Source organism: Gobio gobio (genome assembly GCF_949357685.1).
Source record: "Gobio gobio genome assembly, chromosome: 4".
Lineage (NCBI taxonomy): Eukaryota > Metazoa > Chordata > Actinopteri > Cypriniformes > Gobionidae > Gobio > Gobio gobio.
Window position 1 is genome coordinate 56,595,588 of NC_137100.1, and position 126,314 is coordinate 56,721,901.

The 126,314-nt window shown below is 38.4% G+C and overlaps 1 protein-coding gene across 1 annotated transcript; it reads right to left on the reverse strand.

Moving 5' to 3' along the window:
- Positions 1-47,885: 47,885 nt before the first annotated feature.
- On the reverse strand, positions 47,886-120,988 carry hk2 (hexokinase 2). The gene is made up of 18 exons (XM_079815597.1): positions 120,740-120,988; positions 108,832-108,994; positions 95,683-95,831; positions 93,825-93,944; positions 93,640-93,735; positions 90,121-90,220; positions 85,326-85,509; positions 82,391-82,552; positions 77,774-78,007; positions 72,224-72,528; positions 65,477-65,625; positions 64,801-64,920; positions 62,741-62,836; positions 62,417-62,516; positions 61,764-61,947; positions 57,189-57,344; positions 54,364-54,600; positions 47,886-50,486 (listed from the first exon to the last, which is right to left on the reverse strand). The coding sequence occupies exons 1-18, from the start codon at positions 120,800-120,802 to the stop codon at positions 50,345-50,347; spliced, it is 2,760 nt and encodes a 919-aa protein (XP_079671723.1). The 5' UTR covers positions 120,803-120,988; the 3' UTR covers positions 47,886-50,344.
- Positions 120,989-126,314: the final 5,326 nt, after the last annotated feature.

Here is a 126,314-nt window from a genome sequence, read left to right on the forward strand (position 1 = left end):
TGGGCTGGTTGCCGACCTCAGACTCGAGCAGTGAGGAGTTTTACAAATGCTTGGACGGCTCAGTGCAGGAGAGTTTTGACGTGTTGAAGGGTAAACTTACTAAAGCCCCTGTTTTGGCATACGCAGACTTTTCCTTGCCTTTTATTCTAGAGGTGGATGCGAGTCACAAGGATTTGGGAGCCGTCCTTTCTCAGGAGCAGGAAGGAAGGGTAAGACCCATCGCTTATGCGAGCCGTAGTCTTAGACCCACTGAGCGCAATACTTCCACCTATAGCTCAATGAGGTTAGAGTTATTGGCGCTCAAGTGGGCTATAACAGAGACATTTCGGGAGTACTTGTTAGGGCATAAGTGCATGGTGTTTACAGATAACAACCCTCTCAGTCACCTGGCTTCAGCGAAGCTTGGGGCGATGGAACAGCGTTGGGCAGCCCAGCTTTCAGCTTTTGAATTTGAGGTGCGTTATCGTTCTGGGAAGAGCAATCGTAATGCAGATGCCCTTTCCAGACAGCCTCCACTAAATAGTGGGGAGATGCTTGAGGTGCTCCCCTTTTCTTCAGTTCCTGGCTCTATAAGACAGGCAGGAGGGGCAGAGTTGTCTTCATCGACTACCCAAACATTGGCAATTCAATCTGTTGTGACTGCCCTTCCTAGTTGTCCATTGGCAGATTTTAAAGCTTTGCAGGTGGCTGACCCGATAATTGGGAAAATACTTCCATTTTGGAGGCGTGGAGTATTTCCTAGTACTCAGGAGCGGCAAGTACTATCTAAAGATACTGTGACTCTTCTTCGCCAATGGGACTGTCTGGTCGAACAGGAGGGTGTTTGGTACCGTCGTGTTTTTCGACAAGATGGGAGGGAAGAGATCCTCCAGTTGATTTTGCCCTCTGTTTTAAAAAGTGAGGTTTTGACAGGGCTGCATCAGGAACACGGACACCAGGGGGTCGAAATATACCAAATATACCTTGGCGGTTCCCACACGAGATCAACGTGCAGAAACAGTAGCACGAGTGCTGGTAGCAGAATGGTTCTATAAATTGGGGGTTCCCGATCGTATACACTCTGACCAGGGCCGCAATTTTGAGCCCATATTGATTCAACAGCTTTGTGACCTGTATAAAGTCCAGAAGTCCCGTACCACGCCCTACCATCCAGCGGGTAACGGCCAGTGTGAGAGATTTAACAGGACTCTGCATAACCTATTGCGCACATTGCCTCCATCCCGAAAGAGGGACTGGGTGTCTTGTTTCCCTCAAGTCTTGTTTAGTTATAACACGACTGTCCATCACCGGATACAGGTGAATCGCCCTACTTTTTGATGTTTGGCCAGGAGCCACGTTTACCGGTGGACTTTCTACTGGGTGGAATTCGAGAGCCAATTGCTGGCAGCGTGCATGAGTGGGTTTTGGAACATTAGACCAGATTGCATGTTGCCTTTGAGGGAGCCCAAGAGCGTTTACAGGTAGCAGCGAATCGCCGAAAGGCACACTATGATCGGAGCGTTCGTGAGGCACCATTGGGAGAGGGCCAGTTGGTCTATCTGTGGGACTTTGGGGTCAGGGGTCGTGCTAAGATCCAAGATTTGTGGAGCTCAGTGGTATACCAAGTGGTACGGGCACCTAGGGAGGGGGATCCATGTATACTATTGCACCTGTTGGGGATTTGGATAGGGGGCAACGTGTCCACCGGTCGCTGCTAAAGCTTAGAATCCAGAGGGACCCTGATCCTGTTGGTCCTGCAGAGTATTTGCCAGTCGAACAGACCCCCTCCCCAGAGGTTGAAGAACAGGAGGATGATTTGTTTCTTTTGGTACCTGAAACTTTGCTAGATATGTCAGAGCAGGGGAGTAGTGGCTCTCAGAGTTGGCTGGTGCCATCAGCGGGTGTAACCAGGCAGTCATGAATTCCTGACCAGCCCTGTGCGGTTGAGGTGGCTAGTCAATCGCAACTTGAGTTGGTTTCTTGATTATTATCATTTAAAATGTTCTAAATAGTTTTTTTTTTTTCAAATGTTTGAATTTTGTATGTGTTTATCTGTTCCAAAGTTTAATAAATCAGACACTAATGGCACAGTGCTCTGTATTAAGTCTTTTTTTTCCAACCAAAAATGATTTGCGCTGGTTAGGAGGTACTTGGCTGAAAAAAATATCACTGAAATTACATCACTGAAAAAGGTTGAGAACCACTGATCTAGAGGATCCTTCAAATATGTGTCTTTTCAATCAGGCTTTTTGTTATCAGAAATAGTAGGCTACTGTAATGCCTTAATCTTTTCAATCACAGTCTGATCAATCATAATCTTTGTTTTGATTATGAAATTTAAGTTTCATTTAGAAAAGGTAATTATGGGATACAATGACTGAGGTACTATCAATGTTCTGAATGGTCTGACAGTGGCAAAGATAGTATGACAAATAGCAAATCATCAGCAAATGAGGCTATTTTTAGACCTAACTTCTGAGCTTTTTTGCAATTACTTTTACCCAACTGTTCTCAATGTGATTGTCCAAAATAATTTTATTTTTGTAAATAAAAATAAAAAGTTTGATAAAAAATAACACTATTTTACTTTGTTACAAAAACATATTTCAAATATATGCGGTTCTTTTGAACTTTCTATCAAAAAATGTTAAGCATCACAAATGTTTTCATCACTGATAATCCTAATAAAAGTTTCTTGAGCAGCAAATCAGTTTTGCATCACAGGAATAAATTATGTTTTAAAATATATATTCAATTGAAATCAGTTACTTTAAATTGTAATCATATTTTACAATATTCGTGTTTTTACTGTATTTTGTTTTATTAATGCAGCCTTGGTGAGCATTAAAGAGACAAAAACATCTGTCTAAAAATCTTACAGACTCCAAACTTTTGAACTAAATCACAGTTGAGTTCAGATTACTACATATATTTATAAAATATTAGTGGAACTGCTTCTAATTAAACACTGTCAGTGTTTTTGCTAATTTAATGCAATTCACTCTTAAAACTAGACATTGTCATGTAAGATATTAAGGCACCTGCACTATGTATATTGGAAAAATATTGGCCAAATCGGTGAATTCAGGTGTTCCAATCACTTCCATGGCCACAGGTGTATAAAATCAAGTACCTATGCATGCAGACGCTTCTACAAACATTTGTGAAAGAATGGGTCGCTCTCAGGAGCTCAGTGAATTCAAGCTTGGTACTACGATAGGTTGCCACCTGTGCAGTAAGTCCATTCGTGACATTTCCTCATTACTAAATATTCCACGGTCAACTGTTAGTGGTATTATAACAACGTGGAAGCAATTGGGAACAACAGCAACTCAGCCACGAAGTGATAGGCCACGTAAAATCACAGAGCAGGGTCAGCACATGCTGAGGAGCAGAGTGCGCAGACGTCACCAACTTTCTGCAGAGTCCATAGCTACGGACCTCCAAACTTTGTGGGGACTTCAGATTAGCTCAAGAACAGTGCGTAGAGAGCTTCATGGAATGGATTTTTCATGGCCGAGCAGCTGCATCCAAGCCTTACATCACCAAGTGCAATGCAAAGTGTCAGATGCAGTGGTGGATAGCACACCGCCACTGGACGTGAAGAGGAGACGTGTTCTCTGGAGTGACCAATCACGCTTCTCTATCTGGCAATCCGATGGACGAGTCTGGGTTTGGCGGTTGCCAGGAGAACTGTACTTGCCTGACTGCATTGTGCAAAGTGTAAAGTTTGAGGGAGGATTATGGTGTGGGGTTGTTTTTCAGGGGTTGGGCAGTGAAAAGAACTCTTTATGCTTCAGCATACCAAGACATTTTGGACAATTTCATGTTCCCAACATTGTGGGAACAGTTTGGGGATGGCCCCTTCCGGTTCCAACATGACTGCGCACCAGTGCACAAAGCAAGGTCCATAAAGACACGGATGAGCGAGTTTGGTGTAGAGGAACTTGACTGGCCTGCAGAGAGTCCTGACCTCAACCTGATCGAACACCTTTGGGATGAATTAGAGTGGAGATTGCGAGCCAGGCCTTCTCGTCCAACATCAGTGCCTGACCTCACAAATGCGCTTCTTGAAGAATGGTCAAAAATTTCGATAAACGCACTCCTAAACCTTGTGGAAAGCCTTCCCAGAAGAGTTGAAGCTGTTATAGCTGCAAAGGGTATAGGCAAACTCCATGAAACCCTACGGATTAAGAATTTGATGTCATTAAAGTAAATGTGCCTGTAAAGGCAGGCATCCCAAAACGTTTGCCAATATAGTGTATGTAATATAAAGAATGTCTTGTCTCTCACTAAAACTGTTACAAAGTTTTACCAATACACGTTCCTGTGAGCTCAATCCCAGGTGGCCTCCGTTAACTGTTTTGGAGATTCACAGTAGGCAGTGTGCTGCAAAACCTCCAGTTAATTTAATGAAATATTTTCTCACTGACACCACCTGGAATTGCAGAGATGATGAAAGCTGTGTGCCCAGTATTTACATTTCTAAGAATTTCCTGTGCTGACCGTTAGGAGATGGAAGCATTTGGTTTGGCTGAAGCCAGGGCCGGCGTTTGCTATAGGCGAGCTAGGCGGTTGCCTAGGGCGACAAATGTGTTGGGGGCGCAGCCAGGCGCCCTCTTGTGGCGCCCTTAAACTTACTTCCCAATAAGCATAGAATTAAAACAAGCGAAATAAAACATACTGTTTATTAAACATGATCATCCTTGGGCGCCCCCTCAGCCGCACGTTTAATTACTTAACCTGATTATTAGATTGAATTGAATTGAGTCATAATTTGTTACTGGACTATGTTAAATTCTGTATCGGAAATGTGACTGTGGACAAAAACATTCGTGTTTTCCCAAACCAGAAACCCTGGATGACCAACCAGGTCCGCAAACTCCTCAGAGCCCGCGATGCTGCCTTCAGGTCTGGTGACAGAGCTCTGTACAGAGCCGCTCGTGCCAACCTGAAAAGGGGTATTAAGGAAGCCAAGGTGGACCATAAGAGGAGCATAGAGTCCCACCTGTCTAGCAACGATACACGGGAGGTGTGGCAGGGTATACAAGACATCACAAACTATAGAGGCCGTGATGCGACAACAGGAGACCTGAGTGCGCCGCTGGCAGAGGAGCTAAATTGCTTCTTTGCTCGCTTTGAAACATCAAAACAGCAGCACTCATCTGCTCCAGCCCTGCCCCCATCCCTTCCTGGTCCCTGCACCACTCCACTCTCTGTGAGGGAGCACGATGTCCGACGGATGCTCCTGGCAGTGAACCCCAAGAAGGCTTTTGGCCCAGATGGAGTACCTGGTAAGGTGCTCAGAGCATGTGCTCACCAGCTCGCCCACATCTTTACCAGAATCTTCAACCTCTCCCTGGCCCAAGCAGTCATCCCGTCCTGCCTAAAATCAGCCACAATCATCCCAGTGCTGAAGAAGTCTCCCATCACCAGCCTAAATGATTATCGTCCTGTGGCCCTCACTCCGGTTATCATGAAGTGCTTTGAGAGACTGGTCCTTCGGCACATCAAGGATTATCTCCCCTCAGACTTCGACCCTTATCAGTTTGCATATCGCGCAAATAGATCAACAGAGGATGCCATCGCCGTAGCTCTCCACTCTGCGCTGAGCCACCTAGAGCAGAAACAGAGCTACGTCCGAATGCTCTTTGTGGATTACAGTTCGGCCTTTAACACAATCATTCCGGATATTCTTATCACCAAATTGGTCACTCTTGGCCTCCCCCCCCTCACATGTGCCTGGATAAAGGACTTTCTCACTAACCGGCCCCAGACGGTGAGACTTGGACCCTACCTCTCCTCCACTTGCACGCTGAGCACCGGCTCCCCACAGGGCTGTGTGCTGAGCCCCCTACTGTACTGTCTCTACACCCACGACTGTAGTCCGGCCCACAATAACAACCTCATTGTCAAGTTTGCTGATGACACCACAGTGGTCGGACTCATCTCAAAGGGAGATGAAGCAGCCTATAGAGAGGAGGTCCTGAAGCTGGTAGCCTGGTGTTCAGAGAACAACTTGGCTCTAAACACTAAGAAAACCAAGGAGATCATTGTAGACTTCAGGAAGCATAACATTGATCTGGCTCCCCTTTTCATCAATGGTGAGTGTGTGGAGAGGGTCCACACCTTTCGGTTTCTTGGCGTCCTTATCTCCGCTGACATCTCCTGGACAGATAACATCACAGCGATCATTAAGAAAGCTCAACATCGGCTACACTTCCTGAGGGTTCTTAGGAAGTATAACCTGGATTCCAATCTGTTGCTGACCTTCTATCGCTCGTCCGTTGAGAGCCTGTTGACATATTGTATCACAGTATGGTACGGCAGTTGCACCGTGGCAGACAGGGAGAGGCTTCAGAGAGTAATAAGAGCAGCACAGAAGATCATTGGCTGCCCTCTCCCCTCCCTGATGGATATTTACACGTCACGCTGCATCAGCAGAGGAAAATCCATCATTAAGGACAGCTCCCACCCTGGTTCTGATCTGTTTAACCTGTTGCCCTCAGGGAGACGTTACAGGTGCATCAGAACAAGGACAAATAGATTCAAGAACAGTTTTTTCCCAAAAGTCATAACCATTCTAAATTTACATATGCACTGACTTCATAGTATAGGTATATAGTGTCTCAGAACTGTGCACTTTATAGCCCTCCCCCCTCCCTCCCCCTCCTGGGCACTACTTATCTTATCTTATTCTTTACGTACAAGTTGACACTGGAAAAAGGAGTGGCTTTTAATCTCATTGTATATGTGTATAGTGACAATAAAAGGCATTCATTCATTCATCATCATTCATTCATTCATTCATTCATTCATTCATTCATTAAATATCCTCCAACGTTCTTTGTAACATTTTTGTATGTGCAATTTATTAGAGTGTATCATTTAAGTCATAATTAGCTTTTTAAGTCTTGGAGTAACTATAGGAGCATTTTTGTTTGTATAGTTTTTATAAATACTTAACCCATTTGTGCCCAATTTTTTTCTGAATGGCATGTCCTGCATTTATTTTCCCCAGGTTTTTGTATTTTTTCTTGAAAATCGTATTTGAATCTGTGGCAACTATAGTTGCCGGTGGGCAAATATGTTGTAGCCTATGCACCCCTTCAATGTCAAATATGTATAAGAGGAGAACATTTAGCATCTAAATCAAAATAACTGCTTTCAACAGATCAATCTGTATTCATAATCAAATTTATTATGTTTGACTAAGTATACTAAAAAACTATAGATCTGTTGTAAGATTTGTTATGTTTGGATGATTCTAGAGACCTTCATGATTATGTTGATATATGTCAATAAAAAATACTTATTAGTAACATGAAAATATCCTTTCTCTGGGAGGGTTTGCCTTCGTTGTGCTCCCTGGAAGTAGGGGTAGGAAGTTGGCAGTCTCATGTGACAGGAAGGAAATTAATACTTTTTTTTTCTTCTTGAAATCCTTTATTTGGTTGTCTGCTTGTGTGTCATTTAAGATATAAAACATGGATAATATCTAGAAAAATACAATTAAGGAGGGGGGGGGGGGGGCAAAACTCAATCTCGCCTAGGGCAACCAAAGAGCTAGAGCCGGCCCTGGCTGAAGCCCTTTGTCTTGTTCTCCGGACATCTAAAATAAAAGCATCACACCGAACAGAAAACATTGTCAGTCTCACAAGGTCATGAATCCTCTGGCATATGCACTCACAGTTCTTATACATAAAAGGTGAAACACTAAAAAGGTGTTTGAATCTCAGTTGTGAAGGTGCAGACGCAATTTGGGGCTATGAAAGTGTGCTTTCACAGTCACAGTATTGCTGGAAAAATATTTAAGTAAACACATTTAATCACTGACATAGTGGCTGGTTAGCATATTTTCTGAGGTAAAAAGGTGTGGTCTCACATTCATTTTGTGATGAAATAAGCTCATGATTCCAATACATTTCACAGAGCATAAACTGATTTCTTATCAGCCCTTGAAGTGGTACACAATCTCTCATATGGCAATTTATTTCAGCAAATAAGATTTAATGATGCATTTGTCAAACAGAACTATATAGATATTGTAAACCTTCATTAAAACAAAAAGAGCATCCGTTTTCTCTGCTCTGACTGCTTGATATACCTTACAGAACAAATTATGATTACATTTTTAAAACTACGAAAAGTAATTTTTATCAGGACAGTATTTTTAGTATTGGCTTTGCAATACCTTGCCTGAAAGTTTTAAAGAGCTTTGACATTTGAACGTTATATATGTCAGCTAATATTCTGAATACTGAAAGAGCTATAAAGTGGTTGCTAGGGTGTTCTGGCTGGTTGCTATGGCTTTCAAGTAATTGCTGGGGTGTTTTGAATGGTTGCTAGGGTTGATAGACCTTATATGGCAGAGAAACAAGCACACAACTCTGAACTTAAATTTTTGCGGTAGCTCTGTATATTTCTATGGCATCGCTGTCGAAGAGTAATTAGCTGGTTAAGTGGATTTACTTACTGTAGAGTTAACTAAAGGGATCGTGCATTGTAATGTTTAAAGCAGGCATTATAACAAATGTCAGAAGACTGGGAAGATTTTAAATTGGCGGTTCATTCATAAATCCTTAAGATCTTACATGTGGAAATACAAACCGTTAACTAACAGTTAACACACAAGACATTCTCAACAGAGCAACGAATCGATGAGTAACCATAAAAATGGAAACTAAGAAAAAGCACGCCATTCTACTTATTTGTTCTTCTTTTGGTTAATGGTCATTTACTTACTTGCATATTGCCTCCTATTTAGTGGTTGTGCAATTATTTTTCAATTTTTTCGTTTAATAAATGAGCTTGCATATACATAATATACATATGCATATACATACATATAAAAACATATACATACACACACACACACACACACACACACACACACACACACACACACATATATATATATATATATATATATATATATATATATATATATATATATATATATATATATATATATATTGCCAAAAGACACCCCTCCAAATCATAGAATTCAGGTGTTCCAATCACTTCCATGGCCACATGTGTATAAAATCAAGCACCTAGGCATGCAGACCATAGACTGTAAAAAAATATGGACGTAGTGTCCGTGACGTCACCCATAGGATTCTGATGAGCCGTTCTGAAGCGCAAAGTATGGACGAGATGGCCGTTGCCATCTTGGCAGCGCGTCATCGCGCGTCAGTCCCGGATAACAGAAAATGGGCAAAAAGGCGGGACGTGGGCGGAGCTTAAGTGACGCGATGACTAACAGACAGCAGATAAATGGATATCCACCTGTCACTCTAAGTGGCCACGCCCTTAATTATGCAGAATTTTAAGGCTTCACATAATGTAAACGAATGAGTTATAAAAAAATTCACCCCCCTCACAGTTGTCATGAAGGGCAAAATGAGCCGTATAGACCAAAAGCACAATTTGTACCAGGCTGTAAACATGTTTTATTCTGCTCTAAAGTTGGCCATTTTAACATGGGGCTCAATGAGATTCTGCTCCCTTCTGGAGCCAGTCGATGAATTGCAGTTTGAGTCACTTCAGTATTGGCTTCAAGAGAAACTGCGGGAGGTTGCCGCTTGATGCAGACGCTTCTACAAACATTTGTGAAAGAATGGGTCGCTCTCAGGTACTGTGATTGATTGCCTAGTCCATTCGTAAAATATTATCACTACTAAATATTCCACGGTCAACTGTTAGTGGTATTATAACAAAGTGGAAGCAATTGGTGACAACAGCAACTCAGAAACTTTTTTGCAGAGTCCATAGCTACTGACCTCCAAACTTTGTGTGGCCTTTAGATTAGCCTTCAGATTAGCTTCATGGAATGGGTTTCCATTGCCGAGCAGCTGCATCCAAGCCTTACATCAACAAGTTCAATGCAAAGCGTCAGATGCAGTGGTGTAAAGCACGCCGCCACTGGACTCTAGAGCAGTGGAGACGTGTTCTCTGGAGTGACTGGCAATCCGATGGATGAGTCTGGGTTTGGTTGTTGTCAGGAGAACGGTACTTGCCTGACTGCATTGTACCAAGTGTAAAGTTTGGTGGAGGGGGGATATGGTGTGGGGTATTTTTCAGGGGTTCGGCTTGGCCCCTTAGTTCCAGTGAAAGGAACTCTAAATGCTTAATGAGGCAGTGTGATGCTTTGGGCAATGTTCTGCTGGGAAACCTTGGGTTCTGCCCTGGTGGCTCTGGCTTCTTTCAGCAGGATAATGCGTCCTGCCACAAAGCAAAAATGGTTCAGGAATGGTTTGAGGAGTACAACAACGAATTTGAATTTGAGGTGTTGACTTGGGCTCCAAATTCCCCAGTTCTCAATCCAATCGAGCATCTGTGGGATGTGCTAAACAAACAAGTCTGATCCATAGAGGCCCCACCGGAAAGTATTCACAGCACTTTACTTTTTCCACATTTGGTTATGTTACAGCCTTATTCCAAAATGGATGAAATTAATCATTATTTTCCTCAATTCTAAAAACAATACCCCATAATGACAACATGAAATAAGTTTGTTTGAAATCTTTGCAAATTTATTAAAAATAAAAAACAGGGGGAAAAAATCCCATGTACATAAGTATTCACAGCCTTTGCCATGACATTCAAAATTGAGCCCAGGTGCATCAGGTGCACTGTACATATAATGCTGTGTGCAAATTGTCACACCCACTGGAGACTCATCAATATGTCTCACATGCACTGAACACCTCTGGAGCAAACTAACCATGGAACAGAACCTGCTACTTAGCATGTTACTATACTTACATACTCTGGAAGTTACCTCTATTTTTGGAACTGAAAGTTGAGGTTTTCCGCTTACTTATCCTTAAACATACCTTGGTATGTCACATTACCTGCTTTATGGAATACCCCCCAGATGGTTCAGAGAACATTCAAACATAACGTTTGATAAAAATGATAAAAGGCACATAACCAACCCTTTTTTTTAACTAGACTTTTTGAACACTCTAAGAACATCCAGTTCTTGTTTTCGTAACTTAATGGGAATGTTAGCAAAACCTTCTAAGAACATATTTTGTTAGCTGGGTACTTACACAGCTGTAGAGGGGTTGCTAGGGATGTTGCGAAGATGATCTAAATGGTTGCAAGGTTACTTATGATGTTCCTGGTTGTTGCTATGGTATGTTGTTCTGAATGGAAGACAGATCACATTAAAGAATTAGTTCACCCCAAAATGAAAATGTCCTGATAATTTACTCATCCTAATGCCATCCAAGATGTTCATGTCTTTCTTTCTTCAGCTCGAAAAGAAATTAAGTATTTTGAAGAAAACGTTCCAGGATTGCGTGATCCCAGATGAGGAATAGGGTCTTATCTAGCGAAACGATCGGTCATTTAAAAAAAAAGAAGATTAAAATGAATATACTTTTTAACCTAAATTGTTCATCTTGTGCAGCTCTGCGAGGCGCTAAGATGACGTAATCACGTCGGAACAGTCACGCTGGACGTAGGCAGATGTCCCGCCCTCGTGTTTACAAAGCGCTCGTGTGAAGAGCAAAAAAAAAGATTAAACAACGAAATATCCCTAATTTTGAAGTTGAAAATTTAGTGTTTTTGCTAAAGGGCATTTGTATTAGTCTTCACACGAGCGCTTTGTAAACTGGAGTGCGGAACTTCTGCCTACGTCTAGCGTGACCGTTCCGACATGATTACGTCATCTTAGGGCCTCGCATAGCTGCACAAGGTGAACAATTTAGGTTAAAAAGTATATATTTTTTTAAATGACCGATCGTTTCGCTAGATAAGACCCTATTCATCATCTGGGATCACGCAATCCTGGAACGTTTTCTTCAAAATACTTAATTTCTTTTCGACTGAAGAAAGAAAGACATGAACATCTTGGATGGCATTGGGATGAGAAAATGATCAGGAAATTTTCATTTTGGGGTGAACTAATCCTTTAAATCACAGTAATGGCAATATTCTACTGGGAAGCCAAAGCATCTACAAAGATGTATCATCAAATCAAAACTAAATGTTTAACAGCGAAAAGAGAGCACAAGGCATCTTTTGTTTTCAGACAAGATTTTCATGATATTAATGTGATTATTGCCCGCTGGGATGAGGACAAACATGCCGCTTAAGGCTTGTATACCCAGTGCCTTCAGCAACGTGATTCATTAGTTAGATGACACAAGAGCTGTCGGCGTGCAGTACATTGGATAATTAGTAGATTGTAGCGATGATGGCACCGGCCAGATATCTGATTGTGAAAAAAGGCCTGTTGACCATTCATCACTGTGATTAAATATTATATTCATGCTTGAATAAAGTATGCTTGATTATCGCTTGCATTTTTCCTTTGTATAATGCAAACATGCAATGTGCAAATTGATGCCAGAAATCAGGATGTGCTGCCATCCAGCTGACAAAATATGTTCTAAGAATTTTTTTAAAAATTCATTTAAAAAAAAAAAACTCAATTCGGTACTCGCACTGTTTTCTGTGCACACATATCTGAAGCACATGCATAGAAAACCGCCATATAGTGTGTGAATACTAAATTCAGTTATTGCGCTTGAACTGACAAATACACACAAACCTATGTCAAAATATCCACCTAAACAGGTGAGAAATAAAAATATGTATCAATATATTGTACGGAGTGTCTATTCAAGTGCAAATAGTGTGTCTTGTCAGCGGCGCAATCAGTGAAGTGTATGACTTAAGGATCTTGGTTTTGACGCGATCGACCCGGGTTTGATTCCGTCTTTTGCAGAGCTCGCTCTTATCTCTTTTCTCATCACAAATCACATCGGAAAGGCATTTACTTTCAATAAAAATTAAGAAAATGTTCTAAATGTGGAAATGAAGTGCCTAACGAAATGTTTAATAATAATAAAAGTATTTATTGGGTAGGGTTAGGGTAAGGGGTAGGTGTAGGGAAGGCTTTTATTGTCCCATTAAGGCGGCATCCATTTAATAAATATAATAATTTACACTCTGTTATTATTGCATCCTGTTAATGTACAACAATACTGAGGTGCAAATAGTATGTATCTGTCAAAATAAAGTATAATACTATGTGAATACTATGCAGTGTTATTTTACGTTAGATTACATTGATTTCAATTTCTGTACCTGAATAATAGACCTACCTGAAAAACACTCTTTATTTCATTTGTAGGCAAAAGTTCCTTTTGTAAGTGTTCCGCTGATTTTTGTTCCTGGTATTCAGCCAGCAAGAAATGTTTTGAAAAAAAAAAAGAAAGAAAGAAAGAAAGAAACAGAATAAATATGAGAATAGAAAGAAGAGTTGGAGCCCACCGCACAGACGGAAGTCCGAGGTGGTGATGGTGCGTCGATGACCTGGGAGGCAGAAAGGAGCCGTCGAGGAAGGAAGGAGCATAGGTGCAGGTGCCAGGTCGACGGGTCGAGGCGGGACAGAGCGCGACAAGGCTGGAGGCTTCTATCCCTTGAACTCCACGAGGATTCCCACTGCGATGGACGGTGACATCGGCTTACACCCCTGCTTCGGCTCCAGGGCGATGGTGGGCGCTGTTTTTCCTTCCTTGGGCATGGGCTCAATCATCGCAGAAGGCAGAAGCTTCCAGTCTGCAGGGAGCTCAGGCGTCGTCATCGCGGTGGTATATGGCTGGACTCTGGGTCTATCGGGGTTCTGGATCGGGACTGCATGCTACCCAAACACTTCAAGACAGCTTCCCTCCAAGTCAGTCCGGTGGTGTCTGGGAGGTGGATGGTGTTGTGAAAGTTTGTCCCGATCCAGAACAGGGTGTTAAGAGATTAGTCCTCCAGAATGCTATCATCCATTTGGGCTGGTCTGGTCATCTGTCACAGTGGTTGCAGGAAGGCAGACATAGAGATAGATGGCTGACGCGAAACTGACATTTCGGCGCTTTGCCGAGATCCCGAAGCGCAGATGTTTCGAAACACTGCTCTGAACTGTGATTCGAAACACCCATGTCACGTGACTATGACTAAATGAAGCTTCGAAGTGTTTCATCAGGTGGCGCCTGCCGAAACTGCGTTGATTAAAGGGGGCGGGAACAAACCACATAGTCACACATCTGTAAACCTAATTCCCCACAAAGTTTAAAATTGAAGTAAAGCCATCTTCACCTCATGGGTTTTTGTGAGAGGAGATTTATAGTGCGCTTTGGTTAATTAGGCTATATTTAGGCTAGATTTAAATGAGAGATACTGACTGATAGGTATAGACAGTGACAGATAGATGTAGTGACACAATCATAAAGGCTAAGTTAGATAGTGACAGATAGCACAGCATAAGTTAGAGATATAGAATTATATAGATTCATAGGTGATATATAGATAGATATATTAATAGAATAGATAAAAATGGAGGCTCCACATAAGAGATGGCGTACATTTTTTTTTTGCTGAACAAATAATCATATACAAACAGCATGGCAATAACAGAAAAAAATTTTTATTACAAAATACAGATCAGGTGCTTGAAAGTACAGTAGAAAAATGTATCAGGCAAATCATAATAAAAGACACAAAAAACATTAAAGGGTTTTGTTTGAATATCATATTCTTCTATAATGGAAAAAAATTATTGCATTTTCATAACTTTGAGGGCTTTTGTATAAAAGTTAAACTAATTATGAAATTAATAAAATCGTGGTTTCACCTTTAAGAACTTGCATTTGTGTATATAAAATTTTCCCAGCATAAGGATGTTGTTAATCAGGAAGTTATCTTTGTTATTGTCCATTACAAGAGATGCCGTACATCTGTGGTGTGGGAGCATTTCCATTTGGAAACACCAAATAAAGTGAGATGTGTGTATTTTGATAGGCACCTAGCCTTGATGCACCATTTGAGGAGCACTCATCCTGGCATTTTGGAGGGTGCAGAGGACAACAAGTGTCCCATGTGAGAGGGTTTTTTCAAAGGCTGGAGAAATGATATGTAAAAAAAGAAGTCAGCTAACTCCTTCAACAGCAGAGCAAATAATATTTTTGAATAAAAATGTTATGTAACAAATGTGACACATTGTGGCTTTATTTATTTTATTAATGTTCATTTTTCATGACCACAAAAAAAAAAAAAACTATAGTTATTCACAATGAGGAGGCTACAGGTTACAAAACCAAGATCATGTAGGTGTCAGACAGATGTTAAAATATATATATATATATATTTTTTTTTTACATGGATCATTGTCAAGGTATTTCAGATTAACACATGCAAGTGACCACTAGATGTCGCCGTAGAGACGGGTTTCGGATTGATTCGAAGCTTCGAAACAATACGGCACATTTGCTTCAACTGTTTCAGTGCTTCACGAAGCCTCTGTCTGCCCATCACTAGGCAGACACAGACAACGATAATAAATCCAAACTGACACTTCACTTAAATGGTACTTCTAGCAAACAGCCAACCAGGCAGCAACACACTAACTAAGACGGTGAATAGACAAGGAGTGGCGGAAAAGGAAGAACTTATAGGAACACAAACAAGGTAACGAGCAAACACAGCTGAACAGAATGAACTAATAATGAAGGTAACCATGGTAACAAAGAAGTGGCGGGAAACTGGGGCAGTTTCAATAAGGTGGACTTGAACTCTGAGTTTAGACTTGAACTCTGAGTTTTGGGTTTCAGAACAGCTGAATTGAGGTTCAATCAACTCAGAGCAGACTGATTCTGAGTTAAGCGCGTGCACCACGACTATGAAAAAGCCATGATCAATGGAGCACCAGACAAAAGACGTCCACATACTTCCAGGTCAATATGTAAGTTTAATTCTTAATTAGTTTAGTTAAGTTTAATTTTCATGGTATCCCACAGGCAAAAAAATAATGTGGCAGCAGCTAAAAAGGAAGTATAAAAACTTATTTAAAGCAGGTAAATCTTTAAGCATAAAAGGTTCATGCGTGTAGGTTTCTTGACTTTACAAACATTTGACATATTAAATAAATATCATCCTGTGTCTATTTCATTGTGCAACAGCTTGTCCCACATTGTCTAATGCTCTTTTCACACAATTAAAAGTTATCTGGTCCCACCTGTTACATTTATTAATTGGGGTAATACATTTACATTTGACTTCTACTCAGGCCAGTCAACAGCAAGAAGAGAGAGACTTGCAAAACACCAGCACTGACAGATGAAGAGGAAGTTATATTAATAAATATTAATAGATATATTAATATTAAAGTTTTTGTATATAAAGATGACCATAAAATTGTGAATCATTTGTTTTAATTTAACAGCTATATCTCTGACTACCCATCCATCTGACATCCATTGCATACAGTAGGCTAATCCATTTTCAGAAAGTGTGATGATGGGAATATGAGTGTCATCAATGCATCCAACCACTGGAAATCCTTAAGGAAATTCTAATTATTAGGTGACTTCGAGAGGTTTATCAAGTGAACGTCACTATCCTGTATAAAAGGACATGCCATTTTTGTCACTTTGACGGTGTCCTCATGATGAAAATATGCGCAATGAATGAATGTTCCTGCACTGCTAAGAATGCGCTTCTTACTTTGTATTTTTGTCTGGTTGTTTCCAGTCAAAATATCTAAAGATTCTTAAATCAAGATGCATTTTCTACATAAGAAAAATGACATAATGACATAAATGTATTATTTTGCTAATTATCTGCCAGTGAGGTAAGAAAAATTATCTGGTTTTCGTTTGCATTAGGATTATTTTTCTAACCACACTGGCAGATAATTTTACATGTTTTAAATCGAATGTGCTTACTTTAGATTTTAGATTTAATTTATATATTTTTTTTAGATATTTGTAATAATATAATAATTGTACAAAATACTTTTTCTAGCATTTGTGCAGCGTGAATGAACGAATTATGTATTTAAACACCACTGATGCTTTAAAAATGGGGAGGAGACCGAAAGAAACTATGGGTTTACCAAAGAAAACCTGCTCCAGACCATGGTAACTGACTCTGAGTATAAGTTACCTTTCTTTCAGAAACGGGCTTGACTTACCCTGCTTTCTCGGGTTTGACATACCTCCCATTCTGAAAAAGAAAACCCAGAGTTTTCCGTTTCAGAATGGGAGGTATGTTAAACCAGATAAAGCAGGGTAAGTCGAGCCCGTTTCTGAAAGAGAGGTAACTTATACTCAGAGCCAGTCTACTCAGAGTTGATTGAACTAACTCAATTCAGCTGTTCAGAAAACCAAAACTCAGAGTTTCCAATCTCAGGGTAAGTCAACTCAGAGTTCAAGTCTAAACTCAGAGTTGGTTGAACCTCCTTATTGAAACGGGCCCCAGCATTTCACAGCTCTGAGTGAGCTCTAAGCAAACTAGGTGACAGCAAGTTATGTTTTTGTTCTTGGTGACAAGACTGCAATGAACTTTAAAATACTCTGAGGCATTTCTGCTCCTGCAAACTATGCAAAGTACGCAGGCCCTATTTTCAAAAGCTGTCATCTGCCATCCTATTGTGTGACAACTAAAACAAGAAAAGCATGATGACGGCTGTCCCTCCATTTAAGAGATCTTCAACAGATGCAAATTATGCCGCATTCTGGAAATTGAAACTCGAAAATAAACATTGGGCCAATTAGTCATACTGTCCTCATTCTCAAGGCCTGTTTGTATGGTTTGTTTTCAGCAAGCACAGCTTTGTTTTCATCACTAGCCGTGCCTTGTATGTGCATGCAACGGTTTTGCCTCTCTCAAACCACCTAGAATTATATGGTCAATTAAATGCAGTCATTCTATGCCAGGGGGTATTCATTGCATTGGGATGAAACCCTACTTCTTCCTAATCCTGTGCTCTGGGTCCCAGCCTCTGCTCAGTATTTAGTGAAATAATCAGAACATGTCAGACTTCCACTGGATCCTGCCCCCGGATTGAAAAGGATGGAAACTTGCCCATTTTCCCCAGTGTCCCCTCATTATGCCTCAGCTCTAGATGTCATTATCTACCTTACCTCCTGTAGTCTCTGTTCTTAATCTCCCAGCGGATAGCAGCCCTGGCCAGGTTTGTGCAGGTGTCCTTCCTCCTGTGTGCGTGTGTGTGTGTGACAGAGAGAAACTTTCGGGGAAAAAAAGCATTCAACTCTGCACACCTGGCATCAAAAAGAAAGCTCATATTGCCAGCACCGGGCACTGAATTTCATTGACTTCATTAAATAACATTTTATAAACTGAAGTTATCTAAAAACAGGGTTGTGCAACTTTATTCTCGAGAGGGAGAATCAGCATGATGAGTGCACGACAAACACACCTCTGGTGTGGGAGGATTCTGGGACTGTCATTCTCAGAGACACACACATGATGATGAAATAATTGGGGAAAATTTGTAACGAATATCTCAGCATGGACATGTAAGGCCCGCCCAATCGTCCCAACGATGGCTTCCGATAAGCGGGTGAAGGTTTCTGTGCGTTCGGTCTTTTCAGCAGGGCAAAGTAATTTAATTCCAATTTACTTTTATCTGAATCCATTTTATCATGACCTTGAATTTAGGTTAGAATGCCGATTTTTTTTTATTTGGTCATTTGTATATGCAGCTCTACAAATTCACGCATGCCGCCACCGCTGGCATCATCAAGTGATCGCGCTTAGGGCCTCAAAACAGACTGCTCGCACGAGTCGGGTTACGATCTCTTTATCACAAACTCGTCAGTCATGGTCATTAGACAGAAGCGATTGACTCATATTCTAGACAGCTGAACCCACTTTGCTCATTCTAGAATATATTTTTTAGTCCCCATCTGAACTATCTAACCAGAGGCCATGACCATTACCATAGAACCAAGCGACCAACTTAACTTCCTCTAATGGTAATTTCCTAATGGTAACTCATGCCGTGGTTTCCCACGTATATACGTAGTTAGAATAATATTACAATAATTCGATATTGTGGCTACCCTATTTAGATTGGTCAAGCAACATTGTTCTAAACGGAAAACCTATTAGGCCTCTACAGTATACGTAACTAATGCCAATGTGTTAGTCGGAGCTCTTGAACATCAGTCTGGTGTCCCCATCTGCTTCACCTAAACTGTGCTCTAATTCGTTACTAACCATCGATTTGCGGTGTTATTGACTTAAAGGGGTGGTAAAACACGATTTCACTTATCTAACTTCAGCTAGTGTGTAATGTTGCTGTTTGAACATAAACAACATCTGCAAAGTTACAACATTCAAAGTTAAAAAGCAAAGGGAGATATTTGCTTTTAAAGAAATCAATTTCTAAGGACTATAGCAAACGGCCGGTAGGGACTACAGACATTCCTCCAGGGTTGTTGACATCCCCAGCCCCAATATTTACATAAACCCCTCCTCCGAGAATAAGGGGGGCGAGGCCATTTTTTATTGCTGTGGAGAAGAGTTGTTTTGGTATTCTAGATTTCATGTGACGTCCCACTGTGCGCCATTTGTAGGACTGAATTGCAACATGCCGTCTATCTGCTGTGCTGTGGGCTGTGAACAGCAAATCTGGTTAGTAAGCTGGAGTGTTGTTGCCGCAATTCCGAGGAAATTTTCATCTGGATTGCACGTCCACTTTGTTCAGCCTTCCTAGGGACGGAGGAGTTAGGGATCAATGGTTATCTCGCTCTCTGTGCTGCACATTTTACGGAGGAAAGCTTCCACAATCTTTGTGAGTTCAATGCAGGATTCGCACAATGGCTTGTCCTGAAAGATGGATTTAAAAACAGAAGCTGTTTACGGGCCACAACCTGTATGATTTATTTTTCGATGTGTTTTCCTGTAATAGTTCGTATTGTTAATTGTACGTTGTAGCAAGGAAGTAAACAAATGACAACGCTGTTTGGCTCGGCAAACCAGTTTGTTAAATGCTCATTCATACTTAACATTGTCTGACAAACATCTAATGTTACAAACTTTTTTAAATCTCAACAGCGAACTTGGAATTAGTGTAAATTATTCTTTGCTTAGAGCTTTTATGTATTGTTTATCTACATGCTTGTTTATCTACAGGCATGCTAAACATGGTTCTGTGTTTGATTTGGCTACTATAGTAAAGCCAATGTTTGGTGTTCGTTTTGGGTTAATAGTTCTTGCGACTGATATTTGGCTATAATCGTTCTAAAAATACAAAAGTAACAGTGCCATTCAGTCTTTACTCAAAAAATCCCTTTGAGGACTGTAGTAGGCTATACAACAACAACAAAAAACGAACCATTCTGAAACGTCGTTTAACAGCCGTTCTTGAACAGGTTTTGCTCGATCATCTTCGCTAAAATGTTCTGGGTCCGATTCGGGCTCAAATTTTGTAATGGTTTTATTGATGCCATTGTTTCTAATACTACCAAAGCACACACTACCGGTAAAGGTAAGGGGCGTGACGTTTCCGAAAAACCTGCACTAGGCGGTTAGCGAATCACAACACACTGGGCCAGCTAACGAATCTGAGCCCATTGCGTATTTTTGAGGGACCGGCTTCATAGAACCATCTGACTGTTTTTACAAGGAGGGACAAAGCAGTGTAGAATAAAGGTAAAATATATGAAAAATAATGCAATTTTTTAAAACGAAGCATGAACACAAGTGCAGCAGTGCACTCCACAAACACAATCAAGCCTTCGAAAGAATGTGTTTTACCACCCCTTTAACGTAATCTTAATTCTACTAGAGTTAAAAAATTCCATAGTAAGTCAGAATAAATCAATGTAACAATTTATTATTAGTCAGGTAAATCATGCCAATTACATAATAAATTCAAAGATAAACAATACATAACATTGAATGCTTTGAAGTAAAGAGTAAAAGAGTAGACTCAGCATTACGTGCTGACCTGAGTAAAGGATCGCCACCTGACCTTCCTGCAAACATCCCTTAAATACCAAGACAGAAACTTCTTTCAAATGTAAACATGAGTTTCACAATGGGAATTTGCATTAATCAAGTCTCCAGACCCTGAGGGCAGGAGGTAATATGCATGAAAGACCAATTGGTAGATTACACACCCACCACAGTAAGCAAAATATCTCTAAACTCTTAAAACCTTTATTACCTTAAAACCTAACACCATACTAATACTGTGTTTGACCCCCTTTCGCATTCAGAACTGCCTTAATTCTACGTGGCATTGATTCAACAAGGTGCTGAAAGCATTCTTTAGAAATGTTGTCCCATATTGATAGGATAGCATCTTGCAGTTGATGGAGATTTGTGGGATGCACATCCAGGGCACGAAGCTCCCGTTCCATCACATCCCAAAGATGCTCTATTGGGTTGAGATCTGGTGACTGTGGGGGCCATTTTAGTACAGTGAACTTATTGTCATGTTCAAGAAACCAATTTGAAATTATTTGAGCTTTGTGACATGGTGCATTATCCTGCTGAAAGTAGCCATCAGAGGATTGGTACATGGTGGTCATAAAGGGATGGTCATGGTCAGAAACAATGCTCAGGTAGGCCGTGGCATTTAAACGATGCCCAATTGGCACTAAGGGGCCTAAGGTGTGCCAAGAAAACATCCCCCACACCATTATACCACCACCACCAGCCTGTACAGTGGTAACAAGGCATGATGGATCCATGTTCTCATTCTGTTTACGCCAAATTCTGACTCTACCATCTGAATGTCTCAACAGAAATCGAGACTCATCAGACCAGGCAACATTTTTACAGTCATCAACTGTCCAATTTTGGTGAGCTCGTGCAAATTGTAGCCTCTTTTTCCTATTTGTAGTGGAGATGAGTGGTACCCGGTGGGGTCTTCTGCTGTTGTAGCCCATCGGCTTCAAGGTTGTGCATGTTGTGGCTTCACAAATGCTTTGCTGCATACCTCGGTTGTAACGAGTGGTTATTTCAGTCAAAGTTGCTTTTCTATCAGCTTGAATCAGTCGGCCCATTCTCCTCTGACCTCCAGCAACAACAAGGCATTTTCGCCCACAGGACTGCCGCATACTGGATGTTTTTCCCTTTTCACACCATTCTTTGTAAACCCTAGAAATGGTTGTGCGTGAAAATCCCAGTAACTGAGCAGATTGTGAAATACTCAGACCGGCCTGTCTGGCACCAATAACCATGCCAGGCTCAAAATTGATTAAATCACCTTTCTTTCCCATTCTGACATTCAGTTTGGAGTTCAGGAGATTGTCTTGACCAGGACCACACCCCTAAATGCATTGAAGCAACTGCCAGGTGATTGGTTGATTAGACAGTTGCATTAATGAGAAATTGAACAGGTGTTCCTAATAATCCTTTAAGGGTAAGTGTATAATACTGTATAGTACTTGTTCACATTAACCCATGTTGATTTTGGGTGAATTATAGAGGTGAGATAGGGGAAGAGGCAGCGAAGGTAAAGAAATGTAAATTAATACTACTCTTCCGGTCTCAGCGACGCTTGCATTTGGTGCAAGAAGAAACTTAAATATGAAACTTGCCTAAATGTAATAATTGTTTTTTAAAATTAAAGATTAGATGATGGTCAATCAGAAACAAATGAAAACATCCTTCTTACATTATTGTGTACCTCTGTGTGGTAATTCAAAGAGATACGCGGACATTATCTTTCAATCTTTCTCCTGTTTATTCTGCGGTTAAGGCTCAGCGATGATCTGGGACCAAAATGGGTCTTGTGCATGTTGCCCAGTTGGGGTCCACCTGTTGACTAGTGCCATCCTATATGAAATCCATCTGGGCAATTAACATGGGGCCATTATGGAACCCGTGGACAATCCCATATTGAGCAAATTTTTCAGTTCATTTCATACCCACATGGACCCCACATTTGTTGTCTGGGTTAAAGCTGGGATTGAGGTGGGTCTTGCGCATGTTGCCCACTTGGGTCCCATCTAGTGGTAAGTGCCATTCATATGAAATCCATATGGGCAATTAACATGGGGCCATTACGGAACCCGCGGACAATCCCATATTGAGCCCATTTCATACCCACATGGGCCCCACATACAAATGTTGGCTATGACATTTACATTTAGTCATTTAGCAGACGCTTTTATCCAAAGCGACTTACAAATGAGGGCAATAGAAGCAGCTAGAGCAGTCAAGGGCAACAATATCAACAATATGCAAGTGCTGTAACAAGTCTCAGTTATCTAGCACAGAACAGAATTTTTATTTTTTATTTATTTTTTTATTTTTTTAAATTAGACAGACAGACAATGAATAGAATGATAAGTGCTATTCTTGATTGATCAGGTGTTGCTGGAAAATATGTGTCTTTAGACGTTTTTTGAAAATGGCTACAGACTCGGCCGCACGAATTGAGATCCGTGACAGCGATTTCATGCCTCTCTGGTATGGCACCACAAGGCGTCGTTCACTGGCAGAACGCAAGTTCCTGGAGGGTGTGTAAGTCTGAACAAGCGAGTTTAGGTATATTGGTGCAGAGCCAGTGGTTGTTTTGAAGGCGAGCACCAGTGCCTTGAATTTAATGTGAGCGGCTATTGGTAGCCAGTGTAGACTGATGAAGAGAGGCGTGACGTGTGCTCTCTTCGGCTCATTAAAGACCAACCTCGCCGCTGCATTCTGAATCAGTTGCAAGGGTTTGATAGTGCATGCCGGAAGGCCCGCTAGAAGAGCATTAGAGTAGTCTAGTCTGGAGAGAACAAGAGCTTGTACCAGTAGTTGTGTGGCATGATCTGATAGGAAGGGTCTAATCTTCCTATGTTGAATAGTGCAAATCTGCAGGACCGGGTTGTTGCAGTGATGTGGTCAGTGAATTTTAGCTGATCGTCAATCACAACCCCAAGGTTCCTGGCTGTCCTGGACGGAGTTATGGTTGATGATCCTAGCTGAATGGAGAGATTGTGATGCAGTGCTGGTTTGGCTGAGACCACAAGCAGTTCTGTCTTTGCAAGGTTGAGTTGCAGGTGATGTTCCTTAAAATGGCTAAAATGTCTGTTAGGCAGGCAGCGATACGAACACTAACCGATGGATCATCAGGTTGAAATGAGAAGTAGAGTTGAGTGTCGTCGGCATAGCAGTGATAGGAAAAGCCATGTTTCTGAATGACCGATCCCAATGATGACATGTAGAGGGAGAAGAGAAGTGGTCCAAGCACTGAGCCCTGGGGAACGCCAGTGGCTAGATGATGTGACTTAGACACTTCACCACTCCATGACACCCTGAAGGACCTACCTGAGAGGTAAAACTTGAACCACTGGAGAGCGGTTCCTGAGATGCCCATCTTCATGAGAGTTGACAGGAGGATCTGGTGATTAACTGGGTCAAAAGCAGCAGACAAATCCAGTAAGATAAGTACTGGATTGGTTGATGTCCAGGAGGTTGTTCTGTTCAAGAAACGTAGAGAACTGATTAAACACAACCCGCTCAAGTGTCTTAGCAATGAAAGGCAGAAGGGATACCGGTCTGTAGTTTTCTAAAAGTGCTGGGTTTAGAGAGGGTTTCTTAAGCAGTGGGGTTACCCGAGCCAGCTTAAATGCTGTGGGGAAAGTCCCGGTGTGAAGAGAGGTGTTGACAATGTGAGTGAGTGCAGGAGTAAAAGAAGAAGAAATGGCCTGAAGGAGGTGAGTGGGGATAGGATCAAGCGGACATGTAGTGGGATGATTGGAAAGGATGAGTTTGGAGACATCTGCTTCGGAGAGCAGAGAGAAGGAGGGGAGCGTGTGTGTGATGGTTGTTGAGATGTGTGTGTCGGTTTGTGGTGTGGAGAATTGGCTGCTGATGGAAGAGGTTTTGTTTGTGAAAAATGATGCAAAGTCATCAGCTGTAAGAGTTGACGAAGGAGGGGGGGGGGACAAAGGGGCGAAGAGAATGTTTTGAAAAGTGCACGAGAGTTGGAGCAGTTGTTGATTTTGTTGTGGTAGTATGTAGTTTTAGCAGTGGAGATATTAGTAGAGAAAGAAGCGAGAAGAGACTGATACAGGGTTAGGTCAGTAGCGTTTTTAGTTTTGCGCCACTTCCTCTCTGCTGCCCGGAGTCCAGAGCGATGTTCACGGAGAACATCAGACAGCCAGGGGGCAGAGGGGGTGGTGCGGGCTGGCCTGGATGAAAGGGGTTGTCTAAGCAAGATGTTAGAGTGGAGCAAAAAGTGTCAGTAGCACTGTTAGTGTCTAGTGCTGAGAACTGAGCAGGTGGAGGGAGTGAGGATGAAACCATAGTGGATAGACGAGAGGGAGAGAGCGAGCGTAGATTACGCCGAAAGGTGATCTGCGGAGGAGTGCGTGTTGTGTCCGGAGTCAGTCTGAGATAAGAGTGATGAGAAAGTGATCTGAGGTGTGCAGTGGAGTAGGGATGGGCGATATCTTATCGTTTGCGATATACCGGTAAAAATTCTCCCCACGATAAGAATTTGACTTCCCGCGATAATAACGATAAAGCCTAGTTGATAGCGCGACCCATCCGCACCGTGCCAACGCTGGCCGTCTCTTGATGCTTAAAGCGGTTACTTTATGGTGGCTGCGTTCGTCAATTTGTATAGCTGAACGGGGGTTGGAGAGAGAATTTTCTTGTGGTGCCCCCGCACCACTCGGTGCCCTAAGCGCCGCGCAATGGGAGCGGCGGCACTGAATCCGCATCTCACGTGCAGAGCGAAAACAACTATGGCGGAAGAGTTCATAACTAAACGAGGGGCTACCTGAGGGCAATCTGAACCTGTACATACAGATGTATTTTCACTCGCTGAGCACTTGGACTGAGCGCTTAAGAGATTCGCGCTGTCTCAATCGATCGGTAAAGCATACTATTTCAGTTCATCTCAATGAATGCGCAGTGCATTTGACGCACATTAAACACTAGTGTGAGGCGCGCGACTGAGAGCGCTCAGTGTTTCACACACACTCAAAGAGAGAGCGAGAGAGTCTTATACCACACAGAATTGACGTGCTACATGTAAACAATATCCTTTGTTGTATTTTCCTGTAAAATAATAGCGTTTATTTGGAATTATTCAGCCTTTCGTGAACAGGAAGAAACGAATGCACAAACGGGAATCTCATTGGCTGGCGTGTGCACCTATTACGGTGCCTGTTTTGATTTCAGCAAATCGGTTAGAATGAGAGCTGACAACGTGATTAATATTCATGAACTCAGAAGCTCAATATTCCTTAGTGCAGTTTATTTTTATTAGTAGAAGAATTCGTGGTATTATTATCTTATCAACTCAAATTACTGAAGTTCTATCATTAAATCATTATTTTCAACTTTTTTGTAATCTGAAGACATTTTTGGGATAATTACTTTTGCGGTTTCTGCTATTTTTACCACTTTTTGCACCATGTATGAATAAATACAGAATCGGTTTACATGTAAAACTTGTCATTGATTTTAATTATTATTGTTTGTATGGTCTGATGTTTTTCAGCACAGTTGCACTATTTAAACATTACCTGCACCTTTACAGAAGACAATTATATCTGCAACTTTTCCATTTCTGAAAAGGCTGGTGTGAAATTTGACATAAAAAAAAATTAATGAATTATTTATTTATATATATATATATATTTTTGTTTTTTTTTTAATTTTTTTTGTAAAATTTTTTTTTTATTTATTTATTTTTTTTTTTTATGTATTATAGGAGCCTATTTGATGACATGTACGTTTTACTTTAGATCATTGTTTGTTTTTCTGAAACTCGCAAGAATGCATGCAGCTTTCACTTGTATCCAAAAACATGGGGAATGATACTACATTTATCGTCATTGATATCGTTATCGCAATAAATACTAGAAAATATCGGGATAAATTTTTAAGTCCATATCGCCCATCCCTACAGTGGAGTAACTAAAGTGTTGTCTGTGGAGCAGTAGCGTGTGTAGATCAGGTCCAGATGGTTACCTGATTTGTGAGTAGCTGTAGTAGATACTCGCTTAAGGTCAAATGAGGTCAGAAGAGTGGTGAAGTCAGCAGCCTGGGGTTTATCAAGGTGGATGTTGAAGTCACCAAGCAGTACCAGAGGAGTGCCATCCTCAGGGAAGTGAGAGAGTAAAATATCCAAATCATCCAAGAAGTTACCCAGTTGACCAGGAGGGCGATAAATAACTACAACATGGATTTTAGCCGGGTGAGTGATAGTGATTGAGTGTGATTCAAATGAGCAGTTGCCAGATAGAGAAGGAATGGGCTCAAATTTCCAATCATTTGAGATGAGCAAACCAGTACCTCCACCCCTCCCAATCGGGCGTGGGGTGTGTGAAAAAGTTAAATTATTTGAGAGAGCAGCAGGAGTGGCAGTGTCTTCTGGTTTGATCCAGGTTTCAGTTAGAGCCATGCGACTGAGATGTGAATGAGTGGAAATAGATGGAATAAAGTCTGCTTTGTTTACAGCAGACTGGCAATTCCACAGACCAATTGGAATGGACATTAATGTAGCAGAGGAAATAGGTACACTTCGCAGATTATTAGGATTACTGCGCCTAGAATGTACTGAGCGTGATTTACGGGTGTATGTGGTAATAGTAGCAATTTGGAAGCACATGGTGAATACGGGTTAGAGAAATAAACAGATGTAAACACAAAGTGGACAAAGTAGAAGGAAAGCTATTAAGTGCCTTGTCGGTGTTCTTGCTCGAGTGGAGTAACGCAGAGTAAAGTCGAATGGTCTTTACACTCTTCGGTCTTCACACGAGGAGGCTGAACGCTCCCGCTATCGCTTCCGCACCAGCGTTAACGAGCGTATTAAATAGATGCTAATCACTACATTAAGAACAGGTGAGGACGCTTTTGTAATTCGCCCAAACAATCAAGGCAACAGCCTGTCAATGGCTCAGCTCAAAAGCGAAACTATCACTCACTAGTGCGAATATCCCGCAATAATAATTGAGTGCGGCCGGCAAAAACAGCACTGGTTATAATTCAAATACAATTATCTTAACCAGTAAAATTATAAATCGAAAAATAACTACAGAATCGAAATGTATCCACTTGACGCTGAGCAAATCCAGCAAACTGAGTAATTAGAAAAAGCACTTACACACGGCTTCAATGCGCTCCTTCACTCTCTGCGCGCTTCTCCTGGCAACTAACTGACCGACCTGAGCTTATATATGTTCTATAAGTTCTATAAGTTATATACGTTCTATGAGGGAACTCTTTATCCATACAAAACACTTCGGTGTGTAATATAAAATTCCCGGTTTTGTTTTGACTGCTGGGGGAATACATTACTTAAAAACTGCCTTCTCTTTCTGTATAGAACAACACTCGACCCTCTTGAAGATCTTATGTTTGCTATTGTCAACCAAAGTAAAGTATCAATCTCATCTGCGATATAAATAAGCATGGAAACATGATATAGTCACTGTATGCATATATCATTTAAATGCATATCATTTCCAGTGTTTGTATTTCCCCTGTGCGTTTATTTTAATTACTGTATTTATTTTGTTCAAATGAGATGAGTAAAGAGCATCTGTTGTATAAATCATTATCTGTTTGGTGAATTGAGAAAATAGTATTCAATTGTAAAATAAATGTAAAAATTGTAGCCTATCACAGGGCAAACGTGTGAATGTTCATGGGGCATTTTATGCAAACAACTCTCTAATCGTAGATGTAATTAAAGTTATATTTACACTAGACATTATTGCACATGGACGCCACCACAAAGTCGTAAATACCAGTGGGTAGTTCGGGATTTTCTTTAAGCCCTGGGGCCTCATTTATAAAACTTTGCGTAGGATTTGCGTCAGAAGTGGCGTACGGATGAAACATAGGACGTGCGTACGCACAGAAATATTCGGATTTATAAAACCGTGCGCACGCACATCCTACGCAGTTTTCCCTTAAAGGGTAAGTTCACCCAAAAATGAAAATTCTGTCATTAATTACTCACCCTCATGTCGTTCGACACCCGTAAGACCTCCGTTCATATTCGGAACACAAATGAAGATATTTTTGTTGAAAGCTGATGGCTGAGAAAGGCTTCAGATAGGCCTCCATTGGCATTCAGTACATTTACACTCCCAAGACGCATAAAAGGCACTTAAAACGTCGTTACAAAGTCCATCTCACCACAGTGACTCTACAATAATTTTACGATGCGACGACAATAGTTTTTGTGCGCAAAAAAAAATCAAAATAACACCTTTATCCAACTTGTTATTGTCTTCCGTGTGTGCCTCCACGACACATGCGCGAGAATATTACGCAGAGCCGGCGTTCGGACACATGACCCAGAAGCGATTTGTTTACAATCAGAGGAAGACGCGCGTGTCTAAGCTGTTGGATTCTACATTGATCGTGCTTTAGGGGTCGGCGTAGTTCTCAAAATGGGGCTTAAGTGTGCATTTCATGGATTCCCGAACGCTGGCGCTACGTCATATTTTCGCGCATGCGTCGTGGAGTCATACACGGAAGACAATAACAAGTTGGATAAAGGTGTTATTTAGATTTTTTTTTGCGCACAAAAACTATTGTCGTTGCATCGTAAAATTATTGTAGAGCCACTGTGGTGAGATTTGTAACGACGTTTTAAGTGCCTTTTATGGGTCTTGGGAGTATAAATGTACTGAATGCCAATGGAGGCCTATCTGAAGCCTTTCTCAGCCATCAGCTTTCAACTAAAATATCTTCCTTTGTGTTCCGAATATGAACGGAGGTCTTACGGGTGTCGAACGACATGAGGATGAGTAATTAATTACAGAATTTTCATTTTTGGGTGAACTAACCCTTTAATAAATCAAATCAATCAATTCTAAATGTAGCACAGCTGTTGCGGCTTCATGTCACGCCCATAGTTGCCCATAAATAGTCCGTGAAATGCCCACAAGTTAATATTCATCGATTGCGAAATCATGGCAAATACAGAGAGGAAATAAAAAAAAACGTAACTTCACTCAATGTGAAGTAGAAAGTATCGTTGGCGAGGTGGAAAAGAGGAGAAAAAATATTTTTTGGAGGGCACAGTGTGGGCATTACTAATGCTAAAAAGGCACTTGAGGTGCAAAAGGTTGCAGACGCCGTAAATGCTGTAGCCTAACAACCTCGGACCGTGGCCGAAAAAAAAAAGAAATGGTCGGACATCAAAGTCGAGGCAAAAAAGCGGCTAGCGCTCCATCGCCAGAGTGTGTCTGCCACGGGTGGGGGAAAGGGGACACCGGAGCTGACCCCTCTTGATGAGAGATTGGCGGCAATTATTGGGGAATCCCTATTAATCCCTATCCCTATTATCTACGTGGAAATGGGAAATAGTTCAGTGCAAATGTAATTTCTTGCAGCTTTCTGAATGGTTGAGACATACGTCATTTGGTATTTTATCGAAAATAAAACAAACTAAAGGCATTTGCATGAATACCATGATTCCGTAGCTGATGAAGAAATTTTAACTATGAAAACAACTTTCCCCAGTGGACAATTAATACATCTATCTATCTATTTATCTATTTATCTATATATCTCCCTAATTATCTATCTATCTGTCTATCTAATTGCATCTATATCTGCTCCGCCAGACGGACACATTGACGAGAATATCAGTTTTGTACATTATTTTGTTCTGTTTACCATATTATTTATGAGGATGAATTGCATAACATGCCAATATTGTTGCAGAACATATTTCACTTTTCTTTTTTTTTTGCATTTCTGTTGTAATTTTCGTTTGATTTTGTTTGTTTTACACTGCAGATCGATCAAACGGTTGTTCGTGTAGGCTGTTAATTGTAATACTTGCTTTGTGAAGTCTTCAAGTTATTTATGAGAAGCAGTATTGCCATTTCTTTTACACAACGGTCTACAGTTTCACACACTTTCACGTGTTTCTTCCATCTGCCGACGGTGTGGCCATTTCTCATTTCACCCGTTTTTGTGCGTACGCCTGGGTCAGAGCTTGCGTGAAGGACCGCACATTTTCCCGTCAAGTTTGCTTTTTATAAATACCAATTATTGCGTAGAGAGTGGCGTACGCCTTCTTTTGTGCGTACGCAACGTTTATAAATGAGGCCCCAGAACCCAAAAGTAGCAAATGACTCCAGTGTGGTAAACAGGCTCAATGTCAAATATAGCTGCAAAAGCAGCCATTGAGGGGCCAAGCCCTTGTGGCTTTTGTTTTATGCTGTTTGGATATTTTGGATGTATGTTTTTGTTTTGTTTTTTACCATGAACTTCATTATGTTCACATGGCTTGATAAACAAGCTTGATAAACAATGGATTTGATTAAGAAATACTGCCAGCATGCCACTCATACAATGGTTTGTTTAATTTTACAAAGACTTGAGTTTTTGAAGGCAGAACCACAGCTATTGCCTCTAAATGACACAACATTACACACAATTTTATAAAGTTGCGACTTTTCATTCATTTGCGACTTGGACCAAATCTCATCTCTATGAAGGCTCTGCCAAGTTTTGTAAGAATTGGACAAATTTTGAAGGAGTAGCAAAAAAACTGAACACTGTACTTTTCAAAAAGGCCATTACTGTAATGGGCGGAGTCTAAATGTAAGATGTTGAATGTGATCTGCATGCTTAGAGGAATTCGTTGTACTAAGTATTATTTTTCTAGATCAAATGGTTCAAAAGTTATAATCATTTCAATGTTGAATTTTTTAACTGGTGGTGGCGCTATGGAGTTGGTTCTAGAGACTTGAATTTGGTCCAATTACTCTTGATGAACATCTCTACAATTACTACTCTACTTATGGTTCATAGGGCTGCCATTGACTCCCATTCGGTAAAAATAATAATAAGAAAACTAATAGATACAAGAGGGGCTTGGCCCCTAAAAATGTCACAATAGCAGAAAAGTGAAAAAAAATGGAAAAAGTTCAAAAATGGTAGATACACAAAACCTGTCAAGAATCGGGTTGCTGAACCCCAGAATACTGACAGGAAAAACACAGAACACACATACAGGCAACATTTCATTGTGACAGCTCAGACATTACACAAAAATTACTACTTTGAGGTAAATGTTGCTTGCCCGTGCAAAACTCACTGGCTTGAGAGTTGATACCAGGGTATTCTTTGTGGTTGCCATGGCATTGCCACTGGAAAAGTGCCCCCATATGGCATTAAAATACAGTACATTTTAAGTATGGTTAAAATATGCCTAAATTGCCAGTCACAAGAGCAGAGTCCCTCCTTCCTGTTTAAACAAGCCATTCAATTTGATTTAATTTCCAACTGTTCTCCTACCGGAGAGAAATGTAGTAGCATGTTGATCTGCCAGTCGTGGGTGTTTCATGCTGAGACTCACCTTAATTTGAATATGATGATGTGTTTAAAAGTTAATGGTAAAACGCCTCATTGCAAAAGTACTCAATGCTGTTCCAGATGAAATATAATGTGGATAACACTGAATAAATATTTCACAGCACGCGCCCCAATTCGCTTACTCATGCTATATCATGTTTTGTGAAGAAAAAGTACATACTTTTGAGTGTGTAGCAGAAGAGTAGGCAAGCTTTGGGACATACTACTATAATTGCGTCTTTAACGGACAGCTCTGTCGGTTATGTTGTGTTCACTCCCTGTCGTAATTACCATAGTCTCGAGATGACAGTCTCGGTGCTGTTCATGTCCTAGGACTGGGAATTATGCATTTCTATAGCGACACTATCAAATCTGCAGCATTCAGGTGGTAAAAATAAGAGACGTCCTGTCAGAAAAGTCCCATCTTACAAGCTGTTACGCTTTTTAATAACGCTTTTTACAAGTTCCTTGAAATTTACAAGGACCTCGAAATTACAGTAATTTCATCATGGCGTGAATGCACCTTTAGGTGCATCCTGTCATCGTTTAAACTGCCCTTTCTATCATTTTGACACAGTTAAAATCATCCACATTCAATTTTATTTCATTTCCTGCCATTTCGGAGAGAAATGTAGTAGCATGTTGATCTGCAGTCGTGAGTCTTTCATGCTGTGAACTTTCCTCATATGTTTGCAATTTGCTGTGATTTGATGCATTTAAAAGTTAATGACCAAACGTATCGTTACAAAAGTTCACAATGCTGTTGCAGATGAAATATAACTTGGATAACATTGAATAAATATCTTTTTGTCACGTTAGATGTACAGATTATTAAGCACTCAAACCCCTTTATCTAAACCTCGGACTCGCACATCCGCCATGATTGTAGTTTAACACTTTTTATTTGTGTTTGTAGTTAATCGAATCCTCGTCCAACGTGTAATGGGTCGTGGGCAATATTAGCCGTTAGACTGTGCACGGATCATTTTGGATTCATTCTAATCAGAACAAGTAGACCATACGGGTATCTTTGGAATACTCATTTCAACATACTACGGTTTGGGACACTATTTCTAATTTTGAATACTGTTTAGGACGGATAGTATGAGAATTGGAATGCAGCTCCAGTGATGCGATGACATTACCAATCAGCAATTAGCTATTTATATAGAAGACGGAACTTATTCTGCCATATTGCGCATTGCACTTTCTCCCATTCATAAATAATACGAGTACACCGTCATTGTATATCTAATACTATCTTCAGTACACTAAAATGTTCACTCCCTAAAAAGTCCCAAAATGCACTTTGAAAATCAGGGAGCATCAATGCTCACAATGGCAATGTACACACTCACTGTGTCCGAAATCGCTTGCTGTATTGTAGGTACTGCATTTGGTTAATTTGGTCCATTTTTGATTGCAATTCAGAACCATCATGGCGAGCAGTGCGCATCTGAAGTGTCTCAGCTGAAGAAATAATCCATATCGTCTTTAAAGGGCTAGTTCACCCAAAAATGAAAATTCTATCATTCATTACTCACCCTCATGTCGTTCCAAACCCGTAAGACCTTCGTTCATCTTCGGAACACTAATTAAGATATTTTTGACGAAATGGCCAATGGTAAGCCAGCGTTCTGGCGTAGCTCTGACGTAACTCGGAAGCACTGCACTGTATTTACTACATCTACATCATTTTTTTTGCACATAAAATGTATTCTCGACGCTTCAAAATTAAGGTTGAACCACTGTAGTCACATGGAAACAGCTGTCTATGGAGGGGTCAGAGAGCTCTCGGATTTCATCAAAAATATCTTTATTTGTGTTCGAAGGTCTTACGGGTTTGAAACTAACCCTTTAATATATCGGGCCAATTTTCTTCTGTTGTTCATTAATACTAGTATTGACATTGTACAATGAGGAATTTGTCATGTTGTCGGAAATAGTCATATACCAGTGCTCAAATTTGTGTACATGATATACTGATTCTTATACCTTGGTTACTCTTGTACCTTATACTCGATTCTGATGAAAATCGCTTAAAGGGGTCATGAACTGGCTTTTTTCATTTTTTTATACTATTGTCTGAGGTCAACTTATGACGTTTGCGTGGTTTTTACATTCAAAAACATCATAATGAATAAGTAATTATATAATAAGCTATTTTCTGCCCTGGTTTTGAGGCTCTCTCAAGAAACACTGGGTTTTGATGGACATGCCGCACTGAAGACTTGGGCTAGGATTGGATAACCGTTTTGTATATTTAATGCGATTCAGCTCCCCTGTGAGTAGGCTACACAAGGAATTGTTTTGAAAGCCTGTGAGAAACAACAAACGAAATGAATCGTCCCATAGGGCTCGCAAAATATCTTTATCAAACAAACACAATAATTTATCTCTCATCCACCCGCGATTGATTGGAATGTTATTTTTTTATTACTTGGCCCGCCCGATCGGTGGATATAAGCGTGAACCGTGCATCACACACACACACGCACGCCAAGTATGTTGCAGACTGCATGATCAAAACTTCCGCGATTGTATTTTTACTTCAAATATCAAGTCAAGAGGGTGAACGCACATCAAGAAAGGAATGTTATTTCACTATTTCGTTCAGTTGTTAGAGAATAAACACTACAATTAAAAACTGAACGCGTATTTTCAATAAAGTGTGAGTATGCCGAACGAAAGTCAGAGGACAAACGCAGCAGGAGCACGAGAGGGAAGTAAGAGCTGAGGTAACGTTAAGCGCGGCTGTCATTCCAGTCTGGTGCGTTTTCTGAACGCATATGGAAGCTAAACTTTCATAGGAATTCATTGAAAAGTTGAAACACTCACTTTGATCTGCACCGCTACGGTTAGGAATGTCCAAGGCCGAGCCGAGCGCATTTACATTCTGTGCATGAGATCTCGGCGGGTTGAAAACATGCAGAACAGCTCCATCTAGTGGCTGTAGTCTTTAGCCTCTGGACAAAAAATCCTCAGATGACGCAAAATGACGATGTTTGCGTCATAAAATGCAAAATTCTCTCATCTCAGGGGGATATGAGGGGGGAAAGTACCATAATTCAAATATATACGGGGTTTCTACTGATACAAAGCCTAATGCTAAATCACTGAAGTTACCCTTTAACACCGGCAGAGCTAGATAAGACAGAAGATGACAAAGATGAGGTCGATACGAAAATGATAACTAAATGGGCAGTTAACACTTTCAGTGACTTTTTGCGCCAAAGACAGAACAATTGTGATGTCGAGACCTACTCTTCTCTTTTAAATGAGACATTGCGGTAGTTTTATGCCTCTTTTCAGTCTACTGCTGAACGCGAATACAGTGTTGCAAGTTTGATGCATCTCAGAGCAAGTATTAACCGTCACATTACAAAATACAACATCATAAGTGATAGACTTCAAGTCAAGCAATGGCGTCTTTAAATCAGTTTTAAAGTGCTACAGGAAAAATGGAAAAGTCGCCAGATCATGTCAGTGACAGGCCACCGATGCGAGGTGAGTTTGCGGTCATATTGGGCCCCATCTTTGTCAGAGAGGAGGGCATGGAGTGACATACTGACATCTAGAACCTCAACAAGCAAAGCGAAACATAATTTCACCTCCAAGCCTAAACCTGAAAAAACCCTACCCTTTTCCATGTCTAATTTCACGATAAATGGAAATCTTGAGTTTAATATCAGTTAACTTAGTATAACAACGAGTAAAAAAATCCCCAAATGAAATTTCCAACTGTTTGATTTTTTATTTGTTTTATTTAATTTAATGCTTTTCAATAAGTAATGTGTCTTTATATTTACAGTAGCCTAAACTGTGGTTAGAGATGCCGGTTTTATTTCACACTCTACATAATTCATTTAAATAAATTATATGATTAGTTCAAAAAATGATTGCCTCGTCACTGTCAGTGTTGCCTGTCATTCATAAATAATTTTAATTATTCCATTAAAGAATCATTAAGTTAGCCTATGTTAGCTATATGCTTAAGCAATGAGGGGACTTCAGACTGTAGACTTTAAAGAAGAGATGCACACAGTGCAGGTAACTCACGCATGCCTCTCTCTCTCTCTCTCTCTCTCTCTCTCTCTCTCTCTCTCTATAATGAATTTAAATAAATGTGATAATTCGTTCAAATAAAAACAATCCAATGGCTCTACTTTATTTAAAGCTTTATTTATAATGACCAAGGTATAAGCGGGATAATCCACAGCTAGCCATGCATCAAAGGATTTGCGTCGGGTGGTTCTTCGCCTCTACGTCGTGCATTAAAATCCTTTAATGGATGACCTATAGGGAGCTGATTGACACACACCCACTGTAACAAGATCTACTGCACTGACGTGTCAGTATTTACACTGAGAACATCCTGAGGAATATTTATTCTTGATCTGAGGTTTTAGCAGTCACAAATTCACAATACAGCATCACAATTGCTTGAAATCAAACAAGGCATTTAAAAGTAGCTGGAGTTCAACAAACAGATATTTTAATGGATGCATTGTCTCAGAACATGCAGTCAAGGAAAGCCAAGGTTCTGTCTCAGAGGAGTTCATCCTCAATTCAGCATGACATATCCACAACAGTTCTGCAAGATTTATTCTCCATTGTGGTCATGGTTTAGTGTAACTTTTTATGAAATCCTTCATCAAATACATGACACAAAGGGCCTTGGAGTGCACAGTGAGCTCATGAATACAGAACTGAATCAGCTACGGAAAACACACAAACTGGACAAGTAATTCAAGTGTGACGAGTCCACCCAGAGGAATCAGCGTCGCCCTGGCAACAACACACCTGTACATCATCACCATGGGCTGATCGGTCACAGCTGCACCTCATCAGCTCAGAGACATATAAGCGGCTACGGATGAACAGACAGACAGACTCTGGTCTCGAGCTGAATGTACTGCTGGACTAACCTCTCTCTTTGTTCTCCTAGAAAGCAGCGAGTGACCGACAGCCCACTTCACTGGAGCACGTTTGGGACACCCACTTTCACCAGGATCGAGCACCACACGGGACGAGGATTCACCAGCCACCACGCACCGGCTCACTAACTGTTTTCACCCTTATCACGAGCACTGTAATTAAAATCCACCCTCCGGGGCCTTTTTCACTCAACCTGCCTTGTCGTGTGATTCCTCACCCCGTGACACAAGGAACCTCTTTAAGTTACAAAGATTATTTTATTGAGTTATGTTGACATAATGCTGATGATTACATTAGCTTAATAAACAAGTTAAGTAACAAATTCAAATGTCTTGATAACTTTGGAAATCGGATAGTGAATTTCTAGTTTGCATAGGTCTAGGTTTTTGACATGAAATAAAAAATGACTCAGCTGCTGTTATTGTATTCATTGAGTAGGTGTTTTCTTGTTGAATGTGTCAAAAGCTTCAACTGAGTGCTTGTGCTTTTTTAGTGTAGCTGAAATGTGAAATGTTTTTATGAAAGAAATTATGTTTTATTAACAAAGTTTGGGAGGAACACGTTCAAATTATCTATCTAATCATCATGTCATTCCAAGCAGCTGTCAGCAATCAGTAATCAACATGTCTACCAAATCAGCACAAGTGGAGGATTATATAAATACCAGTCAACTCGCCAATGTTGCTGCTCAAGAAACATTTTCTATTATCAATGTCGAAAACAATTGTGCTGCTTAATATTTTTGTTGTAACATGATACATTTTCTGAGATTCTTTAAAGGGTTAGTTCACCCAAAAATGAAAATGATGTCATCAATGACTCCACACCCGTAAGATCTCTGTTCATCTTCGGAACACAGTTTAAGATATTTTAGATTTAGTCCGAGAGCTTTCTGTCCCTCCATTGAAAATGTCACCAGATAACACGTCATGAATGCGGATTGACAACAGACAGGGAAGAGAAGACAATGCTGAATAAAGTCGTAGTTTTTGTTATTTTTTAAACTAACCCACTGATGTCAAATGGACTACTTTGATGATCTTTTTATTACCTTTCTGGACATGGACAGTATACCGTACATACATTTTCAATGGAGGGACAGAAATTTTCGGACTAAATCTAAAATATCAAAACAATAAAAATAACTGTGTTTCAAAGATGACCGGAGATCTTACGGGTGTGGAACGACATGAGGGTGAGTCATTAATGACATCATTTTCATTTTTGGGTGAACTAATCCTTTAAAGTGACCTAACTAACCTTAACTAACTTAAGGGAACTAACCCTTTAACCCTTTATTTTTGACTATTCGGACGTTTTGTTTGATTTTCTCATCGGAGCCGCAGCTGGGTGCTTAAAATGCGCGGCCAGACGCAAGCGGGGGAAGCGAGCAGGTGTGCTGGTTAAACTCCATGCGTGCAACCTCCTAACTGCACTCCCTAGTATTCATCTTGCGAATCTCCGATCCCTTCCTAACAAAACGGACGAACTTCTTCTCCTCACCCGCGTTAAGAAGGATTTTTCAAACTCTGCTGCACTGTGCTTCACTGAAACCTGGCTGAGTGAAGCCATACCGGACAACGCAATATATCTGCCGGGCTTCCAGTTGTTCCGAGCGGATCGCATCGCGGAACTAACAGGCAAAACGAGAGGTGGTGGATTGTGTTTCTACATTAACGAAAGTTGGTGTTCAGATGTAACAACGCTGAAGAAGATGTGCTCTCCTAATCTAGAGGCGCACTTCATAAACTGTAAACCTTTCTACTCGCCGCGGGAGTTTTCCTCGTTCATTCTCGTGAATGTTTACATCTCTCCAGACGCGTATGTGAGCGCGCCGCTACAACAGCTGGCTGAACAAATAGCCGAGACTGAACAAAGGTATCCAAACTCTCTTTTAATCATTCTTGAAGATTTTAACAGCAAATCTCTCCCGTGAACTGCCAAAATACAGACAGCACGTTACATGTCCCACCAGAGACAGTAATATACTGGACCACTGTTACACAACAATAAAGAATGCATATCACTCCGTCCCACGGGCAGCTTTGGGTTGAAGCTTTGGTAAAAAGATGGACTAATGAAGCAGACCTGGACTTACAAGCCTGCTTCGATTGCACTGATTGGACTGTTTTTGAAGCTGCTACCACTGATCTGGATGAGCTCACAGATTCTGTAACATACATCAGTTTCTGTGAGGATACATGCATTCCTACCAGGACATTCTTATCATTCACTAATGATAAACCATGGTTTACTGGAAAACTCAAACAGCTCCGTCATGCCAAAGAGGATGCTTACAGAAGTGGGGATAAAGTCTTGTATAACCAGGCCAGAAACAGACTGACAAAGGAGATCAGAGTTGCCAAAAGAAGCTACTCTGAAAAGCCAGTTTTCAGCAGACAACCCGGCTTCAGTTTGGACAGGCTTGAGGAACATTACAAACTACCAGTCACCATCCCCCCATTCTGTAGAGAATCAACAACTGGCTGAGGATCTGAATGCATTCTACTGCAGGGTTTGAAAAGTCCAGTCTCACACCACACACCCGCTCTGATCTGCAATTCACACGTTCACCATCACCTCCGGCACCCCCTCTCCTCCCCCCTCCTGTCATCCAACCCGAGCTTAAGGTCTGTGTGGAGGATGTGAACCGAGTTGTTCAAAAAACAGAAGACTAGGAAAGCTTCAGGCCCAGATGACATCTCATCTGCCTGTTTGAAAGCCTGTGCTGACCAACTGGTCCCAGTCTTCACGCAGATCTTCAACAGATCATTGGAGCAGTGTGAAGTTCCCTGTTGCTTCAAACGCTCCACTATCATTCCCGTCCCCAAAAAATCCAAAATCACTGGACTTAATGACTACAGACCTGTCGCTCTCACGTCTGTGGTCATGAAGTTGTTTGAAAGACTGGTTCTGGCCCACCTGAAGGACGTCACTGGACCCTTGCTGGATCCTCTTCAATTTGCCTACAGAGCAAACAGGTCTGTGGATGATGCAGTCAACATGGGACTGCATTATATCCTGCAACATCTCGACAGACCTGGGACTTATGCAAGGATCTTATTTGTGGACTTCAGTTCGGCCTTCAATACCATCATGCTTGATCTTCTCTCAGCTAAACTGACCCAGCTCTCCATGCCATCTTCAATCTGTCAGTGGATCTCCAGCTTCCTGACAGACCGACACCAGCTCGTGAGACTGGGGAAACTCACATCCAGGACTCTCACTACCAGCACTGGCGCCCCCCAGGGGTGTGTTCTCTCCCCACTGCTCTTCTCCCTGTACACCAATGACTGCACTTCTAAAGACCCCTCTGTGAAGCTCCTGAAATTTTTAGACGACACCACTGTCATCGGCCTCATCCAAAACGGTGATGAGTCTGCTTACAGACTGGAGGTTGAACAGCTGGCTGTCTGGTGCAGTTATAACAACCTTGAGCTTAACACGCTCAAAACGGTGGAGATGATAGTGGACTTCAGGAGGAACAGCCCAGCTCTCCCCCACTCACCAGGATGAACAGCACTGTGGAAGCAGTGGAGTCATTCAGGTTCATGGGCACTACCATCTCTCAGGACCTGAAGTGGGACAATCACATTGACTCCGTTGTGAAAAAGGCCAAGCAGAGACTGTACTTCCTTCGTCAGCTGAGGAAGTTCAAACTCCCACAGGAGCTGCTGATTCAGTTCTACTCGGCTGTCATTGAGTCTGTCTTATGCACTTCCATTACTGTATGGTTTGGTTCTGCTACCAAATCTGACATCAGGAGACTACAACGCACAATCCGGACTGCAGAAAGGATTATTGATTATTGGAATATTGGAGATATTTATATTTATATTTAGCCATACTACTCACAAATTGTAAATATGTTTATAATCTGTAAATGTTTATTCGGACTAAACGTAACTGTGACCTAATATTTTTTTGATGCTATTTTCATATATTTATTCTTAGAATATGTATTACTATGTTCGTGTTGTGTTTGTATTGTATATGTGCACTAGAAACTTCAGCACCAAGATAAATTCCTTGTGTGTGCAAGCACACTTGGCAATAAAGCTCTTTCTGATTCTGATTCTAAAGAAGAGAACGTTCAAAGGAGCAGCATTTATTTGAAATATAAATCTTTTTTAACATTATAAATGTCTGTAAAGTCTTACTTTCATACTCATACTGACCCCAAACTTTTGAATGGCAGTGTACACCGATCAGGCATAACATTATGATAATATTGTGTTTGTCCCCCTTTTGCTGCCAAAACAGCCCTGACCCGTCGAGGCATGGACTCCACTAGACCCCTGAATCTGAAGGTGTGCTGTGGTATCTGGCACCAAGATGTTGGCAGCATATCCTTTTAGTCCTGTAAGTTGTGAGATCGGGCCTCCATGGATCGTACTTGTTTGTTCAGCACATCCCACAGATGCGAGATCTGGGAAATTTGGAAGCCAAGTCAACACCTCAAACTCGTTGTTGTGCTCCTTAAACCATTCCTGAACCATTTTTGCTTTGTGGCAGGGCACATTATCCTGCTGAAAGAGGCCACAGCCACCAGGAAATACCATTTCCATGAAAGGGTGTACATGGTCTGCAACAATGCTTAGGTAGGTGGTACGTGTCAGTAACATCTACATGGATGGGAGGTCCCAAGGTTTCTCAGCAGAACATTGCCCAAAGCATCACACTGCCTCCGCCGGCTTGCCTTCTTCCCATAGTGCATCCTGGTGCCATGTGTTCCCCAGGTAAGCGACGCACACACACCCTGCCATCCACGTAATGTAAAAGAAAACGTGATTCATCGGACCAGGCCACCATCTTCCGTTGCTCAGGTCCAGTTCTGATGCTCACGTGCCCACTGTTGCCGTTTTTGTGGATGGACAAGGGTCAGCATGGGCACCCTGACTGGTCTGTGATGCCACCTCTACTAATAGCGCATTGACTGGTGTTGTTTGGTTCTGTTTCATGTTGATGGTCTTATCTTGTTTCCTTTCAGTCATGTGATCCTGCCATGTGCTCCATTGTCATGTGATTCCCTTATCCTCATGTGTTATGTTCTCATTGGTTGTTTTAGTCATGTGTTCTCAGTTCAGTTCTGTCATTGGTTCATTGTCTTGATTGTTCACAGGTGTCTTGTTTAGTCATTAGTCTTTGTGTATTTAAGCCCTCATGTTTGCCATGTGTCCTTGTCGAGTATTGTTTCTTTTCTATTGAGTTTTTTGTTTTGTTTAGTCAAGTCTGTTTCAAGTCACGGTCATCGTTTGTTTTGTTTCTGTTCATGGTTTGCACACTTTGGATTTGTAAATAAACTGAACTCGGTTTCTGCAACTTGCCTTCAGTGGACTTGTTAAAATTATACACTCGCAAGGGCTTGAGAACCAGACAAAAAGGCAGAAGTACAAATAGCATACTAATGAGATACTATTTACACTTACTTTATTTGCACCTCATTGTGCAAATAGTCACTAAAAGTAGTAGAGGGAATTATTAAATTTCTCATTAATTTTACTTTTCTTTTTTTTAGTCTCTAACAAGCTACAATGATTAGGTTGGGAGCCAAAATTAAAAAGCTCTAGCAGAATGGCATTAATTGGATTTGTGATTTTAAGTGCAGCACAAAGCAACTTCAACAGGTTCTATTCCTTCTTACGTCAAATAACTGTTCAGGGTTACTTTTACATGCACTCAAAAAAATAACTCTTTGAATGAACATAAAAAAATCATGGAAAGTATTTCCACATGATTAACTTGCTTTATTTCAGCATTATGCAATTCTGTTATTCCAATTTGATGTACTTACGTTGGGTCAACTTAATTTATTAAGGTTGATTCAACTTATTTACTATGGTTAGGCACAGCTTAATTTAATAGTGTCAGCCCAACTAATTTATTTATGTTAGCCTAACAAAAGTGCTTAATGCTGAAAGAAAGCCATTTCATCACATGGAAATCCTTTCCATGATTTAATTACATTAATTCAAAAAATAGGTTTTGAGAGCATTTACAATACCTTTTACAAGATTTTATTGGCTAGCCAGAAGATGGTTTTGTTACATCCATGGCATGCCTAGAGTAGTTTTTTATTATTAAAACAACTTAAATAGTTATTAGTAGGTCCTCACCCCAACCAAATGCTCTACACTTCACCACAATGGTAACCTCCAAAAACACTAACATAACACAAACTTTTAAATACCAACATAAAACATTAAGCATTAAAAAGTCTCTCAATTATCTCATCTTATTAAAAATGCATCAAATTGCACTTTATTTAAACATTTAGTCTCCGAATTCAGCCCCTTTGCAAAGCATGATGGGAAGTGAAAGTCTTATTTCTTTGGGTTACTTGATTGAAACATGTTATTTCAAAATTAAAACATCAAGTTATGTCAAAGAGTAACGGTTTTAAGTCAGTTTAACATGAATCAATTACACTTGAGCCAGAAACCTAATATAATGGTGTTAAATCAAGATGAATTGCTTAAATAAAGTGAACAGCATCATAAATAATTTTTTGGAGTGTGCCTGAATTTCAGTTGCAGTCAATTAAAAAAAGAAAGTAGGCCTACACATTCAAAGTATTTGCAGATAATCTTCTATCACTTCCTGTTCGTACAGCACAGAGACTGATAAAGTATACAGTATTGCTAGATGAGAAATATTATGACATTACAGAGAGGTACTGCCGGTACTTTTATTTTCTTTATTGCTGGACAGCAGACACCTGACTTTCATTTTAAAAGGCAACCAGCTCTTCTTTAAAACTCAACGACAACCTGTTATTTATTTTGACACATAAAGCACTGCTTCCAAGTCTAAAAACATCACAATTCAAAGCTGGCTGCAGGAAAAATCAATTCTGTCAGTTATTTGGAAAATTACAGTTCATTTGAGTCATTACCTACTCCAAAGCTGTTGAATGGTAGTCTGCCCATCAAAAAAAATTATTTAAAGTTCAAAATATATGTAAAAAACATATTTTTGCCAGGGGTTTCTATTTGGTACATTTATAATGTGATTAACTGATTCATTTGACTACTCTTTCTGAAGCTTTCTTGGGGGTGAAAACTTTTGAACTGGATGAAGATGTCCATATTTTTCTTATTTTGTTTGAATATCAGTATTTTTCATTTACTACTGCCCTTCGGAAACAACAGAAGATACTTGCATGTTTCCCGGCAGACAAATTAAGTACAATTTACCTTGACCTTCAAATTGCCCAGCTCTTAATGAGTCATGTCTCATGTTTCCTTCTGGAGCATCAGTGAATGTTTGAACCTTTTTAAGTTGTGTTTGAGTCCCTCAATTGTCCTCAGTGTGGAAAGATGGACCTCAAAATCATACAGTCACTGCTGGAAAGGGTTCAAATGTGCAAAAGAAAACTGAAATATTTTTCTGAAGAACGTTGGCCAGTTTAACTGCTCAAGACAAACAAGGGACTCATGAACAACCATCACAAAACAACTTTTCAGAGAAACCATTTGTTTTGAGGTTTCACCAGGACAACAACAACTCCTTGGTCTTTAAAAATGATACTCAAATATAAATCTGACTAATTTTCAAATTTGTTTTTATGAATCAACATCTCAGGAAAATGTTATGAGGTTTCTAATCAAAATGTGACTTTGTGTGTGTGTGTGTGTGTGTGTTTGTGTGTGTGTTTGTGTGTGTGTTTGTGTTTGTGTTTGTGTTTGTGTGTGTGTGTGTGTGTGTGTGTGTGTGTGTGTGTGTGTGTGTGTGTGTGTGTGTGTGTGTGTGTGTGTGTGTGTGTGTGTGTGTGTGTGTGTGTGTGTGTGTGTGTGTGTCTTATGCTCTAAATAATAATGACATGAAAAAATACTTTGTTTTCCAGAGTCTTAGGTTAAGGTAGGTTAGGGTTCATAAACTTTTGAACAGGGTAATTTTTATAAATTCAGTATTATTATTTTTTTTTCTTGTGCACTTTATGTAAACATCTTTTATGTAAAATATATTATTACAGTACTAAATAAAAAATAACACGCATTTTGTTAAAATAATATTAACATTTTATGCAAGGGGTTCACATACGTTTTCTTGCCACTGTAACTGCTTTTTATTTGAATATATATTGAAATATAATTTATTCCTGTGACAACAGAGCTGAATTTTCAGCATCACTACTCCATTCTTCAGTGTCACATGATCCTACAGCTATCATTCTAATATGCTGATTTGCTGCTCAAAAAACATTTAATATCATCAATGATTTTTTTTTTTTTTTAATGATACATTTGTGATGCATAGTTTTTGTAAAAGAAAATAAATCAAGCTCTGGTGATGAAGAAACCCACATTATATAAGGTTTATTTAAAAACAACAGTCCGTTAACATTTAAATGGTATTTGAGTGTGGGTTTTGTTTCCAGGGGGCTTTACTTAAAACCAAAATACAATACTTACAGAGCCGTTCACCAGGTGTTAAAGGTCAACACTACATATGCGATGCGCATCACCTTTGCTTATCTATTGCATTTCTGAAGTGGCCTTTAGCATGCACACACTGAATATGTGAAAAAGGTGCAGGTGTTTAGGTGCAGGTTCCTCAAAGAACATTTGAAAGCTGTAGCATATCAGACCTGATTTGACCTTAAAGATTCATGAGAATTCCATGGAGCCCTACTAGAATAAGTAGACTGCTCACAGGCACAGAATGGACAGGAATACTGAACAGAAAATCTGTTAGTCATTCATAAATTCATACGAATCAATCTAAGTGACTGAAAGTCTTTTGAGAAAATACATTCATGCATCAATGACAGAACCAATATGCAGCATGCAAAGTTCTTAAAATCAACGAGAAAAGATTTATGAATATTTCATTGCCTGGATATAAATTTGTATTTTTAAGATGCTACCATCAAAGCATTCAAGATGCCGATATTTTGTATCTGTTAAGGAGCCATGAAGCATATGGACAACAATAGGATTATTTAGGTTCGAAACTAAATGTAAATTCTTTCATTAATAAGGGAAACACTTGGTAACACTATTTTACTGTGCCCTTGCTGCATGTACTTATTGTAGTAATAGCTATTGTGCATAATTACATACAACTAAACCAAACCCTAAAGCAAGTACCTTTTCCCCCAGTTCCACTGAAAAGGCTTAAACTAGTCCCAGACTAAATGCATGTTTAAGCTGTTTTAACTGAAAGCAGCTTGCACTTAAAATCTTAAAGTGCCATTGATTTTAAAGGGTTCGTTCACCCAAAAATGAAATGTCTTCCATTAATGACTCACCCCAATGTTGTTCCACACCCGTAAGACCTCCGTTCATCCTCGGAACACAGTTTAAGATATTTTAGATTTAGTCCGAGGGCTTTCAGTCCTTTGAATGTAAGTGTATGCACACTTTGCTGTCCACGTCCAGAAAGGTAATGAAAACATCATCAAAGTAGTCCATATGTGACATCATTTGGTTAGTTAGACTCTTTTGAAGCGTCGACAATACATTTTGGTCCAAAAATAACAAAAACTAAGACTTTATTAAGCATTGTCTTCTCTTCCGGTTTTGTTTGAATCCGCGTTCACGACGCCACAGTGACGCTGCTGACGTAAGACGCTGTGACGTGTTATCTGGTGCGATAGATATGGACTACTTTGATGATGTTTTCATTACCTTTCTGGACATGGACAGCAAAGTGTGCATACACTTACATTCAAAGGACTGAAAGCCCTCGGACTAAATCTAAAATATCTTAAACTGTGTTCCATTTACATTTACATTTATGCATTTGGCAGACGCTTTTATCCAAAGCGACTTACAGTGCCCTTATGGACAATCCCCCTGGAGCAACATGGAGTAAAGTGCCTTGCTCAAGGACACACTGGTGGTGACCTGGGATTGAACCAGCAACCTTCTGCGTATCAGTTCCATGGTTTAACCCACTGGACCACCATCTCACATGTTCCGAGGAAGAACGGAGGTCTTTCGGGTGTGGAACAACATTGGGGTGAGTCATTAATGGAAGAAATTTCATTTTTGGGTGAACTAACCCTTTAAGGTGTCCGTGTTACAGTGTAATTATACATTTAAGTATTGAGTAATAATAATTAACATGTACTTAGGGTTAGGGTATAGGATTAGGGTTTGGATTAGGGTTAGTTGCATGCAATTATGCATTATTTGCTGTTTTCACTGTCCTCAAAACGGCCTGAGAATTTCCTCGTTCTATGAAGTCCCTCCTTCAGAAATACGTAACGAGTTCTGATTGTGCCAGCGGTTCCCGTGTTGTGATTCGACAGCGGCTTAGGGCACGCAGAGTGCACGTGCCCCGGAAAGGTCACGCCTCTTACCATAACGGGGAGATGAACGCGCTCAAACTACAGCCCCTGAAGGCCAAACAAAGGTGATTTGACTCCGGGATGAAAATAACAGCGTGTGAACGACATGGCGACAAACGCAACCGAACCGAACCGAACGCAACACTTCCTCTTCTCCACGAGGGAGAGCAACAAGACCACGCCCCCTTTTTCGCGTATTCTTGTGGGCGGAGGTTAGTCAACAAACTGCTCTACTGACGTAATTAAAGCAGGATGTACAGGGATGTAGTCCAAACCGGCCGTTCGCTGTAGGCTTTGAAAGGGAACTTCTGTTAAATAAAATATCTCGCTTGGCATTGAACTTTGAGCTTTATAATTTTACAGGTATTATTTATGCTCTAACAGCAACATTACACACTAACTAAAGTTTGGAAAATGGGATCACGAAGAACAGGACCTTTAAAATAAATTTTAGTTGTGATTTAGAATATAGTACATGAATCATGTGAACTACAGTTATTGTAAATTTTCCTACATTTTTGGTCCTAGTAGTATGGAAAAGAGCTGCATGAAGATTCTTCACAATTCTTCTTTTGTTGTACTGAAGTTTTAGTTAAGATAGTTTCAGAACCAAATTACAACAAGTAAACACAACAAGTAAATAATAAACCGATTTTCCTTTCTGAGTGAACTAATTCCCAAAAAGTAACCTACAACAGACAAAATGTATTTTCAAAAGTTTGGGGTCAAGATTTTTTTTTAAGAATAAAATACTTTTATTCAGCAATTATGCATTAAATTTCTTAAAAGGGAGAGCAAAGACATCTATAATGATATATATTTTTTTAAATGCTGTTGAACCTTCTATTCATCAAAACAATCATGAAAAAAAATTTATCATGGTTTCCACACACCAAAAAAAAAAAAAAGATCATTAAAGATGTTTCTTGAAAACTAAATTATCATATTTCTGAAGGATCATTTGATACAGAAGATGGAGTAATGATGCTGAAAATTACATAAAAAACCCCCACTAAAATTACCATTTTAAATCGTAACAACATTTCATAACATTACTTTTTTGATCACATAAGTGCATATATACAGCTAGAAAAAAAATGGATGAAGGGATATTTATATTCTTGTTCTGCTTTTGTGTGCAGACTGCAATTACTTACAAAAATAGATAACCTGACATTTGGTAGTAGACCGCATCAATTCAGTCAATTGGTAATGCAGTCGGTGGTAACTGGTGATGTCAGTTTTTATTGTCTGACACCATTCTTGTGTGAATGAATTTGCAGAAATTACACTGTAAAATTAACCCAACCTACAACAAGCAATTCAATCAAGGAGATAAATATGTGAAGTCATATAAAAAAATAAAATGACCAACTTGATCCTTTGATTACTAGACTAAAAGTTTGCAGAAGGTTCGTTACTGACAGAATGGCACTCGCCCAATATTTGCTGTAAGTAAATTACACCTCACACCCTGATATTATCCACAACATGATAAACTGCCACGCACAGCTCTGATCAGCAATGGTGACATTCATCAATAATAAATATCCCACCCGGGCTGCAAGAAAAGACACAATTTAATGCATTCACTTTCACAGTGTGAGTCTCTTGACATCTCAAGATGTCAACTCATTTCCAACCCAAAAAGTGCCAACGCAATTTATAGTATATCATGCATTTAAAAAAATGGAGTGCCAGATTATATACTTCACTTTGTATGTTTTGGATTGCATGCACCTTTTAGTAGACCAAATTCAGTAGAATTACCTCACATAAACTTACAGTCCAGCACTTAAAAGCCAATTTTCCAGCTCACACCGTCAAAAGTTAGCCCTTAAAAAGCTTTCACTTTGACAGAGGTCTTCAAACTAGCACTGTTGCTGTTCAGAAAACTAATGAAATTAGCTTCATTTCAATCTAGTAGCAGCAGGACTGTCCTTTTGTAACAGGAACAGCAGCACGGACACAAATTAAGATAAAATCCTCACTTGAGAATCATCAATAAAGGTCTTTCAAGTTAATTTAGGGTGCTTTCACACTTGGTTCGATTGCCTGGACCGAACCCGAGTTCGATTGCCCCCCCCCCTCCCCCGCTGGACTGTGTTCATATTATATTAAATGAAAAGTTGAAAATGAAAACTATACTCCCATTCCTGCGTAATAATAAAAGGAACTTTGCTGCCGTACCATGGGTGCAGCGGCACAATGATATTACACAGCGCCTGAAAATAGGCTAAATTCAACATAACCAACGTCACAACCTGCTTGCACAGGGAGCGTAAGCTCAGGCGCTGCGACTGCGTAATATCATTGCGCCTGCTGCATCCATGATGTAACTACAAAAGAGTCAAGTTTTAAATAGGAAAAATATCTAAACTCTTTTGGTCATTTTTGAGTGAGATGCTAACGGTCTAATCAGATTCAGTGATCTATGCTAAGCTATGCTAAAAGTGCTACCGCCAGACCCGGGGATCGGCTGAATGGATTCGAAAACAGTAAAACTCAACTGTTTAACTCTAGGGGAGTTGTAAAATGAGCCTATTTGTTAAAAAGAGTGGAGTGTTCCTTTAACAGTTCACCCCAAAAAATAACAATTCTGTTTACTCACCTACTTCACTTACAATTATTCCTTTAATCACATGCATGGACTCTAGTTAGGTACAAACATAAAATACATCATTCACAAGTCAAAAGGTGAATAAAATCTCTCTGTGCATTTTTCAAATCAGTAACAATACGAATATATATCCGCAAGAGGATCTAGACTAGTTATTTGTTTTTCTTCTGCTTGATTTTCCCTTTTTTTTACAAACAACCCCCCTCTCCCACCAGCACATTCCAAGCGCTTGCAATGAATTACCTAAAGCAAACAAAAAAAGAACAAATAAATAAAATGCATTCTTGTACAGACAGGAGTGTTGTTTCAGTAAGGTCACATTGTTGCACAGGAAAAAAAATAAAATATGGAAGCTCAGTACATAATTTTCTTTCTTCCTCATTATCTTTTCCCCTTTATATTATTCCATTCAGTCACTACTTTCTTGCATCTCTTAATCGACAAGCCACAGCCGTGATGAGGGCGGCACCTTTTCCGCTGCCATCTTCTGATTGGACGAGAGTGACCTCACAGTTGGGTGCCAGGTCTCTTAAGGTCTCCCGCATGATGGTGGCAAAGCTGATGAGACAAAAGAGGAGACAACAGGACTTATAGTATAAGCAAAATCTGTTCTTTTGTGCATTTATTGTTTTTGTTTTTTCATTCCTAGAGCAGAGTACGTTAAAAAAAATCTGCACTTTTTCCAAAACTCAATTTCCAGTGTTTTTAAGATTTATTTATATACTATTATTGTATTTATTAATATGTTGAATTAGCTATTAGTTTAATATTTTCGGTTTTCATTTTAATTCATAATATTATATTTATTGCATTACATTACATAGTGTTTATTATGTTGAATTAGCTATTAGTTTAATATTTTCAGTTTTCATTTTAATTAATTATATTATATTTATTACATTACATTACATAGTATTTATTATGTTGAATTAGCTATTAGTTTTATATTTTCATTTTAGTTTTAGAAATTCTGTTGGGCTTATGTTATCCTGTTTTAAATATTTCCATTTAGGTTTGGTTTCTATTTAACTTAATATATTGTAATATATTTTAGTACTTCAATTTGAACTTGAAGTTTTATTTCCATTTTATTTTTATGATTTTTCATATTATATTAATTCATATTATTATATTATATTAGTTATAATAAAATATATTTTATTATCAATGAATTAAAGTTTTAGTTGTTAAAGGGGTATTTCAGCGCTGGGAAGATGAATGTGTATTTAAACTGGGTAATTTATGTAGTAGAAATGTGAAATTATTTTGGAATTTGGTGCCTTCTAGACTGAGAAAAGACAGAATGTATTTTTGACTCATGTGGATGATAGACAACAACTCCCAGAATGCACTTGCTTCGCTGCCCAACGAGGCCACTCCCAAAGCCACGGCTGCTGGTTATCAATTGCCCACCATGACACCGCCCCCACAGTGGTTTTGATTTTCATAGTAATAAAATAATTTTGTTCAGTTAGAGAACAGACACTACAATTAAAAACCCAACGTGTCTTTTCAATAAAGTGTGAGTGAGCCGAACGAAAGTCACGGCGCAAGCGCAGCAGGAGTCATTTCATTCATCACGAGAGCGAAGAGCTGACCAGAGCTAAAGTCATTCTTGACGTGTGTCCAGTCTGGCGCGTTTTCGGATCATGCCTATGGAAGCTTAACTTTCATAGGAATTCATTGAAAAGTTGAAACACTCAGTTTTCTCTGCAACGCTCCATTATGAATGCCCGAGGCCTGGCCGAGCGCATTTAAATTCTGAGTGAGATCTCTCCCCTGTGGGCGGGTTGAAAACATGCGGAACTAGCTCCTCCTACTGGCTTTATTCTTTAGCCTCTGGCCCAAAAATCCTCAGATGACGCAAAATTAGAGGTCGACGCACCGATAGTTGATTGGTGGAACAATCGGTTATCGGCAAAAATCAATACCGATAGTTTTTCCGGGTTGCGTCCGTTGCGGGAGCGGCTGAGAAGGGTGCGCTGTCATTACACAGTACGAGAGCTCTGAGAAGGGTGTGCTGGCATTATATAGCACGAGAGCGGCCTCTAGAGGCCAAATAAAAATGATCACTGCCGTTGTTTATACTCACAAGTGAGGCTGCGCGCTGAATGGAGAGCACACGCTGCACAGAGAGCGCTGACACATCAGATGTGCGTTTAAAACACAGACAGCGAAACGGTATGAATACAGAACACTTCAGAACATGTTTCTAAATCATTATAAAGTAATTAATTTGTTGACTAGATGCTGCATTAGCAGCGAAAGAACAGCAGTGTGTATGCACTTTTTAGTCGAGGCTGAGAGGACATAAGCATTAGGAGGATTACTTAGCAGTAGCCCAAGCAGTTAAAACAATGTAACAACTCGTGACTAGAGAAAGCAAACTGTATCGTCAAGCATCCGACAGAAATATAAACAAATCAGAAACGTATTGGATTTCAATACATATTTTGTTGTTTTGATTAGATAATTGCCAAATGTTCTAAAAAGCTGACTGTTTGGATTTATGAAATGGTAACACTTTACAATAATATTCCATTAGTAAATTTAATAAGTATTGTTCATTGTTAGTTTTATCTATTAACCTTAGTTAATGCAATATGAACTAACATGAATGATCAAGGTACAATTGTATTGATCAAATATTAATACATGCTGTAAAATGTATATTGCATAATGCATATAGTTCATGTGAGCTAGCTAAATAAGCTAATATATCCTTGTTAACAAATGGGACTTGCTGTCTGTTACCCATGACATTTACATACATTTTTCTATTATAGTTAAAGGAACATTTATTTATAAAAATGTTTTAATGTTTAAATTATTTTCTGTAGAATTTGTTCTGTTAGAACTTTTTTTAATGTATCCATATTTACATATATAATTTAGCAATTTTCATGGTTCAGTACTGTTTTTTTGTTAAATTTCTTGTAATAAAGTTCAGCACTGTTTTACTTAGAGTGTTATGTTTATTTATTTATTGATTGATTCATTTATTTTGATCCAGTACCCATTTTAAAAACTATCGGTTGATTAATCGGTTATCGGCAAGTGTGGTCCAACCTAGGTATATCGCAAAAAATTTCGATATATGCGTCATCGGAGGAGTTTTCCAGAAATAAACAGAATAATTCTCTCGTCTCAGGGGGATATGAGGGGGGGAAGTATGATAATTCGAATATACTACCGGGTTTCTACTTATACAACAACATGGAACTCCATTGAATGGCTTGACAAGCAGTTTTCTTTTTCATGTTGGCATAATTCCGATTGGAAATGAAGTTGAAGCAGGGAAAGCACCAAATAGCTTGTCCTTTTTGAACAGCGGATTGCCTTTAATGTGTTCTTTTTCCCCAGACTAAAAGCAAATGTGAAAAATTCATGGCATCTGCTTGACAAATCAAAACTCATCACAAACTTACATTATTTCAAAGCCTAAACAGTATGGAAGTGTCTCTTCTATCAAAAGGGTCTCTGAAGGAAAAAAGACACACTACAAGCTTTGCTTTTTCACATCAAATGTGCCTAACTTTTACTACAATATTCAGTAATGTTTTCTCAGCACCAGACAACGTTTTGTCATTTTGGATTCATAAAATACCTTTTTCCTAAAGCAACTCAAAGATGTAGGTAGGCAGGGGGCTTTTTAAAACAATGTTTAAAAGCACAGTACGTTCCTCCAGGGAGGTTTTAGGCGGTTTCTTTTAGTCCTTTGATCCAAAGCTTGACTGTATACAGTCATTGACACTTCACACAAGGAAGCATATACTAATATATGAGTCTGAAAAAAACACTGGCTAGCAAAAACTAGCTTTGGTAAGTTAGCAAGTAACTTTAAGAGGAACTGCAAGATAGCACATGATTTAAAGGAATAGTTCTGCCGGTTTACTTGTACAGCTCTTACTAGCTGGCCTCAGTTACACTCACCCCCCTAAACCTCACTCGCATCCGGGTCACGGCACCAATGCAACCGGTCGCACTCAACCCACTCCAAGCCGGATTCGAACTGGAGACTCTAGCGTCAGTCGCTAGTGTACCTCCTGAGGCCAGGAGAGGGAGGTTTACTCGTATAGCTCTTACTATCTGGCTTCAATTACAGATGGAAGCTCAAGACCTCACAAATACTGTAAGGTCTAGCAACGCCTGTGCTTTAATGCCTCTGCTTTAACGCCTCTGCTACATAAACAAGCATCATGGGACACTGACAATTTTACATTGTCATTTCAGGCTACTGTGGTATATAATTAGAATTTTCTTGCCTGACATGAGCTAATTTATTTTCCTCACAAAAGCCCACATGCTACAAGTAAAATGTCAACCCATAGTTTGAAAACCACTAATTTAACTAAATTATTGGTGGCTGATATTAGCTGAGATTCATGGTCTCGCTTTTGCTCTTATCTCAGCATCCTGCTGTGTGGCCACTCACTGTGGGTGGAGTTTGTAGAGAGTGCCGTCCACTCCTACTGTGATGTTGAGTTGCTCGAGGCCACGGTTGCACCGTATCTTGTCCACCACGGCCGCCAAACCAGCTCCGCACAACTGGGCCGCCCGTCTGGACACCACGCTGCAAACCTCCTTCACAAGAATACTGTCGTCGCACGTGCTGCTGGTCAAACCCAAGTGCTGCAGGATGGAACGAACCTGCCTCAGTGCCAAACGATCGCTGTGAGAAAGAAACAAATTAATTATGTTGATTAAAAAGAGACCCTTTTCAAAGGGTGTACTAAAATAGGTTTTCAATCTTGAATGTTCAAAAAACAAAACGTTCACATTTTTGACATTATTGCAGCACCTCTCTTCACATCCTGTCTGTAACTGTTTAGTTGCGGTCTCTCTGAAGCCCCTCTTTTTGAAACGCTCAATGTTGGTTGGAATGGTTGGTCAGTTGTGTTGTGATTGGTCAACCACTTTGAGCGGGTTTCAGAAATGTCACGCTCCTTACCTTAACAACGAGTTTCAACACTACTAACACAACTCAACCAGGCCTCGCCCTTTTTTGCAGTTGCCTTGGCGGGAATTATTTAAATGAGGAATATTGTAATGCGAACATTCTCAGAAGGCGTTGACGAGGCATTTCAGGAAGTTTCAAAACAGGGCTTACTGATATTGAGAGTAACTCACTTTGGAGTGACTTTGGCCCTGTTTACACCTGGTATTAAGACGAGTTTTGGTTGATTTGATCATAGGAGGACACCGCTAAATACATCTAAAACATTTTGAGCTTGTCCTCTTTCGACCACTTCCAGAGGTACACACTTCGCTGTGGTCTTGCGGCTTTCAGAGCAGAAACTAAAGCTGCTGCTCTCCGTATGTTTTTCTGTCGTCTCATATGTATTCATAGCGCATTCATATGTAAATTGCACAAACTGATCCGATCGACCAAAAATGTATCTTAATACCAGGTGTAAACAGGGCCTTTGTGCTTTGTAATGTTATATAAATAAACAAAATTTGCATCTGGTCCTCAGTTGGAATATTGCCATAATGTTTAAGCTTAAAGGTCCCATGGCATGAAATTTTCATTTTATGAGGTATTTCAACATTAATATGAGTTCCCCTAGCCTGAATATTGTCCCCAAGTGGATAGAAATGTTGATCGGTGTAAAACCGAGTTCTGGCTGTCTCTCTCTGCCTTTGAGAAAATGACAGGCCAGACGAGCCAATCCTGAAGCCTCCTGGTTTGACGTCCAAGCAGGAACGGTTCCCTCCCTTTCCTCCGCCCAGAGAATCTGGCACACCCATGCAAACGCTCGAGAGATCATCATTAACGTTACTTGTGAACGAGTGAACTGGCAGTTTCTCAGTGTTTGGATGTACAAATGAAAACAGAAGTCTTTCTTCAGTTCCTTCTGATCTGTGATCATTGATTTCTGATGTGTAGCTAATTATTTATTATTCGTGCACACGCTGCGGCTTCTCTCTCTCCCGACAGAACGGTGTTTTCGTGTTTTCTATCTTGTGAGTCAGTGTTTTGTACGTCCTCGTCGCGTCTATCTGTTCTAAAATGTGCATACAGTCTTTTCTGTTTAACATCAGCAGTAACATCTTTAGAGATAAACCTCACACACGCCGAAGCTCGGCCTTCAACATCCCCGACCCCCAGTACTGCATCTGGCCCACAGCGGAGGCACCAAACGCGGCGTGAGATTAAGCAGAAGGGGGGTAAGCGTGAGGGTATCTGGGCTAGGCTAGCTAGCTTTCCCCACAATAAACTGGATTACATTCGATTACTGCTGTTGTGTCTTTGTTTGCGCTGTGTAAGTTACTCAATGCGCATCACTGACGCTATTCATATGATTGGAACATATCTAGAAATAATGCTTTAATCAAACTTACTAACTCGTTCATCTCGCTGTAATGGTACATTGCATGTGTTACAAAGTTGGTAGAATAATGATGAAGAGGACTCGGTGTGACTGGGACTCGTGTTTATTCAGAACTCTCAGATACAAACACAATAAACTCGCGCTGACAGACAGCGCTCTCATAACTCAGTAGTTACTATAAATAACTTTGTTAGCAATCGCTCCGTCTCCGTGATGTCCTGTTCGCGAACGAATCATTCTTTTGAATCGGTTCTTTTTAGTGAACCGAACCAGTTCACCAAATCGGACTGAATCGTTCTAAACGGTTCGCGTCTCGAGTCAGCGCTGATCCATAATTTACTAACTTTCTGACATGAGTGACAGCCCCTCTGACTAGAAATAAACTAATAACCTGAAGTATATTCTAGTAACTACAACAGTTCACCCTGAACTGAGACATGCTGAGAGAACTGATGTGAAGTGAACACAGGTCCATCTGTCTCTGGCAGACTCGTGCCTGCTCGTGCCTCGTTAAACCACGCCCCCTCCGCTCATTTAAAATGCAAAGATGTCAGCCAATCACAACAGTGGGCGTTTTTCCTGAAGTCTCACAGCAGACACGCCTCTTGAAGCAGGGCAGTCAGCCACAGGGCAAACAGCAGTATAGAAAAAATGCCTTTTATTTCTAAATTATGACATTTTATGATGTAAAAATCATACTAACAATATAAGTACACCTCAGGAAACACTATAAAATAATAGAAAAATGCCATGCCATGGGACCTTTAACAGAAAACAGCAAACTTAATTATACATGCCAAGACGCTTTAGGCTCATCAAAAACTATTGGACATAATCAGCATGCTAAGAACACAGAAGCCCCTGGGGCTCAGACACCAGGGTTAACAATTCATGCAGTCTTTTGCCGGACTGTTCTCACACACACCTTTCAATCTGCGACAGGAACTTGGTCTCGAAGATACCACGAGTTTTCAGTCTCTCTGAAAGTTTGCCACGGAAAAGCAGACCTTTGGCAGTGAAGTCCAAGAGAACGTTTCTGACTATCTCTCCCAGATACATCCCACTGATCATCTTCTCATACCTGAAAATGACAGAAACAAAACAAGGAAATTATTCCTTGTCCCTCAATAATGCATATTGTTGCAAATGTTTGATGTAATGAATTGAAATAGGATTACAACTTTGCACAGGAAAGATTAGAAAGTGATGGCAACTCATATAACATTTGAAATAAGACTTTTACATATTTAAGACATTGTGGCTATACTTTTTAAATAGTGTATATTTGTGTAACATACAATGGACGTACAGTGGCAAGGCAAAAAAAAGTACCTCACTGTAAATCACAAAAAAATACACCTTAAATACACAAATTAATTTCTGTGGTAAGAATGTTATTGTTGATAGAGCTTAACTTGTAATGAACCTGGAATAATACTTTAGTGTTCACAGTAACCAAACATTTTTAATAATAAAAAAGGGGCATTTAAGCTTGCTTCCCTATTCTATCACATTTAGTATAATGATCTAGAGCTCAAGTACAAAAAAATGCATAAATAATTATGCTCAAAAGGTTGACATTTATTCATAGAGACTATTATGGAGGTCAGAACATAAAACATTACATTAATAAGAGTTAAAAAGAATTAAATAAATAAATAAAGACCATTGGTTAACTTGGGAGATGTTAAGATGGGATCCAATTACTGAATAAAAAAGGGTTGAAAAAGGTTAAACAATTTAATTTAATTGATTTAAATGAATTAAAAGAAAAAAATTATATACAGCAGTTGCAAGAAAATGTATAAGAACCTTTCTATTAAACATGTTTTTCAGCATGAACTGTTCAAAAATTTGATATGATCTTCATCCAAGTCACAAAATAGACGTTTTTTTAAACGCAGACACTGTGTAAAGTTGAAAAATGCATTTGAATCGTTAAGCTAAAAATGGTAACACTTAACTTAAAGCCTTTATGTATAATGCATTATGAATGTTTTAATAATATATAAAGTGTGTTGCTTTGCCCTGAAGAAGACCATTTGTTGGTTGAAACATGTTGGCTCTTGTATTTTAAAAAAAATGACTTAAGCCATACCAAATAAAGGCTTTTTAATTCATTCCTTCTCCACTTTTTGTGCCTGGGACCTGCCTTTTTTGTCATTGGATTTTTCCCTACCCCAAGAGCACCTATTACGGACTATTTAACTCTACCTGAGCGCCAGGTTGAACCTTTTGTAGTAACACTGATAATCTCTTCATCACGGCACCTGTTAGTGGGTGGGATATATTAGGCAGCAAGTGGACATTTTGTCCTCAAAGTTGGAAAAATGGGCAAGCGTAAGGATTTGAGCGAGTTTGACAAGGGCCAAATTGTGATGGCTAGACGACTGGGTCAGAGCATCTCCAAATCTGCAGCTCTTGTGGGGTGTTCCCAGTCTGCAGTTGTCAGTATCTATCAAAAGTGGTCTGGCACAAAGCAAAAATGGTTCAGGAAAGGTTTGAGCAGCACAACAACAAGTTTGATGTGTTGACTTGGCCTCCAAATTCCCCAGATCTCAATCCAATCGAGCATCTGTGGGATGTGCTGAACAAACAAGTCCGATCTATGGAGGCCCCACCTCACAACTTACAGGATCTGCTGCTAACATCTTGGTGCCAGATACCACAGCACACCTTCAGATTCAGGGGTCTAGTGGAGTCCATGCCTCGACGGGTCAGGGGTATTTTGGCAGCAAAACGGGGACCAACACAATATTAGGAAGGTGGTCATAATGTTGTGCCTGATCGGTGTATGTTATAATGCATATATAGTCATGTGGAAAAAGTAAGGACACCCTTCAGAATTGTATAGTTTTGCGAAACAGTACATAATCAAAAATCATGTGGTGGTTAGCAGATCTTAAAATTACGTTTTTAAAATCTGCTACAGCATTTCAGTCGGGTTGAGGTCTGGACTTTGACTGGGTCAGTGCAACACCTTGATTCTTTTTTTTTCAGCTATTCTGTTGTAGATTTGCTGGTGATCTTCGGATCATTGTCCTGTTGCATGACCCAATTTTGGCCAAGCTTTAGCTGTTAGACAGATGGCCTCAAATTTGACTCTAGAATACTTTGGTATACAGAGGAGTTCATAGTCCTGTGGCTGCAAAACAAGCCAAAAATCATCACCCCTCCTGCCCTCCATCAGAGTGATGGACAGTTGGCAAGAGGTGTTTGTGCTGATATGCTGTATTTAGTTTTCGCCTAACTAACTTGGCGCTGTGCATTATGGCCAAACATCTCCACTTTGGTCGCGTCTGTCCAAAGGACATTGTTCCAGAAGTCTTGAGGTTTGTTCAAATGCAACTTTGCAAGCCGTGCTGCCATGTTCTTTTTAGAGAGAAAAAGGCCTTCAATGTTTTCCTCTCGTGAATGATCTTCCTTACTGTAGAATAATGGACTTCAAATTGTTTGGAAATTACCGTATAACCCTTTTCAGATTGATGGCAGATCGCTAATAATGTCTTTCCTCCTTGGCATTGTGTTAACACACACCTAATGGCTCTAGACCAGCCTACTGTCAACCAACTGTCAAAACCTCTGCTTTAATGGTGATCACTGCTTTAAAGGTGATCATACTTGCTGATGATCAGTAAAATCAAAGACATTTTATTAGCAGCGCCCGACTGCTACTTGCCCTCTTAATTCCTATGGAAGCAGTAAGGGTGTACTTAGTTTGTCACCCATGGCTTTTCCATTTTGGCCCCGTTTTTGTTCAATAAATAAAGACACTGTGTAATATGTCATGTGTTGTTGTTCATCTGAGGTTGTTTACCTAATTTTATGACCTGCCTAGAACCAGATGATTTATTATATCTTGATACATAAAACCATAGAATTCAATAAGGTGTCCCTTTCTTTTTCACATGATTAAATTACATTGTTAAATATATTTAAATTATTTAAACAGTTATTTTAAATTGTAGGAATATTACACAGTATTTTAGTTCAAATAAATGCATCCTTGGTGAGCATAAGAGACTTCTTTCAGTAACATTTAAAATGTTTATTTTTTGCTGTTTGTTTATGCAGCAATAACATCAGTGCAAACTTCATCTCAACTATAAAGTATGAGCCATTATGGTTTGGGGCTATATTGCTTGCTGCCTCAGGGTCAGACAGCTAGCTATCACCAATGGAGAAATACAAAGATAAAAGAGTTTATCAGGACATTTGGTAGCTGAATGTAAGGGCATCTGTCTGCCAAATGAATCCCAACAGAAGCTAAATGATGCAACAGGACAACAAACCAAAGCACATGAGTAAACCAACAACAGAATGGCATCAACAGAAGAAAATACGCCTTCTGGCGACCTGACTGAGATGCTTTGGCATGATCTCAAGACAACATTTAAGCCGCATTAACACTGCATGGTTCAAGTGACCCAATTCTGATTTTTTCCTCCTATGTGGTACAGATCGGATATGACCCACGAACGTGTAAGCAGCGCATGGATTTCGATATTCTCAGATTGGTTTCAGGCCTCATTCGTAATCGTATACGTGCATTTGTGCCTGACGTGTAAGCGGACAAATTGGGTATTCCCCAGTCAATGGGAGGTATACGTCATTGAAAAAAGTGACTTTTTGGGAAAAAATTCAGTAAAGATATATCTATAACAAATTAAACATCTCTAGTTGACTAGCAGAGTATTAATTTTGTTTATTTGTGTTAAATAAGAGGCGATCTGGAGCAGAAATGTGTTCTTTTGAAGTGTGCTCGTTGCTACTCACACTAGTACACACACACACACTAACTTTTACAGCAGATCTGTGTACATAATCACTTTCTTGAATAATTTGTACTATATAATGATTTTGATAAGGATGAAACGATTGCATTAAAAATGTTTCTATGAATTCCATGTCAATAAATGAAAATGTAGTATTGAAATGTATTTCTTGATATCATAATGTTAATGTTTCGCCAAGTGTAGTGTAAATGCAGATATCATATATGGGTCACTTTTAAACTCTTAAGCTCTGGGACCATTTTTAAACTATTCCCATGATGCAAAACTATCAAGATGCGTTTACAGTTTAGACTTGAATCTGACTACTTTAGGGACACTGACATCTGAGATCCTCTTGAAGTTGGTTTCAGCTGCGGGCAGTTTAGCAGCTAAACGCTGTTTCATCATATTTAAAATTAACTCTAGGCATTGCACTAAGCTTACCTGAATCGAATGATCTAAGAGGTCCATTAGGTTTAAATTCTACAAGCATATCCATAATATACTTTGATTGAGTCCTCTATAAATAAGTAATAGCACTTTAAAAATCTATTTCATGTGTGACTGGAAGCCAGTGCAAAAACCTGGGGTGATTCAAAACAGCAGAATTCCACATGAGCTGCACCATCCTGGGCCTCAAATCTGAAACCCTGTTAGATATGGCAACATTTCTCTTAACAGCAAGTTGACAACATTGCATGACAGATCCGGTTTTGAACTCTCACCGCTGTTTCCCAGGGTAAGTGGACTGGTCATCCACAGATCGATCAAACGCCGTGCAAACGTCATCCAGCTCTCCACTGTCCCCGAACGCTCCCCACTCCATGTTCACACACATCAGGCCCTCATCTCCATCCACCAGCTCAACGTTTGACATCTCCTCCATGTAGCATGCGTTAGTCCCTGTGCCTACAGGGTGAAGAAAGAAACACACTTAAGCGTGCCATACACAGATACACTCTCTCACACTTAAATATCTGGAATGATTTCAGAAGCTGTACTCAAACACATTTACAGTGTATCTAAGATATCAACACTAAACTCAAAAAATAAATGCTGTTGTATTAGATAATACAATTTCAAACCAAGAGGCATTTCATTTTATGAAAGATAGCAGAAGCACACATCGAAATTCAAATACTTAAAACAAAAGCATGTTATTCTTTAAAAAAATGTAGATAAAAAATATTTGGGCACTTTGCAGTAGTCATCCGTTTCATTTCATTAGATTTCATGATCTAATGCATATTTAAATTAAGACTTAGTTGTTTGAATACGTATCGAGTCAATTAGATAATCACTAAACCTTTTGTAACATGAAAGTCATCTGCAAAAAACAGGACAATCGGAGGCACATAGGCCAAGAAATTCCACCCACCGACAATGAGTCCAACTTCACATTGTGGGTCCTCATACCCACACGTCATCATAGTCCCCACAGTGTCATTCACCACAGCAACCACGTCCAAATCAAATTCCTTTTAGGAATAAAAAGACAGACAGCAAGAGAGAGATATTACCAGCAAGGCAGAACAAATCCACCATCACTGCCTTTCAGGACACGATTCATCTGACTGAACATCTACTAATTACAGCTTGCTATAAAAGGCAGGGTAATTGTGGCTAATAACTGCAGAAATTGCTTTCGCAGCCCTTCAGTGCTGGCAGCAGTAGAGCGCTAGCGGTGAGTGATAGTGCTGACCTCACTGCGATGGATGGCATCTTTCAGCAGTGTGGCCACATCCTCTCCCTCGCACCCTGAAGCCTTGAAGCCCTTCGTCCACTTTATCAGGATTCCCTGTGAGGAAGAGAGATGGAATATAGTGGACACAGGACAACACTTTTTTTTAGAGAGTCTTTCTGAAAGTTTAAAAAAAAAGTACAACCAGACGTTAGCTAAATTTGATAAAACCTAATTTTGGGGACATCACCTTAAATAAAAATTACTTAAATAATACACATGCCACTTTCCATGAATAGGGTACAAATTGGTGTCCCATTAAGCTTTTTAGGCGAAAATAGGCATAAATCCCACGTTCTTCAGAGAAATACCTATTACACTACTATCTAACATAAAATGACCAAAGCTAAAATGTAACTACGCTTAATAATAACGATTTTAGGCTTGCTCACATCAGCCTCTACTGCATCTAATAACTAGTGTCACAAATGTTAAAACTTGATATCTGTTGAATTACGATAATAATCAAGGCATGGACTCCACTAGACCCCTGAAGGTGTGATGTGGTATCTGGAACCAAGATGTTAGCAGCAGATCCTTTAAGTCCTGTAAGTTGTGAGGTAGGGCCTCCATGGATCGGACTTGTTTGTTCAGCACATCCCACAGATGCTCGATTGGATTGATATCTGGGGAATTTGGAGGCCAAGTCAACACCTCAAACATTCCTGAACCATTTTTGCTTTGTGGCAGGGCACATTATCCTGCAGAAAGAGGCCACGGCCACCAGGGAATACCATTTCCATGAAAGGGTGTACATGGTCTGCAACAATGCTTAGGTAGGTGGTACGGGTCAAAGTAACATCCACATGGATGGCAGGACCCAAGGTTTCCCAGCAGAACATTGCCCAAAGCATCACACTGCCTCTGTCCGCTTGCCTTCTTCCCATAGTGTATCCTGGTGCCATGTGTTCCCCAAGTAAGCGACGCACACGCACCCCGCCATCCACTTGATATAAAAGAAAACGTGATTCATCAGACCAGGCCATCATCTTCCATTGCTCCGTGGTCCAGTTCTGATGCTCACGTGCCCACTGTTAGCACTTTTGGCAGTGGACAGGGGTCAGCATGGGCACCCTGACTGATCTGCTGCTATAGAGCCCCATACGAAACAAACTGCAATGCACTGTGTATTCTGACACCTTTCTATCAGAACCAGAATTAACTTTTTGAGCAATTTGAACTACAGTAGCTGGTCTGCTTGATCGGACCACACAGGCCAGCCTTCGCTCCCGACGTGCATCAATGAGCCTGTCGCCGGTTCACCACTGTTCCGTCTTTGGACCACTTTTGATAGATACGGACCACTGCAGACCGGGAACACCCCACAAGAGCTGCAGTTTTGGAGATGCTCTGACCCAATCGTCTAGCCATCACAATTTGGCCCTTGTCAAACTCACTCAAATCCTTACGCTTCCCCATTTTTCCTGCTTCTAACACATCAACTTTGAGGACAAAATGTTCACTTGCTGCATAATATATCCCACCCACTAAAAGGTGCCGTGATGAAGAGATAATCACTTCACCTGATTATCATAATGTTGATAATGTAATGCCTGATAGATATATATATATATATATATATATATATATATATATATATATATATATATATATATATATATATATATATATATATATATATATATATATATATATATATATATATATATATATATATATATATATATATATATATATATATATATATATATATATATATATATATATATATATATATATATATATATATATACACATATATATATATATATATATATATATATATATATATATATATATATATATATATATATATATATATATACACACAGTCATTACATCAGGCATAACTATGTTAACAAAACAACAAGAGTTTAAGCTCCATTTTGTACCCTATTCGTGAAAGTACAATTTTCAATGTAAAATCACCAAAAATGCTTCATTTTTAATCTATGGTTTGTCCTCATTTGGTTAGCTGGATAGACAAATATGTGTATGTGTATGTGTATGTGTGGACTTGCCTGATCCAGTCGGCTCTGATTGCAGGGAAATGAGAAGGTGAAACCAAGAGGCAGGGATGCCCCCTTCATACCCATATACTCCAAGAAGTCAGCTATACAGTGCACTATGTGATCAAACAACTGCAGAGAACCATTCGCACAAAAACACATACATACATAGATGAAGACAAAGGATCATTCATGCACAAAGTCCATTATCTATGACATGTCATAACCTTCATTCATGTCATGCCGATATGGAATTGTAAATCAAGTGAGCACAAGAGAACAGGTTACGCTGCAACAAGTGTCTGGAAGTGCAATTCCATCCTACAATACACCACTATGTATGCAGCTGGAAGCTGGATAGTACTACTCGAGTGCTGCCAGTGACCACTTCCAAATAAATTGCAAATAGGCGAGTGCTTTTTAGGTTCAAACACAGGAATATTTTTATTAGGTGCATAGTACCTCTAGTGTGCTTGACTTGCAATCCAAGACACACAATATCATCATGTATTATGGTCACTTTCATTTCAATGCAGGAGCTCAGTTGAGAAAATAAAAAATAAAACCAACTTGCATTATTTTTTATCCACTGCAATGTCATCCTTTTGCAATTGAAAGGAATCCACCATGTACCTGATTCACATCTTGAATGGGTTTTAATAAAGTGGACTATGATTAGTGGGCGTACCTCCTCGCCGGTGCCCTGTGTAATGTCTGGCGGGATGGTGTAGATCTTATTATGCATCTCCACACTCCGTCGTTTCCCACTTCGAATGCGCACCAAGAGCACCCTGAAGTTTGTGCCGCCCAGATCCAGTGCCAAGAAGTCACCACGCTCTGTAGAGCATGCACAATAGATTCAGAGACTGTAATGACTCACACACGCACACATGATAGCACACACACCATCTTGTTCAGACGTGCACCCACTCACCAATCTACTTTTCAACTAGGCTCTGAGGTTTTGGAATGGTCAAATTACGGAGGTGGTACAGAGTAAATATAGACGGGAAATTGATTTGTGTCTCATTCCAGTGAGGGTATTACATACAGTCCAGTTTATATATTTTTTTTATTTGTCCTATATTGGTCAATGCAGTTTTGTCTTATATTCGGATTAGTCACAATTCTCCTATGTCACTCCATCTTACACCGTAGCTACGACGCAGAAGTAAAAATCACCCTCTATCAGGACACTGACAAGGAGTTTCAAAGGTCTGAGACCACAATGAATATGTTATAATTTAAAATGAATAAGGAATAATTATGATTTCTAGGTAATAAATAAGTACACTACTGTTCAAAAGTTTGTCTCAAAGTCTCTTATGCTCACCAAGGCTGCATTTATTTGATCAAAAATACAGCAAAAACGATACAATTCTAAAATATTATAACGTATTACTGTTTTCTGTTATATTAAATGCTTTTTAAAGCTGAGTTTTCAGCATCATTACTCAAGTCTTCAGTGTAACGGTATCCTTTATAAATAATTCTAATATGCTGATTTAGTGCTCAAGAAACATTTATTAACATCAAGAGTTATCAACTGCTGCTTAATATTTTCTGTGGCAACCGTGATACATTTATTCTGGATTATTTAATGAATAGAAGTTTTAAAAGAACATTAACATATGAAATATACTGTATTTTTTTTGTAATCAAAAATGTCTTTCCTCCAATTTCAATCAATTGAATGCATCCTTGCTGAATAAAAGTATTCATTTCTCACTTTAATTTCTTACATTTACTTGCTTTCATCGAGGTCGCTCGGAAACATTCTTAAATAATGCTGAAGAACAGGATCATCAGGTTTTACACACACTTGTGGAGACTATGCAAAAGGCTGACGTACCTAATACATTCTCAAATTCATAGTTTTCACTCAAATTATAATGCTAATATAACAATATACAATCAGAAAAATGCAACAAAGATGTATTTTTGAAGTATTCCTAGTCTTTTAAATCCTATAGTGAGTGGTGAAGGAAGCTGAAAGTGTTTCTGCTTCACTAATGTTAGTAATCATTTTGTTGATGCAAACAAGCAGCAATGTGATACAGATACTATCAATGGGAGTGAAGTGAGATACCGTGAGATACTGCAGTCTAGTGTAGGGAAGACAGGGGAGCGGTTCATGTTACCATGAGCACTTTCTGTTCTGTATGATTTGTCTCTGCCTACATATACTGTACACGGTCAGAGATAAAATTTTATGAAATTATGCATGGAAAGCATTCTCAGAAATTGTGGTTTTTAAGCAAGCTTGAATCGTGCACTGATAAATGATGCATTACACATGGCTGCAATTTATATTCAATCACTTTCCCCTTCAAATTCTCTGATTCAGTGGCAAGACGGAATGACACTCCCAATTGTGATCATATTTTCAATATTTTCGGTTACAGTTATTTTTTTCACAAGCATACATTTTTGCAGCTGTTTTCATAGAACGGTTCGTAGTGGCAACATCTATCAAGGGGTTTCAAGGAGGACCGAAAAAAACATCAAATCCACCAGAGCTTGTATGTAGTCGCATAAATGTCCAGATTAGAAATAAAATAATAAGTAAATTGCAAAACAAATAAATAAAATGCAAAACAAATAAATCAATAAGTAAAATACAACACAAGTCAATGAGTACGTAAATGGCTAAACAAATCAACAAATCAAATCAATAATACACAGGAATGAGAGTATAGTTCCTAGCCATATCAGTATAGAAAATAGCAACTTTTCATTTTCCGTCGGCCTTAGTACACGATGTAACTATACACATCAAAACATGTAAATAGGAAAATGTTGGTGTTATTTTGTCACTTATTGAGCAGTCGGCTAGCTGGAGCCATTTACCTCCACTCTTTGTGCTAAGTTAGGCTACCAGTGGGTGCGTCAGACAGAGTTATGGCACGCACGGAGATGAGAATGGTATGTATGGACTTATCTAACTCTGGGGGATACGGTGAATAAGCTAAAGTCCCAAAAAGTTGGCATGTTCCTTTAAGGGATGTAGAATATGGTCATGGAGAATATGTCATTAAAGGGATAGTTCACCCCAAAATGAAAATTAGCCCATGATTTTACTCACCCTCAAGTCATCCTAGGTGTATATGACATTATTCTTTCTGATGAACACAATCGCAGTTACATTAAAAAATGGCAGTGAATGGCTGTTTCTGTTTTAAAGTCGATAAAACTGCATCTATCCATCATAAAAGTGCTCCACACGGCTCCGATGGGCTATTAAAGGCCTTCTGAAGCAAAGCCATGCGTTTGTGTAAGAAAAATATCCATATTTACAACTTTACAAACTGTAATCTCTAACTTCCGAGTTCGAATATTACAATTAAACAATACTTAAATCGAAGTGTCATCCTCAATAAACCCGTCTCCAGCATGTTGCCTCCGATCATTCCGAATATTGCACTTTAATAATTATTTAATCAACATCATCCTCAATAAACCCGTCTCCAGCATATTGCCTCCGGTCCCTCGAATATTCAGATCTATTATGACCTCTGACCTGTAAAGCTGCCAGAATAATAATAATAATAATAAAATAATAATAATACGCTGTTTGTTAATTGGCCAGAGGAAAACTGGCACCCCGACTGAGCCTGGTTTCTCCCAAGGTTTATTTTTCTCCATTAGGTCACCTAATGGGGTTTTGGTTTCCTTGCCACTGTTGCCTCTGGCTTGGCGTGCTCAGTTGGGGACACTACATTTTTCAACTAAACATCGAAATAAATCTAATTAATAAACTAAATTAACCATATAAACTAAATCACTGATCTAATTATTGATCTAAAGCCCACACTGTCACTGTATGATAATTGAAATGAACTGATGACATCAGCGTTTTCTCCAGAATGGCTATACAGCTGAATAAAATTATGCTGCATTATTTTCCTGTTTAACACTGTAAAGCTGCTTTGAAACAATCTACATTGTTAAAAGCGCTAAATAAATAAAGTTGACTTGACTTGACTTCCGCTAACTGTCGTACATGCGTTCACCAAAGACTAGCGTTCCAGCATATGACGTAGGATGCAGGTGTAGCATAAGTTCCGGTGACAAACGCGGAAGCACAGAGGATAGAGCAAAACAAAACTTGGTTTTGGTTCTTTGGTTGAACTAGCATATTCTCCCCGGAGCGTCCTACGCCATACGCTGGATCGCCAGTCTCTCGTGAACGCTCCTACACCAGTTAGCGGAAGTTAGAGATTACAGTTAGTAAAGTTTTAAATATGGATATTTTTCTTACACAAATGCATTCAGAAGCCCCCGGAGCACGGATATCTTTTATGATGGATAAATGCACTTTTATGGACTTCAAAACAGAAACAGCCTTTCACTGCCATTATAAAGCTTGGAAGAGCCAGGACATTTTTTAATATAACTCGGATTGTATTCGTCTGAAAGCAGAATGTCATATACACCTAGGATGGCTTGAGGGTGAGAAAATCATGCTATTCAATCAAGCTATTTTTCATTTTTGGGTGAACTATATGTGCTTTATAAGTACTAACAAACAGCCAATATTCTAGTAATATGCATGCTAATAAGCAACTATGAGAATTAAACGAAATCGTAGAATGCATGATTAAAACAAGCAAAAAAAAAAAAAAAAGAAAATCAATAAAATGCAAAACAAAAAAATCGAATAAATTCAAAACAAAATGCAAAAGGTAACACTTTACAATAAGGTAGTATTAGTTAAAGGATTAGTTCACTTTTAAATAAACTTTTGCTGATAATTTACTAACCCCCATGTCATCCAAGATGTCCATGTCTTTCTTTCTGCAGTCGAAAAGAAATTAAGGTTTTGGATGAAAACAGTCCAGGGTTTTTCTCCATATAATGGACTACATAAATAAACTTAAATTGGCTACAAACGGTTCAAGGTCCAAATGACAGTTTCAGTGCAGCTTCAAAGGGCTTTAAACGATACCAGACGATGAATAAGGGTCTTATCGAGCGAAACGATCAGTTTCTGCAAGAAACCAAGCAGTATTTATGCTATTATTTTACCTCATAACTAGTGGTGCAACGGATCACAAAACTCATGGTTCGGATCGCACTACGGATCATGAGTCACGGATCGGATCATTTTTCGGATCAGAATAAAATTGGAAGGAGACTTTTTATTTGCTTTCCATTTATTACATGAAAACTTTTGGTGTTAACATAACCTATATACATGCAAACTGCAAAACAGACAATTAGACTATGTTAAAATAACAAACATTTTAAGTTAAAACTTACGCTTTTCTTTCGTTTTTTTCGCTTTTCTTATCTTTTTACAAGAAATCCTGCAGGTCATAAAGAACTTTGTTTTTCCACCTCCAAGAAAGGACAGGTGCTCTCCATTATTTCTCCTTGTTTACTTAAAGGCCGTTTTCCTTGCTTTACTCGAGGCAAAAAGCCATATGTTGACTTTAAAACCGAGTAGACATTACATTATATGAATCTGTGGTGGAATTACTAGATTTTCGCATCGATACATGTTTGTTTTAATGCGGATGCGCTGTCACTTTAATTCAGCGCCAGCACATCAAACAATAGACTCTATGTGGAAACGATCAGCACAGCTCTATAGTTACGCGCTCCTGGAACGACGGACCGAAGCCGCGTGCAGTGTGTAGCTGTATCCGTTAACAAGGGTACGGAATACGCACCGCATACGCACTGCAAACGGAGTTTGTGAAACGGGCGTCACAGGTGCCATTCTCGATGTATGCGCCACTTTCATGCGGCTTTCTCGTGCCACAGTGCCCACATACTGATACAGTTTTGTCCACCACCCTTCCGTCATCCTTATATTTTACGGGGAAGCCAAATGCTCCCATACATGCGATTTGAATGATGCGGGAGGCTTTTCAAGTTCTTCTACTTCTCCGCTAGCCACTGCTGACTGATTAACATGCCCTGTTCACGTGAACACATGTGTTTCTCTGAAACTCCGCATCGAGTTTAAAGGAACGAGATCACTTAAAAAGCAATATCGGCAAAAAAACTGTCTTTTAGTCTGCGATCGCTAAACAATTCCGATTAATCCACAAGTTTAAAAAAAATGCACAATAAATCTGCGGGTCACGTGCGTGCCGAACCGTGGGTCGTGATCCGTACGAATCACGGATCAACTGCGATCAGTTACACCCCTACTCATAACAGACGAACGCGATCGTCTCGAGCTCTGCCATAACTTACGGCAAGTAAGATCAAATTAGATCGTGGTCATAGATGTATACGTAGATGCCTCATTAGCGACTGCATGGATCAGTAGAATGAGGCATCTACTATCGATATATCTATGACCACGATGTAATTTGACCTTACTTGCCGTAAGTTATGGCGGAGCTCAGAGACGATCGTGTTCGTCTGTTAAGAGGTAAAATAATAGCATAAATACTGCTCGGTTTCTCGCAGAAACTGATCGTTTCGCTAGATAAGACCCTTATTCATTGTCTGGTATCGTTTAAAGCCCTTTGAAGCTGCACTGAAACTGTCATTTGGACCTTGAACCGTTTGTAGCCCATTGAAGTCCATTATATGGAGAAAAACCCTGGACTGTTTTCATCCAAAACCTTAATTTATTTTCGACTGCAGAAAGAAAGACATGGACATCTTGGATGACATGGGGGTGAGTAAATTATCAGCAAAAGTTTATTTAAAAGTGAACTAATCCTTTAACATTAGTTAATGCATTAGTTAACATGAACTAACCATGAACAACACCTTAGTTAATCTTTGTTAACGTTAGTTCATAAAAATACATGGTTTGTTCATGTTAGTTCCCCCGTGCATTAACTAATGTTAGCAAGATTTTAATAATGCATTTGTAAATGTTGAAATTAACATTAACAAAGATCAATAAATGCTTTATAAGTGCACTTTATTAGTTCATGTTAACTAATGTAGTTAACTAATGAACCTTATTGTAAAGTGTTACCATGCTAAACATATATATATATATATATATATATATGTCAAGTGTAAAACAAATAAATCAGTAAGTAAAACGCTAAACAAATCAATTAATAAAATGCAAAACAAAATCAATCAATAAGTAAAATGCAAAATAAATAAAAAGGAAAATGCAATATATAAATAAATAATATATAAATAATGTACCAAAACCAATGCTATTTTTGTGTGAATAACGTCAAATTATTAGGCGACATGCAGAATCTTAGGCGACATGCAGTACATCCCGGCCGTTCTTCACACTTCAGTATTCTTGGAATGTAGTGTACTGTACTAGTCATATGGAGCACAATTCAGGTGATTTCATTGTGCTTTATGTTCATTTTGGAGCTCGGCAAATGCTTTCACAAAAAAAATATGGTTTTGGTACACAAGGGTGAATAAAAGATGATAGAATTTTCACTTTTGGGTAAACTAAAAGAAGTCAAAATTCTGTGTTTCTCACTCTAACCTGTTCCATCCGGAGTTGAGCGCACAAAGGTGGGCAGCATTTTAACAGTGGCATCGGGGTGTGTTTTTTTAGCCAGGCCTCGGTTCATCTCCCCCTCCATCCTTTTCTTCACCTCCAGGAGCTGATCCCGATTGAGGCGCAGGGTGTCCAGGATACGCTGACGTTCTGCATGCTGCTTTGCCAACCGATATGCTACGGCTGTAACCATGGCGGCCCCCTTGCCGCTGCCATCCTCAGAGCGCAAGAAACGGACGTCGCAGTCAGGCACCAATGATCTAACCATTTTATTCAGTCGGCGGGCAAACCTACCAGAAAAGCCACAGAGCAAAAGAGTGAGTGTGTGTTTGTGAGAGAAAAGGGTTTCAAAGCAAAGAAAGAAGAAGAAAGTAAAAGGAATAAAATGTGAGGGGAAAATGTGAAAGATGCACAAGATGGGGCACAGGAAAAAATAACATTAGTTCATAATAAAATAGCAGGTTGCATGGTAGAGAATACATTTAAACGTCTGAGAATGACTACTTTGAGTGGTAATGCAATGTTTGCAATTGTAGTTTGGTGATTCTTCAGCTATACAAAATTATATATGAACTCAAAAATGGAATAATGTGTGATGGGGTGGATTTTTGACCCCTTTTTGTTTAAATATTTTTGAATTTTAAGATAAAAGTTGGATAAGCCCAATTTCAAACGCACTGATCTTAAAACTGAATCAAATAAATAAAATGAATTAATTAATCAAAAATTTTTAGATTAAAAGGTGCACTATGTAACTTTTCCGTTCGCTAGAGGTCGCTTATTCAAAACAAAGGTGTAGTTTGATGACGCCAAGTTTGAGCGCTGAATCTTGGGACAAAAACGAGATAGGACTCTGACAGAAATCATTTTCATGGATGTGATTATTAACATTACTGTAGTATGAAGGAGAGTAGGACCAAGTGTTGTGGAGCCGAGCAAGGCCGCAGGAGCGATTGTTAATAAGAAGAGGGCAACACGCCCCTCTCAAGCAGCGGGACTTTAATTATGGCACAGTCGCCGGCGCCATTTCCGCTTTTCCGGTCATGAGTATGAGGTAACGCAGCACTGATTATCATATTAGATACATCTGAGTGTGTTGAAAATTGTTATGATGTTATTCTGTGTGTTCGCTCGGCGGCTGCTATGACCTTTGTTGCACACTGCAAGCGTTAAGTTAAGCGTTAAGCGTTTCTGCAAAATAAAACCAGAAACCGCGGGTAACGCAGATATGACGCAATCGACAGGCGACTTCCTTACACGTCCCGGTTCCTTGGTTAAAATAGCAATTTCTCACGATTTACAAATAGTTGGAAACATTTGGGATATTGTAAGTACTCAACTGAACAAAAAATATAACACTGGCCTAATGGTTTTTGGATATTTTACTGAAAAAATATTACATAGTGCACCTTTAAATTAAATTTAATTAATAAATTAAAAATAAAATATATGTTAAAAAGTCAGATCAATTATAAAATAAAGCTGTTTTATTTAAGTTCAGCATCCCCCGGCCATTACATGACAGATACAAATTGAACATTTAACAACATAATATCATAAATGCAATATAATCAAAAAACAAACATTTTATCAAATTCAAATTCAACAAGATTAAAGTACATGTACAAAATGTAATTTTTTTCTGGATCCATAAATAAGTTCTTAAAAGTTTGTCTTTATAAAAAGTGCCGTCTCATAACATTAAAAATTGGTACTACAGTATTGACAATGATAAATTATAAAATAAAGAAATTCTGGCAAAACATAACATTTTGACACAAAAAAGATTAAAGCTACTATCAGTCATTTAAGACTATAATTGAGTCAGCCTAGGGGACAGAAAAGTTAGGAACATGATTTGAATTATTGAAACACAATCCTAATGCCATGCAGCTGCTGTATATGTAACAATGCATACATCCAGGTAAAATGCACCATTTCTTACTGTCAAGTATTTACTCAGTAACCACTTTAACTAGAAGCAAGGCTGGAATGAAGATAGATTGCTAAAGGAATATTTAAATAGGCATTGTCAGATTAAGTGATGATATATGGCTCATAAATGAACTGCAAAAGAGAAAAAGGTTCATTTTGATGTATAAGAAAACCATTTCAATTGCAAAATGTAATACAATATATTGCCAAAAGTTTTGAGACGCCTGCCTTTACATGCATATAAACTTTATTGACATCCCATTCTTAATCCATAGAGTTTAATACTGAGTTGGCCCACCCTTTGCAGCTATAACAGCTTCAACTCCCTTGGCTAGGCTTTCCACAAGGTTTAGGAGTGTGTTTATGGGAATTTTTGACCATTCTTCTAGAAGCGCGTTTGTATGGTCAGGCACTGATGTTGGACGAGAAGGCCTGGCTCGCAGTCTCCGTCTAATTCATCCCAAAAGTGTTCTATCAGATTGAGGTCAGGACTCTGCAGGCCAGTTTAGTTCCTCCACACCAAACTCACTCATCCATGTCTTTATGGACCTTGCTTTGTGCACTGGTGTGCAGTCACTTTGGAGCAGGAAGGGGCCATCTCCAAACTGTTCCCACAAAGTTGGGAGCTTGAAATTGTCCAAAATGTTCCTTTCACTGGAACTAAGGGGCCAAGCCCAACCTCTATAAAAAAAAATAAAAAAACACTTAATCCACCAAACTTTACACTTGGCACAAAGCAGTCAAGTACCGTTCTGGCAACTGCCAAACCCAGACTCTTCCATCGGATTGCCAGACAGAGAAGCGTGAATCGTCACTCCAGTAACACGTCTCCACTGCTCTAGAGTCCAGTGGCGTCATGCTTTACACCACTGCATCTGACGCTTTGCATTGCACTTGGTGATGTAAGGCTGGGATGCCGCTCCTCGGCCATGGAAACCCATTCCATGAAGCTCTCTACACACTGTTCTTGAGCTAATCTGAAGGACACACGAAGTTTGGAGGTCTGTAGCTATTGACTCTGCAGAAAGTTGTCAACTTCTGCGCACTGTGCGCCTCAGCATGCGCTGACCCCGCTCTGTGATTTTACGTGGCCCACCACTTCGAGTTGCTGTTGTTCCCAATTGCTTCCACTTTGTTATAATACCACTAACAGTTGACTGTGGAATTTTTAGTAGAGAGGAAATTACACAAATGGACTTATTGCACAGGTGGCAACCTATCACAAAACCACGCTTGAATTCACTGAGCTCCTGAGAGCGACCCATTCTTTCACAAATGTTTGTTGAAGCGTCTGCATGTCTAGGTGCTTGATTTTATACACCTATGGCCATGAAAGTGATTGTAACACCTGAATTCAATGATTTGGAGGGGTGTCCCAATACTTTTGGCAATATAGTGTATGAACAAAGCTGTACACGCCGCAGCATAAAGTGACAAAACTAGATTGCTTCCATTGTTTTCACTCCAAGTACATTTGACTGGCATGTGGCACACTTGTGCACACTGCACAGCCAATCAACACAACGCTTCTTGAGAAAGAAGTAGTCATCTCTGAAAGTGCCATCCACACCCTCAGGAAATGTTTGAACGTGATCCCTTTCTATGAATACATGTGTTGGCACCCCGGGTGATAAACGCCAAGTTGGGCATGCCAGATTAAAATAACACAACTAATTAACGTTGATGCACGCAGATTGCTTTAATTCTGCAGCACATAAACATCAGCAATAACCTAATTGCTGCTGTTGGGAGTCTCACAGCAAAAATGATTCATTAAAAAAAAAGATTCTATATTTTGGGGATTTTTGGCATCTTTTCACCCAATGATAAATTATTTTCATTCAGATGCAGCTTCTGAAAATAAAAATCATGGACATTGTAGCCTTAATGTTTATGTGTAATGAATTTATGTTTAATTAAATAAAACAAGCTTTAGTGTAGAAAGAGTTAAAAAGCCTTTAATTTATCATGGCATTATTCATTTAAAAAAAGGTGACAAGTACACCTACGTGTTCCGGATGAAGGCTTGAAGCCGTGTGTAAGGGCTTCATCACACCCTGACCCGTGGATTCGGTATTCGGCCGAACCCCAAAAATCTAGATTCCGTGCATCCAATCAGCTGTTAAATGTGTTATCCATTACATACCTTTTCTAAATCTAAGTTATCTGACATTATCAAAATGAATTTGTTCTGACACAGTTCTTGTCATATTTTATTACCCATTTTCTAAACCCTAGAGAATAAACTGTGATAATGTGAGAAAATGTTGAAGGTGTCTGAATAAATTTTGGTTATATTTTTGTATAAATAAAATGTTTTAATCAAACGTTAAGTTCCTTTAATATAAAATAAACAATAACTGAAAATGAAAGTTATATTAATAAATGAAATTCCAAGAAAGCAATAAAAAAAATCATAAATCACTTTTTCCTGGAAAATGTCTATCCGTATCGATGCACAGCACCCACTAACAGATCGCTAGCTACATTTTTCAGTCATACGCTTCATTTACATAGTCGTTGAGGAATCAGAGGAAACCGGTGCATGCAGCTGCGTCTCAGCGGGTGGTTGTTAAAAGCCTCCAGAATTCCAACTCCCTGCTGCGTTTATGGCCTTGCCAAACTCTCTGACAACATCCATGATGAATCACAGAGTTAGTGAAATGGGCTCTTTTGTAGTGACCAATGAGTTTATGATTGAACTGATGAACCGTCGTCCTGCTCTGCTCTTCTCTGATCGAAAATTTTACACACAGCAATTATTCATGGCCAATTTGTAAACAAACATTTTTCTAGCATTGTCCAATGCTTAAACGAGTAATAAGATATTAATGCGGAGACAGAACGATTATGTTTTCATCTTTATGTAAATCGTCTTTGAAGATAAGTCTAGATTAGTCTATTGCGGTCAGTCTATTTTCTTGTCAATCCATTACAGGGAAGAGAAACAACAAAGGTTGTTTAGTCCGTCATCTTCAATCAGGGAGTATGACAGCTCAATTCAGTTCAAATTTTGTTCTCATCCGATCAGTGTCAGTGCAGTTAAATCATTACTAAATATGAATTTTCTTTTAAACCCCAACTGAGCAAGTCAAAGGCGACAGTGGCACAAAACCAAAACTCCATCGGGTCACAGTAGTGGAGAAAAAAAAAAAAAACGCTTAGTCAGGGGCAGCCAGATTTCAAGAAGCACAGTTGGTAAGTGTGACAAACCCTCCCAAAAGAGAGTTGTTTTTGTCTTGCACAAGTGCAGTGCCACTCTTTCTCCTTCACTGTCAAACACACTGCAAAAACTAATTTTAATCACAGCATTTGTGAGCAATTAGAATTTTGTGCCTCAAGAGCTTTACTGAAACCTGGCATTTACCACCTACAAGGGGTCCAACCTTACAGTAATGAGCTTTTGAGTATTTTGTTGATTTTAATCATCTGAAAAACCGAGAAGAAACAGAAAAAGGTGAAAATCTACATTTACAATACATTTGCCATGATATTCTTTTAAGCACAATGGAGTGTAAATACCATGGTGTATGAATATGGCAATCATTTGGTACCACAACAAGCAGTCAAGCACACACCATTACTGGACAATGGACTCACTGTGGGTGGTTTTTGTAGACCGATCCATCCACGCCGATAGAGGTACGCAATTTCTCTGCGGCTTTGTTGTCTCGGATCTGCCGTAGCACAGCCGCCAGCGTGGCAGCACAGAGATGGGCCGCACGTGTAGACACAATCTGACACACCCGCTGAGTGGCCACACAGTCTTCGGGAGACGGGTCCAGTCCGAGTCCTCTCAACACCTGCTCTGCACTCACCAGGCCTTCATTATCCCTGCAGAAGAGAAAATGTTGCTTCTGATTAATTTGGAGGTTTGAATGAATGTTAACTTGAATATTCTAAGCAAACCAAAAGCCTGCAGCATGTCAATGGCTCGAATCAAAACTACTGCGGGATAGTTCTGCACTTAAGTGCAAAAGAGCAATGCAAATAGCAAAAAGCCTCTTATTGCTGGCAGCTATCAATCTAATTACAATGCAATCAAAATATAAATTAAAATAATTCAAAAAGAGAAAATGCAGCTTAATTTAATTATCAATTTTAATATTTTTAAAGAATTAAAATGGTTTTAAAGAAATTTTTCTTGAGCCCCAAATCAGCATATTAGAATGATTTCCGAAGGATCATGAGACACTGAAGACTGGAGTAATGATGCCCAACAGGAATAAATTAATTATATTTTAAATACATTTATACAATACAATATTATTGATTTTACTGTATTCCTGCTCAAGTAAAAGCAGCCTTGGTGAGCATTAGAGGCTTATTTTAAAAACTGAAACTTGAGATCAAATTATACGGGCTTTGATCTAACTTGTGAAGTTTCTGTCCTTGTGTTGGTGTCATTAAAGGTGCACCGTGTATATTTTAGCAGCATCTAGCAGTGAGGTTGCGAATTGCAACCACCCACCGCTCAACCCTCCCTTTCAAAGCACATAGAGAAGCTACAGTGGCCGACACAGGACAAAGATTTCGTTGTCTGAGACAGCAGAGAGTAGCTAGAGCAGTTTGTCTGTTTAGGGCTACTATAGAAAAATGGCGGCGCAAAATGGTGACTTCACTTTAAGGGGACTACTGAGTGACGAATCAAATGCTAAGATATCGTATAATTCAACTTTTCAAACAAATTGGTATGCTGTTCTTATTTGTAAGGACATATTTTCACTTGTAGTCTGAGACTATTGGACCCCACAGTAGATATTCACAGACACATATGCCTTACCCTAACCCCATCAATCCACATTGTCACTGAAAGCTTTAAGCTACAACCTGTCTGATATTTGCCACCATGGCGAGTGATAAAAATGCGTTCCAGTGATGGATGTTTAAAAATCATTTCATCCAGAAATCTGTATTTAACCTCAGAACGATCTCAAAGTAAAGAGAGGTGCTAAAGTCTGATTTTGTGGTGGCTGTGCTTTAAAATTAAATTAGTATATTCTTACTTCAAGTGATTTTGAAAGTCTGACAGTAATCAGTGTTGAGTACAACTGTAAGGCTGCGTGTCCACCAAAGTGTTTTTTCACGCGGCTGGCTGGCGTTTTCAATTGTTTTCAATGGGAGTGCCGCGTTTTTAGAACGCCACGAGTATTTCACGCTCAAGCGCTGAGCATTTTTTACTGGTGGCCGAGAGTTGAAGAATGTTCAACTTTGAGTAAAACACAGCGCTCATCACTGTCACTTTTCACCCAGCCATCCAATCACAGTGGAGGAGGGGCGGGACAAATACAACACCGACCAACAGCCACCTTCTGCTTGTACAACGTCAACAGATGAAAACAAGCAGTATAATAACGGAACAAAATAATTTAAAACAAGAGCCAGAGCAAATACTTTACATTGTATCAGCATTTCATATAGATTCAATACAGAAACAAACTATCTGTGAAATGAGATACTAGTAACTTCCGCGGATATTCCGTATCATAGCAAGCAAAGAGTTTCAACTGAAAAAAAAAACGCTGCGCTACCAAAATGCTCTCAAGCGCCCACAGAGAGACGTTTTCAGCAGAGCGCCTAGCATTTTCAGCTGGATAAAAACGCTTTGGTGGACATGCGGCCTAAGGTTAACTCTGCCTGGTTTAAATGTTTTAAATGATTAACAGTTGAGAACATTCGTTAGAAATCGAGAAAAGTAATCAAAAAGTAATCAGTTACATTACTTGAATAAAGTAATTGAAATAGTTACACTACTCATTACATTTTAAATAGAGTTACTTGTTAACTGTAACCTACCAAAGGCACATATGTCTCCTGATAGTCTCCTGAAGTTTTTTTTGAAAGATATGATATTTAGCAACACATCCAGAACGTGCATCCAAGTTGGCATTATTACTTCAAGCTCTAATTTAATTTAATTATATTTTCATTATATACAAGGAGCAATTATATTTTTCAATTAGCACATTGCTTTTCCACCAACCTCAAACTCCAAAAAGTCTGATATCTGAACCGGTTAATAATGTTAAACCCACAGTAAAGTTTAACACTCATTTGTGCTCAGTCTATGACCTGATGGTGGCTCTGGCAATAAATTTTGAGAAGCAAATTACTTCTGTGGAAGGTGTTCTCCCGACTGCTGGGTTTGCTGGAGAGAAGACTAAATATGGGCATATAGTTAACTGATGAAGGGAAACAGGGTCTATTTCAGGGTCCAGGTTGCAACATAAGAGGGCTTTATTTGCCACTCTCAAGCATAGGGGAATTTACTGTAGTAACTTAGTATTACGGTGTTCTGAAGAACTGACACCAATCAGGGCTCAACGCTGCCAATGATGTGAGAGACTGATACGGTCATACAGAAAACAATTCCTTCAACTTATTGCTTATAAAAGTGGCTTTACAAGCAATTGAATCATAGGTTGTACTTAGTTTGTACTTTTGTTGTAGTTCATCTGAGGTTGTATTTACCTAATTTAAGATCTGCTAACCACCACTTGATTTTTATTATGTTCTGATACACAAAACCATATAATTCAATAGGGTGTTCTTTCTTTTTCACATGACTGTATATATATAAAATAGTGTTTGCATTTTATATAGCTATATATTTCTATCTTTATATATTGCTCCTTCCTGCTGTCTGCATGTTACGCTTCTCTAGCAACCACTGTGCAATTTAAAAGAGCGCCTTTGTGAAGACAAACCCAGGATTTAGCTTTTTTAACTATTACACTTTACAATAAGTTTGCATTTCATTAACTACACAATTAAACATGAAAGAATGATGAACAATACTACAGAATTTGTTGATATTAGTTAGCTAATTTCAACAATTAGTAATACCTTTTGTTTTTTTTTTGCAAAAGTACTATTTGTTAAGAGCCCCTATTATGGGTTTAGTTCTAAGTGAATGAAAACATCCAGTAAAGTTTAAAATCTGAAAGTGCACCGTTTATAAAGTTATTGTCTCTCAAAAGTAAGAGTCGACTTGAGTCAATTAAACATATTACATAAATAATATATATAATATTAGCATATTTCCCATCCACTTATGGGACCAGGGAAACCTTGAACTCCCTCAAACACTGCAGCTGATTCATGTGGATACTGGATAGCATCATGTCGAGAAGATGCTGTGCCCTACATTGTGTTTATTGTGTTTCATATTGTACAAGTATCTGGCTAACCAGCTAACGCACGTTATTACTGTCTTACTGAAATACTACTGTAAATCAGCTGTGGGCTGCAGTATTATCTAAAACTGTGTCTATTAATGCAGATTGTCTGTCATTCTTACTACTCTGAGTAAAGATAAACAATAGCGCAAGATTTGTTTTGCAAACTTCAATGTTAACTTATATCCGTCATTCACGTTAGTACTTGGCTAACGTATGTGCTGTTATTGCACCGCAATACATTAGAAACACACACACACAGGTTTGTTGATGGATGCATTCTTTGTAATGCTGATGGTGAGGAATTACAGTTGAAACATTTCATAATGTACCTCAAACTGAGTAGCATCACTGAGAAACGTCCTGCTCAATGTTTCATCATCGATTCAGACACGCGCTGGGTTTGAAGTAAAATCTACGTCATTGTTACTGTCTTTACAGTGTGTACAATCACTGAGCTTTAAGAAGCCTCCGGACAGAGATGGAGTTCAGTTATGGTAATGGCCGTTTAGCTTCCGAAATATGTACACCGTACTAATGTACGCTGTTGACCAATCACAACAGACTGGTCCATCTGACCAATCAGAGCAGAGTAGGCTCGCGAAAAGGAGGGATTTAGAGAGACTGATTCATCCATCGAGTCGTTTGAGAATCATTGAACATTGTGGTGATGTGCAATGTATATTATGAGAAAATTAAACGTTTTTTTTTTTTTACCTTTGATGCATGTAAACCTGTTGTTGGAGACCTCCAAAACTAAAATAGGAAACTTTAAAATAGCATCATTGGGGCACTTCAACATTAGTTAATGTGCTGTGAACTAACATGAACAATGAATAATTGTATTTTTATTAACTAACATTAAAAAAAATATAAAAATATAATACTAAAAAATATATTGCTCATTGTTAGCTAATGCATTAACTAATGTTAACAAATAAGACCTTGTAAAGCGTTCTTTTTAACTACATCAGATTAAGCTTAGTTCTGCAGCCATTTTAGTTGAGCTAGAAACACACAGGCACAAAAAGGTACTGACTTTTTATTTTCGATGGCAGAGACAAAGGAGGTCTGGAAGTGGTCGGTTGTGAGCAGATCTGGAGTGGTGTGTCCCTGGAACAGCAGACCGTCTTTGGCCATCTTCACCAGGATGAGTCTGACCAGCTCCCCCATGTACATCCCACTAATCATTTTCTCAAACCTGCATGAAAACAAAACACGCAGCATGTAGAGTCAGACTGATGAGCATGATGGACACACGTGTCATGATGCAGTGTGGCGCTTTGTGGCGATGGTCGCCTAGAGGTTATCGATGGGGCAGCCCGTGAACCCAATCATTATTATTCACTTGAGCTAGACACTTAACCCTTAGGATGCTCCAGGGGGACCGTCCCTGCAATCAAGGATGAAGGAAATATTTGTGAAAAAATAAAAGAAGGAGAGCGTACATTTACAGGGTACATTTTAGTGTATTGTTTTTAAAACTAGAGACATGACCTTGAAAGTAATTCATGTAGATAAGACAGGGGTCACTTACAGCAATAATTGAATGTGATGAAAATATGAAATAAATATTAAGTATTTAAAATATTTTTAAAGTAACATTAAAAAGTCAGCATGAAATTATTTTTTATGGAATAGTGCAATATTTATTATACATTTATTTATCTGTCCACAGCATTATTTAAAAATGTGTGGGCCAATGCAACGACATCTCTTCTGTTATGATGTGTTTATTGGCGTGAGGGCAGGACAACTTGTCACTCACAAGAGATCAACCAATAGCAAACCACGACCATCCAATCGATTCCAGAGGGACAAAATCAAGTCCCGCCTTAAATTTTTTTCTTGTTTGAGAAGCCGTTTTAACAAAGGGAAGAAAAGGCTATAGAAACTTCGGTTTGATGCCGACAAACTTTTTTTATGCAACTGGTTGAGGATGATTCCTGATCAATATAGAAAAGGATTTGACTCATTTCAAATAATTATGTCTGAACATGTTCCACTAACATTTGATGAGCAAACTGTGACAAAATAATGAATTGTTTAATCATTTTAAACCTAACAAAAACATATTTTTGTGAAATATTTTATTTGAAAAATGCACTTTAACTTGATTTGATATCTTGTTACCTATGTGTCTTAAGCGTCCAGTGAAACAGTTTTCAACATTTATAAAAATAAGAAATGTTTCCAAATCAGCATATTACAATGATCATGTGACACTGATGACTGCTGAAAATTCAGTTCTGCTAGGAATAAATTACATTTGAAAATGTATTAAAACACTAAAGAGTTACAATATTTCATAACATTGATGTTTTACCTATGACAAATAAAAGCAGCCTTGGTGAAGAAGAGACTTCTTTCAAAAACTTTTTTTTTTTTTAAACCTGTAGTGTCTATGACGTTTATACTACAAGAGGGTAGGCACATCTGTAGTAGTCTGTCAGTTATGAAGGAAAATGAGAGAGAAAAAACTGCAATTATGTTTTGCTATAAATAAACTGGGAAAAAGTACAGTAAGTAAATGATGACTCCATCTTGTAGTTCACTGTACAGCACAAATGAAAACCACTTTGGTCTTTTTCCTTGTTGTTAGAGTTCTTTATCCATGGGAACAGTACTCCCATGTTAGCAGTACTCAATCTGGTCATAGTCTAAACATTGATCATGTCTGAGGGAACAATAACAGTGACTTGCAACTGTAAACAAACGGAACATTCCCATTGATTGTTTGTTAACAGAACCTGGGATCTCTGCTGTAAAGCAGCTCTAAAAAGACAGCAGTGCATATGCACATCTAATAAGGCAATCAATTGCCATACTTCACCACTGAGGGCATTTAGAGAGCTCAGCCACAAGCACTCGTAGTATAATGGCATTTGATTACAGTTCTGCATTTTCGGAGCTTTCAAAGTGCCCATTCTTTACAGTGAAATGAAAGCGCCTGTGGAGTCACAGCGACTAGGGACAGGAACAGTAGCATTAAAACTCCCAAAACCTGTGACTTCTGTTCTGAAAAGCAGGCTAATTTACAGTGAATAATGACGAATTAGTTCCAAGAGCCGTCTGTCTGCAGTAGCAATTGTTTACAAACAGAGTCTAATGTAGAAACATGGCGGCGCAAAATGGTGACTTCACTGTAAGGGGACCTGCGTTGTATGTAGAAAGGAATGGCTCATTCTAAGGTAATAAAAACACAACAGTCCATTATGTGAAGTCTTTATACACCACTGAAAACAGTTATGTATATTATATTGCATTCCTGTCAATAGATATATTATATAATATTACACACTGCACCTTTAAACGTGGCTGGGGCATCTATTATTTTACTCACAATGTTGTCCGCCTTCCCATTAAAAAACTATTTTTCTTAGGCTAGTTAATTTATGCTCATGTTTCCCTCATTGAATAATGTTTAAATGTAGTGCCTTTAAACGTGTATACGTCTATGAAAGATTTTACAACTGTATTATGCACAAAGAAAACCACAATGCTGAAAAAACTTTTTTCATTAACTTTTGGATTTGAAATAAAAGTAATGAAATGAATACACGTTGTGTGGTATACAGCCGTGGATCAGTTGCTCCCTGTAAACACGTCATATGTGAAGGCACAATAAGCCTGTGCTGCTTCTGCACATTATACATAATACAATGCGTGCTGCAAACCTGGAAACAAGAGTCTATTAAATGACTTATTTTCTAGCTGTTACAGCAGGAACATATGGTCTACTTAACAAAATTTACACTTGGCTTCTCAGAACAAACATGTACACAAGAATGCGCACTCCACCTGTGACTTGGTGTAGCCATGGTGACAACCTTGTTACCCGTTTCCATAATTGCCTAGTTGTACAACTGGCTGACAGAGCTGCCCTCTAGGGAAAAGGGCTTCAATGGCTTTTTGTGTCAACAAAAGAACTGTCGGGAGGGGCACTAACTGTCAGGTGCAGGACTGTCACTCACAGCTGTTTGCCGGGGTTGAGGGAGCCAGCATCAATCTCTCGGTCAAATTCAGTGCGGAGGTCATCCAGGGTGCCATCGTCGCCGAACGCACCCCACTCCAGGTTCACACACATGCGACCCTCGTCACCGTCCACCAGCTCCAAGTGCCGCATCTCCTCCATGTAGCACGCGTTGGTGCCTGTCCCTGTGAAACACACACAACTTGTTTACATTGAAGATTCCTGGAAATGTTGCATGCGTTTCATGTTGCATGCAAAGTGTGCTGCATTTTAAAGGAGCACCCAGTCATTTCTCCTTCATTAAAATGTTTTACACAAATAATAATAAAAAATAATGTGTCAACTAAAACTACCATGAAATGAAGACTCCAGTCATATTAGTAGCCTAAAATGCAGTTTTTGTCTTATTTTTAATAAGCAAATAAACTAACTGAAATTTCTAACAGGCTTTTAGGCAGTTTTCAAGTTCTATGGTTAACATTACTTGAAGCGAACTGAACCATGCGGACAGAATGGGTTTTCAAGACACAGGGTCCCCACCATTTTTGACCAATGAATTTCCATGATTTTTTCAGTAATTCATGATTAATGTATAAGTACTTAAAAGGATCCCAGAGGCATTGCTGGTGATCTTTTCCCATTTGTATGTATAAGAGATTAAACTTTTTTTCTTTTCTTTTTAAAGCATATATAAATATATTGCATATATGCATACATTTAAATTAACTATATACATTTCCATTCCTTTTTCACAGTTTTACATTTCTATCACCTACGTTTTTCCATAACTGTGGGAACCGCGTTTCAAACCCTTCTTCTTACCTGAGATTTCCGCAAATTAAATTTCTATTTTAAGATAGCATTAAGAAATCTGTATAACTCAGACTCTGTTGTTACCCCACAAAATATGAGTTTAACAACACTTGCAAAGCGGATCACAGTTCATATCCAGACCAGAGCAAGTGCGTTTCAAGTTTGGACATATTTCATATACTCTCCGGCTCCAAACATGAACCACCACGATGTATGCGCACACATTTCATCATGTCTTCAGATGAAATATATTTGTGCAAATAAGAACACTACACGTCCGATCATGAACACGATCACACAATCAATTATTATGATACACAGAAGACAATGATGTAAACCAAGTATTCAAAGAAGAATGGACAAAAAAGGAACTATGCCTTCATTATTTCTGTTAAATTGTTGTATCATTTGGTATATATAATGAAAATATTATTAAAAGACCTTCTTCCTCATTTTTTATTTAGACCATAGCTCAGCAGTGTTGATATTTCTAAGAACAAATGATCAGAACGTATTTGATTTCTTCATGATAGTTGTTAGTAGTAGGAAAGATTTTTTTGTGAATTTGTAGTCATAGGGTTATGTTTGTGTGTCCCCAACAAACTGTTGTTTATTTATTTTTTCTAAGCACATATTTTAATATTCATTTGTCTGTAAAACGAGTGTGTTATAGGTCTGTGTTTTATTGGTTGTTGTCTTTTTCAAATCTGAGGTGTGAATGACCAGTGCTAAAACAGGTTTCACAACAATTTGAAAGTGTTTTTGACCTTGGATGCATGTAAATCTATTCTAGAAGAACTCCAAAACAAAATTAGGAGCCTTTAAAATTGCATAATAGGGGCTTTTATTATATTTTATATTAAGTATAACACAACTATAAATCACAAGTGTTATGTATATGCCCTTTTCACTGGACCATACTTCAAGCAAACATCATCTCTTATCCAATGGGAAGAAACAAAAATAATTGAAATGTCTAGCCGATTGAAGTGATACAAATCCATCATCACATCCCATGATAAGAATGACCTTTATTGGTTGTCTTTGCTTTGCGTATCTGAACTACTACTAAAGCAGATAACAAAACTGGGAAGTTCAAGAAAATGCCAAAAGTGTGACACATATTGGGTGTGTCTGTTCTGAACCCAATCCTTGTGATATGATACAATATAACATTCCTTTTTCTCTATTACTCGAAAAGAGCAGCCAGTTCATGATTTGTGACAATGCCATTACTTTCTGTTAATATTCTAAAACGAATGCACATGCAAACAAAAGTAAGTAGCGCACATATTCTGCAATGCAATTCCTCTCTAAAATCCACTGCAGTCTGTGTGTTTTCTAAGCACCATCTCAACAGATGCCTGCAAATCCTTAAATAATAAAAACACACGTTCAAAGGTGCAGGCAGGGGAATTTACTTCATTAGATCTTCATGATGTCCACATATATTATATCAATTGTACACTCAACAGTGCTGGTCTGGCTTTGTGGAAGATGACAGAGTAAGCCTTGGGTAAGCTTGTTTTATTAGCCCAGCTATCAGTAAGCCTGCTATTGTCTCTCAACACGGTCTTTGAATTCAAAATAAACCTGCTGCCTTCAAATATACAGGACTTTGACCAATTGCATGATAGTAACTATGAGTAAGTACACGGCTCTTGTTATCTTAAAGATGTGTGGTAAATAAATCAAGTTTTTAATGTTGTTTATATGTCTATGTGGTGTTTTTAATATGCTATAAGACAAACCATATGTAAATTCATAAGTCAACACCATTGTTGAGTATTTTCTCTATAGCACTCCAGTGAACCAAAGCCAGCCTCAAAAACATGACTTGATAAGAAACACCGGCAATTTCAAACCAAGTCACCTTTATTTATATAGCGCTTTTTACCATACAGATTGTTTCAAAGCTTAACAGTGACAACAGGAAGATAATGCAACAAAGTTTGCTCTGGAGAAAACAGTGATGTCATCGTCCAGCTCAGTTCAATTCTCATCCAATGGTGTCAATTAGAGCAGATCAGTCATGTTGTTGAATATTTAGTGTCCCCAACCAAGCAAGCCAAAAGCCAAAGGCGACAGTGGCAAGGAACCAAAACTCCATCAGGTGACAGAATGGAGAAAAGAAACAAGGCCCAGGCGGGGGGCCAACGAACAAACAGTGTATGATTATGATTCAGGCAGCATTACAGGTCATCAGTCAGATTGGATCGGAACATTCAGAATACTAAACATTCAAACTACCTTGTAACCAATCACATCAACGTGCAGGTGGGTTTTAGCATATCATAAATTATGCTGTGAAGCAGGGGAGTCTCAATAGAAGCCAGGTTATCCCGGTATATTTTTCTGTTGATATGATAAATCGGGTACTGAGAAGGCAAACGGGAACATGGCTTGTGTAACATTAGCAACACATTATTAGCTGTTTGATAATGTAGTCAAGCAAAAGACTAATCATAGTAATTATCATTATGTGTCCGACTTTGTAAAGGGCAATACCATTGTGCGGCGTTTAGCACAGTAAAGTTGACAGGACGGATCAGGTATTCGGAGCCGGTGTGAGTGGAGGCAAGGCTAATTTGCATATGCATGGATATACCTTCAATTAACTTTCTAACTATTAAGAAGCAGTAATTAGGAGTTTGAGGCAAAAGTCATAGTTAATAGTTAGTTAATAGTGAGAATTGGACCCTAAACTAAAGTGTGACCCTAATATATACTGTTGTTCCTCCCCATGCTGCCAAAACAGCACCAACCAGCTGAGACATGGACCCCTGAAGGTGTCCTGTGGTATCTGGCATCTATAGTTTAGCAGCACATCCTTCATTTCCTGTAGGTCTGAACTTGTTGGTCCAGCACTAGGGGTGCAACAAACGATTATTTTGATAATCGATTAATCTGATGATTAGAACGTCTAATCGTCGATTATTTCGTTGATTAATCAGTAGTCTTTGATCGATTATTCAGCTTTTTGCAATTAGCTAAAATATTGAGTTATAAATCTCCTTCAGGTTTTCTGTCCTCCTCAGAAGTCGTCAATTGTCCAACTGCTCCAATGGCTATGTTTCCATCCACCTATTTTTATGCGCATTTTGGTTTATTGCATTAAAAATCTCTGGATGGAAACAAGAAGATGTGCATGAATCCTGAAAAAAAGTGTGCATAGGAATCTTGTGCGCTCAATTGATTTTCATCAGATAAGAAGACATTTACATAAACTAATATGAACAAAAAAACTCAAGTGACTTCGCCTCAATAATGGATGCGATTGGATCACTGGAGTAACCAGTGGACCAATTTCATTGCACAGGGTCTCAAATGTTGGTTTGAGCATTCTGAAATGCCCGAGCCAATGTCTGTCATTAAAATGATTAGACCTTGTCAGCTGGTACATTACTATAATATTAAAGGTTAAACTTTATTAAATTCTGAAACGCTTTGCTCCCTACCACCACTTTCACACTTTTCAGCTGTTCTCACACGTCAGCTATATTTCCACATCACCAAGAATACATTTAGCCCTGTATAAATGTAATTGTCATCTATTTTAAGAAAGTGTTCAAATGATGTACAAATTAGAAAGTATAATAACTGAGGCTGCACATGGCACAAAAAGTTGTTGTGAAAGACGAGTCTAGCCTCTATAATTATACGTATTTTACACTATTGGGGAAAAATGAATCAAAATAATTAGTTTGTTGAGTGGAGTGTGAGGATTATAATTGTCAAGATTCTGCCAAAATTAAATAATAGTCCTGAACAGGCTATAAAATGCCTGAAATGTGTGCTTTAGAATTCCCTCACTCAATAACCTAAACAAATTAAATGACAGAACAAAAGGTCAATGTCTGAATAAAGCACCTTTCATTCACGCCAAGCAGATCATTTGCCTGACAATAATTGCTGACACCCTGGCTGATATTTCACACCGATATCAACTAGAATATGAGTGCAAAAGAAAGACAATAACTCACCGACAATGAGACCAATCTCACAGTGATGGTCGTCATAGCCGCAGGTCATCATGGTGCCAACGGTGTCATTGATCACAGCAACAATGTCAATGTCAAAATCCTGTAGAGAGAAAAATTAAATGTTTATTTGGTATTTGAAACAAGCTGAAAAATCTATAAATAAAGCATGTGAAGCACGTATTATGAATAAATAAAGCATGTGAAGCTATATGTTACAGCAATTTTAATGGATTGGTTATAATGACTCAGTTAACCCCTGCTGGTAGATTCTGTAACTACACCTTATGGAGATTTATTAATAATAATTATAGCAAAAAACAATAATAACATTTATAAATGTTGGTTCAAAAAAACCTGTATGCAGAAATATGTGCTCAAGAGCAATATTCAAATTGCAATAGGGGTGTAACGGTTCACATTACTCATTTTCTATCACGGTTTTAGGGTCACGGTGTCAGTGGGATGTTGGGTATGTGCTATGTTCAGGGGGGGAAAGAACTACTGTCAAATAAGAAAAAAGAAATTAAGAAGAAATAATCAAACTGCAAGGAATATAAATACAATAGAGCAAAGATTTTCAGGTAGGTCTAACAGTAGTTTTCAGGTACAGAAATTGAATAAATGAATCAAATGTAAAATAACTGCATATTTAATTAAATAAAGATGAATCCTTATTAAAGTTACAAATGTTATTCAGTCAAGATCAGTGAGGGATTTCTTTATCTTTTGTTTTGTTTGATTAAAGGGGTTGTTAACCCAAAAATAATTAATTAATGTGACTACAGTGGTTCAACCTTAATTTTATGAAGTGACGAGAATACTTTTAGTGCACAAAAAACAAACAAAAATACACACCTGCACTGTATTTACAACATAGACAGGGTAGGAGAAAGAAATTGTTGAATAAAGTCGTTATTTTTGTTTGTTTTTTGCGCACAAAAAGTATTGTTGCTTCATGAAATTAAGGTTGAACCACTGTGACATGGACTATTTTAACAATGTCTTTACTACCTTTCTGGGCCTTGAAAGTGGGAATTAAACTGCTGTCTATGGAGGGATCAGAGAAATATCTGGTTTGTGTTTTTATAGCCTATATGTTTTAACTCATTATTACAGGTTTGTAACTACGTTTAGGCTACTTTTTAATGTCGTGTTAGCTAACGCATTGTTCATGTATTGTGTTAGTTTAGCTATTATAATATTTGCATCTACACAAAAACACGTAACATTTGTTGGTTCTTGAGTTTTAGACACAGAAATTATGTGAAAACAAACATTGGTCTTTGAAAGTGCTTAAATTAAACTAAATTTAAGAGTAGTTAAAGAAGAGAAACCGAAATATTTCTGTTGTTCCATAAGCGCGTGTTCGGTGTTCAAAAGATCGACCATGACGAGGCCTATTTTTACACACGCAGTGTTGTAAATCTATGTGCATTCAAATAATGTAGAATAATAAGCTATCTAGAATATTATATATAATCATATTTTAGATAAATTTAGAATAATTTATAATTTTGACTCCTAATTTATCCTTTCCCTGTTCTTAAAAATGGTTTAAATTCAGTAATGCGATGTTCATCATTTTATAATTTATAAAACGATTGGAAAGCTTTCAAATAATGCCTAGTTTATGATGATTAAACATGGTTTGACATTAATAAATAGGCTATATTAATGTTTATTAAACACATTACTAATTTATTACTATTTCTATAATTTATTTATTTTGATGGCTGATTGGTTGATGGTTTATGATTTCTTTCCAATTAACTTGTTAATAATGAGTTCCCTGCTTTCATTAAAAGCTGAGCAATGTGTCTGTGGGGTTCTCTGATGATCAATAATATTAATGATGTTAAGATCTTTAACCAATATTTTTAGCATGCAGAATTATCTACCATTTATGATAAACTAAATCCTATAAAATCATCTGCTTCAGTCTATTGCAGATATAGATATTCATACATGCATGTGTATAAATACAGTTGCAGATGCACAGGCAATTTTTGAATGTTCACAATGCGCGTTCACGACCGGCTTTGACCGTTCGAAAATGGCGGACGGCTAACGTATAGCGGCCCATAGAAACAGTCGCAAATGAGGCATCTACGTATATACATCTACGTTTGGAACGACATGAGGGTGAATAATTAATGACAGAATTTTAATTTTTGGCTGAACTAAACCTTTAACATTAAAACACAGGTAACCCCCCCAGCAAGTCCAACACCCCCTAATATTTATACTATGGTTAAAGGAAACATATAGAATCAGGCTATTCATTAGTTGCGTATACACTGTGCAAACTGAATGGACCAAATATCAGCGCAATATGACTGAAGCATGGTTAATTTATTTTGTGCATGAGTGGCATGCAAATAACCGCATATGTACGCGCTCACCTGCGCACTCCAAAAGTGTGATAAAGTTAAGCTTCAACCAACTTTGCATGTGTGATGATACCCCAAAAGATTATTTTGGAAAAATAAATAAATAAGCTAATAAACAATTAATTAAACCTCACGAGGTAGCATGCCCTGAGACCCCGCTAAAACTTCAAACCTAGTGCCATTGAGATAAGTGGAAACGCTAACAAGCAACTTGAACACACAACCACAAGTCCTTGCTCTCAGAAATATCTAAGGGGTACCTTAGTACCCTTCACCGCTGGCAAAATAGGCTTTCAAATAAAACTTGGCAGTCTATGTCAGGGTCCTGCCCTGACGGCCTTGTCTGTATGTACATTTCCGAAATACAAAACTTCAGGGCTCCAGACTGCGATCAAATTATTGCATTTTGTGACCTTTTCTCCTGCTGGTGCGACTAAATTTTGTTAGAGGTGTACCATGGTGCACAACTGAGCTGCCATTTCTGTTACATATGAGAAACGTCAAACAGCAAACGAAACCGTCGCTCGCTAGCCTGACTTGGAAGCCAATTCTGGTGCTTTTGCAGATTCATCTCCCCGTGCCAAGTCTCTGGTTCCCTGAGCAACTGCTTGATCTCCATTGTTGCCTGGGTGACTGGAGCTGCCTCATCCCTGACCAGCCTGTTCTCCTGTTGTGTACCCTGCCAGATAGTTTGGACTGTGTTCCACCTCACCTATCTCAGGCTGTGCCTTTGTTAATAAATAGCACCCCCCTGTCCTCTCTCAAACTAACAGAACCCTGACAGCCTATACAGTAGAAATAGAATAAAAATGTGAAATAGTCTCACAATACTAAACAATTGTGCTCTATTTTAAAAATTGTAAAATGTAATTTATTCCTGTGTTGCAAAGCTGACTTTTCAGCATCATTACTCCAGTCTTCAGTGTCACATGATCCTTCAGAAATCATTAGAATATTCTAATTTGATGCTTAAGAATGCTTATGCATATTTTTGGTGGAAACTGTGATACATTTTTTTTTTATATTCACGAGTGGGCATATGAATATGAAGTGTGCCATTTGGGACAGGGCCCATTAAACCAATGGCTTTAGCATGTAAAAGCATGACACGCTGACTCTTTATACTCACCCCTCTCTTCTTGATGGCTTTTCTCAAAAGTCCCACAACATCTCTCCCCTCCACTCCACTCGCCTTAAAACCTTTGGTCCATGACACCAGAAAACTCTGTACAGAAATAAGGGCAAACATGGAAACATGGCACTCTCACTGAAGAGCTGCAAATTTCTGTTTTTTCTTCCCCCTTTATTATTTACCTCATCTAGTTTTGTCTGCTGGCAAGGAAATGAAAAGGTAAAGCCTAGAGGCAGCTTCTTCTCTTTGATGCCCATTTTTTCAAGGAAATCGGCCAATGATTCAGCTATGTGATCGAAGAGCTGGGGGGAAAAAAAGACAGGATTAATTTTAAGACTGGTTTAAATACATTGCTTAGCTTAGATTAAGAATCTATTAGTCAAAAGTGACCCATGCCAAAAAGTCTAAACCTAGCTCAATATGTTCAATAGCAAACTAATTAGGTGGATCAAAAGTCTATGTACAAGAACCCAGGTAATCTTACAAAGCGCGAGTTAGTCCAAAGGTGTCGTTATTTTCATCTTTTAAGTATGACATTTTTTGGAGGCTAGCTACAAAATCATAAGCACAAGTATCATTGTTTTGAAATGAATAGCTCTTTGGATTTAACTAAAATGGAAAGAAACCTCAGAGAAGCTTTTGAAATTGAAAAGTTCCCATGTAGAAATCCAATGGGGGACAGACAATCAATATATTGTGAAGTCTCCCCGGGCTACAGATTCCATATTGAAATTACAAAGTCATATTGCCATGGGGTGTGAGGAACCAGGTGCAACTCATCATCTTCTGCCAGCTGGGTTCCAAATGTACCTTCCACCTCCTGGTCATGCACTCTTATAAAGGACTCTTGTGGCCGAATTGCAATGATTGAAGAGCAAACAGTGAACACATCCACTGGCCAAACTAACACGTAGAAGAAGGGATGAAGTATGTGGGAAAACATTGGTTTGGAATTACACCAGTCATGTTTCAGCTCCCAGCCACCTAAGAGGCACTTTCATGCATTTTCATTTAGCACAACATTTCATTTATTTCCTTTTTAGCTATTCTTTTTTTTTATTTTTTTATGGCAGCCTTTGTTTAAACTGGTAATTTCATGCAGACAGAAGGTGTTACCATACAGGTCCAGAGATAAAAACAGATGCCTTGTGCGTTATGGTTAATTGGTTAAATGTTTGTGTGCAGAGATACAGTGGGTCTCATTTACTTTTTCTTAGATGTTGGAAAGTTTTAATGCAAAACTTTCAGGTGCATACGCACAATATATGTTCTTTCTCTCATTCTAATGTTGATGAAAGCTGATTACTTACTGTAAATTAGACCTAGGCCTAGACCGTATGTGTGGTTGACCGGATTGTTATTTACATTACATTAATGTATTTGACAGATGTTTTAATCCAAAGCGAATTACATTGCATTCAAGGTACACATTTACATTTTTATCAGCTCTTGTTTTCCATGGGAGTCGAACCCATGACATTTGCATTGCTAGTGCCATGCTCTGCTGTTTGAGCTACAGTAAAGTTATGTGGAACCTTTACCAAACCAAACATGTATATAATACAAATCATATTTGTTACTTTAGAATATGGATAGTTTTTTTTTTTTTTAAGTTACATTTTTTTTAATTGTGTTATCATTGACTCAGCCTCATATTATTCCAGATGTTATTTTGAAATTTTAGTTTTGGTAACCATTGACTTCCATTGTCTAGAAAAAATAAAAAATAAAAAAAATAAAAGTATCTTAGACAACTTTTACAATATCTTCTTTTATGTTCCACAGAGGAAAGAAAGTCGTAATAGGTTTGGTACAGGGTGAGTAAATGACAGAATTTTCATTTTTAGATGATCTATCTCTTAAAATATAATCCACCCAATTATGAATCAAGATAAGAACTCCCTGCATAAGAATTTTCACAGACACAGGTTTTTAAGCATGAATATGTGCTTAGCAAAGCTATACCCAGAGTAAGAAAGACTCAAAAACAGAAGACAAACAAAAGAAAGAATAAAACAGGCTTGCGCTCATACTCCTCACCTCAGTCCCACTGCCTCTCATGATGTTCTCTGGAATGGCATAGATCTGGTTCTCCATCTCCACCTTCTGCTTCCCATTACTGGACACCCTGACAAGCAGAACCCGGAAATTGGTTCCTCCCAAGTCCAGGGCAAGGAAGTCACCCGTTTCTACAAACAAATTGAACGTAAATTTAGATTAGATTTCAAGAATAAAGACAAAATTACAAGAACAAAGCGAAGAGTACACAGTTGAAGAGTACCTATGATAAAAATTACAGTCTTCTACATGCGTTGTAAGTGGGCAAACCTGCAAAATCGGCAGTGTATCAAATACTTGTTCTCCAAATAGAACATCTTCTCTCATTTTCCCTTAGTCAATTACACTGTCTATTGCCAAAATCAACCACAACATAATCCAAAGAGTAAGACAATACTTGTATATTAAACCTACATTATGCCAGCAGCTATCTCCCTGTAGCCCAAGACTGGTTGCCCACTAAAGCTAAGCAGGGTTGAGCCTGGTCAGTACCTGGATGGGAAACTTTCAGGGAAAACTGGACAGCTGCTGTAAGAGGCGTTACTGAGACCAGCAGGGGGTGCTCACTTGCTGGTCTGTGTGGGTCATAATGCCCTAGTATTGTGATGGGGACACTATACTGTCAAAAAACATCAATCCTTCAGATGAGATGTTAAACCGAAGTCCTGACTCTATGTGATTGTCCTCTCCCAGGATGTCCTTCAAAAAAGAGTAGGGGTGTAACCTCTGCCCCCTGGCTAAACCTGCCCATTGGCCTCTGTCCATCATCATGGCCTCTTAATTATCCCCATATACTGATTGGCTTCATCACTCCGTCTCCTCTCCACCAATAAGCTGGTGTGTGGTGGGCGTTCTGGCGCAATATAGCTGCAGTCGCATCATTCAGGTGGATGCTGCACATTGGTGGTGGTTGAGGGGATTATCCCCGTCCATGTAAAGCAATTTTAGTCCAGAAAAAAAATCGCTATATAAATGTAATGTAATTTTTATTATTATTATTACTACTACATTAAAGGCACAATATGTAAGATTTTTGCATTAAAATATCCAAAAACCACTAGAACGATGTTATACATTTTGTGTACTTACATAATCCCAAAATGTTTCCAAGAATGTTTAAATCCAGAGAAATAAGCCATTTTAACCAAGGCACGGACCATGTCCATGCATCGCACATCAATGACGTTATACCCGCGTTACCCTTGATTTCCATAGAAACCATGGAAAAACCAAAAACGCTTTAATATATTATGTGTTTTATTAGATAGGTGAGCAACTGTTTGGATACATTCATAGACGGAAAATTAATCATTGTTATATAGCTGAAACACAGTCTTATCGTTTAAATCTTGTTTTCTGCGAGTACCATGTTTTACCATGCCTAATATCGATTTAGCTTACTGCGGTGTGCAACAAGTGTCTCATAGTAGCCGCCTAGCGAATGCCCAGAGTAGCATCACAAAGTCAAATCAATTATAAGCACCCTGAAACAAAAGCAGAGCACCCTCCGTTGATACTGTAATAGTATAATATTATAAACATTGCGTTTGATTTTGCGCTCTGGAAAACGTGAAACATTCCTATTCACAGCGGGTTTTGCAGCGGTGAGTAATGTAGCCAAACATAGACATGCTTGATGATCTCTGGAACGCAATGGCCAATCAGAGGTGTCTAAGGTAGAATCCACTCACCGCTCAAAACACCAGAATTTTTATTCAGTGCTAAATTCTGCTCGCTCTCGTGAATTCTCAGATTAACAAAGACATGATGTAAGTAAGAGATTAATTATTTAGAGTAGACAACTTTACTGATTTTGATGGAACGCTGTGAGATCGCAAACTGAGATGAGTGACAGCTTAACTGTGATTGTAAAATGAGCACTCTTTCGTGCTTTTGAGGTTATATAGCTATAATCCATTGAATAAAAGTATTGTTTATCATGCTGCTAAGAGGAACGACGCCAAATTACAGTTTTGGAAGTGACGTCTACATATAAATGCGTTTCACTCTCGATATTGCAATTGACAGTGATAACTAGCACGGGACCAAAATATTGCATGTCAAAATAGATACGCGATGTAAATACAGAATCATAGATTTAAAAAATATATATATAGTGATTTGATTCTTAATTGTCCATCTCACAGTGAAATTAAAATGTTGTTTTAGTAAACTTGAAACTAACGTTCAGGTAAATGTTTAATTGTCCATCTGATTAGTAAAATAAATGTATGACTCTGCAAATCAATTAAAATAATTTACAACAAATGCAAACAACTAATGAATTGTGATTTTTTTTTTTTTTAAATCGCAGCATTTTGTTAATTTTAACAATGGCAAGTAATATACAGACAGTGATGCATGTGCAACAATAATGTGCATTCTTATCTACTGTCTTAACATAATATATCTTATTCTTAATCATAATATAGTTAGTTTCTATTCATATCGAAGGCTCTATGCTTAATTAGTAGCTCTGTTTGACACATTTTGTATCGATCATTCCCCTGAAAAACGTTGAAGACCCCTGTACTGTACTACACTTACAACAATGTTTAATGTGGCACTAAAATGCCATCACACTAATTACTTCCTTGTAACTGGGTGGGCTAAGTTTCTGAGCAATGTGTGTGTAGGAAGAATTTCAGATTTTTGAAAGCTCACGGTACTTTGAATTTTCAGTACTTTTTATTTCCAATGGGAAATAGGGATTTCTCACGATATGACCTCTTCTGAACAATTCCTTGCATGCTTTTCTATGCTTAACACACCTTAAAGGTCTTTCAGAAAGCATTTATTAAACTCTAAATGTGAGGACAGGACAGATGTCTGCCAGCACAGGTGTGGTGTGTCGTAATGTACAACATCAGTATAACATCAGGCTTTGTGCACCCAACCCCAAGATCTCACTTCAAAACGAAATGATAAAAATAGCCTTCCATAGAAGGAAGTTGTTTAAATCTATGTCAACAAGAAAAGTATCTCTTCAAAAGAAAACAAAAGGTGTTGCAAACAGGAAGCACTGAATCATGACATGAGGGTCCCTGAGTAAGCAGGGATGGCAAACATCCATTTGGACACAAATCCACCCTGATCTCATAGATCAGTATCGTTCCCTTGGCAACACTTCCCAGCAGCCTTTTGTGGCTCGCACCCACATGACTACTTTTCTGTGTGCAGGCATTCTTTCCTGGAACCCGACTACAGTTATTCTTTTCACACTCCACTTGAGACATTGTCTCATCCCACGTGCACAGTCAAACACTCTCAGATGCCAGTGACAGCATTGGGTTGGTGACAGTCACTGTGACAAAAACACACACTCAAACACACCCACAGTGACGGGTGATAATAACACACCTGGAGAGCTGGATCAATTCTTCATCTCAGCTCAAAACAAAAAGGAACCACTTCCAGGACAGAACAATGCGTGTTCCACAGGATGCTTTCCATTTGTGTCAAGCTAAAGACAACAATATACCTCCACCCATGACTTGACCTGCATGGAACCTGATGCCAACAGATTCTCACAGGATATGGAAGCTTTTCATTCACAATATTCAATACATATTTTTTTTGTAAATATATTCATATATAATTCATATTTTCATTATAATTAGATTAAGTATTTTGAATAAATGTTGTTGACATACAAATGCCTTAAAATGTATTTGGATACTTAAAGCTACACTATGAAACTTTTCCGTCCACTAGAGGTCGCCTGTTCAAAACAAAGGCGTAGCTTGATGACGCCACGTTTGAGCGCAGAATCTTGGGACATGTGGTCTTCACCTCACAGCCAGTGGAAAAGAGTCAGGATAGGACTCGGGCAGAAATCATGTTCATGTATGCGATTATTAACATTACTGTAGTCTGAAGCAGAGCAGGACCGAGTGTTGTGGAGCTGAGCAAGGCCGCAGGAGCGATTGAAGAGCGGGACTGTTATTATGGCATAGTCGCCGGCAGGACTTTTATTATGACACGGCCGCCGGCGGGACTTTTATTATGACACGGCCGCCGGCGCCACTTCCACTTTTCCAGTCATGAGTATGAGGTAACGCAACTCTGTTTATCGTATTAGATATATCTGAGTGTGTTGATGATGTTATGACGTTACTCTGCCGTTCTCTCGCCGGCTGCTCTGACACTTGTTCACACTGCAGTGAGAGTACAGCGTTTCTGCTAAATAAAACCGGTAACCGAGTGTAACGCAGATATGACGCAATCGACAGGCGACTCCCTCAAACGCATAGCTCACACGTCCCGGTTCCTTGGTTAAAATAGCAATTTCTCACGATTAACAAATAGTTGGAAAAATTTGGGATATTCAAAGTACTCAACTGAACAAAATATATAACACAGGCCTAGTGGTTTTTGGATATTTTACTGCAAAAATCTTACATAGTTCACCTTTAAAGGATAGTTCAACAAAAAACTAAATTTTTATGTTTATCTGCGTACCCCCAGGGCATCCAAGATGTAGGTGTCTTTGTTTCTTTAGTAGAACACAAATGAAGATTTTTAACTCCAATCGTTGCAGTGTGATAGTCGTATTATGCATGTCAATGGGGATATTTTAGAGTATGAGAGCAATGAGAGTAAAAACATACGAATCCTTATTAAACCATGCGGCTCGTGACGACACACTGATGTCTTAAGACACGAAACGATCGCTTTCTGCGAGAAACAGTAGTTATGGTATTTTTTTACCTCTTATCAGACGAATGTCATCTAGTATTCCCAGCGCCATAACCTCCGGCGAATAAGGTCAAAATACTTGCGCGATTAAAGATATATATACGTAGATGCCTCATTCGACCGATCCGCGCAGGCACTAATGAGGAATCTATGTATATATCTATGTTCGCGCCGGTATTTTGCATGTATTTTGACCTTATTTGCCGGAAGTGATGGCGCGGGGACAGCTGATGCAGAGCCATAGAAAAAAATTAAATACATTTTTAAATATGGATATTTTTCTTACACAAATGCATTGATTCCCTTCAGAAGGCCTTTATTAACAACCCGGAGCCACGTGGAGCACGTTATTTGACGGACAGATGCATTTTTTATGGACTTCAAAAACAGAGCAACTATTACTGCTATTATAATGCTTGGATTAGCCAGAACATTTTTAATTAAACTCAGATTTTATTCGTCTGAAAGAAGAATGTCATATACACCTCGGATGACTTGAGGGTGAGCAAATCATGGGCTGATTTTAATTTTTGGGTCAACTATCCCTTTAAGCCACACTTACAAATCATAAATGTTATTGCATTACATATCATGAATAACATTTTAAAGAGCACCTATCATGGAATTTTGAAATTTACCTTTCATGTAGTGTGTAACATAGATCTAAGTGAACAAAAACATCCTGTGATAGCTTGAAATATGACAGTGCACCGTATATATAGTTATTTTCTTTCAAAAGTAAGAGTCGACTCGGAGTCATTTTTAAGAATCGTTAGAAGACCGAAGCTTTTTCTCTGACTAGATGACGTCAACTTGTCAAGTTATTTGAATACGATACGCCCACTTATTGCGCTCCAAGACGCCAGTGAAAACTAGAAAACATCATGACGAGGAGACGCTGTGTTCTGAAGTGCGACTCAAAAGCAAACTTTTTTCATCTGCCCAAGGATGAGCATTTGAAGACTAAGTGGCTTGAAGACAAACCATACATCGTCGCGATTGAGTGTTTATTATTAGTCGTCAAATGTATGTTTCGCGATCTCAGGAAGCTTTTATTATGGACTTTTATTATGGCACATGGTATCTTCTTCGTCTGTCTGTACCATATATGGATTACATGTGCACAGAGCGCCCTCCGGCTGCCAGTATGAATTGAAAACAACACATAAGAGACTCAATCGCTCATGATTAGGCTATTTCTGCCCATTTTGAGGAAGTATTGAATAAAAAAATACTCCTCTGTTTAGAAATTTGACACAGACATATGAGAATCTATCAATATGTCTCCTCATCTGCACACTTTTGAACTAAAAGCCCTGAGGGATGTTGATTTGTCGCGAGTCTTCGTGAGGAGTTTTTTTATGAATGAGATCAGCTGAGGCTCATATTAAAAATCAAACAGTACCGACGCGGTTTTCATATTCATAACTCCTGACACATATTAACAAATTACTGTCATTATAAGACTTTGATGGGCCTTCCGTTTCCGAAAATATCTGCACAGACTACACCAATCACAACTGACTGGGTCATCTGACCAATCACCGCAGATTAGCGTCACGTAAAGGCGGGGTTTTGAAAAGTGAATCACTAAAGGAATCATTTGAGAATCGCTGTCAAAACAGGTAAAAATAAATGCATATTATAAGAAAACTAAAGTCTTTTTTGTCATTGCATGTAGGGGTGGGCGATATCTCGATATTTAAAATATATCGAGATATTTTTTAAACACGATATGGATTTTGACATATCGTATATATCGATATATTGTTTACATTTAATTCTGATTCCGCCACTTTGCTTGTTTGCCTTCTCTGTGCTGTGCTCGCCCCCGCTCGCTCGCCCCTCCCCTCGCGTGTTGTCATGGCGGCGTCCGCAACCAGCTCGGAGGCTACAGAACTCGTCTTAAAAACAACTGGCTCCATTATATGGAGATACTTTGATTTTAAGGCGTCGGGCGAACAGCAGACAGATGTCTACTGCCATGAATGCCGACAGTTGGTTCTCAAACAGTTGGTTCTTGATCCAAGATACAGTATACCTAGGCAGCATTACTTTGCGAGACAAGAACTCCCGCGACTGTACACTACAGAGAGAGAGCGGCTTGCTTTCTGGAGAAGGTTAACGTTACTTACTATGCCCTTGATTTGAGTTGTTTTATTTTTGAATGAAAATTCATTATTTGCATGTGTTTTAAAGCCTTGCCATGCGCTTTCCCGAGCGCGCGCACTAAAAGCCTGTCAAACAAGCGATTACTGGACTAAATCTTACTGCGCTAATACTGTCAAATACACACAAGGTTAACATAAACACAGTCAGTTATGTCTAAAGTGAAAGTAAAATCGGCGCGTGTCTGTATATTAAGATGCGTGAAAGTCTTAAATTGACAGCAGGGCAGCCTAGTGAACACGCTGCCGCTTGTCCTTAAAGGGACAGTTCACTCTAAAATGATGTCATTATTTACTCACTCTGTTGTTCCAAACCTGTATTATTTTCTTCTGTTGAACACAGACAGCTGATGGTAGCGATTGACATTCCTATTATTATTTCCTACAATGGGGACCAGCAACTGTTTGGTTTCCAATATTCTTCAAAATATATGTTATGTCCAACAGAAGAAAGAACTTTATTCATGTTTAAAACAACTTGAGCACGAGTAATCGATGACAGAATTTTCATTTTTGAGTGAACTATTCCTTTAGTGGTTAATAAAATAACAAAAGACAAAGAAAAAATCACTCACGGCTCTTGACTGAAAAACTATTACAGTAGCTTTAATAAGAATCAATGTATATTTTATAGTGAAGTCTATGTAGTGTTTTATTTTTACATTTATTAATTCAATTTCATACTAATATGCTGCTGTATAGCTCTGAGCTGCCAGTGTAAATCTTTATAAATATATATTTATTTTATATTATACAGTACACTAGGAATGTGTACAAGGGTTTTTAAAAGTAAAGTTTTAAGTTTAAGTAAGGTTTTTCAAGTCTTTAGTAAAATAAAGAAAGTAAAATAAAGAAAGAGTATTGCAATAAAAAAATAGTATTTTTTCCTCCTGAAGCTCTTGCTGTTCGGCTAAGAATAGAATAGCAAAAATCTGATGCGACTAGCCATCAGAACCGAACCGAACCGAAAACCGTGGTTAAAAAAAAACCGAGGTATGTATTGAACCGTGGACTAACTGTATTGTTGCATCCCTACTTTGTTCCTGCATGAACTGCCTACCTCTTTGCACTTCAATAAAAAAAAAAACTTTGTGGTATTTGGCATATTTGTTTTTGCAGTAGTTTTTGGGGGGTTATTTTTCCTGTAAAGATCGAGATATATATCGTATATCGAGATATAGCAAAATATATCGAGATATATTTTTTGCTCCATATCGCCCAGCCCTAATTGCATGCATGCAAAACTGTTGTTGGGGACTTCTAAAACAATATTTGGAACATTTTAAATGCCATGATAGGTGCTCTTTAAGCAAAACATTTCACGAAAAGAAAGTTTGAAATTATAACAATGCAATTTGGGAACTTTGCTTTGAACTACACAACTGTTCAAAAGTTCAGGGTCAATACGATTTTTCGAAAGAAGTTAAGGGCACAGTATGTAAGTTTAGCCGCAAGAGGTTGCTTATTCAAAACAATGGTGTAGCTTGATGACGGCGTGAATGAGTGTGGATACCACCAACTGCGTTCTTGCATATATTCGATGCTATAGCGATCAGTGAGCCGAGAGCGCACATACACGGTTTGCGCATCAATTATGACGGACACGCGCGTGCCTAGTATTTCACTGCAATCGTCTTTACCTTCAATACAACCGTCATCCATCAAAACTATTTAGCGGCACTGTTTGCTTTATCCAACTAAAATGTGTAGCTTGCGTATCCTGTGTTCATGAAGCGGTTGGGTGTTTTGAGCCGCTGTTCAGTCTGTATTTCACACAGCGCGATTAGAAACGCCTTGGGCTGCTCCGAATCCAAATAAATCACAGAATACGTACGAGAAAGATGGTTCTTTGTTGTAATTTATATTTTTAATTTATATAATTTATCTTTTATTATTTAACTTACCAATAATAAAATTTAGGGATGCACCGATCCACATTTTTTCAGTTCCGATCCGATCCCGATACCTGAATTCGGATATCGGCCGATACCAATACTATTCCGATACCAGAGCTGTGTTTGCTACGTATTAGGGATGAATATTATGTAAATTTTACATCATGATAATATTGACCCAAATTATCATCGTTATCAATTTATATTTGAAAATCAACAAACAAAAAATAAATCAAGCAGCTCTAAGCATTTTTTTAAGCTAGATTCTGTGGGCTTTCATTCCTTATAATGGCCGTCGTCAATGACAACGCATAATGCATAAATCTCTAATATTATATCTATAATCTCTAATATTATCTCTGTAAATATATTCTCATCAGTGTTCTATCAGCTATGACACATTTAAATATAGCATATTTTGTTTAAGAGCCCATACAGTATCCTAGTGAAACAATGCATTTATTTTCATATGATTTGAGTTTATTTTATTAAATATCAAAAATCCAAAAGGTGTGCATCATACCTGACACCTAGATGAACACTTCACAGTCAGTTTTATGACTAAGTCATTCTCTTCAAATGCCATTTAAGTTAGAAACGTGTATAGCCTACCAATGTTTTATGTAACTTTAGAGACGGTCCCTAAATTCGGCTTGACGCTCGCTAATTTAGGGACCGTCTCTAAAGTCATATCAGAGTCATACCAGTCATATCAGATGCGCTGTGGTTCTGCTGTGTTTGTTTGAAACTATTTTCGGTGCTGAAATAGAACAAAAACTGTCAATCACTGTATGATGAATGAATCTCCTGCGTACGTCGCACGTTCATCTCTGCTTTGAGTGAAGATTTCAGCGAGTGAGAGCGGCGCGCGCTCTGAACAAAACTCTGCTAATCTGAACGCCTCTGATTATTATATTCATAAACTCAATAGAAACATGTGTGATTGGTTATAATAAGCAACGCGATTATAACAGAGGGCTTTTGAGAGGACCGTAATAAGTGGCTAGTGTGAGTGTTACACGCCACAGCCGAAATACACACGCAGATGGCGATTGTTAATGTCAAGCCCTGATTATTATCTCTTAAATGTCACCCTAGTCTTGTCTGAACTTGTCTGCTTTTTTAAATGTTTGATTGCGTTCGTTGTGTTGTACGACGCGAGGGAGCTTCCACCTCTCTGAATTACGGTTTTGCAAACATTGTCTTTCTCTGCGGTGTTTCCAGTGTGAAGTATTTCCACACAGCTGACATTGGCTAGCCACAATGCTGCTCAATGCTATCTGGCTGCAAACTGCGGAATGGATTTCCTGAGCGGGGGCGTGTCTCATAACTCTGTATCTCATTGAGCTGCGCCTCTGTTCAGGAAATCCATTCCGTAGTTTGCAGCCAGATAGCAGACAAGCCGGCGGGAATCACTTTTGGAGTCATTTCAGCAGACAACGTTAAAGCGCAGACATGGCTCATGGATATCGGATTTCTCCGTAGGTTGGATGGGGAAAATCCGATACGTGAATTACGCTGGTATCGGTCCCGATACCGATACTGGATCGGAACGGCCCCATCCCTAATAAAATGTATGAATTATATTAAAATATTCAAATTAGTTTTAAGTTATCTCGCAGCCCAACCGGAGGATCACTGAGGCCCCCTAGTGGGCAGTGGCCCACAGGTTGGGAACCACTGTATTTAAGTTTTATTAATGTTATAGTGGTATGAAGCAGGACCCGCTGAGAGCCCATGGGAGCGAATGCTAGAGAGACCTGAGCGAAACACTGGTCTCTGAGCTATTATGCTTATTCTGAAGTCGAGCAATTCTGCTCTTTTAGCTGCGTATGTGGGGTAACGCAGTGCAGTTTTAGATGGTTAAAACAATCACACTAAATACAGGGCTCAACATTAACGCTTGTCCGGGACAAGTGGATTTTTTGAAGGGGCAAGTGAAAAATAATTTTATTTGCCCGACGGACAAGTATCCTGGTTAAAACGTAAAAAAAAAAATAGAACTAGGGAATCACCAAAGTGCAATACTGATTCTGCATTCAGTTAGTGTAAGTGGAAATCGATAGTGGATAATAATATAAAACGAACTGACGTTAACAAGGTTGTGCTGTTGAGGCTCGCGCACCCTCGAAGAGAAAATCGAAAACAAATGAGCGCCGCTCATACAAAGAAACTCAGTTAACATACACGGTTAAAAAGTTTTTATGGAGTTTTGTGGAGTTTTTATATTTATAACATATGATACAGTTAAGCAACATCACACAAACAAGAGTGTTGTTTTCCTGAATACCATCACGACTGAAAATGACGCTGATTTCATATGCCAGTTCCATAAACAATTAATTAACATCAAGTCACTTACATTTTAGATGCAATATTGACTGTTTTTGTTCTATTTCAGTAGCGAAAATAGTTCCAAAGAAAGATCACAACAGAAACGTAAAGCATCTCACAGCAACAGCGTGGTACTGAACGATTCAGTGTTTTCAATGAATCGGTTGAATCAAAGATTCAATGACCTATTCGTAAACGAACGCCTAATTCTTGAATGAATCAGCCGTTTGAACGAATCGACTCAATGATTCAATCATTAAGACGGTCACCTGCTGCCACCTACTGGTGGTTTAGTTTCATCTTTCCAACATTTCTTATTTGTATATTCAAAAATATTTAAAATAATCTCATAACATTATTTAATGCAGTTTGTAATTTTTCAGTGTAAATTATTTAATTTCATTGGTAACAGCCTATAGTGTCTTATTCTAATTTAATTTATAGATCAAATGTAAAAATATAAAATGAAAGCTGAAGCATAGCCTATATTTAAAAAGATTATGGAAAAATTCCCTTTATAAAAAGGTAAAAATATCACAAATATGCATATTGAAATATGTCAAAGCTGATTGAACTCTGGTGAGAATATTGCTTCAGAATAGATTATATTTACAAAAAAATATTCCGGACAAGCACATTTTTGAATGACAGAAAAGTGAATGACAGATTTACTTGTCCAAAGGACAAGCATGTGAACAGGCTTAATGTCGAGCCCTGCTAAATACATTTGAGTGTGTTGAAAATTATGTTATAACGTTACTCTGTTGCACTAATATCTATATCGATATTAGAATATCATATAAAAACAGGATTACTAAATAACTGTTGCTAAATGACATGCTATTATTTTTAAAATATATTGTATGGTAGAGAAAGCTCTCTCTGATTAGGCTAGGTCAGCCACTAGACAAAATAGTGTTGTCCCTGGGGCATGGTAAAATCGCGGAGAATCAAGAAAACAAGCAATTCAAACAATAAGACTAACCGTGATGCGCTCTATAACAATAATTCGTTTTCTGTTGACAAATGTATATCCAAACAGTTGCTCGCTAGGACAGTTGCTAGTATGTATCAAAATACATACTATATTAAAGCATCTTTGGTGTTTCCATGGTTTCTACGGAAATTAAGGGCAACACTGATATGACGTCATTGACAGGCGACGCAAGGACACGGTCCTTAACACTGGTTAAAATAGCTGATTTCTCTGGATTTATTATTGGAAACGTTTGGGATAATGTAAGTACACAGATCAACAAAATATATTTTTGGGATATTTTAATAAAAAAATCTTACATATTGTGCCTTTAATATTTTATTCTGAAAGGATGCATTCAATTTAAGATTTTGTTTCAACAAAAATATTAAACTGCAATACTGTTTTCAACATTGAAAATAAGAAATGTTTCTGGAGCAGCAAATCAACATATTATAATAATTTCTGAAGGATCATGTGACACTGAAGAATGGTGTAATAGCTGTTAAAACATTCAATATATTTTTTAATATATTAATATAGAAAACAGTTATTTTACATTGCAATAATATTTCACAATATTACCTTTTTTCTGTATTACTGATTTTAAAAAAATGCAACCTTGGTGAGCAACAAGAAACCTCTTTCAAATATAAAAAAAAAATATCTTACCCACCCCAAGGTTTCAAAAGGTAGTGTACACCTGTGGTTACTCTGCTGAGACACCTATGTGAACTTGAGGAGAACAGACTTCATAAATCTAAAAATGACCTTGAGGTCAGTTGGTTGAAGATCAAAAGAAAAGTAGAAAAGCTCTTGCATTATACATTTGTAGGCCTTGCTTGGTTTCATATTTTTGTCTTTTCAAATGCATTGAAATTCACTGGATTCAGCTGAATTGAGGCACTTTTTGAAAATTGGGCTAAAAGTGGCCTATTTTACCTCAATTCATTTCTAAGCGTGTTTTAAGTGTTCTGAATGACATTTTGGGATTGTAAAAAGCTAAACTTGAATGTCTTAGGTATTGTCCATCTATGTGTCAAAATCTCATTGTTGTCACCTGTGCCATCAGGTGTGGAGCGGACGAATGTGGGGAGCATCTTGACGGCTGCAGTTGGGTTAGTGTCTCTGCCTAGTCCTTTATCCATCTCCTTCCTGAACCGCCTGGAGACATCCATTAGGTTCTCATCAGACAGTCGCATGTGATACAGGAACTTATCCACCTGAGAAAATCAAATGAAGGGTGAAAATTCACTACATTTTCATCTTTTCCTTTTTTATATAGATCTAATTAAATAAATAATTTGCTTCTACGGTTTACTGTTTGGTTTACTCATAATTATACCCTTTTATTGTTAGTAAAAATTGACAACTATGACTAATACATATTCTTATACAAATGTACAACATGACATGAGGTATGATCATAATGGCAAACTACTATACTACTCATATTAACTTTGCAGCATGACGTGAACTCTCCACAAATTTTCTGTATATACATATATCAATAAATGTACATATACATATATATACAAACACATATACATGGCTGCTTTGGGACATAGTCTGACACAGCCAATCACAAAGGCCTTCTATGAAGGCCAATAGTAACCGGAGATCATCAGCTTATTCTTACAGTCCTGATACCAGCTTGAGAATCTTTTACAAGAAAGGGAAGCTGGAATGTCCCGTACTAGATTTCACTCAAAGGTCAGATGTTGACTTCATAAGAGAAGCTTTCGAAAGCGGTTATATTAGATGAAGAAAGAGCCTCTTTAGGCAACATTCTCCCAGATTGTAAAAGAATTGCAGCTCTGCAGCAGTATGTTTAATGATTCACATTTCACAATGGAACTAGTTTTGTTCGCTATTCTAGCTCAATAATGTTTCGATTCTGTTATGAATTCACCCTGGTGAATAGCATGAACATGGCACATATACTGAGGCACAATTCACACAGATATAGATATATATACAGCATTCACAGTCACACATACCACCTCAGCAGGAGAAATGGATTGTCATGGTAAATACAAAGAACTTGTGTGAGATGTGAAACTCATAAGGCTGTTTCTAGAATATGACATTTGACACAGGGGGACAAAATCATTCACACAGCTGCCCAACATAAGAAATAGGTGCCAAGATCACATTCACGCGGTAAACAAATCAACTTCTTGTTCCCTACAGTGTCCAATGGAGCTAAAGGCTCCCCTAAAAAAAACATGTGCCTGATACTAAAGAAGAGCATGAATATCAAAAATATATTTACACTACCGTTCAAAATCAAATATAATATGATGATTTTCTGCTCAAGAAACATTTATGATTATTATCAATGTTGAACTTTCTATTCATCAAAGAATCATGAAAAAAATGAACTGTTTTCAACATTGATAATAATCATAAATGTTTCTTGAGCAGCAAATCATCATATTAGGATCATGTGACACTGAAGACCGGAGTAATGATGCTGAAAATTCAGCTTTGATCACAGAAATAAATTACATTTTAAAAAATATTCAAATAGAAAAAAAGTTGTGCTTTTAATAATATTTCACAATATTACTGTTTTTTGTTTTGTTCGTATTTTTAATAAAATAAATGCAGCCTTGGTGAGCATAAGAGACTTCTTCAAAAAACATAAAAAATCTTACCGATCAAAAACCTTTGAACGGTAGTGTATTTTTAATTCACATACATATATATATATATATATATAAATAAAAGTGACACATGCATAGTCGTATAATATAATCTGCATTATGGAGTAAAACTTGTCTAAGTCCAGGCTGGTCTCAAGGTCCTGTCCTGTACTGTATGTAACAGTACACAGTGCCATGATAAACGAGTATATAATTATCACGCTAAGACAGAGATAGATGCTATTCTGGTTTAAACTTCAAGGCCAAACATAGCATTGCAGTTGGCGTGTTTGATTCAGTTCTGTGACCTAACTGTCTGCTTCAACAACAAAAAAATGGAAGAATTTCCAAGGCACTTTTTTGAGTTTGCACTATCCCTTATATCCAAAGAGCACCGAAATAAGGAATTCACACCCCGTGCAGCTTTCTTTTGCATTCTTTGTTTTAACAAAAAAATCAATTTAAAACTTTGATTCAATGATTCATAATTTGCATCATGTGACTTCGAGATTCATAAAAATGATGAAAAATACTTTTTTCACTCATTTAGTGAAAAACAGATCATTAATTTAATATAATGTAATAATATAAATAATATTAATATAAAAATGAATAATAATTATTTATCTTTAAATTGAGTGTTTGGTTAAAATGAGGGTTCCTCTGGAGGAAAAAACCTTTAAAGGGTAACTAAACCCTAAACCAACTTTTTTTAGTTAGTTAATGATCTGTAATACTGGGGCTTTATTAATGCTGTTCATTGATTCGAGTAAATGTTTTGACATTTGAGTATAAAGTGTTTTAATTCTATAAAATATGGTGTAAAACCGCCAAAGTGCTGCCCTCTTAAGGTTGAACGGTGGCTACTGCTGTTGAATTTTCCTATTGGACATTGTGGTACATCGTGACGTGGGATGGGACTTCAAACGGCTCACTATCCGCGCCCCTAGCACGAACTCACCACGCCCTCAGAAATGTTTTCCCCAATCACATCAGGAGAACGGCTTCACTCCAGTATGAACTGTCATATTACATGAAGTAGAAACATTATGAATGAAACTGACTTGACACTTGCTTTAACATTGTATTGAAGAAAATACGGTTAAATAATGCAGTTGTCAGTACACGTCAGGCTTTTCTTGCGATATTATTGCCGCCCGTCATGTGTACAGATCATTTTCATACATGAGACGCGCTTTCAAACCCTGACACGCAAGTGGTTGCCGCGGACGCGGTAACGGACAACAATACCGTAACGTGCTGGCATATATAGTCTAACTTATTTGAGGAAATCTGTTTATAATAGGCTTTTAGGTTTGAACTTACAGGGAGTGCAGAATTATTAGGCACGTTGATTTTCTGATCATATTTTTTTTCCAGGCACATTTGACCAATTCCAAACCACAGTAATCCTAATAACTACTATTAATTTAGTATTTAATAATGTATAAGTGATATATAATTGTTCATGAAGGCTGGAAATGAAAAACACCTTATATTCAGGTGTGCAGAATTATTAGGCATGTTTTCTTTTACAGATAAATTGAGCCAAAAAAGAGATTTAACTCAGACTGAAAAGTCAAAAAGTATTAAATGCCCATGAGAAGGATGCAATACTAATGCAATACTAGACATTGCAGTTAAGGCATGACCATTGGACAGTGAAATGCTCGTTGGGTCAGCAGGGTCAGACAAAAACAGGTGGTGAAGAAAAGACACCTGTTAACTGCAAAAGAATTAAGAATTAAGGTGAAGAATTAAGGGTGAAACCATCAGGAACCCTTTAGTCTCCAGCGCCACCATTTTCCAGAGCTGCAACCTACCTGGAGTCTCCAGAAGTGCAAGGTGTCAGGATCTCAGAGACTTCAGTTAGGTAAAGAATCCTAAAAAATGACCCCCACTAGATAAGAATCACAAGCTGAAGTGTTGTAAAATACATGAAGAAGGTTTTTTTATAGGCTTTATAGGTTTTATAGGTTGAGAGTGCCTAATAATTCTGCACTCCCTGTATTGGTGCTGCGCTGATTCAGTTAATTTGAATGAAAATACATTGTATGTATATCAGATATCTGATCTATTTTTAGTGGCATTCAGTGTAAGGACTTGACTGTTCATAGATTAGGTCAGTTCTCTTGCGCAGCTGCTGCTTCACTGGCATCGTCGGCATCGGGAGTTAACACAGTTTGAGCTGCGGCTCGCATTGATGAGGCTCTGGGTCTGTGTCTACAGACAATCCACCCTCCTCCACTTCAGGTGAAGGTAGGAGAAATGACCGCTCTGTTGCAAAGCTGGCGTCACTCCAGTCATTCTCCATCTTTGCGACTCGCGAGTCAGACAGCTGTCAATCAATCCGTCACTGCGGGTCTCAGGTGCACGCCCTCCGCTCAGCCCCGCCCTCGGTTCATCCCCTCTGTCTCCGCTGGGCTTTGCCCACTTTTCCAGCATTTTTCAAAATTTGGCAGTGGGTGGATTAAGCTCTGAGCAGGGGTTTAGTTACCCTTTAACCTTTTTCACCGCCAAACACGTAATTTACCGTTATTTGTGATAAAACGCTTCTCCGGCAAACATGGAATTTTCCATTATTTGTGAGAAAACCCTTCCCCGCCAAACACGGAATTTTCCGTTATTTGTGAGAAAACGCTTCCCCGGCAATCACGGAATTTTCCGTTATTTGTGAGAAAACGCTTCCCCGGCAATCACGGAATTTTCCGTTATTTGTGAGAAAACGCTTCCCCGGCAATCACGGAATTTTCCGTTATTTGTGAGAAAACGCTTCCCCGGCAATCACGGAATTTTCCGTTATTTGTGAGAAAACGCTTCCCCGGCAATCACGGAATTTTCCGTTATTTGTGAGAAAACGCTTCCCCGGCAATCACGGAATTTTCCGTTATTTGTGAGAAAACGCTTCCCTGGCAATCACGGAATTTTCCGTTATTTGTGAGAAAACGCTTCCCTGCCAAACAGAATTTTCCGTTATTTGTGAGAAAACGCTTCCCAGGCAATCACGGAATTTTCCGTTATTTGTGAGAAAACGCTTCCTTGCCAAACACAGAATTTTCCGTTACTTGTGAGAAAACGCTTCCCTGCCAAACACAGAATTTTCCGTTATTTGTGAGAAAACGCTTCCCTGCCAAAAACGGAATTTTCCGTTATTTGTGAGAAAACGCTTCCCCGGCAATCACAGAATTTTCCGTTATTTGTGAGAAAACGCTTCCCTGCCAAACACAGAATTTTCCGTTATTTGTGAGAAAACGCTTCCCCGGCAAACAAGGAATTTTCCGTTATTTGTGAGAAAACGGTTCCCTGCCAAACACGGAATTTTCCGTTATTTGTGAGAAAACGCTTCCCTGCCAAACACGGAATTTTCCGTTATTTGTGAGAAAACGCTTCCCTGCCAAACACGGAATTTTCCGTTATTTGTGAGAAAACGCTTCCCCGGCAAACAAGGAATTTTCCGTTATTTGTGAGAAAACGCTTCCCCGGCAAACAAGGAATTTTCCGTTATTTGTGAGAAAACGCTTCCCCGGCAAACAAGGAATTTTCCGTTATTTGTGAGAAAACGGTTCCCCGGCAAACAAGGAATTTTCCGTTATTTGTGAGAAAACGGTTCCCCGGCAATCACAGAATTTTCCGTTATTTGTGAGAAAACGCTTCCCTGCCAAACACGGAATTTTCCGTTATTTGTGAGAAAACGCTTCCCTGCCAAACACGGAATTTTCCGTTATTTGTGAGAAAACGCTTCCCTGCCAAAACACGTAATTTTCCGGGCTTCCTTGTTTTACAGTACAGAATCTCCTGATCAAAACACAGGCGAGGTAGACGGAAAAAAACAAGCGATCGTATGCAAGCAGATGCATATGTAAAATAACTTGATCATCAACATTAAACATCATATAAATCAAAACACCCTAATGTTACTGAATGAAATGTCAACCCAGGATGAGCTATAGGACTGTGAAGCTTTGGGGGCGTTGATGGAGGTGTTGATGGACTCGATCGACTCCATCTATGTTTGATAATTTGTCTTTGACAAAAACTTGATTTTCTCAGCTTTTTGTTCAAAATGTTGCATGATTTTGTTAAATTACATTTTTGTGAAAATGATCAAAAACCCTGACGGTGGCTGGCAGGGAAAGAGTTAAAGGTTCATTGCAAAAAAACAAAATACTGAGATATACAGCAGAAGTGTGAGGTTTAAGCTACATCGCCCAGCTGTATTACTCAGTATGCAGTTGATAGTTTTTGTCAGAAAAAATATAAAATACACAAAAAAAAACCTGGTTAATTCACCCTATTGTAGCATAAGTGGTTCAGAACACTCAACATGCCTACAATGTTGAAAATGTAATTATTTCAAATGTCTTTTCTATTTGGGGCTGAACTCAACACCTTTCCAATTACATGCCAATTTCAACACCAACATCTTGTTCACCTGCTTTTGAACCCGAAACACTTGCAAGGACAAACAGCACTTCAGTACTTCAGAGGTTCAGACTGTATTATCATTATATCAATGCAGAAGAAAAGAGGACCCTTAAGAGGACGGAAACTCTTTTCATTTTCACAAGACGTTTCAGAACTCTTCAAGGCAAGACAAGTGTGTAATAATTTGAGGATATGAAGAAGGTCAGAGGGTGTGCATTGAATGATCTAAAAGGAATCTGAATCTCGGTGGAATTTTTACTGCCTTCGTGTACAGAAAGCTCCACAAATAGTGCAAAGACAACATGTTGGTTATATAAGCCAAACTTTTATGGACAAATTATTTTAAAGCTCAACGTTAGACGGGGCTCTTATACACATTACTCCCACATTTTAAAGCTGCTTTGAAGCAATCTGTGTTGTGAAAAGCGCTATAGAAATAATGGTGACCTGACTTGACTTTAGCCTCGAAAAGCATTTAGAAACTTAAAAACTAGCTAGTTTCATTTCATTAAAACTAAACTTTCCTTTTCCTATAGCCAATATTGAATGATTTCTACCAAACAGTCTCAAGGTCAGTTTTTTATGAAATTATAAAAAAAGATTATAGATATACAAAGAAAGTTCACTCCTATTACTTCTGAATATGAGAAACTGCAATATGGCGGAAAACATTATGCCCTCTAAACAAGAGCCAATCGCTGATGGTAAAATTATTCCGTCACTACAGCTGCCATTAGAAGCTCCCGTTCCAACCTGAGACTCGCGCTATGACTGTACATGGCTTTTCATTATAATGAACTTTGATTATAATTGTTATAGGATGAATCAGGGTAATTTTGGACATTTCATAATCTGGGACGCCTAAGCACTGATGTGCACATTTCTTGCTCAACCACAAGAAAATCTAAAGAATGTTTCAGTGAGAATATCCCAGCCTAATATTTTTTTCTTCTGTAAAGCACAAAGATATTTTGAAAATGTCCCTACATTTCCAGTTCATTGTATAGACAAAAGCAGTTGGAATATTTTGAGAAACATTCTTCAAATATTGTGCTCAGCCTGTTCAGCTTTGCGTTGTTTGCCTTTAGGCAGACAAAAGCGCAAGTGTATGATTCTCAGTTTGACTTCCAATATAGAAAATATGTCTGTAACAATATTTAGTCTAATATTGCAGTGTTAAGGTTACTTTGGATATGTAATAGGTTACAGATTGCAAGTTACCCTATTTAAAATGTAATAAGCAGTGTAACTATTTCAATTATTTTATTAATGTAACATTTGATTACTTTGTTTTCAAAATGTCCTAAATGTTCATCATTTTCAAACATTTAACCTCTAAAAAACAGAGATAGTTATATTCAGTTATATTTAAGAGAAAACACAAATCTAGATCATTATACTGTAGTAAAAAACATGTTTTTCTTCTTACTGATATAAAAAAAAAGTAAAAATGTGATGCTTCCTCAGGTTCGACATTGAAGCCTATGTCAATAGCATTTTAATAGTTAGCAAACATATTTTGCACTGAACTGTTATATTTGTGCCTACTTGTGTGAGTCTACATTACGAAAGATCTTTCTTGGTCCATCAATACTTCTTATCTGGTTAAAAAAGCACAACAAAGGCTATTCTTTCTTCGAAAAATGAAGCAGACCAGGTTACCCACACAGCTTTTAATTAATTTTTATCACTGTACCATAGAGAGTATTCTTTCTTATGGGATTACTGTGTGGTATGCTAGCTGTACTGGTGAAAATCACAAAGAATTTTACCGTGTTGTTAAAACAGCACAGCGCATCATAGGTACTGAGCTCCCAAGTTTGGATACGGTCTATGCTGATCGGTTATACACAAAGGCTAGCAGTATCATCATGGATCCCACCCATCCAGGATACAGAATGCCTGTCCCTTTACCGTCTGGGAGGAGATATAGGGCTATTAAGTCCAGGACAAATAGGTTAAAGTACAGTTTTTTTGCTAAAGCTGTATCTGCCATCGGACCTTCCACTCTTCCACAGCCCATTTATTCCCTCCAGTAACATTACTTATCAACAAGGATTGAGGACTGTTTGTGTTCTTAAATGTGGATGGACATTCAATACATGCACTTTATCACTTTTTATACATGCGCAATATGTTTTTAGAGTTATTTTAATGTGTATGTCTATAGTCAATGAGTAAATGTCTTTATTTATTTCTGTTATGAGAGCTGCCAATCTAAATTTCGTTGTACTTGTACAATGACAATAAAGTATCTTACTCTTACAATCTTGCTAAATTTCTGGATGAAATGATTTTTACATTTCCATCACTGGAAGGAATTTTCATCACTCGCCATTGTGGCAACTCTCAGACAGGTAGTAGCCTAAGGCCCCGATCAGATGAACGCGTTTTTCAGGTTTGAAAATATGAGGTGCCCCGCACTGCCTGTTTTTTGGTTGACGTTTTTAATTTAGAAAAGGGCAGTGCACTGCGTTTTTTTATGTTGCTAGGCAACCCTAGAATCAGCTGTCCTGTCCATAGACTGTATAAAACAATGGACGTAGTGTCTCGTCACTCCCGGATAACCGAAAATGGGCAAAGAGGCGGGATGTGGGCGGAGCTAACAGACAGCAGACAAACGGCTAGTAGTGACAGCAGTGGCAGTCCACCTGTCAGTGGCCACGCCCTTTATTATGCAGAACTTTAAAGCTTAAAATAAATTTAAACAGATGAGTTATAAAAAAAAATTCACCCCCCTCACAGTTGTCATGAAGGGCAAAATTTTATATACAGACCAAAGCCACTTTTTGTACCAGGCTGTAAACATTTTTTTCTGCTGTAAAGTTGGGCATTTTAACATGGGGGAGATACAGATTTGACTCCCTTTTGGAGCCTGTCTCTAGCGGCCAAGGTAACCAACACAACAGAAGGCCCGCCTCTCCATTCATTCGATAGCTAACATTTATTTTAAACAATTTTGTCATTAAACTTAATTGCGTTACATGTAACTAGTTACTCCCCAACACTGCTAATATGTAACAACACATGGGGTGCATGAGAGCGGTTTCTGCAAGGAACACCGTGATGAGTTTAGCAACACTCGCGAAGTGGATCATAGTTCATAACCAGACCAGAGCAAGCATGTTTCAAATTATGCACATATTTCAACAGTGTCTTCACTTTTATCTTTTTACACATTCATTTCCCACATATAATTGAATGAGGAAAAAAAAAAAAAAACGGCAACAACAGACTAGCATGTTGACTACTTGAACATAAATTTTGCTCTCCTTTCTTTCTGGCCAGCAAATTTCTCAATGACTCTCCGATTAAAGTCAGTCATCTCAGTAGTGTCATGACGTTTGCATTGTTCAGTCAGATATTTGAGGTCTCTTACCCCCCGTTGTTGTCGAACCGTCACATTTGACTCACATCATAACCGTCATCACCAATTCTGAAACCGGCACACCCCTAAGAGCAACCATTGACTACCACAGTATTTTCCCCCCTACTATGGTAGTCAATGGTTGCTCTATCTGCTTGGTTACAAACATTCTTCCAAATATCTTCCTTTGTGTTCAGCAGAACAAAGAAACTAATACAGGAGGGTCTAATACACCCTCACATCATGAGGGTGAGTAAATGATGACTGAATTTTCATTTTTGGGTGAACTATCCCTTTAATATACAATCATTGATGAACATCTTTGATTTTAATGAGGAAAAAAAGAAAAAGTGATATGAGAGCGGGTTAGAAGCCGGAACCTTTGACACGGTTTACAAAAACTCTACCACCAGACCACTAGGGAACTCAAATGTTAATCGCGGATCTATGTATTTATTCACTCATGTGAAGAATCTCAGGACTAATAATATATTTGACGCAAATAAATGCAATATACTGTTTGCAAATAGTCCCAAAAGAATTATTTCCCAACTAGAATTAGACCTAGAATTCCCATCACTGTTCTATTTGACCTGGTTCCGGCCTTGCTTGGAATTAGTATATTATTTTAAATCAAATTAAAATCATTCATTATTTCGTTGTTACATAATGATTTAATTTATATAGGCTATATTTTAAAAAATAGAGTAGGCAAGAGAAGCCCATGTTCTGAAGAACCGTTCATGTTCAGAAGGAAAGTTTAATTTCAGAGGAACAGTTCATGTTCAGAAGAATCATTCATGTTGAAGAACTGTTAATAATAAAGATTGAGAAGATTGGATCAGTTGTGCTCCTATATATATATATATATATATATATATATAGAAACACTTTTTTTTTATGGAAAACTTGATCCGGCCCAGCTTGACCCAGAGTCTACCTCCAGCGGCCCCCAGGTAAATTGAGTTAAAGACCCCTGCTTTCAAATGTGTTTAAGAGCCTACTCTATACTCTGGCATGAGGAACATAGTTCATTTAATATTAAAGGGTTAGTTCACCCAAAAGTGAAAATTAGCCCATGATTTACTCACCCTCAAGTCATCCTGGGTGTATATGACATTCTTCTTTCAGACGAATAAAATCGGAGTTATATTTAAAAAAAATCCTACTAAGCTTTATTCAAAACTAAGCTTTATTCGTCTGAAAGAAGAATGTCATATTGAGGGTGACTTGAGGGTGAGTAAATCATTGGCTAATTTTCATTTCTGGGTGAACTATCCCTTTAAGAATTTGTGTTTGATTCTGGAATGTCCTATTCGGTATTGTGTACATCACCTGATCCCAGCGACTGTTGAATTTAAAAATGCAACTTTTACCCACAGTAAATTAATTTCATACAACTTGTTGTTTGTACAATGATCCTATTCATGTAAAAGATTCTATAAAAGCTGAGGGTAAAAATATCTGACTTGGCAGCCAACAAACCATCCAGTGCAGCTCCATTCACGTAGCACTGGTTAACCAAACAAAGGTGAGTGCTATGAGTCAGTTCGTTAATTGAATAGAGTGTATATACAACAGGGCTGTCAAATGTATTCTGCTACTGTGTGAACAAACAGATTACACTTTGCCACATATCACAATAATAATGATGCCATGTGCAGGAGCATAAAATATAAATATTTTGGTAAGGGAACATCTTGTCAATTTCTGAGTTGGTCTGAAGAGGAGGACATAACATCAAATAGCAGAAGTCGCAAATTAACTTCATTCTTTTGTGACACTGTGACGGCAGAGGTCACAGAAGTCATTGCATGATTTTGTCATAATGGAATTTACTGAAGTCGAGCGCCGACGAGATGACGCACGTGACTAGCAAGGCTCTCTTGTCTCAGGTTACCAGAGCAACACTCGCTCAGTTAAAGGTACGTCGTGGCAGGAAGCCCCACAAAACTTGCCCAGCTAGTTTATTCAATATCATGTTTACCTTTATTTTCATGGATTTTATAGACCATTATTTCACACTAGCGTCCACAGGCGGTTGTTATATAGGCTACTAAACACATACAGCCTGTTATGCGCACGAATATCATCTAATGTTATTATTGGTATGGAGCAGCTCCCAACTCCCAAACTACGTAGCTACTCGTGAGGGTTCATACTTTAAAAATGCGGAAACTGACGGTTTGCTGCTGACGCACGGAACTCATGCAGTAGGCTAAGGACAATACACGATGTGGGAAACGAAATCAATATAACGTTAGGCCGACTGGAACATATCTCTAATAAACTACAGGACCCCAACGCCTGTTATAAGTAGGATCATGATATTGTGTCAAGCGATGTAACACTGACCTCGCTGTCACACACACGTGTAGTGGATGTGAAAGGATGTGAACGACTTACAACAAAAGAACATCGTAACTGGCCGATAATGGCCTTCACTCATCCATCGGGCTGATTAAGTCAATATACAATGCGAGATGTCGATAAGTCGGCTTTTAGCGCGAGCCGGGTACAGTACTTACTTTCTGGACGTGGTCATGATGAAGCTCAGTGAAGTAGTATGCCAGTAAATGAGAGGCGATCATCGTCTTCTGTCAACTTGGCGTGTCTTAAACTTCTTAAGTGTGTTGAATGTGATCTGAACTGATTGAAAGTCACTTTGGGTGCGTGCTCATGTTCTTCAAGTTTCTCAAACTCTTTATTTGACTTGCGCTATCCGGTACGATGATGATGCAAAGTGATGTCACTATTAATTCCACCCACTTCACACTAGTAATTTGAGTAGTTTTACGTCACTGAGATTCTTGTCGCTGATTGGCCACATAGAAGGCGTGTTAAAGTTACACTACAGACTCTGGGACCCCCCACCGAACCCATAATTTGTGATATAATTATTTTGTATTTTTTAATCCAATTTTCTGTGCTTATGTCTTCATTTTTTGGCAGTTTGATCCGTTTAAAAATTGCAATTTGCTGTACTTTGAGATCATTTGTGACCCTGGACCATAAAACCAGTCATAAGGGAAATTGATACAGCATCTGAAAGCTGAATATGGCTGAGATGCAACTATTTGAAAATCTGGAATCTGAGGGTGCAAAAAAATCTAAATATTGAGAAAATCGCTTTTATAGCCAACGCATATTACTAATAATGATACATTTTTTATATATTTACGGTAGGAAATTTACAAAATATCTTCATGGAACATGATCTTTACTTAATATTTTTTGTCATAAAAAAAAAAAAAAAAAATTGACCCGTACAATGTATTGTTGGTTATTGCACAAATACCGGTATACCCGTGCGACTTATGACTGGTTTTGTGGTCCAGGGTCACATTTAATTATTTTGTATTTTTTAATCCAATTTTCTGTGCTTATGCTTTAATTTTTTGGCAGTTTGATCGAGTCGTGAATCAAAAAAGACATTTTAAAAATTGCAATTTACTGTACTTTGAGATCATTTGTGACCCTGGACCATAAAACCAGTCATAAGGGAAATTGATACAGCATCTGAAAGCTGAATATGGCTGAGATGCAACTATTTGAAAATCTGGAATCTGAGGGTGCAAAAAAATCTAAATATTGAGAAAATCGCCTTTAAAATTGTCCAACGCATATTACTAATAATGATACATTTTGTATATATTTACGGTAGGAAATTTACTAAATATCTTCATGGAACATGATCTTTACTTAATATTTTTTGTCATAAAAGAAAAAACGAATTTTTTTACCCATATTGTTGGCTATTGCCACAAATACCCGTGCGACTTATGACTGGTTTTGTGGTCCAGGGTCACATTTAATTATTTTGTATTTTTTAATCCAATTTTCCAATTTTTTGGCAGTTTTATCAAGTTGTGAATCAAAAAAGACATTTTAAAAATTGCGATTTACTGTACTTTGAGATCATTTGTCAGTGAAAGCTCAGGTTAACCCGCACAATGAGATGCGGTTTTCATTTAAGAACAAAGGGATAAAATATAGTCTAGGTTGCAGCAAGAGTAAGTGCTCTTCTTCTGAATTAGTTTGTTTTGTCTGTATGACACACGGATGTAATTGTGCAACTAGGCACGTACATCTCCTTGTATGACATGACACAGCAATAGTTTCATTATGACTTATTTATTTTTCATAGCATCAGTATCTTGACTTCAAATCTTGTATTTGTCCACCCACACATTTGGGAGTCTAAAAGATGCTTTCCATTGCTCAGAGGAGAGTTCAGAAGGTCAGAAATCACTGAAAATGTATAAAAAGTTGACTTATTAAAAACCATGTGACCATCTTTTACAGTCTAAAAAAAAGACATGGATTTGTTGCCAGATTCTAATTAGAATATTTCTAATTATGTACTTTGACATGCCATTGCACTGTATTTTATAATATGAGATAACAAAATAAAAAAGCAGCAAGAGTGCTCTACAAAGGAAATTAATTTTTCAAGTGACTATGTTGTCAGTACTCCTTTCAATGAAGCCCACTTTTGAAATACCTGCAGCAACACCACGTTGCCTACAAATGTACACTCTAAAAAAAAAAGGTTCTATATGGCACCAAAAATGGTTCTTGGCTCGTAATCATAGGGGGACCTTTTTTAGTGCTATATAGCACCAATTTTGGTGCTTCAGCGGTTCTTCAGAGGTTCTTCACCGGTTCTTTGACTAAGGTGCTATATAGCACCTCTGAAGAACCGCTGAAGAACCACTAAAGCACCAAAATTGGTGCTATATAGCACTAAAAAAGGTTCCCCTATGATTACGAGCCTTTTTTTTTAGAGTGTATGTTATACGTGGTTTTGTGGTCCAGGTTCACATCACATTTAATTATTTTGTATTTTTTTATCCAATTTTCTGTGCTTATGTCTTAATTTTTTGGCAGTTTGATCAAGTCGTGAATCAAAAAAGACATTTTAAAAATTGCAATTTACTGTACTTTGAGATCATTTGTGACCCTGGACCATAAAACCAGTCATAAGGGAAATTGATACAGCATCTGAAAGCTGAATATGGCCGAGATACAACTATTTGAAAATCTGGAATCTGAGGGTGCAAAAAAATCTAAATATTGAGAAAATCTCTTTTAAAGCCAACGCATATTACTAATAATGATAATTTTTTATATATATTTATGGTAGGAAATTTACAAAATATCTTCATGGAACATTATCTTTACTTAATATTTTTTGTCATAAAAGAAAAATCGAAAATTTTGACCCGTACAATGTATTGTTGGTTATTGCACAAATACCGGTATACCCGTGCGACTTATGACTGGTTTTGTGGTCCAGGGTCACATTTAATTATTTTGTATTTTTTAATCCAATTTTCTGTGCTTATGCTTTAATTTTTTGGCAGTTTGATCGAGTCGTGAATCAAAAAAGACATTTTAAAAATTGCAATTTACTGTACTTTGAGATCATTTGTGACCCTGGACCATAAAACCAGTCATAAGGGAAATTGATACAGCATCTGAAAGCTGAATATGGCCGAGATACAACTATTTGAAAATCTGGAATCTGAGGGTGCAAAAAAATCTAAATATTGAGAAAATCGCCTTTAAAATTGTCCAACGCATATTACTAATAATGATACATTTTTTATATATTTACGGTAGGAAATTTACTAAATATCTTCATGGAACATGATCTTTACTTAAAAAATTTTGTCATAAAAGAAAAAACGAATTTTTTTTTCCCATATTGTTGGCTATTGCCACAAATACCCGTGCGACTTATGACTGGTTTTGTGGTCCAGGGTCACATTTAATTATTTTGTATTTTTTAATCCAATTTTCTGTGCTTATGTCTTAATTTTTTGGCAGTTTGATCAAGTCGTGAATCAAAAAAGACATTTTAAAAATTGCGATTTACTGTACTTTGAGATCATTTGTCAGTGAAAGCTCAGGTTAACCCGCACAATGAGATGCGGTTTTCATTTAAGAACAAAGGGATAAAATATAGTCTAGGTTGCAGCAAGAGTAAGTGCTCTTCTTCTGAATTAGTTTGTTTTGTCTGTATGACACACAGATGTAATTGTGCAACTAGGCACGTACATCTCCTTGTATGACATGACACAGCAATTTTTTTATTATGACTTATTTATTTTTCATAGCATCAGTATCTTGACTTCAAATCTTGTATTTGTCCACCCACACATTTGGGAGTCTAAAAGATGCTTTCCATTGCTCAGAGGAGAGTTCAGAAGGTCAGAAATCAATGAAAATGTATAAAAAGTTGACTTATTAAAAACCATGTGACCATCTTTTACAGTCTAAAAAAAAGACATGGATTTGTTGCCAGATTCTAATTAGAATATTTCTAATTATGTACTTTGACATGCCATTTTGTCACTGTATTTTATAATATGAGATAATAATAAAAAAGCAGCAAGAGTGCTGTACAAAATAAATTAATTTTTCAAGTGACTATGTTGTCAGTACTCCTTTCAATGAAGCCCACTTTTGAAATACCTGCAGCAACACCACGTTGCCTACAAATGTGTGTTAATACGATTATGAATTCACAGAATGTCTTTGGAGAAAGCTGGTCCCGTTATCAGATTATTGAGTTCCTGACATCCCACAGGCACATTAATGTAAGGCAGCAGCTGATCAGATTCCAAACCTACGATCATGCCTCAATTGTTCAGAAAATCATATGAGGACACCTACAGTCTCTTGCATGAACAATTGAAATACATGAGGAGGACACTTTTTGAGTTGTTTTCAATTTCTTGTGCCATATATTAAATGTTGGCTTTTTGTTGTATCAAACGGCTAAACATTATGTGATGGAACAAACAGAATTGTGGAATTACATACATAAGTTTGGAAACATTACTATTTTTATTGTTTTTGAAAGAAGTCTCTAATCCTGCATTTGATCAAAAATACTGAAAAAAACGGTTATGTTGTGAAATATTATTACACTTTAAAATAATGTTTTTCTATTTTAATATAATTTAAAATGTAATTTATTCTGTGATGCAAAACAGAATTTTTCATCAGCCATTACTCCAGTCTCCAGTGTCACATGATCCTTCAGAAATCATTCTAATATGATGATTTATTATCAATGTTGGGAATATTCGTGCTGCTTAATATTTTTTTTATAACCTATGATACTTTTTCAGGATTCTTTGATGAATAAAAAGCAAAACAAACTAAAAAAAGAACAGAATTCATTTAAAATCTTTTGTAACAATATACACATTCAACGGTTTGGGGTCAGTCATTTTTGTTCTTTCTTTTTTTTAAAGAAATTTTATACAGCAAGGATGTGCTAAATTGATTTAAAAAAAAAATGATTTAAAGATTTATATGGTTAGAAAAGATTTATATTTTGAATAAATGCTATTCTTTTTAAAGTTTTATTCATCAATAAATCCTGAAAAAGTATCACAGGTTCCAAAAAGATATTAAGCAGGAAACGGTTTCCATTATTGATGATAACTGAGTATCAAATCAGCATATTAGAAGGATTTCTGAAGGACACTGAGGACTGGAGTTATAATGCTGAAAATTATATAATAAAGTATATTAAAAAAAAAACATTATTTAAAATTGTAATAATATTTCACAATACTTGTTTTATTATAATTATAATACATTCAATATATTATTATTAGTTTTTTATCAAATAAATGCAGGCTTGATGAGCATAAGAGACTTCTTTCAAAACATAAAAAATAGTAATGTTTCCAAACTTTTGACCGATACTGTATATGTATATGTTCAAAGACAATAAAACGTTTTTTTTTTTATTTCTCAATTGACCCTTTTCACAGACTGTGATGTTTTAACGGTCGTAAATCCTGCAAAGTTTTTTGTATTTTCTTTTTTTTATGTATGTACATTTAAATCACTAATACTTTGTATTATATTACTTTTGCATCAAATTACAAAAAAAAACAACAACAAGTTACCGCTGCTGTGAGGGTGTTTCTACACTCTAAAAAAAAAGGTTCTATATGGCACCAAAAATGGTTCTTGGCTCGTAATCATAGGGGAACCTTTTTAAGTGCAATATAGCACCAATTTTGGTGCTTCAGTGGTTCTTCAGAGGTTCTTCAGCGGTTCTTTGACTAAGGTGCT

Coding starts and splice junctions, on each gene's coding strand:
- hk2 (XM_079815597.1), bottom strand. CDS start 120,802: ATGATCGCCTCTCATTTACTGGCATACTACTTCACTGAGCTTCATCAT. Junction 93,736..93,824: donor AGCAGACAAAACTAGATGAG/GTAAATAATAAA, acceptor ATTTCTGTACAG/AGTTTTCTGGTGTCATGGAC. Junction 90,221..93,639: donor AAGCCATCAAGAAGAGAGGG/GTGAGTATAAAG, acceptor TTCTCTCTACAG/GATTTTGACATTGACATTGT.